Below are 144,179 nucleotides of genomic sequence, written 5' to 3'. Positions count from 1 at the left end.
CTTATATGCCACCATAGGTGTGTGATCGAGACATTCTATTTCTATCTGTCCATCTCTTATGCCACCATATGTGTGTGATGGAGACATTCTATTTCTGTCTGTCCATCTTATATGCCACCATATGTGTGTGATCGAGACATTCTATTTCTGTCTGTCCATCTCTTATGCCACCATATGTGTGTGATGGAGACATTCTATTTCTGTCTGTCCATCTTATATGCCACCATAGGTGTGTGATCGAGACATTCTATTTCTGTCTGTCCATCTTATATGCCACCATATGTGTGTGATGGAGACATTCTATTTCTGTCTGTCCATCATATATGCCACCATAGGTGTGTGATGAAGACATTCTATTTCTGTCTGTCCATCTTATATGCCACCATAGGTGTGTGATCGAGACATTCTATTTCTGTCTGTCCATCTCTTATGCCACCATATGTGTGTGATAGAGACATTCTATTTCTGTCTGTCCATCTTATATCCATCATATCTGTGTGATGGAGACATTCTATTTCTTTCTGTCCATCTTATATGCCACCATAGGTGTGTGATGGGGACATTTTATTTCTGTCTGTCCATCTTATATGCCATCATAGGTGTGTGATGGAGACATTTTATTTCTTTCTGTCCATCTTATATGTCACCATAGGTGACTTTTAATCACAGCCAAAACTAAGCCTCCTGTGAAGGTACACTTCCAATGGCTTTCACACCACTCTGGTGTTATTTTTATCCCGTCAGCACTTACTACCACGGAACGATACCTATGGCTTGTTGTCGGAAGACTTGGTTGCCTCAGCCTCAAGCTAGGTTCTCTTTTCTGGTTTGGCAACTTAGTGCTAGGATTCCTTGTATTCTCCCTAGCGCTTCAGCCTATCAGAGGCCAAGCTTCCCACCTTTTTGTGGTGTGGTTCTGCCACCAGCCGTGCCTGTGGGCCCATAGAGTTTTGTGGACAAGTGCAAACCTCTGCATGCCGCTCCTTTTCGCGTCCGCGAACACAGGCACCTGCCTCTCAACAGGAGGCAGGTGCTTGCCGATCATCGTAGATTTCTGTTCAGCTATCGCCTCTGTTGCTGGTTTTACCGATGACTTGTTCGAACTCCAATCTACTTCTAGATTGTTGAGGTCATCATTCTCTCAACGTCCTCCAAGTAAGAAGCTTGCGCATTATTGGGGTCTCCCTGAGGTCCTTGATGCCTCAACTAATTCACTGTTTAAGCCTTTGTCAAGTGCATTGCTTTGCAATTCTTCTTGATCACAATCGCTCTTGGCCAGAGGCAAAGCTTGTTACATGCTTTGTGCATTACCCCCCCCCCCCCAGATGGGGGAGGCGTTGAGTCCACCTGAATTGGGAACCTTCTTTGATTGCCAAGATTCACACATCTTTTCGGCTCTGTTGGCCCTCTTTATGACTTCTCTTGAATTTTTCCTCTGTTCTAGAGTACAATGTGTGGTGTCAGGTCCGGGTGCACAAGTGGTATCTTGACAAGACGAATGTTTCCAAAGTGGAACAACTCTTTATCATGTTGCCACATCCTTTTTTCTGCAGCTTCCCATGATTTTTTGGGGGCACTTTTTAAAGGTGTCCCCCTTGATGACTCTTCAAGTGCTACTCTCTGGTGTTCTGCCAATTCCTTTACATCCGTCTACTTAAAGGATGTTCCGGCTCGTGAGGAGAGGTTTGCGTCCTGAAACCTTGAAGGCAGTGGCTTCCACATGTACATCTACCGAGAGTTTAGTTATTTCCTTTGTTTTGACATGCCTCCTGGTGATTTTTATCCATGCTGCTCTAGCATAAAGTTGATGGATACATCATGATTATTGAAATAAATCATGAAAATACTTACTTGACTTTCTCATTTACAATATAGTCTGATTTATCAATCTACCCTCCTTCCCCCCGTCCCCTCGCCTTGTATTGGAACATGTCACTACTGCGAGAGCTCATAAAGAGGAAGACATAGAGTGGATACAGTCAGAAGTGCATGGGGTTGTTCATAATGTTCCACTATAGTTCAGTGGGAGATGTATTTCTTTGTTTTTCAAACCTTTGTTGTTTTTTTATAAACTTTGTTGGGGACACTTTTGAGATCATAAATAACAAAATAAATCCATCTAAACCAACAGAAGTAAAAATAATCATACATTTATGATTTTTGGTTGAAAAACAAATTGACCTTGTACATGTAATCACGTTCTGAAGCAATATTGGGACCGACATGCGCTTACAAACTATTGCGTAATTTTGGAACCGCGTACCGGGGCATTGCAAATTTGGTCTCAAAAGATGTGCAAGACTTAAATGTAGAAAGTCAGTGAGCGGCGCATAAAAAAAAAATGCGCGGCGGCATAGCAGCAGAATTTGTGGAGGGGGGAGCCAAATTGACCCCCTCCTGTTGAATAAGGGTTAAAATGCTCTGTTTACCATAGCTAAAACCCTTTTGACTGATCAACTTCATATTTGGATCAGGTATGCATATGGGAGTGACAATGATTTTATTAGTTTTGGGGTTTGATATTTTTAGACATTTGATGATCAAAACTTTACTTACCTAATCAAGCATGTAAATTTTTACATATTCATTTTTGTCTCGCCTGCATTATCTTATCACACACATTCTTTTCCACTTCCTTTCAAGATTAGCCACATGGTCAATTATTAGTAACTTCTCACACCATGCAAATTTGCAAAGATTCTCATTTTTTCCCCTCTTTGTTGTTTAGGTTGGTGAGAATGGTTCAGGGAAGACAACTCTTCTGAAGATCTTATTAGGTGAATTCAATCCTGTAACTGGTATCAGACACTGTCATAGAAACCTAAGGATAGGCTACTTCAGTCAGCATCATATAGATACTATGAATTTTGATAAGAATGCTATAGAGGTCATGGCATCTAGGTTCCCAGGTATATCTGAATTTTTTAAATTACTATATATAATATATATAAGTCCACCACAACAAAATGTTTATTTGAATAAAGAGAGATAGGTCCACAAGCTCAACACTGAAAGTTTCGCCAAAATCAAATGAAAAATGAGACTTTCTTATGATTGATCTAATTACACAAAACAGTTCTGTGTTTATCCTGTTTTGTATGCAAATGAGAGAGCAGATTACATCACCCACTCACTTCTGTATTTCTTTCATTTACTTATATGAAATATACATGTAGAATATGCTCATTTCTCTATGAAATGAAGAATTACCTTTGTTATATATTATTATTGTTATTTGTTGAAGAGTTTCTTAATTGTCAGATCTTCAAAAAAATGAAAAGGAAGAAATAGTAACATCCTTGAATCTCTCATCCTCGTATCATTGTATTACGCAAAATTTAGAATGTCTTTATTTTACTCATGATTTTAGTGACATTTTCAGTGTGATGCTTGTTCGATTCTTTTTATGCGTTGTCCGTCCATCCCCCCCCCCACTTGGTTTCCACGCAATAACTCAAAATATTTTTAACAGATTTTAAAAAATTTTGGTGTGTAGGCAGTTGACACCAAAATACAGGCTAAGTTTGAATTTTGAGTCCGCAGGTCAAAGCTCATCAAACATGCGAGTTGGTTTCTGAGCAAAAACTTCAAAAATATTTAATGGATTTTAAAAAATGTTGGTGTGTAGGTAGATGACACAAAAATTCGGGGTTAATTTCGAATTAGAAGTCCGCAGGTCAAAGGTCACAGCTCATTATATATGCGAGTTTGTTCAAAGGTCTTAATTTGTTCATTACATTTATGCATATTGGTTCTAGACAATATTAAGTTCAATCATCAGCATAATCTAAATCAGTCAAATTGATCCCTACTTGGAGACATAGGTTTGAATGAAATAAAATGGAACACAATCACAATTGGTAATAGTGCCCATGGTGTGACAAAAAAGGAGCAAAACCCATTTATAAAAGTGAAAAACATGTCTGTTCAACGGCATACAGATTGTGAAATTCACCTTTCAAGAAATCAGTGCGCTGAATATGGAAATGGCGCAAAATAAAAGATGCATCTATAAACGTGTTGCCATGACTGCGAGATGACAATGGCAAATCTCTGGCTCCAAAACGGAATCTGAAAAGGGCCTTAACAGTTGATGTTTAGCAGTAATAAATGTACCTTTTAAAAGTCAATTCCTTTTGTTCTTACAAAATCCAAAGAATATCTTGAGATGTAAACTACTATGGTTACAAATAGATTGGGTGCCAAAGTATCACCCTGAAGAATTCTAGAAGTTGTCACAAACTGTTAAGTATGTCCATCTACACTTTGAACTAAGGAAAGTGGATCTGTATATATACACCAATTTCTTGTATTATCTTTTTTGGGATACCATAATGTGATCGAATTTTATTCATATTTTAATGCTTTATGCTATCAAATGCATCTGAAAAATCAAGGAAGATGATAGTACCTTGTTCCGTAGATACTTGTAGTTCTTTAGTGATTTGCCTTATTGAGAGAATATTGGAGGGAATGGATCTTCTTTTGTGAAGCCATTTTGATTGTTTCTCAAAGGTCAAGTCCACCCTAGAAAATAGTGATTTGATTGAATAGAGCAAAATCAAACTAGCATAACGCTGAAAATTTCATCAAAATCTGATGTAAAAGAAGAAAGTTATGACATTTTAAAGTTTCGCTTATTTTCACAGAACAGTTATATGCACAACTCAGGGACATACAAATTAGACAATCGATGTCTCTCACTCACTATTTCTTTTGTTTTTTTATTGTTTGAATTAAACAATATTTCTTTTTTTTTTTTACAGATTTGGCAATAAGGACCAACTTGATTGAACCATATAGTATTAAAACATGCTAATTCCACATGTTCAGGGGGAATTAATCTTTGTTTCAGTTGACGATACAGAGAAAATTTCAAAATATCATATACAAAAGAAATAGTGAGTGGATGATGTCATCAGTCTCCTCATTTGCATACCGACCAGGATGTGCATATTTCTGTTTTTTGAAATTTAGCGAAACTTCAAAATGTCATAACTTTCTTATTTTACATCCGATTTTCATGAAATTTTCAGTGTTTTTTTATTAAACTTTTTGTTGAGGTGGACTTTTCCTTTGAATCAGTGTGTGGAATCAAACAATTAAGAAGCATTGCATTATATATCTTAGCTGCAATTGGGGATGTTTTACCTCTATAATTATTACTAATAACAGTTTAATTACAGAATTTGAGTTTTGTGATATTATAAAGGGTTCTAGTGTATATTAAACAGCAGGAATGGTATCTGGCCAGATGAATTTGAAATTTTCACCTTCTCTGGAACACAAAGAAGCTTAGAAAGTGGGACTATTTGAATACCATTTAGGTTGATGATTAGCAAAATTAATATGTTGAAATCAAGGGTTGTCATTATATCTGTTATGTAATAATAATAATGATATATCCCTATGCTCTTCCAATCAGTATTATTACCCTGGCTTTAGCCCTGCAGTCTTTGCGATGGCATTTCAAGGAATAAATTCCTGCCCGATATCCATTTACCTCACCTGGGTTCAGTACAGCTGCACATTTTTCATCAATTTTTTTGGAAAGAAATAACGCCATGGCTGGGATTTGAACCCATGACCCTCTGTTTCAAATCCAGAAGACTAATCCACTGGACCACAATGCTCGACCTAATCTAAACCTCTCTCTTAAAGTAATTTCTGTGTAAAAGTGTATTGGCCAATGAGTCAGGGTCAGGTTAAAGCCAGGGCAATGATGAGCTCCTTGGGCATTCTACAGAGAATGCTTCAGATTAATAGATTAGTTGGATTATTTCTCTTTCTTTGTGCCCTTCCATGATAGGAAAACAGATAGAACAATACAGACAGCAGTTAGGATCATTTGGAGTGACGGGTGACCTTGCTACCAGACCAGTGTCCAGTCTATCTGGTGGTCAGAAGAGTAGAGTTGTATTTGCTCTAATGTGTGCTGGAAAGTAAGTGGTTTATTTTTAATTAAAGAATTTGCATCACTGTCATAGAATTGATCATTGAACCTATGGTCCATTGGAATGATCTATTATGACCCCTCCCCCATCAATCTATACCCATGAGTGAAAGCTGGAACGTTTCCAATATATGCAATGCAGTATAGACTCTGGCCTGAATATAAACATGGGGTGTTTCACAAAGATTTACATGTGACTAAAAGTCCTTCCAATATATTGATGTAAACATGATATTTAACACATAATCTTGTTGATGCATACATGTCATCACACAACTTCTGAGAGTGAATCTGACCAATGCTGTGATGTGTGATTTACTACATGCAACTGGGAATTATGTGATTATAGTCTTACCTTGTAGCAAAGTGAGACTATAGGCACTGCTTTTCAACTGACGGTGGGGGTGGCAGTGACAGCATTGTCAGCATTCAAATCTTAATGTTACAGTTTTGGAATGGCATTATAATCTGTTTCATGAAACTTGGACATGTAACGGTAATCAAGTATCACAGTATCATTCCAAATGGCCATTTAGGATCAATATCGTAATTTAGGAAGTTTTTGGACCTATGACATGGAATGTGGACACAAGGGCAACAAGTATCACTCATCATTTTGCACAAGTTTCAGGTCACATGATCAAGGTCAAGGTTATTAAGGATAAATGAACTAAGTATTTAGGGTTATTCATCATAGTGGTTTTACAAGTCAGCATGGCTACTACATGTATGTTGAGAGGGGTAATGCAGGCGAGACTATCAGAGGCGTTTCACTTGTAAAATATCAGATGTAAAGGGGAAGTTCACACTGGTTTTAAGTTGGTTTTGATAAAAGCACAAAAATATTAAAAGAATATTAAAGACATTTTGATAATATCTGTCAAAGAATAACAGACTTATGAATTTGTAAACTTTTTATTTTGTGATGTCACAGACTGCACCATATGTTGTGTGTATTATAGAAATTCCCAGATTGCCATTTCTCACAATTTTTTTTCTACAAAAGTAGTGATGAAAATCTATAGTAATTTTAGTTGATTTCTTATACAAACTTTCACATCAGAAATATACTGAACCAAAACAGAATTTTAGTCATTTTGGCATGCAAAAATATTTATGAATTTGAGATGTATGCATAAATGTACATGTATAAGTAGTTGATAGTGAATGGATGAATGACCTAAGTTTTATTTAATTTGAATTTCAGTCCTAACTTCTTCATTCTTGATGAACCAACAAATCATCTGGATATTGAGACAGTAGAGGCTTTGGGTAAAGCACTATCTTCATTTAAGGTAATAAAACAGTTGAAGCATTGGGGTTAAGTAAAGCAATATCTTCATTCAAGGTAATTAAACAGTTGAAGCTTTGGGTAAAGCAATATCTTCATTCAAGGTAATTAAACAGTTGAAGCTTTGGGTAAAGCAATATCTTCATTCAAGGTAATTGAACAGTTGAAGCTTTGGGGTAAAACACTATCTTCATTCAACGTAATTAAACAGTTGAAGCTTTGGGTAAAACACTATCTTCATTCAAGGTAATTAAACAGTTGAAGCTTTGGGTAAAGCACTATCTTCATTCAAGGTAATTAAACAGTTGAAGCTTTGGGTAAAGCACTATCTTCATTCAAGGTAATTAAACAGTTGAAGCTTTCATTCAAGGTATGATTCAGTCATGATTCTTATATTCTCATCTTCATTCTTAAATGCCCTCACTGCAAATGCATAAATACATCTTACTAACTGATTTTATTTCTCTCCTTTTTTTTTGCTAATTGCCCTGTGCAAAGAGGAGTCAGAGTTCTACATTATTTGTTCATTTGGTTTGGTTTTTTTTTAACTTTGGGGGTCGAATCAAACCCACCCCGTCAACATTTTTCAAACTGATGAAATTTCCTATGTGATATTGTGTGGCATCAGATTAACTAATCAGCTAAATCTCCTTTCACCATTGGTGGTGCGACTGCTTACAACAGTTGTGATTGTGTGCAACATATATTGTGACAAAATGATCGCAAAGAATGCACTATTTTTATGATAAGTTTTCTATAAGCTAATCAAATCAAATGATTTCAGTAGCTTTTAACTGCTATCGCAAGTTTGCTATTAGAAGTTTTATGAAACTGACCCCTGATCAGGCTATTGTGAAGACATTTATATTAACTGAGAGCAGTCAATAATCCATCTGTTTTTAGATGCTATGAGAATACCGGCAAGTCTTTTTTTGCTCTTTCCATGGTTTGTACAGCTGATTTATATTTTTAATTAATTTCTATGATTCGTAAACAATTTCATATTGCACATGTTTGGCAGGTTGTCTTGCATATAATTCATAATAAAACTGAATGTTTATTCCCTCTCATACAGGGTGGAGTCATTCTTGTTTCTCATGACGAGAGCTTAATCCGAGTAGTTTGCAAGGAATTATGGGTATGTGGTGAAGGAAGTGTCAGAGCAATGGAAGGAGGACTGGATGAATACAAGAAAATGGTTGAAAAGGAATTTGAGCAGCAGAGATAAACCTGGGATTGGATGAAGACAAGAACTTCAAACAGTGTAGTCAACTCTTCAATGGAAACAATCGTTATGAGCCATTAACATTGTTTTATCTTTTGTCAAATTGAACAAGGAATAAGAAAGTTATTGCTGTTTTTGAAGGACAAGTCCACCCCAACAAAAACTTGATTTGAATAAAAAGAGAAAAATTCAACAAGCATAACACTGAAAATTTCATCAAAATCGGATGTAAAATAAGAAAGTTGTGGCATTTCGCTTCATTTCACAAAACTGTTATATGCACATCTTGGTCGGTATGCAAATGAGGAACTGAGGACATCACTCACTCACTATTTCTTTTGTATTTTATTATATGAAATCTGAAATATTTTTATTTTCTCGTCATTGTCATGTGAGATGAAGTTTCATTTCTCCCTGAACACGTGGAATTCCATTATTTTAACATTTTGTGCTTCAGGCAAGGAGGTCCAAATCGTCAAATTCGTAAAAATTGAAATATTTTATAATTCAAACAATAAAAAACAAAAGAAATAGTGAGTGAGTGACATCATCGACTATCTCATTTGGATGTAACTGGCTCGTTCATATAACTATTTTGTTAAAAATACGGTAAGCGAAGATTTGAAATGTCATAACTTTCTTATTTTACATCCGATTTTGATGAAATTTTCAGCATTGTGCTTGTCTGATTTTTCTCTATTGATTCAAATCAACATTTTTCTGAGGTGGACTTGACCTTTAAATTGGCAATTGGTCGGGACGAATTTTCCATTGACTGTGTACTTACACTGTCTATCATAAGTACCGATTCAATTCGGGCAGTAGTTGAAATGTATCACAGGTAGCATATTTTATTATATACTCATGAATGAAAATATTTTTTGAAGCAAAACATATGGCATTTTAGTCATTTTGTGCATTGGAGCAAATGGTAAAGCAGTTGTAACCGGTTACACTTCGTAATTCAGAAGGCTCTTTATTCCGAAACACGTAAACTGCCTATACCTCGATGTTCGTTAATCCGAAAACGTAAAAGGGTTCGTTAATCCGAACATTTGTGGCGTTATTCTGAAGGTTTGATAATCTGAAAATAACAAAGCTACCAAGTCTCATGCATTATGCTTGAGACTCAAGCATTTTGGACTCTTGTTCATCCCCTCAAATCTCTGTCTCACGCAATTATCACAGCCTATCCCCATATACATTGTACACAATGTCTGTGATCTCACTCAGATTAACAGAAAATCTCATGCATAGCTGGTCTTTGAACTTGGCATCTCTGAAATAAGTTTCAATGTTCCGAAGGTTTGTTAATCCGAAAACGAAATAAGGTTAGTTAATCATTTATTTTTCGGACTAACAAACCTTCGGAATTACGAACCTCATTTCTTTTTCTGATTAACAAACCTTCGGAATTACGAACCTTCAAAAATACGAACCTTCGGAATAATGAACCTTCGGAATATTCGAACCTTCGGAATAACGAAGCTACGGAATGTATGCGGTTGTAACTCAATACATAATGACATTACAGTGTGGCCCCTGTATCCATACATGTGATAGTATAGTGGTTATAGCTTTATACAACTTTCAACCATTTATAATGTTCTTATCCCCATTCCTAATGAAGGATTTTATTTACAAAATTCAAAACTTAAAAAAAAAGATGTTTATGTTTGTACATGAATTGCTGAAGACAATTAGGTATAACATAATTGACCCATTGGGCATCCTGTTGGCTTTTCTTGTTTTATATTATTAAAAGTGTATCTTTTTCTCAATCTCTCTTTTATTAAAGAAAACAAGGCTGTCATTTATTCTATCAAAATCAAGTAAATCTCTCTCCACCAAAATAAAATGAAAAGTAAGTTATTTAACTTAGAGTTGAATAAAAGCATGATGCAAGTCATATTCACCATTATAATTTAAGCATGTATTGCTTCTCCATTTATGTAGATTTTTCCAAGTGTGAAATCACTTATAAAGAAATTTGAAACTGAACTCATTATTGTCAAACTCAATTAGAAAATATGTGACCAATCAATATCAACACCCAAAATTGTATTATGACATAATGATAACCTACCACCTAGTATAATCAATCTATTAATTCCTATGTAGAATCACACTTTCATTTCACATCCTCCACAACTGTTTAGGGCTACCCACCATATAGGAATACAAGCATTGAGGGGGGGGTATCCTCACAACTGTTTAGGGGCATACCCACCATATAGGAATACAAGCATTGAGGGGGGGGGACATCCTCCACAACTGTTTAGGGGCATACCCACCATATAGGAATACAAGCATTGAGGGGGGTATCATAAAGCTGTATTGCTACATGTAGGTCTAAGCTTCAAGGTCAGTAGTTTGTTATATATCAATGAACATAGAGGTCAACAACACTTTGTAGCATTAAAGTGTTGTTGACCTTCACATTCATCGTCATATATGAACAGTATGTTTATACCATTTTCAAGTATTGGATTATTTTAATTTGTCATATGTCATTTAATTAATGTAAACATGTATCTGATAGGAGGGTAACTGTTATATATCTCTCTGAATTATTATCTGCTGCAATTAACTTTCATTAGTAATTTCATTTTAGGATGTTCCAGTTATGATTGTGCTAATCATGATCTGCACGTATTTTACGTTACGTGCATTGACGTCACAATGAATGAACAAATGATAGGACGAGCTTACCTCAAGATAAATGTTGATTTGAATAAAAAGAGCATCTAACAACAATCAATGTGTTTATGGATTGAACTACCATTTAACATCAATCAACTCATTGTGGATTAACCCTAAATCTCCCGGGGTATTCTGATTCTTGTCATTTCTGGGGGGGGGGCGGGCCATTATGCCCCCCCCCCCCCCTTAAGATCTCAGCCGCGGATTGCGCGATCACGACAAAAATTTGCATAATGGTAGAGAATGACGTAAACTACGCAGTTGCATTGGTAAATTTCACTGAATTCATTTTTTTTGAGGTAAGGTATGTTTTTGTCACCTTTTACACAATTTTTTCTAAAACTGAAGGTGCTGTTAGCCTTACAGAGCATACAAATAGCCATATGAATGAATTGTTCATCCTACTGTCCTGAACTATACAGTAAAATTTGATGAAATCTACATGGATGTAAATGAATAATAGAGGATTAAACTCAATGTTGTAGATACAGTGGTGCTCAAAAGTTAGTGAACCCCATCAGAAAATGAATATATTTAAAGTGTTCAAGTTGTTTTAAATTGTTAAGTCAGGTGATGAAATTTACATTCAATAAAGTTCATTTGGGTTCACCTAACAATCGTCCATTCAACACTCAATGAAGGATGTCATACATCATTCGGATCACTGATTTTTTGAAACAATTTTTATTGCATATCTATTATGCTGCATATTATATGTATATTTTAATTTAAAAATAATTTTTTTATATTTATTTATAAATATATTATTTTATATTTAATTAATTTTATAAAATACAATTGCAAATCTGCATGCACTATATGTACTTCCTACAGCATCTTCATAAAGGGTAAGTCCAAGGTGATTCCCTGAGAAGAAAAAATAGCTTTTGTTTAAGATGATCATGTTTGGTGTCACTTTTAACGAATAAAGAAAATCACGATAGTGCTTATTCATACAAATTTCTAAAACTTTGTTTTTATAATAGCATTACATATCATGGCTGTTCACTAGCATATCCAGCATCAAATATATGACAAAGAAATGCATGGGCCCAAGTACATGTAATAAAGTCACTATTGTCCCCATACAATTGGACCCATATAATATCTGATGCTGGATACGTGCCTGCTATGTGTAAAGATTTATGGCTCGGTTGACACTTTCACGCATTGTGGTTCTCGCATAGTTTGCGCATGGGCATGCAACTCATGCGGGCCAATGCGCGAACTATGTGTGCCAGCTTGCTGATAGGTAGGTGGCAGTGCATGAAATGCATGCCAAAATTGTCAACATGGCATGCATTACAAATACTTTTACTGTTCGTGAACTATGTGCAACCTAGTCATGCCACTGCGTGGCATCAAAATAGAAATTTCATGCCACAAAAAATAGTAGGCACCCCCGGGGTAGTGGCATGCAGTTCATGACAGGGTCACGCATACTTTGCGCATAGGCTGAGCATACTTCATGCATAGTTTGCGAATGATATGCGCAAATTGTGAGTGCAGACCACGTGATCAGTGTAAGTTGTCCTTATAAACGAACGTAGAGGGTGTCAACACCAAAACATTTAAATATTTAAATTTGAGCTAGATACGTCACAGAATAGGGTGTCAAGAATATTTGCTGAACGCACATTGGGACAGTGCGTAAACACTGCATGAACTACGCGCGAACTATGAGCAAACATGTTAACGTGTCGTGACAATGTGTGAACTGATATAGCAAGTCGTGCCATAAAGTGTCTTGCACTGGCACGCATCAATTCAGGGCAATGCGGGCAAGTGTCAACCGGGCATAAGCCTGACAGGATTTTTTAACTAGCACATCAATGATGTGGAGCTCATCCGGCATCTCGCAACAAAATTGAACACAATTTTAATTTCAGCCCAGTTGACACTGTAGTGAATTATATTGGTGACATAAATTGAGGATATAAAATTGAAATTGATGAAGAAATGACATAGAAGCATTTTTTTGTGATCTATGAATAAATTTCATATGAATTAAGTATTAATAATTATCTAGTCAAGTTTCTTAAATCTGTAGAACCTTGGTGAACCTAATGTAGCTCTCAGATGGAACAAAAATAACCAAATTCAATCAACAAATAAATAACTAATTTTTGTGAGTTTTGAAAATATATGAATAAATTGGCATATTTAATGAGTTTCAAAATTCTATGTTGAAATTTTGTATCACCACCTCGAGCTATTACATAAATCAAACAAAATTGAAATTGATCTACAAATGAAGAAGAAAAAACATTTCTTTGTAATTCTGTGTAGATGATTGGTGAACCTCATGAAGCTCTACAGGTTGAAGAAAAAAAAATCGTTCCACAAATAAAGAAAAAGAAGCATTCTATGTGAATTTTTAAAAACATGCATAAATTAATTTCGCATAAATTGGCATAAAACTTGTTCTAGTAAAATTTCAAAATTCTTTGTAGAAGATTGGTGGACCTCATGAAATTCCACCAGATGGAAGAAATAAAATCAAATTCGGTCAACAAATAAAGAAGAAGCATTTTATGTGAATTTTTCAAAATTTGCATAAATCAATTTCGCATAAATTAGCATAAAAATTGTTCTGGTCAAAATTTCAAAATTCTGTGTAGAAGTTTGGTGAACCTCATGAAGCTCTACCAGATGGAAGAAAAAAATTCAAAATCGGTCAACAAATAAAGAAGCATTTTTTGTGAATTTTGAAAAATGCGCATAAATTAGCATATTTAATGAATTTCAAAATTATGTGTAGAACTTTTGAATCCCCCACCTAGTGCTATCAAATAAAGCAAACAGAATTGAAATCGGACTTGAAATGGCGAAGTAGTAGCATTTTGAAATTGTGGACAGACGACGACGGACGCCACGGCATAAGCTCATATTGCCCTTGCCGGATGAGCTAAAAACCAAAATGTGCAGTTATAATGTGATGTGCCTGCACGTTTTGGTTACAACTTCATAACTACATTTGATGGTTATAGTGGAGTAACGATTGATGATTATGATATTGGGCTGGAGACAATGTCAGGGGTATTTGTCTGTGTGCATGTGTGTGGGTGATTTGCCCCTACATCCAATGACAATGTCTAATCCAATTTGGTCCAATATCATTTCTTTCAATAATCATTTCATCCGATGGCCAGTTAGCCCAAGAGCCAAATTGTCCAATAGCCACTTTTAAGAGTCTCTTTTCGCAAAGCCACTTTGTCTAAGATCAATGTCGGCCAATACCCGCTTCCTCTAAGAGCCATTTTGTCTTAATGTCACTTCATTTAGAGAGGTACTGAATATATATAGCAAAATTCAGAGCAAACAGCTGAAATTCATAAAAATTCACAGAGCCAAAAGCTGAAAATTTCATCAAATTTGGATAACAAGGAAAGAATTTATTGAATTTAAAGATTTGCTTTATTCCGGTGAAACAGTTCTAGGCATATCTTCATGAATATTCATTAGGTGGGCTGCTGATGTCACATCCCCATTTTCCTTTTTCTTATGTTATTACATGAAATCATATTTGTTTCATTTTTCATGAATGTGTATTAAAAAAAAATGATGCGTCTCCATTATGATGAAATATGTTGCATCAATAAATAACTAATGCAATTAATCAGTTGTCAATCTGATTGTTTTAGTTCTTGACTATAGAAAAAATTTGAATAAACCTGATTTCATATGATAAAATAGAAAAGAGCAAGTGGGGATCATCATCAGCCCATCTAATGAACAAAGACTTGCCTACTGACTCATTCACAGGAATAATGCAAATCATTGTAATTCAATATCTTTGTTATTTGTAATCCGATTTTGATCGAATTTTACTCTATTTATTGAGATATAAATATCTTCAGCCCGGAACATCCCTTTAATAGACGGTTATTCTTATAGCCATTTCATCCAATAGCCAGTTCTTCAAACTTCATTTCCAGTTGGTCCAATTGACAGTTCATCCAATACCCACTTGGTCCAATTCAGACTTGGGTAACTTCTGGGATTATTGGCTCACTTGTCTGTAGGGGAATGTGTTGAAATCTTGTTGGTTTGTGACAACCCCAACCACAACACTGTACTTAAAGGACAAGTCCACCCCAACAAAAAATTGATTTGAAAAAAGGGAGAAAAATCCAACAAGCAAAACACTGAAAATTTCATCAAAATTGGACGTAAAATAAAAAAGTTTCGCTTAATTTCACAAAACAGTTATATGCACATCCTGGTCAGTATGCAAATTGGCAGACTGATGACGTCACGCACTCACTATTTCTTTTGTATTTTATCATATGAAATATTCTAATGTTCTCTTCCTTTTCAAGTGAAACAAAGTTTTATTACTCCCTGAACACGTGGAATTACTATTAGTTTAACAGTTTATGGTTAAGTTGGTCCTTATTTTCAAATCTGTAAAACTTGAAATATTGTATTATTCGAACAATAAAAAACAAAAGAAATAGTGAGAGATGGACATCATTGATTCTCTCATTTGCATATCGCTGAGTTGTGCATTTAACTGTTTTGTGAAAAAAAAGCGAAACTTAAAAATGTCATAACTTTCTAATTTAAATCTGATTTCGATGAAATTTACAGCGTTATGTTTGTTTGATTTTTCTCTATTGTTTATAATCAACAATTTTCTGGGGTGGACTTGACCTTTAATACAGCTGGTGTTGGATTGACCCCAGAAAATATTACGTATTTCCAGCAGTTCAACTTTGAGCACTGGTGTTAAATGTCATCTGCTGAACCGAGTATCACAGCTGGTATTGACAATCCATGTGTTATTTCCCCATTCACCAAACCTCAGGGATTGGGGAAAATTGTGATTTCAAGTACGGTGTTGGTGATTTGAAGCCCATGAACAGGCAGCGAACAAGATGAAAATCCCTGAAAAATTAGGATGAGTGCAATTTAATTGACAATAAATATGGATTCTACAAGTAAGCATTTAGATTCTTTATGATGAAATTTTACTCTAATTTTTCCCCAATTTCACTTTTGTCATTGAGAAGTTCTCGCATAAAGTTGAGATGATCAGCAGCGTAGCGCAGAGGCGTAACGTCATAGGCTAACATGATAACACGATCGTTCCTCTGAACCCAGCTAAGTTCTGGAGCCTTTTCACACTCTCAACACCCACACCAAATTACCCAATGTGCCGTCAATGTCGTGCACATTTTGGTAAATTTACCAAAATGTGTTGTAGGCGGTACACTTTGGCAACTGCACATTTTGGTAATTACCAAAGTGTGCCATAACATAGTAACGGCACATTTTGGTAATTTACCAAAATGTGCAGTAGCAGCAGGTATCATATGCACATAGAACATTTCCTATACAGTGCGTCCCAAAAAACTACACTTGAAATGGCTGCCAAATAAAAAATTTAGCACTTTAGGGGAAAAGACTTACATGTATAGATATGGAAAGCCAATAAAGTCAACTTTCAAATGACACCAAAAAGTTGGAAAACTATTCATGCTTAAGCGAGCACTGCCCACTGAAACAAAGGGTATGAAAATTAGGGTGGGCCGGAATTAGCCTTCCAGTTTCTTTCAGGTTTTTTTGTTTGGTACTTGCAAAGTCGAGGGTTCTTTGGTGAATTAAAGATCAGATGTGATCAGTTTGTTTTTTGTGAAAATTTAATGTGTTATTAAATTGAAATTTAATGCACGAGTGATCATGAATTGCAATTTTTAGTGCACGCATTTTGTCTTTATCATGTGGATCTCAACAATGTGTTCATGACAGTCAGGAGAAGAGGGGGTAATATGGCTTAGGTACATGTAGGTGAAGTTCGTTGATGGGATAAAGGTCAACAGAACATTTAGCAACCCCTCCCTCCATCTCTACCCCCTCCCCCCACTTCTCTCCTCCTGAGAGACTAAGCTTGGCTAGGCTGGGCAGGAATAGCCTTACAGTTTTTTTTTTGAGTGGTTAGTCTTTTGCAACTTACAAAGCTAAGGGTGTCATGCTATTTATGAGTGAGATAAGTTATTGTTTCTTAGGGAGATTTCATGAGTTACTAAATTGAAATGTAATGCATGAATGATTTAAGTTAATTTTAGTGTAGCATATTCATCTTGTGGACCTCAAAAGTGTGTTCGTGAGAGTCAGAGTAATGTGATGGTAGCTGTTACAATCAAGAGGGCGAAAACTGGGCATTCCTCTTCTTTTTGTCCTTTTACAAATTAAAAGTCATATGTACCTTCCTCTCTCCACCTCCATTTTCCTGCCCTCTCTGTCTCACTTCCTTTTAATATTGTAGCCTATTCAAAACTTAACGGCCAAGTGACCGGTGGCTGATGGTCAGTTTTTTTATTGAATGATTACCAAGAAATTTTATGATTATGATGATTAATGAAGTAATATACTGAAAACAAGGCAAAAGCAATTTTGTGTCTCGCCCACGCTAGAAAATAACCAGAAATATGATTTGTGAGAGCACGCAAGAGGATTATATCGAAACTTCATTGTGAAATGACTGGGATGGAATAACACTTGTCATAAGAGCCTTGCACGTAAACTTTAGTGTTGACCTGAAAATGACCTTTGGCCTTAACATATGACCTCAGACAGCATAACATGCAGGTCCCCAAAGTCCATCTACCATCCAAGTTGGTTGAAAAGCGACTTACGGTTGCGGAGTTAAGGTCTTGCATGTAAACTTTAACGTTGACCTGAAATGACCTTTGACCTTGTCATGTTACCTCTGACTGCAGCATAACATGCAGGTCCCCCAAGTCCATCTACCATCCAAGTTGGTTGAAAAGCGACTTACGGTTGCGGAGTTAAGAGTCTTGCATGTAAACTTTAACATTGATGTGAAAATGACCTTTGACCTTACCATGTGACCTCCGACTGCAGCATAACATGCACGTCCCCCAAGTCCATCTAACATCCAAGTTTGGTTGAAAAATGACATGCGGTTGCAGAGTTAGGTGTCATAAGAGAGTCTTGCATGTAAACTTTAACGTTGACCTGAAAACGACCTTGACCTTATCATGTGACCTCAGACTGCAGCATAACATGCAGGTCCCCCAAGTCCATCCACCATCCAAGTTTGGTTGAAAAGCGACTTATGGTTGTGGAGTTATGTGTCATTACAGGTTTGTGACGGACGGACGACATTTGGATCCTTAAGTCTCGCCTTCACCTCTGGTGGGCGAGACAAAAACTGAATGTTTGATTGATCACATTGCACATTGCAAGAGTTGATTTACTGATGTATTGTTGATTAAATGACTGATAGGAAAAGGTTGATGCCCCAATTCAGAATTAGTCATTAAATCAACATTCTGCTCTGGACTTCATGCGTACATGACAATAGCCATCAGTCTCTCAACAGGAGGGGAGGGCGGGAAAGAGGGATGGGGCAGGGGCTGAATGTTCTGTTGACCCTTATTCCATCAACCTTCTCCCACTGAAGTTCTATCTCATCCCCTTTTCTCCCGACTCCCATGAACACATTGCTGAGATCCACATGATAAAGTTGAAATGTTGCCCAAGAAGAGATCCAAATGATGCCCAAAAAGCGTAATTCATGTTCACTCATGCATTAAAGTTCAATTTAATAATTAAAAAATTTGCTTAAGCAACCAAAACTGGTCACGGTTGATCATTAATTTATCACAACGCCTTTAACTTTGCAAGTTCGAAAGGATTTGCCTCTCTAACACTGACATAAATTGGAAGGCTAATTCCAGCCCACCCTAATTTTTACCCTTTGTTTCAGTGGTCAGTGCTCGCTCAAGCATGAATAGTTTTCCAACTATTTGGTGTCATTTAAGTCCTTTTCCCCAAAGAGCTACATTTTTTATTGGGCAGCCATTTCAAAAGTGTATAGTTTTTTTTTGGGGGGGACGCACTGTAGACTTGTGTTTCCTACACGACTGAAGGGTGGAATGTTTAATACCAGTGGATAGGATATATATCTGACATTCCATATCTAACCAGGGAAGGGTCCCTCTACCAGCTCATTAAAAAAAAATCTGCATTAATGAAGCATTGCCCTGGGAAGCAAGGGTGCTTCAGTATTTTTTTTTTTTTGGGGGGGAAAGTGCTGCATGCTTTGTATTCTCCACCGTCAGGCAGAAGACCCTGTAATTCTGTAAGGTGTGCAAAAATGGAGAAATATAATATATAACCAAAATGATATCCATTTTGTAGTGATTTTTGTTCGCATGTAAATCAGCAACCCCCGTAAAATAATTGTTCTGAGGGGTCTTGTCTTTAAGATTAATGTCTACTTTTATCCATATTATTATTTTTACACAAATAATTTTTCAACAAATTTTTTAAATGCCAAGATGTAAGTGGTGCTCACTCGAGTGGAAAGATTTGTTGATAATTATATTGTCATTCACTTGAAGGGACCTATGCCAAGATGTAAATTTGTAGAAAATATTTAGAATATTACAAATATTATTTTATAGGAGTATTTCAAAGTATAAATGTATTTTGATACAGACTGTACATGTACTCTATTATCCACAAAAAAAATGTTTATAGATATTCATTCCTAATTTATTGAGGTTTATTGGGTTCCATAACATTTGATCCAGTGACAGCTGCTCTGTTATAAAAATAAATGTAGGCATCATTGTGTGTCAAGAATCAACATTCATTTAATAAAAGCAAATCACATTGTACAGATCAACAGCAAAAGAGAACTTCCAAATGTTTCAACACAATGCTTATTCTTAATCCTTGTTGTTTGTACATTACTTTGCATCTTGCATATCAAAAGAGTTTCTCAACACCTGCTCACCTGTAAATCTTGTTAAGTTCAAAACCATGGTTAACAAGATTTATTACCATCAAACAGTTCCAACCATTTTTTTTGGGGGGGGAGGGGGTGGCTTCTCCTTTTTAAAGATAAATGCCAGTAATGCGCTAAGGATTTCATAATGAACTCATATGGTGTGCAATCAAATTGCCACCAGTGTCTGTCTGCATATATCAAAAAATATGTGCCAAATGATTATGGAAGAAATTGTGTTAATTGCTGTGAAATTAGCAAAACATTTCCAAGCACACTGTTCTTTGTCTATGTTGGTGATTGTTAGTGTATCATTTTTCAACTTAGATTTCATCTTGGTTTAACAGACTTTCTCATGAAATTAGTGTTTACTCCAACTACATTCATTTATCTTTAATGTACTTCATATATTTTATATGAATTAATTTAATTTCATTAATAAATACAAATTTTGTACTTATAGTTCATGTACAATCAACTCACTTAGCATGTCCAGAAAAAAAACGCAATAAAAAATACAGTTATCTGCATGTACATGTATATGGAAATTTCTGAACCATTTTTTTTCTATTTTCATAAAATTCCAAATAATTTAAATACTTTAAATCAATCAATTTAAATACTTTAAATACCTCCTGAAAATTAGCTGATCGTTTTTGGTCCCTTGCTTTTCTGAATTTTTGAACATTTCAAGTATATCTGCCCTAAAGAAATATTCTGCATATGGGCATTTTCACGGTAACTGATGTTACACGGCACAATTACAAGTGCTTTCCATAGATATATTTACTTTGAGACATTTTAGATTTGTCTAATTCAACTCTTCATTTAAACCCTGCATGAAAATGATTATACTTTGATGCAATTCTGAAACAAATCACATTCTGCATTAAACATGAAGGCTTCAAAAAGTACAATTATTTTATTTTGAAGTTCGAAATAATAATAGGCATACCTTGTGGTGGGAGTCCAATGATGACATAATTATGATCTGGAACTAGATTTGCCTTTATTCTTAAAGAGAAGCTTGATATAGACTGGAATTCTGATTTTGGTATTGACAACTCTTTAGTTATTCACATCACATGCTATGACAATAAAACCACATTGCAATGGATTGTCTAACTCACACCTATTTTTTCCCCTTCAAATCTAGAAATTCTAAACATGATTAGAGACAAGAGGACTTCCAATATTAGCACACTATTTGATTTTATACTGATATCTCTTTCCATAGTTTGTACCATTTCCCTCAATAGTTTGTATTAGATGTTCACAGGGAAACCAAACTTTCCTTATTGTGAGATTATTTAATGAATAATAATGAAACTTACATCACTTATATTTCTGGAATTCAAACACACAACCCTTTGTTTGAAAAACAAAATTCAGAGACACAATCCATTCAAATCCAGTATATTTTGTCATTTCTGAATTCTTATTCTTTTAAATATTGTCATTGCACTTTCTAAAATAGCAATGCAATGAACAATATGCAATCAATGTTAAACATGAAAATAACCCTAATACATTCCTTCATAAATTAATACCAATCAAAGGAAGATTAATAAACAACTTGAAACACTCTTGTACCTCTGTGGTAAAACCTTTCTTTCATTGGAATCCTATATAGGGATTTAAATCATCATCTTTAACAAAAATGGTGAATATAACACAACACAACTAAATTTTCATAAAGAAGTCTATTTAATAAAAAAAGAACATTCATTCAACATATATACATGTACAATTCCTGAGTATCAACAAGTAATCACATTTTACTGTAATAAAAGTGATTTAAAATCCTTAAAATTTCAAAATTACATGTATTATGACTTTTCAAACACTTAACTCTGGTGAAGATTTGATGTTGACAAAACAACCAAGACCACTATTGTAAAGGCTATTTATCATTTCTTCTATGTACATGAGACACAAATCTTTGAGCAACATATTAGTGCCACCTGAACACTGCTGGAAGGTCAAGCAGTAACCTGCAACAATTAATTGTAATTACAAAATTTTCTTCTTGATGACAATGTCAGAAAAGTTTTTATACCAAACTGACTTACATTCATTACAATTTCCTAGCCATAATGCTTATGCACAAGGGTACATGTATGTGTCTATACAGTCAGTCTGCAAGCCCCCATGTTAATGAACAAATGAGCAAGATTTATCCAAGTCCTCTCGTGGCAGACTTCCTGTCCCTGCAAAATCTCGTGAATTGTGAGACTTTATTTTTCAAAGAATTTTACCACTTTCTCTTTGAGTAAAATTGATTATATTGGTATCATAGAAAAGAGTAAATGTAAATTTTACGCGCTCGGCATTTCAAGGAAGAAATTCTTGCCAGGTACCCATTCACCTCACCTGGGTTGGGTGCAGCACAGTGTGGATTAATTTCTTGCTGAAGGAAACTACGCCATGGCTGGGATTTGAACCAGAATGCGTGTATTGTTTGTTTTATGTGAGCTCCCCCCCTCACCCATGTTACTGAGTTACCCCGATTGCTGTATTTGATCGAAATTTCAGAACTCGCACTATCCTGCACTCTGACGTCAGAGTGCAGGATAGTGCATTTTGGATACAATAGAGCAATTTGCTGAATATCATGTGATCCGATTTGGATCAGATTACAAAACATTCTTGCAACTTGTATAAAACAGTTTATGCAACTGTAGTAGCTACCCTGGTTAAAATATTACACTATTATTATTATACATGTAATATTATACACATTCATTATTTGGCCCCGCATGCACGCGCTTACGTGCATTTTTTGTATATCAAATGTACACATTGAACTTGTCCCCTTTGACCTAAGTCACCTGACCCATTAAATCATTGTCCATCACATATTTTTGTACACTGTACTTTAAATTGGAATACATGGACCATGTTACAGATTGATATATCACATGTTTATTTAGTAAACAACTTGAAAAAAAAATGGATGGACAACCCGAAAACTAAAGCAATGTTTCCCAGCTTTTTGCCAGGAACCTTGCTTATAGGAAATGTGTTGATGTGTCAGCTCACATATCAACTTTCATATACTAGCCATACCCTACCTTCTCACCACTCAAGGATGAAAAACAAAATTATAAAGCAGCCAATCATTATATTAACTTCCATAATGATTTGCTGGGAAGAATATAGATGTACATCTTGAGGATCTCCCACGATTCATTCATCATTTTGTCTTTGCATTTTCTTTCCTGGAATGGTAGAAAACAAAAAAGAGGAATAATCAATTGCATGAAAACCCTCTCACTTGTTTCATTTATTGGTAATAATACTGAACACACTGGTTCCCCATCGATTCCATTGAAACCTGCTTTGATTTTGTCAGAACTGGTGCACTGAAGAAAAATAAATGAAAAATCTACACTAGGTTGTAGGGGTCCATTACAGATAACATACAATTATGGTTAGCAAATGGTAACTCCCAGACAGTCTGTGAGTTTGATTGAAACCATGGTAGCTACTATTGGATGTCAAAATTACAATCATAGTATCTTTATGCATCAAATCTTGTAGAATTTCACTATTAATTTTGAACTTTTCCTATATTAAATTTAAACCTTAAATGAAGAAATAAAAAAATGGAAAAGGGATATGCAAGCAGGATTCCTATTTTTTTATAATTCATTAGCCTCTAATGTTATGATTTAAAAAAACAATTTAGTCCCATTCATTACCCCAATATTGATTTGCACAGAATTGGTAGCCCATTTGGGTTTTAATAGTCACAAAAATCATAATATATGTGGCCATGCGTTATGAACATTGGTGTAACGTCACCCAAATCTAATGATAGCACACCTCTCGGTATTAAAATGTCACAACTTTAAAAATGTCCCTATCCATACAAAAGTATTATTTATTTCTGAAAGGAAATTTCATGAGGTTCCAAAAACGGCATAAAAATGAGGTAGGGTGACCTGTTATGACTGAAATGTTTGATTTTTAGGACCCCGATATACTTTATTTCAAACAACCATATTTCATTTTATCAAGATCATTTTGACATGCAAATGTATGTAGTATTCAAATATTTAAAACTTGCATTTGATGATTGGTTTTGACTTTAAATTTCTAATTAATCAAAATTAATTCATGATTCTATGGTGTGTATAGAGGTGTATTGCTATCCAAAATCAAAGGTCTTACCCCCTTGAAAACCGAAGTTATGCATGTTTAACAACCCCATAGAGTCACATGTAATGTGCACCACAACTAGAATCCCTCTATTTTGACCCTTGTTTTATTTGTTATATCGAGTGCAGCATCGCGAATTGATACGCATAAAAGCTGATACTGTTTACCCTACTACAGCTTATACTCATCTTTCAAATGAGACTAATTTAATAACAATACATCTCCATTTGGCGGAAAAATCACATCATAATGAGTTCCTGTGCGAAAAGTTTCATATGACTTGGTGAATATTGTCAGTTAATATTGTCAGTTAATATTCAAGTTCCACACCTTCTGTAAGCTAGGACTTACAGAAGGGAAATGGGGGAATAAAATGATTGAGAAGAGATAGAATCTTTACAACCCTTTCTCCTAGGACTTTGGTGATTTGGATTGGAATAATTGCAATAATGTACATGTATACATGTATGTTTTATAGCTATCTGAGGCAGATATCTCATTTGAATTACTGATAAAAAACTGATAACATTTCTTCAACGCTTAATACACTTTGTTTCTAAACAATTAATATTCCTATCATTATAACCCAGGTCATAGGATCCAGGCATGCCCACACACTATTTATGCCCTGTTTCCACTCCCTGGATAAGACTCTTACAAGAGTTTCAAGACTCAAATGCTAAGCATACTACATAGGCTTTCACATACTACTGGGTATACATTAAACACCTGGGACGAAAGTGGCAAAGTGTGTATTTATGCCTTGCCAAAGAATGCTAGACTGTGTTGGGATTCGAACACTGACTACTTGGTGAGAGTCCAAACTGCTAAATCACAATGCTTCCATATTAAAACTCAAATATTGTGATATATCATGAACCTAAGATCGACTATCCATTGAAGTTTTAATGTCAGAGTACCGAAATTTGACGTCATCAATTTTCCAATATTGCATTTCAGCATTTACTTATACCATATTTGGGTAGAGTATGATGTAATACCAAAATCTGGTGCGAATCTGCTCATGGGGGTCTGAGATATGACCTCATGAATACATTGACTTCAATAGGGCTAATTATCAAAAGTGCTGAAATGCAAAATTTGTTGTCATCATCACTTTGGTACTCTATATCATCTTCATGTCAGTTAACACTCAGTGTGTAAAATTATGCATGAAACAAGGAATTTAATATTAAGATTAAATGAGATTAGGAGTCTTATATAACTTACTCTTTGGATTTTAACTTCTGTGTTTTGAACCAAGGAATGATGACACCAAAAGAGAATATTGGCCAGAGAATCACAAAGAAGATATGTCCAATGTAGTAGACTTCCTTGTAAACCTATTAATGATAATCATGATTACATCAAACACAGGAAAACTATGCAGTATCATGATTGAAACTGAATTTTAACCATGCAAAATATGGAGAAAAAAAATTGCATAATGGCAAGAAGCAACAATACAAAAATACAATAATGCACTGTTAAAAAAATGAACAAAACAGACTTTGAGTGTAGACTGGTATTAAAGATCTGATAGATAGTTCCAGCCAAGTATAGAAGGGATGAGGAAGAGATACTAAATAGAACAAAGACAAACACATACAAAATATAAATAATCCTCAACAAAATAATAATTAATTCATTAAAAATAATAATTACTAAAGTTAGGTTCACAAAGTACTAAAACAGACATTACTAAAAGTATAATGGTAATTATAAAGTACAGACTTACCAAATGTATTTTTGACCATTTAAGTAAGACAAAGCTAACAAGTGGATATCCCATGAAGAGAAGCATACAGAATTTCAATACCACCAATTTGACAGAGACATCAGTCGATGTTGAGAAATATTGTTGAGAATAGGCACTTTGGTAAATAGCTCTGTAGCCTGTTAAAATAAAAATAAAAAATAAAAAGGTACATATATATTGTATAGCATACCCAATGCACATTGAGATAGGTTTTCAGAATTTGAATACACTCCTGGCAAATGTAAAAAAAAATACTATTTCAATAACTTTTCATAACATTTCTCTCAACATGTGCAATAACAATGCAGATTAAATAAACAGTTAAACAGTACAATAATTCATTCCATACATGTACAGGACTTACTGTCTGAAATTTTGGTTAGTAGGCATTTGCCGTTAAAATTATTTTAAAACAAGAGTGTCGCTAGGGCAAGCACATGAATCGCCCACCTGTAACGCGGAAAATTGAGTTATTGGTCAAGCAAGAAAAGTGGAAGGTGGCAACTTGACCTTTGGACCTCAACATCAATAGGCTTCATGATTATATACCGCTTTCAAATTTTGTTGGCACCCCACTATGTTAATAAGTACAGGTATAATGTTATGTGAAAACTAGTCGGCATTTTCAGACTGGATGTCAATAAAAGAAGACATGTCCTTGTGAGTATCTAATGTTTAAATTCTTTTCTTAATTACTGTGGGGGGATAATCATTTGTACAACAAGGCAAACAAAAGACTGCATGTAAAAATGAATGTCAAGTAGTAAATTCTTTTGATACAAAATGACATTAGTCTGTTACACTGCAAATGACATTAGTCTGTTGACTCTATTATAATTATGATGCATATACTGTAGAGCGCTTAGAGACTTCTGACAAAGTAAGTATTAAGTGCTATATTAGCAAGTATAATTATTATTAATTACAGGGCATCCCAGAATAAATCATAACTGTACTTCAGTTTAAGTTGTTGCTAGCATGGTAATAAGTTTGCTTGAGATGAAAGGAAAGATATGCTTCTCTTCTTTCATTTGGAACCCATCACAACATTCATAATGCATGAATTAACTGAGTTAGTACAATAGAATGTGGTACTACCAAAACTTTCATTTGCCCAAGAAAATTATGATTTTGATTATTATCTGTAAATAAAAACGACTTTTGCAAACTGCATGTACATATTTTATTTCCTCGTTGTTCAGGACTTGCATTCCCCTTTTAACACAGAAATATGACAATTTGTTTTACTGATGTACCCACCTGAACATCAAACATGACAATGAAAAACTCAAGGATGAAATTATTGTAGTAACCAATGTGTAGGCCATGCCATGCTGCTAAAAATAGGAGAGACACTATCTGGGAGATATAGCGATTTCCTAGAAACTTCAACCTCTTGTAGACATACCTATAAAGCAAAGTAAACAAGGAAATAATAGGATAATATAAAGCATCTTATTAGAATTCTCTTTGACACAACATTCAAGGGATGACCAGGGGGTGTTTCACAAAGGGACTCAGAGTCATTCTTAAATGCCCAAGTGCATTTAATATGCAACGCGCAATCTATTTGATTAGTATGCGGTAGCGCTTGTCCTCTGATCTGAAGTACGTACATTAAGTCACATTTAAATCTTTGTGAAACATCTCTCTGGAACAATGATACGCAGTGTACACCTTTATTGCAGTTACCAAAACTTAAAATAGGCTTTATGCCTTATTTATCCGACATTATTAAGTAGCCGTTGGAAAATGAGATACAGATTTGAATTTGATAAGAAAAACTACCTCGTGTAATACAATTAAATATAAATGAATGATATAAGATAACATGTATTGACTTACCTCGCTAGCCATGTATTAGTAGAAATGTTGAATGTTGCTACCATGTCTCTAACACTCAAAGCAGTCTCAAATGCTAGAGGTTTAATCCCTGAGCAAGCTGTCCACTTTGCCTTTCCTTCCTTGTCCTTACCTGAATATGCAATGCCACTCAAGATACATACACCTTCCTAAAATAAACAAAATGTAGAGATTTGTTATAAGATAAATCAATGTAGCTACAGTACACACCAATATCATGGAAAAGTCTATCAAACCAAGGTTAAATGCCACTATCATTGTAGATTTAGATTTGGAATTGTAACATAAACTGATATTTTTTAAATCCTGAAATCTAAGCTGAACAAGTTGTGTCTCTAAGGTGAGCACATAATACGTCCGCCTGTAATGCGAAATGGAGTTATTGGTCAAGCAAGAAAAGTGGAAGGTGGCGACTTCACCTTTGACTTTCTGACCTCAACTGTGGAGATCTATGCTAGTATCATACATACCAAATCGTGAGCCTAGGTTAAGTTAAACTGAAGGTAACGCGTTTACAAGGACTGCTGGAGGGTAAGATGAAAATATGTCAGTGTGACCTTGACCTTTGACCTCAAAATCATTAGGCTTCCTGGGATCCCTGCTAGTATCATACACACCAAATTTTATGAGCCTAGGTTAAATCAAAATGAAGTTATCGCATTTACCAGGAAAAGTTAACGGACAGACGGAAGGACATCGAGCGTTATACCATAATACGTCATGTCTAGGACGGGCATATGAAACCATGATAATAAGCTGGTTTTGCAAACCATGAGTCTTGCCTGATTCCATGATCAATAAAATATGCAATATGATTGTTTGATTCCTAAAGACCTTTGACCCCATCATCCTCATTGAAACTCATGTTGTATTATCAAAGGATAAAATGTACCAAGTGTGAACAAAATTGATGCAGAAATAATAAAATGAGAGCAAGTTAAACAAAAATGTAAAAAAGGATGACCATGACCTTATATCATTTGACCTTTTGACATTTGACAGAATCATTCTCATGGACAAATCTGTGATAAAACCTAAGGATCTTTACACCAAAATTTAACATAACTGATGCAAAAATAGAAGCAAGTAAAACAAAAACTTGAAAAAAATTAAGATTTTGGAACAGACTAACAGGAAAATCAATTACAGTGTACACATGTACATGTAGGTCTTTGACAAGCTTTCAGGTGAGACAAATATAAAAGCAAAGAATTATGTAAGAAATTTAATAAAATAAGTGGAGTGCCTCTGGCAGTCTCACCTGCATCGCGGGATTCAATGTAGCAGCAGTGCTGATTTTGAAAACTACTATAAAATAATTCACAAAAAACACCATTCATATAATGATACAATATTACGTTCATTGACAATAAATGACATTTGACCTTGATCATGCAACCTAAGACTTGTCAGTGATATTTGATTACCCCTATATCCACGTTTTATAAACAATATCTATAAACTTTGAAAGTTATGACAGCAATCTAATAATTACCTCCAAAATGGCCAAAGTTCAATGACCTTAAATGACCTTTCACCTTGATCATGTGACCTGAAACTCGCACAGAATGTTCAGTGACAATTGATTACTCTTCTGTCCAAGTTTCATGAATCAGATCCATAAACTTTTAAAGTTATGATGGTAACTCAACAGATACCCCCAACTCAGCCAAAGTTCATTGACCCTAAATGACCTTTGACCTTGGTCATGTGACCCGAAATTCTGGCAGGAAGTTCAGTGATACTTCATTAACCTTATGGCCAAGTTTCATGAATTAGGTCTATATACTTTCTAAGTTATGCTCTCATTTCGAAAACTTAACCTTCGGTTAAGATTTGGTGTTGACGCAACCACCGCCGTCACAAAAGCGGCGCCTACAAAGTCTCACTCTGCTTTGCAGGTGAGACAAAAAACTACAACATAAATAAGAAATTGATTTTTTTACCAGAATTTTTTCAAATACAATAGTTAAGAATGCCTTAAAACATATTTTCACTCAAAATTACCATTCCACTGCAATAGCGTGATTTGCGTCCAAGATCTTAAGGGGGGCACAATAGCGTAAATATCTTTAGTGAATGTATATCATGGGGAAAGATTTCCTACATGTAGGTACAGACATAAATCCTAACGGATTCTTTAACCTATCTACTACCTCTCGTTTAACAATGCTGCCATGTTCACAAATCATTATAAATCAAATACAAAATGTTCATGTCATATTGTATGGCAACATATATGTTTATTATTTTGGTATATTGGAATGTTTTTCCAAAGCTTAGACAGGCTTATTAATTGAAAACAATGATTACTAAAATCTTACAGAAATCAACCAGAATGTCACATATTTGTTGATGGTGAACCTTCCAAATAGACAAATGTAGAAGAGCTTGTACAGGAATGATGATTGCTAAAAGGAGAATGAAAAAAAAAGAAGTGAAAGATCATTATATATTCTTGTTTTTTGCATCCGTTTTCAAACAAGTTTTGTGGTTTTATAAACCAATGACCTTTTTCTCTCTTTTGACATGAACTGATCTACTAGTACCTTGTTATTGCATTTTTTTCCAAAGTGATTTCATCTTGTCTGCCATGACCAAAATTAGGGTCAATATCATATAATGGACCCTAATTTTGGTCATTCTACTTTGAGAACTTTGCTTGCCCAATATGGGCAAGAAGTTTTGGTCTTTACTACAAAACACTTGCCTGACTCTAACTTTTACTTGCCCGGGCAAGTGCTTATGTAGCACCCTGGTCAATATAAATACCAAAATATGTTCATTGATTCTGTTGGTCTATTACTTCTGCTCATCTGAGACTCATGCCAAATGATCAGTGACACTTGATCATCCTTATATTCAAGTTTCATGAAAAAGATACTTTATATGGCATTTCAAAAATTAAGCCTTGGTTAAAAAGTTGACTATGCCAGTGTGATTGGAAAAGCAGGGCCTATGTCTTGCTTCTACTATGCAGGCAAGTCAAAACTTGTCATGGACACAAAATTATTCTTAATGTCATGAAAGAGTATCTTCTCTTAAATAATTCTATTCTATTTTCATATGGCATGTATTTAATCTTGATAAACCAGGAGGTATTCTATGCTGTGATGTACATGTAAGATTAAATGTGCCAAAAATTAATAGCATGACTGCAATGAATGAATCCACATGTCCATGAAGCCGTTATCCTAGAAAACTTGTAGTACAGTCCGACCTCTCTTATCCGGCCTCCCCTTATCCGGATCTATTATCCGAACGCACACTTGCCGAGATTTTTTTTTATTTAATCTAGTACCGGTACGTGAGGAAATGAGCTTTTAATCTAAACTCAATCCTATACGTAAACTCGCTTTGATTACATATATTTCCCGACATAGTCACCCTACACCAAACATATTTTTTATGAAAATTATCTCACCCAAATCACCAATAGAACTTTAGGAAGGATAATTTCCAGTAAATCAGGGTGCAGCGCAAACATTTCATCACGTTTCTCTTTTTGCTTCACGGGAAAAACAACACAAGTCTTGCTAGCTAACTTTAGGCCTCAATACGGAAAGCGCCATCCATCATGTTTTAGCCTACAGTCAGTGTAACAATGGCTGACATTGCGAAGCTGCGATACCCGCCGCGATGATCTAATGTTAAAACTTGGTTTCATCGAGTCATTCTCTTTCTTTCAAGGTATGCTCGATGTATACCTCAGTCATTTTAGCAGGTAAATTATCCAAGAGTTGGCCATCGATCAACTTCATTTTCATAAAAACACTGCCTATAATTTGAATTGACTCTGCAGTGAATATTGTCTTTACCGTACGCCCACTACAATAGTGTAGCTACCGCCGGTGGCCTGGGGAGGCAGCCAGCAGCACAGCTGCATGTATTTGATATTGGGTCTCCCAGATCCGGATAAATCCCTTATCCGGATTGGTGCTGGTCCCAACGTGTCCGGATAAGAGAGGTCGGACTGTAAATTACAAAATACCTAATGTGTTAAATTACCATGAGAATTGGTACATATATTAAGTAGATACATTTAGTATCAATGTTTCATGTATTCCACTACGGTAAATGTCAGAAAGTGGCAAAATGAGTCCAAAAAAATTATCGGACATAACATGGCGTACGGGTATTATTTCCTTTTAAAATGATTTTCACTATTGTTCCTTTAATTTTAAGGGACTTTTGTTTTAGGCAGTTGCCCCCCCCCCCCATCTGTATACCAGTACTGTTGGATAATGACATGTTTGACAATGCTGGCAACTTGGACCCTGGATTCATTCATTGTGGCACAACTTGGACCCTGGATTCATTCATTGTGACACAACTTGGACCCTGGATTCATTCATTGTGACACAACTTGGACCCTGGATTCATTCATTGTGGCACAACTTGGACCCTGGATTCATTCATTGTGACACAACTTGGACCCTGGATTCATTCATTGTGACACAACTTGGACCCTGGATTCATTCATTGTGACACAACTTGGACCCTGGATTCATTCATTGTGATGCAACTTGGACCCTGGATTCATTCATTGTGATGCAACTTGGACCCTGGATTCATTCATTGTGACACAACTTGGACCCTGGATTCATTCATTGTGGCACAACTTGGACCCTGGATTCATTCATTGTGACACAACTTGGACCCTGGATTCATTCATTGTGGCATAACTTGGACCCTGGATTCATTCATTGTGGCACAACTTGGACCCTGGATTCATTCATTGTGATGCAAATTGGACCATGGATTCATTCATTATGATGCAACTTGGACCCTGAATTCATTCATTGTGACACAACTTGGACCCTGAATTCATTCATTGTGACACAACTTGGACCCTGGATTCATTCATTGTGACACAACTTGGACCCTGGATTCATTCATTGTTACACAACTTGGATCCTGGATTCATTCATTGTGACACAACTTGGACCCTGGATTCATTCATTGTGGCACAAATGGCATTACATCAAAGAAAATAGTATCTCATGATTATTCCAGCAAATGTTAAAAGGTACACACTTCAAAACCAAGTAAAATAGAAACCTACAGCAAATTCTTCAGTGACGAGATAAGTAGCAGGAAATGATGGTACAAGTAAGATTTCAATGATGAAGTAAATCATGCCGATTGTTAAGATTCTCATAGCAGGTTGAAGAGTGTCTGAAGGCTTGCCACTTTCATTATCAAGTAGTTTACCATCCATGTAGTCACGGTATTGACGTAAAGGATACTGGGTAAGTACAAAAAACAATGTCGTACACTAGAAGTATCAATAATAGTTAGCAATGTATGAGAACACAATTACCATGCCAACAAAGTACAAAAAAAATCATATTATATCAATCCCGAAATTTATTACAATTTGATTTTTCAATCATTTATAATATTTACTTCAAAATCAATTACAATTTATCCTAAATATGCAAAATTATATCAAGGAAAAAAGCGGATCTTCAACAAATGAATGGCAGGCCAACAAAATTCCTTTTCACATTTACTGTTAATAGATACATTATTTTAAAACCCTAATAGGACTGGGTTATTTGAGATGTATTGAGGACGATGCCCCCCCCCCTACTGATCTCTGCCACCATTCGTGTGATTGAGGACGATGCCCCCCCCTACTGATCTCTGCCACCATTCGTGTGATTGAGGACGATGCCCCCCCTACTGATCTCTGCCACCATTTGTGTGATTGAGGACGATGCCCCCCCCCTACTGATCTCTGCCACCATTCGTGTGATTGAGGACGATGCCCCCCCCCCCCCCTACTGATCTCTGCCACCATTCGTGTGATTGTACCAAACTTTGGCATGCACATTCTTTACCACATAAACTACAAGCCAGTCAAGCCTACAAATGTCAAAAAAATAATCATTTATTCTGCATGTGCAAATTTATTCATAAATATCATTATTTGCATATATTTAAAGGGGTAGTTCACCCTCTAGAAAAGTTTGTGGTAAAAATAGCAGAAAAAATCATATCATATTAGATGGCTCAGAATGGAATACGAGAAATATTTCAAGAGTTTGGGCAAATATTCCACAAAACGCAGATGAGTAATATACATGTACTTCTGGAATTCCATGAAATAAGCCATCCAATATAATTATTATCATTTATCCTACCCCACTCCCCCCCACTCAAAAATAAAGAAGGGAGAAATTTGGTTAAACAAATCATATCAATTATCACATTATGGCATCATTACTTAAATAAAGATAAATTTTGTCGTTGACATGCTACTATAGTTCATTATGACGTCAGTTGGTGCCATTGTGCTCTATGCTGCGAATCGCATTGCTTTCATTGTTGTGTGCATTGTATATTTCACGCATTCGTGCATGCACACGAGACTATTGAATATGGTCTCATATTCAATAGAAAATATTGTACAGGAGCCTATGGAATATTTGTCGGATTTCGGTCTTTTCTAGGGATACACTCTGATAGTGCACAGGCCATTGATGCAGACTAAAATACTCTATATAGATGATTTTAAAAAATATCGAAGGCTTGAGAAATATCTGATAAAGATTAAGAAAGCAGGGTGCGACAACACCAGGGCAAGTGAAAATGACGTGTGGGCAAGCATTTCTCTAGGTTAATTGCCCAATTTGGCAAGTTGCTGTTTTGAAAAAAATAAAATAAAATGACAGTAAATTTCAATAAATTTTGGATAAATCACAACTATTGTCCAATTATCTCTCATACAATATCAAACCAGTGCCAATTTATTGATAACTTATCACCAGGTAACTCTTTCTAAGAATGTCTATGGGGACTACCATCTTACACTCTTATACACTGTATGCATGCACCAATATCTTGCGCAAATTGCTGATGACGAAGGCTGGGGGAACCCATTATTTCGCGGTGTGCGCATCCTCTATACGGTTACACTTCGTAATTCCGAAGGTTCTTTATTCCGAAAACATGCAAATTGCCTATACCTCGATGTTCATTAATCCGAAAATGTAAAAGGATTCGTTAATCCGAACATTTGTGGCGTTATTCCAAAGGTTTGATAATCCGAAAACGAAATAAGGTTCGATGTTCTGAAGATTCATTAATCCGAAAACAAAATAAGGTTCATTAATCCGAAAACGAAATAAGGTTCGTTGCCACAGCGTCACCACTTCCTAAGGTTCACTAGTCCGAAAATGAAATAAGGTTTGTTAATTATTTGGATTTCGGACTAACGAACCTTCGGAATTATGAACCTCATTTCGCTTTCGGATTTCACGAATCTTCGGAATTACAAACCTCAATTCGTTTTCGGACTAACGAACCTTCGGAATAAAAACCTCATTTCGTTTTGGGACAAACAAACCTTCGGAATTTCGAACTTTCGGAAATACGAACCTTTGGAATAATGAACCTTCGGAATATCCGAAGCTTCGTTATTCCGAAGGTTCGGAATTACGAATGTATGCGCCTCTATACATCGGCTCTACGTTATAAGCGAGCCAGCTGCACCAATTCGGCCTAAGTAAATGAGTCGTCAGACTAAAATTGGTAATATTTGTCATCATAATAGGCAGTGACATAATTTTATTGCTCTAAAGGTAGTGTGAGTGAAGCTACTAGTGAAACTTAGTAAGAATTAGCAGATCCATTTCTAAGATGGCAATAAGAACTGATATCATGACTTTCCCGAAAATAAACTTATAGACCTATGTGTGTTTTCTACATTACATGATTCTCATATGTTGTTATTTCTCTTGACCTTTAAAATCGAGTGAAGTTCCATCATAAAAGAATAATTTAGAGCAAAAGAATAGAAAAAGGGCAAGTGATAGAAACATTTTTGTAGAGGCCTGGGAATTTATTAAAATTTTTACTTTGGGATTTGTAATTTCATAAATGAGCAGCTACCCCATATGTTATGTAAAATAAAATGCATGAATTTCATTTTTTTAATGGTTCCTGATGACTTATTCTTGATTTCTTTTCATGATCAGATGTGAAATAATTTGTCTATTGATATCCAGAAGGTACAGTAAAAAACTTTTTCTTTTTTTTTTTAAATGACATTTTATTAGTTTTTTACCATTCACTATGTAGGAATGCTGCTCGCGCATGATGTCACAAATAAAATAATTACAATTCTAAAAACTTTTTAATTTTTTGATGGATTTTTCTAAAACCTTCGGCAACATTTTTAAATTATTTTTTCTGCTTTTTTACAACAAACTTTTTGTCAGGGTGACCTTCTTCTTTAACACCAAATTTTACTTCAAATTTTCACTTTTTCCCCCAGAAGTCATCTTTGTATTCCTATTTTAAGGATAAAGAAAAATTGCAAAACATTTCCCTTATGTATTTATTTGTTTTTTATCTCGAGAGGTTTTCATTGTTTTTTCAATGGAGATTAATACAAACCATTTAACAACTGAATTAAACCCTGAATTGATTAAGCAGAGCAATTAGAATTTTAAAAATTCACCCTTTTCATAAATTTCATCTCCCATAGACTCTCTACACAAAGTATAAAAATGAGCCACTTTTGACATAAAATTGTCTCATAAAAAGTCATGTGGTGTTGCGATGCTGTAGTATCGTAACAAGCGAAATTTGTCTCAAAAGTTGTGGGGTTAAAGCATACACGTGGGCTCTTTCATACAATTCATTCTAAGACCATAAGTGACTTGATTGCAGACCTCAATCTCGTCCATGCTACTAACAAAAGATATTTAATAATATGCTTGCTTTCAAGTTAAATGTGACACACAGTTCCCCTGATAAGGTGATTTCCAAATCCCAATAGCAGTTTAAAAAAATATTGGTTAAATTGCAATACAAATCAGAAAGCTCATGAATAGTTTGTGTTAGAAACAGGACACCAAGCATGTTTACAAATTTAGCACTATGCCCAGAGTCAATTAAAGGAATATACGATTCTTTAAGAAATTCAATATTTGCACGTATTTTAGTGTCCTGTTATCATTGAATCCATGGTTATGGGTGTTTCTGCATGATTTTTGCAGTAAAAAATATTCTTGCTTTCACTCATTAACAGCATAAAGAATCTAAACATTGTTGAGAAACCATTAAAGAGATACTAGTAGTCAACAGTCACAGGGATACAATGTTCTGATGCTTGAGTTTTAAACACTTATTATTCAGATGTTCTATTATCACCCCAGCTGAAAGGGAAGCAGCAAGACTCCTCTCTTTCTTAACAAATCCCATCTCTTGGTTGTTTTCATCTCTACTTTTACCTTCTATTTTTATCATAAGTTTCATCTCTTAGTATCACATAAAATGTGGGAATCTTTTTTTCACAGATAAATGGGAGCTAAACAAATGCTGTTCATCATCATGTCTTGAGATAAAAATTTGTGACTCCCAGCTGCAAAGCTTTGGAAAATTACACAAATTAACTTGCATATCGTGTCAAGTAATATTCAGGAACCTGATATTATTCATAAATCCAGCAATAATTGCATTTCTGGCCATTTTTTTTTATTGTATGTATGGGTTGATTATCATGCAAATGGAAATTATTTAATAGACTCAAGAAGAATTATGTTAGATGGAAGGATACTAACCTGTGGTCCAGTTAAGAGATAGCCAAAAAAGAAAGAATAGCTGACAATCTCTAAGAGGCCTGGTGATTCCTTGAAACATAATGACTTCTGCTCTGAACTTAGCTTCTCCTGTCAAAGTTTATCAATCAATAAATGACTAATCAAGCAATGATACTGGTTAAATAATAGGAATTTATAGTTGATAGAAAGGAACTAATAGACAACTGGCAATCATCTTTCTGTTTTGCACATTGATTTTCATTATTTCAATTGCTACAATATAATTGGGTTACATTCGTAATTCAAAAGGTTCGTTAAATATTCCAAACGTTTGAATATTCCAAAGGTTTGTTATTCAGAAGGTTTGAAATTCTGAGGGTTCATAATTCCGAAGGTTTGTTAATCCGATAACGCAATAAGGTTTGTTATTCCTAAGATTCCTTTACAAGTCCGAAAACGAGAAAAAGGTTAGTTAATCTGAAGATTCATTAGTCAAAAAAATAAATAAGGTTTGTTTTTCCGAAAATGAAATTAATCTATTTTAGTAACAAAATGGAGTTGTATTAAAATATAACAGGATATTATGCAATAATAGTTTCAACGGAGGATGATATATGTGTATATGGTGGTCAAAGCATGTATTGACACGTGGATCAAGCATCTTACTTTTGATTTTCTCTGAGCAATTGCTGCCAGACCAAATGGATTAAGAATGTTGGAGACTGTGTATTGTTCACAACAGACCTTCATTTTTGAGGAGCGCGATCGCGCTCCTAAAAAAAAAAAAAAGAAAAAAACCCCTAAAATTTCACATCTTTAAATCCATGAAATGGCCTTCTTTTTTCCATAATTCCTTGAAATTACTTTGATTTAGTTGAAAACTATCAGAAAAATGAAGAATATTCATATCTTACATGTATCTCAAGGAATTAGTGAAAAATTAAGGCCATTTCATGGATCTAAAGATGTAAAATGTGAAATTTTAGCTTTTTTTTTTTTTTTAGCAGGAGCGCGTACGACATCTTGTAAACGTACGTGACCCAGGCCTAGTTTCACCACATATTAATTAATAGCTATTCTGAGGAGCTCAATTGAGCTCCTGAACAAAATAAGGAGAGCGATTTATTGAGCTCCACGAAATTATAAACGTGAAGGACTGTCACATGTGCATTACATCAATTTTTCGGATTAAAAAATCTTCGGAATAATGAACCGTCAGAATAACGAACCCTATTTTTTGGGGGGATTGAACAACCTTCGGAAAACCCCACTAATGTTCAGATTAACAAACCCTTTTTTCATTTCCAGAGTTACGAACATCGAGGTGTAGGCAACTTACGTGTTTCGGATTTACAAACCTTCACAATTACAAAGTGTATCTGTATAATTATCTTGGTTATGAAGTTTATAGAACAAGGGTTTATGACAGAAGGCAACAGAGATACCTAGCTGCCAACCTATTTCAAAGGGACAACGCTAGATGATTATTATTATTACAATAAATTAATTCACTATTATACACCTACACTGTAATACTGCAGTATTTTGACAGACAAGAAAGTGTTGACACAAGCAACTTTCTACAGAGTGGAAATACCATGTGAGCAAAATGATGGACAGTACTATCTAAATGTTTGCATGAATCATATTGCCAGAAACTCTTAGTAATTGCCTTCTGTCTTACATGCTTATTCCATATTAAATCAAAGTTTACTTTGATCTCAGTTTGAGAATTAATTGTCTGTTCATGCTAAGATGAATTATGTGTGATACTGATTCCCTTACATTTAGATTAACTAATTTGAGATATTCGTAGGTAATTTTTTAAATTGACATTGGCTTTTATAGCACTATGTCATCAATCATACGTGTACTTCCAACTTAAAACAAGAGTTTCGCTAGGGCGAGCACATAATACGCCCGTCTGTTACACAGACAATAGAGTTATTGGTCAAGCACGAAAAGTATAAGGTAGTGACTTCACCTTTGACCTTCTGACCTCAAAATCAATAGGCTTCCTGGGATCCATATTAGTATCATACACACCAAATTATAAGAACCTAGGTTAAGTTCAACTAAAGTTATCGTGTTAACCAGGACTGCAGAAGGGCAAGATAAAAACATGTCACTGTGATCTTGACCTTCTGACCTCAAAATCATTAGGCTTCCTGGGATCCATGCTAGTATCATACACACCAAATTAAAAGAGCATAGGTTAAGTCAAACTGAAGTTATCGCATTAACAAGGAAAAGTTAACAGACGGAAAGACGGACGTACACCGAGCGTGATACCATAATACGTCCTGTCCAGGACGGGCGTATAAAACTACTAGTAAAGGAAATACTATGATGTTGCCACTACTTACCACAGGTTTATGCCCATCATAAAGATCAAAAGCTACTGAGATCATTCGTAGAGTCAAGATACATTGGGGTGTAGTCCAGTTCATATCATAGTCATTAGAAGCAAAGATGGCGTATGAAACCAACAGATAACCCTGAATTAAAAACAAACATCTGCATGTAGTTCAGTTTATTCAGTCAAAAGACCTCATTGCTGTGTTTTAAGTCAAAATGTGACTCATGCTCCATGATCAGTGATACTTGATAACCCCTATATGTCCAAGTTTCATAAAATAAATCCTTATGCATGTACTTTCAGTAATGTTTACATTTCAAAAACTTAACCTTGGTTACGATTTGATGTTGACCATGCTGCAGCAGTTAGAAAGGAAGCGCCTACAGTAGGCCTAGCTTCTGCTTTGCAGGGTGAAACAACAGATATAATACAAGGTTGATGTCTAGTGGTTACAAGTCTTGTCTTTCAATGAGAGTAACATTGGTTCTAATCTCAGCCACAGCGTGTTTTCTTTCAGCAAGAAATTTATCCTCTTTGTGCTGCACTCAACCTAGGTGAGGTGAATGAATACCCTAGCAGGATTAATTACTTGAATGCACCAAATGCCTTTGGCAACTGGAGCTCCAGTTGGGGTAATATATAGTGTGCTAATGAATAAGAAACTAGATAATCGTTCCTCAGAAATGCTATACAGTGGTGCTCAAAAGTTAGTGAGCCCAACAGAGAATCAACATTTTTAAGTGTTCAAATTCTGCCATCTTTTAGATATTGTAAAGTCAGGTAATAGAATATTACATTCAGCATATAGTTTGATCCTCTGAGCTCGCTGGACATTGTGGTGTTCACTCGGCATGAACTAGGGTATTTTCTTGTTTGGTTCACTAACTTGTACATGTATATAATTAAGATTTACTTTCCTTTCCAAATTCACCAAATATTTATAAGAATTGGATGGGAATGTGCTCAGGCTCATATAGTATCTTTAAAGTCTCATGTACTAATCTACAAATTAAACAAAATATGGGTGGGGGTATTTCCTACATGTCTATTGAATTTTTAATTGTCAAAAGTCATTCAGTATTTGTCAAATCTATTAAAGTTATAGTGAAGATTTTTTTGTAGAAAATTCTACATGCTGATGATTTACATACCAGATTAAATAGAAAGGAAATGATAACTGATGATCCAGTACCACCAACAAGGAAGAGAAGGATGTAGTTGAACAGAGAACAAAAGAAAAGATATCCTGTATCCATTCCTATAGCAAAAAAACAAAATAAAAAACAGCATTGCCTTTTCTCTTCAAAATTATTCAGTAGGTACATGCATATTTTGCCACTTAAGATCATAACAGTACTTAATTAAAGGTCAAGTCCACCCCAGAAAAATGTTGATTTGAATAAATCAAACAAGCATACATGTATTGCTGAAATCAGACAAGCATAATGCTGAAAATTTCATCAAAATCGGATGTAAAATAAGAAAGAATTATGACATTTTTAAGTTTTGCTTATTTAAAAAAAAACAGTGATATGCACAACTCAGTGACATGCAAAATGAGACAGTCGAGATGTCCCTCACTTACCATTTCTTTAGTTTTTTTATTATTTGAATTACACAATATTTCATTTTTTACAGATTTAACAATAAGGACCACCTTGATTGAACCATACAGTTAAACAATGCTAATTGCACATGTTGAGGGAGGAATGAATTGTTGTTTCACATGACAGCAGGAAGAAAATTGGAATATTTCATATTCCATATGGATAGAATACAAAGAAATAGTGAGTGAGTGATGTCATCAGTCTCCTCATTTGCATACCGACAAAGATGTGAATATACAACTGTTTTGTGAAATTAAGCGAAAGTTTAAAATGCCAGAACTTTCTTATTTTACATCCAATTTTGATAAAATTTTCAGCGTTATGCTTATATTGGATTATTCTCTTTTTAATCAAATCAACTTTTTGTTGGGGTGGACTTGTCCTTGTCCTTTCTAAGTGTAGAAACCCTGGGTTTCAAGGGCAGAGCCCCCCCCCCCCCCCAAAAAAAAAAAAAAAACATTCCTTGTCATGAAATTGACTTTTATTTATTTTTATTCACTTTTATTTATAATGCCTCAGGTTGATGGTTTAATTGTACACATATTCCTTGCTTAAACAAGGGCTCTATCTAAGACCAGTTGTAATTGGTTTAATGAAGTTCTAAAATATAATAAAAATACACTATTTTGCATATAAACTCATATTTCAAGAAAGTTACCATTATTTGTTAAACATTTTTTTTTATACAAACTAAGATAAATGGTTGTCAGTTTTTGGTAGATTTAGTGACTGGCCTTGAGAACATAAAAAATAATGCCAACAACAAAATCATATTAGTCTTTACACAAGGGCAATATATGTTTTTTAATTGTAGTATTTTTCTATGTTCCCCAAAAGAAGAGTCAGTCAATATCTTTATCATAATCCAAATCAGACATCTATAGTCAGGCAGCATACAATGTATGTCATGACTTAACGGCTATTTCGAGAAAATGACCAAGTCTCTCCCCCAGAATAAAACCAGATTACAATATCCCCCTCTCACTCCAACCCTCTCCCCCAGAATAAAACCAAATTACAATATCCCCCTCTCACTCCAACCCTCTCCCCCAGAATAAAACCTGATTACAATATCCCCCTTTCCCCCAGAATAAAACCAGATTACAATATCCCCCTCTCACTCCAACCCTCTCCCCCAGAATAAAACCAGATTACAATATCCCCCTCTCACTCCAACCCTCTCCCCCAGAATAAAACCTGATTACAATATCCCCCTGTCACTCCAACCCTCTCCCCCAGAATAAAACCAGATTTCAATATCCCCCTCTCACTCCATCCCTCTCCCCCAGAATAAAATCTGATTACAATATCCCCCTCTCACTCCAACCCTCTCCCCCAGAATAAAACCAGATAACAATATCCCCCAGAATAAAACCAGATTACAATATCCCCCTCTCACTCCAACCCTCTCCCCCAGAATAAAACCAGATTACAATATCCCCCTCTCACTCCAACCCTCTCCCCCAGAATAAAACCAGATAATAATATCCCCCTTTCCCCCAGAATAAAACCAGATTACAATACCCCCTCTCACTCCAACCCTCTCCCCCAGAATAAAACCAGATTACAATATCCCCCTCTCACTCCAACCCTCTCCCCCAGAATAAAACCAGATTACAATATCCCCCTCTCACTCGAACCCTCTCCCCCAGAATAAGACCAGATTACAATATCCCCTTTCACTCCAACCCTCTCCCCAGAATAAAGCCAGATTACAATATCCCCCTCTCAATCCAACCCTCTCCCCCAGAATAAAACCAGATTACAATATCCCTCTCTCACTCCAACCCTCTCCCCCAGAATAAAACCAGATTACAATATCCCCCTCTCACTCCAACCCTCTCCCCCAGAATAAAACCAGATTACAATATCCCCCTCTCACTCCAACCCTCTCCCCCAGAATAAAACCAAATTACAATATCCCCCTCTCACTCCAACCCTCTCCCCCAGAATAAAACCAGATTACAATATCCCCCTCTCACTCCAACCCTCTCCCCCAGAATAAAACCAGATTACAATATCCCCCTCTCACTCCAACCCTCTCCCCCAGAATAAAACCAAATTACAATATCCCCCTGTCACTCCAACCCTCTCCCCCAGAATAAAACCAGATTACAATATCCCCCTCTCACTCCAACCCTCTCCCCCAGAATAAAACCAGATTACAATATCCCCCTCTCACTCCAACCCTCTCCCCCAGAATAAAACCAAATTACAATATCCCCCTCTCACTCCAACCCTCTCCCCCAGAATAAAACCAAATTACAATATCCCCCTCTCACTCCAACCCTCTCATCCAGAATTAAACTGAAAAAAAAAAAATGTTGCGTAGAATAACAAGAATATTGATCAAAAGTTTGATCCATCATGAGACAGCTGATGTTGATAAAAGAATAATAATCTGTTGTCTCCCAAATGGATCACAAATTTGATCTATCGTGAAACAGCTGATGTTGAATAGAAGAATAGTAATCGGTTGTCTCCCGATGGATCACAAGTTTGATCTATCGTGAAACAGCTGATGTTGAATAGAAGAATAGTAATCGGTTGTCTCCTGATGGATCAGAAGTTTGATCTATTGTGAAAAAGCTGATGTTGAATAGTAATCGGTTGTCTCCCGATGGATCAAAAGTTTGATCTATTATGAAACAGCTGATGTTGAATAGAAAAATAGTAAAAAAAAATCAGTTGTCTCACGATAGATCGTAAGACAACCAATTACTATTCTTCTACTCAATCCATCACCACGATGAACCTCTTCCACATCATCTTAAAAACGTTAAAATTCAAATACAAAATATATCAATAGTGTATATCAACAAAGCTAAAATTCACCTACTGTTACGTGTTAGTCAAAAAAATCTGTGTAAAAAAAATGTGTGTACTACTGATAAGAGATATTCAAACAATTTTAACCTTTAAATCAATTAAGCATGCATGTATTGTACACATGCATGAGGCACAGATACAATGATAGGTGATAATTACCATAATTGAAATAGCAGATTGCTAGTCCTATAGTGGAGATGAAGAGATGTTTGGTAGTAGCAGAAGTGCCATGTAGATTATCTCTCAGGAAAATACTAAGGGGATATCCTAAAAAGAAATCAAAGGGAAAGTTAAACATCAACTCCATCTACATTTCAAAATTTATCAATTTGCCCAACATAATTTAAAAATGGGCTATAAACTGCACCCGTAGATTAACTGCAACCCCATTCTTGGATGAAACAAACACAAAAATATTTCATCAAAAACACTTTCTAACCCTTCTCTGACATGCATATTCAAAGGACCTGAAATAAACATTAAAAATAAATCCAAGTATCAAACAAGTGCAATGCCTCTGGCAGGCTTGCCTGCATTACGCAATTTGATTTAGCAGCAGTGCTGACTTTGAAAACAGCTATTGAATAATTATTCACAAAAAAAACATTCATATGATAATAAAATACTATGTCCATGGACCCAAAATGACCTTTGACCATGATCATGTGATCTAAGATGTGCGCAAAACAACTTGATTACCTTAATGTCTATGTTTCATGAATTCGGTCCACATACTTTTTAAGTTATGACACATTTCAAAAACTTAACCTTAGGTTAAAATTTCGATGATTCCATGTTGATTCACCCAACATGGTCGTCATTGACCCTATTGACGCTTCACTTATTATTTCAGAGATGTATTCATCATAAGAGCCACTTGAGCTTGGTCATGTACATGTAACCTGAAACTCAGGGAGGATGTTCAGTAATACTTGATTAACCTTATGTCCAATTTTCCTGAATGATCTTCATGTAGGTCCATATACTTCCTAAGTTATGTTGCCATTTCAAAATGGATTTTGACTTTATTCTGATTTTAATATGCAAAATATGTTCCACTTTTGTTATACTTTAAGTTACAAATAAATGAACCAAATGGTGTCCGTATCATTTGACCTTAAAGGTCCTATGACACCAATTCCATCTTATTCTAGATACATATCTATTATTAGGTACATGTACATGTACTTGAAAAATACGAATTTGCCATTGGTTCCTGTGTACGACGAACCGGTGTTGAATTATTCCATGGAAATGAACTTCCAACTGGAACGCCCATTAAAATTTTTTGAAAGAGTCGACCGATCGACCTGTCACTCATTGTGGCATCATCGAAAGGTTTTCCCAGCTGTGCAGCCGGACCCCTAGTTATTGTACACATTCCTTGTGTAGTTGCTGTTTCGACCGAGCTCATCCTTAACAGATTTTTAAAGATTTTTATGAGGTTTTGATCATGGCTGCAGCATCGTCATCAGCTGCGTCAGATTCTTCAGACTTTGAAGATTCATGTTCTGAATATTATTCCAGCAATTCAATTTATTTACTTTGAATCCACAAGTGCAACCACAATAGGCACTTCACGCTCCAAACGTCAACAACGCTCAGCAGCTTCCTTCCCTGACGTCATAATTGTCATGTGATATACAAAACCAAATCGGGCTGAATTTTTGTGGGCGGGGCAAATTTGGCTAAATTTTCAATATAAAACTGCCTTTGAACCTGATGTGGGATGTTTTTCGGGTAAAATTTTGATGGAACCGTAATTAGTAACCACTAAGCTAACGAATAAATCAGCATCTTTGCTGTATTGTATTTCATGGGACCTTTAACATTATTCTAAAAATAACTGGAAATAGCCTAAAATTTGCAAACTACTAATTAGGATTAACAGTTTAAATGCATATTATGTGATATATTTTGATAAATTGGTGAAAAGGAAGTTTGTAATTAGTACTTCTTGAATCTAAGATGATTGAATTTGTATTATATGACAATGAGCTTGAAAAATCATAACATTTTGAAAGATTTTAGATGAAGGCCTATCTGTACTGTACATGTATGTTCAAGGTCAAGGTCATATAAATCACAAATAATCAAATCATAATAGACCCCAAGTATTACAGACTGCCAGTAATGCAAATATCAACAAAGTCATGAACAGACAAGTTCGATTCAAGTTCTCTCACGTGTGATGAGAATCACTTTTGAGGCACTTCAAATTTTTATGATTTCAGAATAATGTTAAGGTCAAATGATATTGATATGATTTTTTAGTAGCTTAACAGACTCGACTTGATCATCACAAATCAAACAATAACTGGTTAGACAGTGTGTACCTATGCCGGAACTAAGTGACCATGATGTGGTATTCATGGATTTGACTGTTTGGGCATATAGGAATAAACCAGTTAGGAGATATTCTTCTAAAAGAATGCTGACCTTCAAGGTGGTCTTCATGCAGATCTATGCTGAAGCATAGGCAGATAACTTTGTGGCTTCTCATGATAATGTATAAAATCATTATAATTTTCTTTAAAATGTTAGTTGAGTCACACTGGTTCTTGGAGTGTCCCTGCGTCATATGAAGGTATTGATTCATAAATGTGCTACATAGGTTCTGGAGTAGGCCTTCTCGCCCAGTCGGGCAAATAAATATTTAATTGAATACAAATGCTTTCCCGAAATTATAGTTCACTTGCTCAGAAACAAATCTGTCAAAACAAAGTAAAACAATTTCACAACAAAATATTATGATTTTACATACAATCGGCCATTATTATCATAACGGTATAGCTATTATCACTTCTCATAAACCATGTTTGAACCATGTTATCACATTTATTTTTTTTAGAGTTAATTTTTATCTTGTCCATCATGACCCAATATCATTGTGAATATACTCTTTAATTAATTTCCTTTTATATTATAATCATATTTTTTTATGGGGGGGGGGGAATTGCAGCACACAACGAAAAGGTAGAATCACTGAAAAGAAATAATAGCCAATTTTTATATAGCGCTTTTCCCAGAATGGTTCAAAGCACTTTACAGCATATCATTACCCTGGTCAATGGATTCATTTCAATCCCGAACGAAAAGTGCACAATTTCCACTCCCTGGGGAACATTCCTTGCATTCATCGCAGCGACGCAGCCTCATTATAGCGCTGGCAAATTCAAACATACAAGATCTTTCGCATTTTAAAGAGTACCCATTTAGCACCTGGGTCGAGAGTGGCAAAGGTTGGATAAACGCCTTGCCAAAGGACACTAGAACGCGGTGGGATTTTAACACATGACTATGACCCTCTGTCTGCAAGGCGAGAGTCAGAACCACTAACAATTTTATCTTCATTTGATCTCTGTTAGACACACCTATTTTTTAATCAATATCCAATGAGAAACACGCTTTTATAGCTCTCTCGTCTCACTCAACCAATGGAAATCCATTCGGCCAGGTGTGGTAAAGGAGTGATATTGCGTCAATTAATTGAATTCAAATACGCTTGCACTATATGCTTGTGCGTCTTTACAGAGATTTCTTTTTAAAGAAATGACAATACTCTCATCTTTTTTCGAAGTCTATATTGCATCTTTTCAGGCATAATTTCAAAGACGATATAAGGAAAAAAATGTCTTATGAAATAATTTGATTGTACAGAAATAACGTTGAGGTGATATTCTCAATAAGTATATATATATATTTTTTATTTCATGTCAACATTTGGAATTAATTTACCTAGAAATATTGATGAAATCAACGTCGTGGAAATAAAATAGCCCCTACCCTCTTTTAAGTTTATTTTTATTTTTTCTTCAAAGATACATGGGCGCAAGCACATCATTCTCATTGCAATGGTAAAATATGCGATTGGTAAGTCTACTTATGCACTGACACTCTGTCATCTACATGTATAGATACGCAAGATAAAATTTTAAATTTTATCTGAGAGAATACCGCCCCTGGCAGAGAGACAGAGCTCAGACTGGCTAGCTAGTACATGCACGAATGCGTGCGTACGTGAGCCTCCTGCCGGCCTTGTAAAATAGATAGAGCTTTGTTTGATGATTTATTGTCTGATATGAACCTCATCCCCCAGAAAATAAAACAAATTATTTTAAGTTGTAATTCAAAAATAAGGTAAGTTATTTTGGATGTTAATAGGCTCCGTTTTGACAAGCAAAGAGAGAATACCGCCCCTGGCAGAGGGACAGAGCTCAGACTGGCTAGCTAGTACATGCACGAATGCGTGCGTACGTGAGCCTCCTGCCGGCCTTGTAAAATAGATAGAGCTTTGTTTGATGATTTATTGTCTGATATGAACCTCATCCCCCAGAAAATAAAACAAATTATTTTAAGTTGTAATTCAAAAATAAGGTAAGTTATTTTGGATGTTAATAGGCTCCGTTTTGACAAGCAAAGCCAAATGACAACTCACCAACGTAGTTACTAGACTCTAGGATTTATCTGCCGAGTAATTTGAATTATGTTATCACAGAATCGTGATATCTGTAGGGGAAATATGTGCATTGGAAATTGCACATGGTGGTAGTCATAATGGACCCCTATGTACATGCAACTGTTTCCCGAAGTTGCGTTGATTTTTTTTCCATACCATGTGTATGGAAGAACGTGGTACAGAAAAAAAAACAGCTTTGAAATTTGAAACTGTGTCCTACGGTACCAGTCACCATTCTCTGATTACCTGTTTCCCCATTTCCAAGGCTTGTTCATGATTTTCAGTGTGGAGTTTGGATGATGTTTAAATGGCAAGCGGAGCTCGAGCATATGGCACTAGGTAGGTACGTGACAATCCGCGCTTCCGCAGGTTCTTTCCTTGCACCGCGCTATTGTTCCGCCTCTTGTTTGAGTGCACAGTGCATGTCTCTGCTAAACTCGCTGTAACAGTGCTATTTTTAGACCTTACATCATGAATGGGGTATCTATCAAGAGATCGGGAATCCCACTTGATATCGCTTTTTTTTTCCGTACGATGAACAAGGACTGAGATACCACCATCAAAAGATTGGAGACGGATTCGATGCTTTAAATTTCAAAAAAGGAAGGTATGTATAGTTTTGAATGTTATATATCTACGTAGAATATTTATTTAATTACCTGCATATGAAATATCTAAGTGATTTGATTACCAAAACAATGTTTTTTAGCTCCGAAACTTGCTGTATGTGCCAAGCAAAAATTGGCTGCATGACCGGGCGCGCATTATAGGCATCCTGGCAAGTTTTCACGGTGCTGCGCTGGGCTAGTATGTGGCTGCCAGCTATGCTAGGGCGCTGATCTTGCTGCTTGCTGAAGTGGGGTTTATTGGCACAGCCGGTCTCTCGGCAGTCGAGCTGCCCGATGCAGTTGGGTGGGTGATGGGAGCAGTCGATAGTGAGTCGTTCATGCTGGATTGAACTAGATCTTGAATTGTTTACTCTTTTTTGTGGCTTTTTCAGAAATTTCTGTCATTATACCGTAGATTATTATTTTGATATTGATTTTAATACATACATTTTGTCACAAAAACATTCTTTCCTCCCAAGGTTACAAAGTCAAGATGGTTGATTGTTCAATCATGTTTCATCATTTGGAAACTGGATTCTTTTGGAAGTGGAATATCAATGTTGACTTTTTAAATTAAAATGCAAAATCTATAGTGTTTCTTCTTTTTCTTTTGAAGAAAAAATATATTTTAAACTTTTCAATCATATTTCATTATTTTGAGACTGGATTTGCTCTTGAAAGGGGAATATTATAAATGTTGACTTTTTAATTAAAATGCAAAATTATGTTTATTTTTTTCATATTTGTTTATTTTTTAAATATTTTTTTAGTTTCTTTTTTAAATTTTTGTATTGTTTATTTTTTCAATTTTTTGGGTCATGTTTCATTATTTGGAGACTGGATTTGCTTTTGAAGGGAGAATATCTTAAATGTTGATTTTTTTTATTAAAATGCACGAACTTTAAGTTGTTTATTTTTTTGTTGTAATATTTTTTTCACTCTTGTAAGAAAATACATGAAAACTCAGAGGAAAGAATATTTCAATTCCAAATGGGTCTAAGTCCTGTATTTATTGTTTTTTTTTATTATTGTTAATTTTACTTCTTTTTTTTTTTCATAAGGGGTGCAGTTGGAGGTTGTGTTTTAAACTGGAAAATGGGGACGGGATCGGTACAAGTTTTTTGTGTCACTTTTGTTTCTCTTGTGTTTAGTGTTTGTTTGGAGCTTAGATGTCTGTTTGGTTGTTGTTTAGAGCTTTGTTATCTTTTTTTTCCTGGTTGTTTTTTTGCTTTGCTTTGAAAGAAATAGACCACTCTTTTCCTTTTCTTTTGGCTTCAACTAATAATTTGAATTTATTTATTTTTCTTAAAAAAGAGAGCTCAAACAGGGCCTTTGTAATACAATGTATGTATACAAATCTAAGAAATACATTGGAAATGATAGAATATACTAAAGCTTAATTTTTATCCATCTTGCTACATACATATTTTACACTGACTTAGCTGCTCATGCAGCTCATCCCTCCTAAAAAAAATGTAATCAAATGTCCATTGTCTCTAAAATCAAAAGCTACATATTACACATGTATAACAAATTGTTGAAACAATAGAATACAAAGGAATTGGTAAAACAATCAATTACATCAGAAAAAAGCACACTTGTATTTTTATTTGGTCATACAAAGTACAAAAGGAATAATTTTTATACATAAAAAAAGACTTAAGACTTAAAAAAGACAATACTAAAGTTGAAAAAGAGCTTGTAATTTATATCAGAAAAACAAAGAAATACATGAGAAATTATAAAAACAATACTTAAAACAAATTCATTTAGGAAATTATCTACATGATGCTGTTTTGATGCCAACTAAATTATATATATTACCTATCATGATCACCTTCATTTAGCAAAAAAAAGAGGCGAGTAATTGTGATTTTGAATAATTAATTACAAGAAATTATTTTACACATAACAAGAAGAAAAAAAATTACAAGATGAAATGATTACACATCAATTGCGCCTTCTTTCATCTTTCCATTGATACCTAAATTACTTCATAGGGCTCAAAAACAAAGAAGTTAGAGCCTGTCGAAGACTTGGGTTCAAAATGGTCACAATGGTTCTGTACTCCATTGACTTTACATTAAGACAATGACCAAAAATTTGGATTAATATGCGCGACTTAAACTGGAATAACTTTATAATTTCTTCATGAAAATTATAGTTCTTGGTATCATTTGAAAGGTCTTTTTAAGAGCTTTCAAATGATACCAAATTTATTAATATTTGATCATTTTTTCATTTTTTTGGTCACATACCTACACTAGGGGGCCGCTGAGTTGCTATCGCTAAGCAAAGTTTCATGGGCAACATCCAGGTTTTATGTTGCCCCCAAAAGCATGATTTTGGGTGATTTCGAGGGCGGCTTTGGGCATTTCCGGGGCAAATTAGCCCGCCGCTCCCTTGTAATTTTTTTCCCTGGAACGAAGTGAAGTCAATTCCCCCTAAATATCATGAATATCCCTCAAATAGTGTCATTTAAGTGCTGATTTCTCTTCTCGTTGATAAAATATGGATCCGTCTTATAATTTCTAAAATGTTTCGTCTAATTAGCTAGAGGACGAGCGATTTTTCGTCATATCAAAGACACTACATAGAAAAGACTAGGCACAAAAACTATTTTACACGTAAATCGATGCAAAGCGTTACGTGAAGTCGGCAAAGTGACGCAAAGTGTCCAATCTTTTTATTGTAAAGTCCATGGTGGAATGTTCATTGAAAAACGTAACGAACAGCAGCACTGCTGGCTTCGTCAAGGCACTAGAATTTTCAATTTTTTGTTTAATAATTTGTCATCACTTTGAATGTTTTAAAAAAAGTATTATCGCCAGCAAAAATAATCTAAAAAAGGTACCGGTACCGGTATGTTTTTTAAGTTTACATTTATTGGTGTCTATATTTCATCGAACAATCGATCAGCCACTTTTTTAATTTTGAAAGAGGGAGAATGAACGAGACAGAACTTTTCCATTTTTTTGAGGGTCCAGTCTTTGGCTTGTGCCTCAATGATGTCTATTCTGAATAAAAATGTCTGAGCCTGAGCTCTGACTCTGAGCCTGAGCAGGATTATGTAACCTGTGTCACGATAGACCTTCATCCATATAATCGACTTAAGAGCATAATTTTATTCTTCCCCTAAAGTTTTAATTGAGGTGCTATTGCGACCCCATTCTACCGTATTTTGGAGAGTAACCTCCATGCCCTCTGCCTAAATAATAATTTAGTATTTACACGGACGAGTCCTGAGCTGAGCCCCGGCCCTTTTTTATGCGGGCCGGAGCTCCCCGGGCCCGGGTTATCATCAGATCAATCAAGAGACGGGCTCCAGCTCAGTTAGACTCAAAGAGAGCCTCAATCTAAGTTTCTCTTACCTGCAAAAATGGAAATTATAAGACGCAGGGCAGCCTCATTCGTCCCAACCTTCCAAGCGAAAGTCTGCAAGAATCCACCATGACAATTTTCTTCAATGGAAACCATTTTTAATGTAGGCCCAAGTCCAATAGGAGTTAGGAATAGGAGTCTTGCACCGGTGGCGGTGGCGAATATTATGCACGTACGTGCAAAGCGCCAACTTAATGTGTTCCGCCATCTTGCTTGTTGGTTGCCGATAAAATGCGCATTTTCAGATTTTTTTACGCTCTGTCATTATCCATGACTGAAACATTGACCAATCAAAAACTAAGATTCTATAAGAAATATGAATATTCATATACGAAAGTATAAACATAGATAATTTGATTTTATGTGAAATTTAAACACAATTCTTCAAAATTGGGTTAGTTTTATGTCTGTAAAATGACCCTTAAAACCAAAGTATTTTTTTGAAAAAATAAGGGTTTTCCCAAGTTGTCATGGTAACATGGCCTGAATTACAAAAGCTTAGCAAACACTTTATTTCAGTGATCGAGGATGTATTTGTTTACGGTATACGTCTACAAAAGTTATAACATTTTTTTCCAGACCATGGATGAACTTTCAAAAAGAGATATTTTAGGCAAGTTTTTACGATTTCCGGCAATTTTCTGACATAGGCATTTTCAAGACATAGTTTTTACAGAATTAGAAGAAGACATCATGGATTTTCCTAATTATCACGACGGATATGCAACTTACTTGTAAATAAATCAAACAAAGTCTATGATTTATTTTCGATAATGCAAAAAGAGACATTCAAGTCTCTGATTGAGAGCCGCAGATTTAACATTCGCACGGCGCAATGGTAACGTTTTCGCCGAATTCGTTGGGGCGAAAACACCAAGCGAGCCGTCCCACTCACCAGTCCCGAACGCTGCGCTGTATGTTTGATGATATATCTGGTGCCATTTCGTGCTTATAAATTTGTTTTTTCTCCAATGCCACTATCTCATTAAAATTATTTGTCATGATAACATTGAAAATATTATCGTTTAATGGCCCAAAGGATCGACTGTAATAAAATACACTTTGAAATATTGTCAGAGAGTGATTAGTTAGGTGATGTTTATGGTCAGAATTTAGTCATGGCTTCGGGTGAACTTACGCGAACGCGGTCACTTGCTCACGGGGCGAGTCGGCCTGGCAATTTGGTGGAGGGCCGTTACGTGCAGTGCAGCAAGAGCAGAGTTGGGGAGTTAAGTAAAAATACTTTGAAATAAGTAATCTGCAACTATTTTTTGTCTTACTCTTATCCCTTTAGATTAATTAGATAAGAGATTAAAATTCTAAAAGATTAAATCCAATTTTAGACAGTGGCAGAACAGAGTGGTGCTTTATAATTTAATGGGGGGGGGGGGTCGTGCATATGCCCCCAATTCAGAAAAAAAGAGGAAAAAGAAAGAGAATCTTGTGAACTTGTTCAATTGGATTTTTGTAACCAAAACATCAAAATTATGCTCATGTCGGTTGCAACTTACTAAATTCTTTTTAAATTTTGCCTGATCGATACGCCATATCGTGTATAACCCCCAATTTTTTTTCGCTCGTTCATGTCGTTACGCCACTGATATAACAGCTAGTTTATGCCAACATTATTTGGTTGCGGGATCAATTCAGCTATAGCTAAACATTTATACTTTATGCCTGTTCAACTTCATACAGGTTTAGGCCTGTATTTATGAGATATTTTTAAGATCTATGGGTGCCTTCATTATTTTCATTTTCAATTAAAACAATTATTAATTATGTATTAATTTAGTATAAACCTCCATGATACATTTTATTGTGTTAAATCGTGCCATTTCTGTTATATTAAGCCCTTGTAAAAACATGCTCAGTAGCAGACCCCCTCCCATATATAAACACAATATAAATGTATATAAAATGAATTGACCCCCCCCCCCCGGCTTCCCTTTCGAGGACAAAATGAAAAAAAAATCAAAATAATTGACCGCCCCCCTTTGACAAGGCAGCTGTCGGTGGCATGAGTGGCATGATGTCTTCTTTGACTTTTTTGCGTGTAAAAATAATACTGAAGAAATATAGGGGCACTCTAAGTGTCCCCCATGAAAATCAATCTGGATCTGCAAGTGCATGGGGCTGCGCCCTCTCCAACGTCATAACTTCACCATGGCTCCGTAACACAAAGATTAGCGATCAATCTCTAAATGAATTGGCTAATCAAGATCAATGTTACACGTGCATTTGTCGCAAAATACTGACTAAGAACCAATCAGAAGCGTTCTTTCATTTTTGCTATTCATCGTAAACCTTTGTGTTACGGAGTCCATATGTTTACGTCCTAGCTCTCATATTTTTCATCTCCCTGATTTTTGGAAGAAAAAAAAACAAGGCGAAAGAAAAGAGTGAAATAAATCCAATACGATTAATCACAATTTGAGTTTTTTGAAAGAATTATACTTTATTAAATTCTACAACCATGATGAAGAATAAACAGCAATCTTGATAAATTCTGGGGTTTTTTTTCAAAAAATAAGAACCAATTAACCTTTTTCTGATTTTTCTGTCACTTTCCACATTTTGAAGAAAAAAAATTAAGTTGTTCATCGACGCCCTGCACTGATGATGAAACTGTATCCCCACTGGGTCCTCTTAACTCCCCCCCCCCTCTCTCTCTCTCTCTCCCTCCCCCCCCCCCATAAAGCGCCTTGCTCATTTCTCTTGTCTCACCTTGACCTTAATTAGTTAATCTTAACGATTTGGCGGTACTGTCAAACGTGACTGGTCGCCATCATAACTTCATCCCCAACAAACACGGAACAAACAATCACAACAATATTCTGGTGTTCGACCCAACATCATTCCGTTCAATACGCGTAAGGCCATACGTGGGCATGCACAAACAACGTGGGTTCTCAAAAACTGACCCGCGTTTGGACTGAAATTGTGATTAAAATAAAAATGTTATAAATATCACAAAAATATGGGTATAATAACGGATATTTGATTAACGGAAAAACATCAATCGCTTATTCATAATAATTCCGGAAAAGATTTGAACGAGGTTTTTATCAATGGTAATCAAGAGGAATTAGTGTATAGATGAATGGCGCTCAACGTTAGCCGGGTGAGGGCGCGCGCCAAATCTGGCCAGAATCTGGCAATATGGCGTCGCCCTTTAAGCTGACGTTGGGTCTATGGCTCGTGCACGTACGTGTATGTACCGTACGTGGAAACTAACGAACGTACGTAGGGGGCAGCAACCCTTTGCAGTAATAGATAGAGAGAATGGAATTGAGGGTGGGCTGCATGTTTAACAGGAAAATTTTAAAAGCCCTGTGATAATACTAAATGAAGGTCATTTTGGTACCGATATTTTTTTTTATAGAAGCAAAAAAAACCCAGAAGTTTTACTATAAAATGAAGGATCGAAAATATAGGTCATTACTTGGCAGCCCAATTAAGGGGATGGGATTAGATCACGCAGCAACTGGGTTGTGGGTAGAGTAAACTTTTACATTTTTTTTTTACTATACTTGGCTGTTCATAATGTATGTTGATTAAAGGACAAGTCCACCCCAACAAAAAGTTGATTCGAATAAAAAGAGAAAAATCCAACAAGCATAACACTGAAAATTTCATCAAAATCGGATGTAAAATAACAAGTTATGACATTTTAAAGTTTCGCTTAATTTCGCAAAACAGTTATGTTCACATCCTTCTCGGTATGCAAATGAGGAGACTGATGACATCACTCACTCACTATTTATTTTGTATTTTGTTATGTAAAATATGAAACATTCCAATATTCTCCCTGTTGTCGTGTGAATTAAACAATGAATTCCTCCCTGAACAGCAATTAGCATTGTTTAATACTATATTGATTGATTGATTATTTTATTTCCATGCAACAACTGAACATACAACATAAAACGAATCAACAATATTTAAATATCAGAACAATCATTACATGGGAGGGGACAGTCATAAGCACAGAGGCTTGAAAAGGACACCCCTCAAGAAATGACTATACGGCCCTGAATGCGTCTTTTTTTTTTTTTTTAAATAGAAATAAAATAACATTTACATTCTCCATATACGCAGCAGGGCCAAAATGAGAAACATCAAGCATGCCACAAAGATATAAAAATAAATAATATTACATAATTATAATGATATGTCAGCCGTGTATCGAAAGATAGTAATTTGTTTATTTTTGTAAGTATTAAACAAAAAAACAAAACAAAACAAAAAAAACCAATGACTTAGATCGAATAGCTGTTAATAATAAAATGTTTGAAATCGAACTTAAATTTATTCAATGTAGAAGCGTAACGTATTGTTATGGGTATATTATTCCAGGTATCAGGACCAGTATGTCTTATTGACCTATGAGCTAAAGCGGTTATTGGGTTTAATAAATGAACATTTGTTGAAGTTCTCGTAGGATAATTATGAATGAAAGAATTTAAAACGAACATATGATTAAACGTGGTTGGTAATTGACGACAGTAAAATCGATACATAAACAAAGCAATTTGAAATATATGTATGTCATCCATTTTCAAAGTTTTAAAACGATTAAAGAGGGGATCAGTATTTTCATAATAACCAACACCAGCACATAAACGAACAGCTTTCTTTTGCAATAAGAAGATATGATGATTTTTTTATTTGAATGAGCCCCAAACAATATTACAGTAAGTTACATGTGGCAGTAAAATAGAATTATAAATTGAGAGTAATGCTTGAATAGGCAAATAGTATTTTACTTTAAACATTATCCCTATGCATTGTGACATAGATGTGAGTATTTTAGATATATGATCATCCCACGTTAAGAACTCATCTATAATGACACCTAAAAACCTCACATTGTTTCTTTGTGCTATAGAAATATTACTTATTTTTATTTCTTCTGTATATTGATCAGATAATGCTTTAGAGCTCTTGAAATTAACATAATATGTTTTTTGCAAGTTTAACGATAATTTATTACTTTGGAACCATGTGGATATTTTGGGCAATTCATTATTCAAAATTTCAAAAAGCCTTTTTTTATCAGAGCTCGAAGAAATAACTGTAGTGTCATCAGCATAGAGGATATATTGCAATAGAGGTGAAGAATAAACAATATCATTAATATAAAGAAGAAATAAAAGGGGGCCTAAGATTGAACCTTGTGGTACACCACAATTTATATACTGCAAACGAGAACTAACTGAATTTATACACGTAAATTGTTGCCTATTAGAAATATAACTTTTAAACCAATTAAGGGTAGTACCTCTGACTCCGAAATATTTTAATTTATAAAGTAAGATATTATGATCCAGGGTGTCGAAGGCTTTGCTTAAGTCCATGAAAACACAAATTACATGCTCCTTTTTTGCCAAAAGAGAAGATATTTTATCATAAAGATCAACAAGAGCTAAATCAGCAGAATGAAGTTTACGAAAACCATATTGGGATGGATTAAATAAATTATGTAATGATAAAAATGAGACTAATCTGTTGTAAACAAGGCGTTCTAATATTTTTGAAAATGATGAGAGAACAGAAATGGGGCGATAATTCGCAATAAGTGTGCGGTCGTCCTTTTTATATATAGGAGTGACTTTTGCAACTTTCATGTCACAAGGAAAAACTCCAGATGACATTGAAATATTACATATATGAGTAAAAGGAATTATGACTGTTAAATGTTTTTAAGGAGATTGTTACTTATCTCATCATATCCATAGGAACGTCTGGTTTTAAGATTATTAACAATTTTTAATATTTCCTCAGAATTTGTTGGATTAAAAAATAATGTATGTTGACATGAATTCCGTAAGTAATCTGCAAAATTAGTAGTAGTATTAGGTATTTTTGATGCTTGTTCTTGCCCAACATTGATAAAATAATCATTAAAACCGTTAACAATATCATCCAATGTTTCATATACAACATCGCCATGTAAATATTTATGATTTACATTAACATCCTTTGTTTTTCCCAATAACTCGTTAATATTTTTCCAAGTAGCTGACATATCGCCTTTGGTATTTTCAAATTTTTGCGAATAATATGATTTCTTTGCATTTTTAATAATACATGTTAAAACATTTCTATATCTTTTATATTTAGTAATATTTTCAGGAGAAGAATTCTTTAAACTAATCTTATAAAGTTTATTTCTTTTTCGAATTGATTTTACAATCCCAAAAGTAATCCATGGTTTTCTGGGGGTTTTTGATGACTTTTTCAGTCTAATTTTTGGAATGTTACGGTCTAAGTGATAATGCAATTTTTCAATGAATAATTTATATGCTGTATCAGCAACGTTACAAGATAAAACATCTTCCCAATGTTCGGATTGAACATATGGTAAATTCGTTCCTATAGGGTCCTGATTATAGTCAGGATTGATTTTTACATTTTCAAAAATTTTCATGATAGATCAAAATGCTATGAAAATTATGTTTTGGGGGAAAAAGAAAAGTATACTACAAGGTTACGAAAAGGTTATTTTTTGGCCGTGCTTCACCTGAAAAGTTTGTGCTGGCGCCATTTTTTTTATTACAAAAAACTTACCCCCCCCCCATCCGAAACATATGGGTCGATGCCCTTTATGTCGACAATATTACGTACATGCACACTAATACCACACCCCAAGCATGTAAATAAACAATCTGTTCAAAATGTGAATATCAATTGTTCAGGAGTGTTAGCTCAGTGAAATGCCCCCCCCCAAAAAAAAAAAAAATGATTAAGCTGAAACAGATTAAAGGCCCCCTCACACCTTATCGAATTGCCTGAAATATGCCTTGCGATGGCTGGCGCAAGTCATTTTTTAAGAAATCGCTTTCAGTGGTAACTGATAGTAAACCGTATTTATCCTTCAGGTTTGGGTTCGTGGCACCTTTCAAACTAAAAGCTGCAATTATGATTCGCGCGGAAATTTTGAACATGTTTAAAATTTCCTGACGAATTGAGAAATCGTCGGTCATCTGTTTGAATTCGCATATCTTATTGAGTCTGCGCTAATCGTTAGTTTATCGTTCGTGTTTTATTCCCGGGGGCCGCTTCCATTGACGAGTGGATACCATGCGCGACCATGGGGTCTCGGAAAGCACCCTAAACACGACGTATTTTCCATAATCTGAAAATGCACCCCTTAACAAGTATTGGCGTCTGAAACCCTACCCTCAACAAGTATTGGAAACAAAAATATACTTTTGGCATGTATAATTCCCTGAAATGTACCCCTAAACAAGTACTGCGATATTTTATTGTTATGTCACGGGCGTCACGGGTCCGGTTACCTTATTTTGTTTAGTACGGCCCCATGCACCTTCCACACCTCGCGCAAATCGGACTCTAAACACGTAGTGTTGGGGCAAAAAGGACATCCTTTAACACATTATAATTGTGTTTTATCATCCCCGCAAATTTGACCCTAAACACGTAGCTTTCCTAGCGAAATAGATACCCTTTTCTCATTATTTTCGTGATTTTGACACCCTTATCACGTTACGTACGTAACGTGCCCTATCTTGAAAAAGACATCCTTTTTACGTGTTTTTTGGAGTAGCGCATGGTATCCACTCGTCAATGTAAGTGCCCCCCCCCCCCCGGGGTTTTATTGTCGCGCAAAGTCCCTCATCGCGCTTTTTCCAAAGTGGACCGATCTCGAAAGAACCCATCATAATAGCTCTATGAACCCATAGCGAAGCTACACGAGGACATAACGGAAAAGATTGCCCGATCTATTCCCTCGCCTTCTTTTCTAATCGCACGCCATACCCGGCCAAACCATTGCTCAATGTTCGTTCGTCTAATTGTGTTATATCAACCTTCGCTCGCCTTCAGCCGCATTTTTTCAAAGAAGTGAACGAAAAATCGATGGATCCTTCGCTTAGCGTTCGTTAATAAAATTTGACAATAGTTAGTGATCGCATGATTTGACGGAAATTTTATTTGAATTCGTTGCATTTCGTTCATTTTCCCATATACGTCACCCTTCGTCCGCCTACATTTGGTCAGGTGTGAAGGGGGCATAGTGACACACAATGGTTAGTTTCGGTCATGATCGCTCATTGGTTTACACTCTAAATTACAGGGATTTAAAATAACTCCACATGGAAGTTAGGGACCAATCGAATTCCGGATTTAATTTGAATCCTTAAGATTCATTTTTCAATCTCGAAAGATTTAGATTTAAATCATTTGAGATTGAAATTTAAGTCTTTAGGATTAAAACTAAATCCAGAAATCGATTGGTCCCTAACTACAGTCCATCTGGACTTCTTTTAAATCCCTGTAATTTAGAGTGTACGTAGCAGTGCTAGTTGGTATACTTACGCAGACCCTATATTGCAAAAGTTCGAAGATGAGTTATAAGAAATTATATTTCTATTGATATGAAAGATATAATTCAAAATTTACAAATGAATTTAAATCTTACAAAGCTTTATGGAAAAGAGAAAAGACTCGATCATAATTATGTGTGTATGCTAGAGTGCCAAACCACACGAGGTGATATTTAATTTTCGTTTGACCACATGTGAACAATTATGTTGATTGCGATATTTCAAATTATATTCACATATATTTTAACAGAGTTTCATTCACATACAAAACTTTATTTGTTTATTTCGATGAGAGAAATTGGAATTTGTCAAAGGAGAATAGTCATATGTTTGAGTATATGTTATAAGATTCTCATGGACTTTGCTTTAATGCTAAATATAAATTAAAGAAAAAACACAAATTTATAATTGATTTGATATTGGCATTCTGTTTAATCATGAAAATAATATATGTTTGATAATTTTGTGCACACATATTTTGTGTAATGTTTTCAAAATATGACATTCAATGGAAATAATGAAATTTATATTATACATGTATGTGCATATCTGAGACAGGATTTTAATATTCTCAGAAAAAGGAAGAAATTGATAGCATGATTTTTTTTACTGAAATTTGATTTGCAAGCTTACATAGTCCAAAGTTAGTTCAAATTTGAAAAAAAAGAGTACTATTACGGACAAGTTTGTCATGTCAAATGTTGTATTTTGGGGACATCCCGATAGACCGTGGCCACGTGTGGGTCCGTTAGACCGCAGGTCCGATAGTCCGCGGGTCCGACACATTGGCGGCCGAGCAGAGGATTATTGTGTTTGGGGGCCGAGGGGGGACGCAACAATAGGCGCCCCCCCCAAAAAAAAAAAAAAAAAAACGCTAAAGATAATCCTCTGCTCCGCCGCCAATGGTCCGATAGTCCGCAGTGTGTGTAAAGTTATGATCAGATAATTATATCAAATGTCATCGAGAGGTCCAAAGGTCAAATGATACGAGACCATGGGGTTCTATCAGGTGCGGATCCATGGGGGGGGGGCGAGGGGGAACTGCCTCATCCCCCCACCCCCAGCTCAAAAAAAGAGGGGGAGAGGAGAAAAAAGACGGAGAATAAAAAGAGAGAAGATGGGAAAAGAAGATAATAGAAAAGAGAGTAAGAGGGAGAAAGGAAGAGAAAAAGAGAAGAAAAAGGGGGAAAGGAAAGAAAAAGAAAAAAGGAGAAGAAAAGGGTAAACAGAGAGAAGGAGAGAGAGAGGAGGAAGGAAAAGAAGAGAAGAAGAAAAGGGGAGAGGAAGAGAGGGAAAGAAAGAGAGAAAGGAAGGGGAATGAGGATAAGAGAAAGAAAAAAGAAAGAAAGAAAGAAAGAGAGAAAGAAAGAGAGAGAGAGAGAGAGAGAAAGAAAGAAAGAAAGAAAGAAAGAAAAGGAGATGGGAAACGAAAGAGGAAGATGTTGACCTGGACGTCGATTTGATGTTCGAACTAGGCGGCGCCAAAATGACGTTCGAACTATGGGGCGCCGAACTGATGTTTGAACTGGGAGGGGGCGCCAAATTGATGTTCGAACTATGGGAGCGCCGAATTGATGTTCGATCTAGCGGGGCTAATTTGAATTTTGACCATAATGCGACAAATACATGTTTCAGAAGGGGGGGGCAAAGTTATATTTCAAATGGGGGCGCCAAGTTGATGTTCAACCGAGGGCGCCAAATTGACCTTGAACTTAGGGGGCTTCATGCAAATTCATTTTCGACCGGGGGCACAACATTGCTCGTATTGCCTGTTTATAGTGAAATATATGTCCTGCCCAAAAAGCTTAAACTAATGCGGCTTAATTAAAATATCCCGTTTGTACGATAATAGACAAAAACAATGTTTTCGAGTTTTAAGTCTGTTAGCGAGATAGATATCCTGTTTAGGGTCACAAAAAAGGGTTAGTATCAAATTCAGCTCGAGCTACGCGCTCGATTTTGATTAATGAGGTATGCATCCTCTGCATCAAACGCACATGTAAGTGTTAGTGTTTTTCAAGTCAACAAACATAGGCCGATCCAGGGGGCAAAGATTTTGCCCCCCCCCCCCCCATGGTGGCGCAAAAATGGAGTAAGAAACAGAAAAAAAGGAAGAGAAAAGGGACAAGCAATTAGAATAGGAATTATACCTTAAAAGAGTCCTTCTTAAGTCAGTATATAAAAAAATTGAGCTCGCGCTTTGCGCTTGCATCAATAAATTGTTTAGTTATATACGCATCCCGACCTCACAGTTTTTTTTTATGCGAACGAGAAGCATAAGCTGAAAATAATTGATATTCTAACCTGACAATTGAAAATGTATTTTTCATTTCATCATTATAGACGTTTTCAGCTAGCGCTTCGCGCTCGCATTCATTTCTTAATAGATATACATCGTGTTCATCATAACAACTACTAACATAGGCGGATCCAGGGGGCCCGAGGGCCCCCTCCCTCTATTGACAGAGCAAATAAATTGGGAAAAACGGGGGGGAGGGAAAAGAAAGGAGAAAAAAGAAGACAAAACATAAAAGGAAGACGAGTGAATAAAATAAGGTCAGGAGAAGACCTGGAAAACAATTTTTGAAAATATCTAATGTCACTATATTAAAGTTTCGCTCGCGCATCGCGCTAGCATTGCCTGTTCGATGAGATACATATCTTGCTCAATATATGTAGTTTAAAATATCAAGTTTTTATATCAATATACAAAACATAAGGCAGCTCGGACATCGATCTTTCATCATTTTGTTTGATTTACCAATTTATGTTTTTTAAGTGCTCTGGAAAATGTCCGTTTTATGGTGTGAATCAACATTTGCAACATTTTGTGCGCTCGCACTTTTTGCCAAGTAGGCCTACCTATTGTCTCTTTGTATTTCATATAAGATTCTCTAAATATCCCTTTTCAGGTGTCTTGATTGTAGAAAAAATAATAATAAAGGCCTATGAGCTAGTGCTGTGCGCTTGCATTTTGATTGGTGAGTTATGTATATTTATATAGTAATTCTATAACAAACTACTTAAATTTCCCCATTAACAAATTCCGGATCGCGATTTGCGCTCGCATTATTTGCTAAAAATATATCAACCAATGAATCCTACTCATGATTAAAAAATACTTATAATATCCCGTTTTCAGGCCTCATGCACTGTCAACAAATTTCACACACTCATTAGGCTTAATAGATTAATAGATATGAAATAAAATTTGTATGAATTCATAATAACTAAATTGTCCCTTCTTCAGAAATTAATATCGACAAGTTTTAGGAAAAGAAACAGAAGATAGTTCATCATTTTTATATGATGACAAAATGTCCTTAGGCCTAAAATGTCTGGATCCTAGGTTAAAAAAATAATAAAATATCAGCTCGCGCTTCGCGCTCGCATCATTTATATAGTGCTATCAAATTTCCCTATATACACAGTGCTGTAAACAGTGCTTAAATTGACCCTTTTCATATCGGAATTTCAAATATTATTTTCAGCTCGGGCTCTGCGCTCGCATTATTGATTTTTATGATGAAAAAATGAAATGTATTCAGAATGCCAGGATTCTGTCTAACTCTAAAACACGCGCACGCATGTTTTTTGAGATACAAAGCTTGATCTTATTCAAAACGTGCTAAAATTATCCAGTTTCAGATCAGAATATCAAAAATTTTCTGCTCGCGCTTTGCGCTCGCATTATTGTTGTAGGAAGAAACCAAAAATTACCCATCCTTTTTCCTGATTGACAAACATGAATCGAATGTCCCATTGGGGGATTTGAAATCTCATCTTTTTAGGTTGGAATATTAAAAATGTTCAGCTCGCGCTTCGCGCTCGCATTATTTAATCATTGAAATATGTATCGTCTTAATTGCTAACTGCAAAACATCCTTAACAGGTCCCTTTTCGACCAGGCCAGAACGAATATTTAATATTTCTGCTCGCGCTTCGCGCTCGTGGTAATTATCTAGTTACATACGCGTCCTGTTCAGGTTCAAAAACATTTCCCAGAATGGTCAATTTTCAGGACAAAATACATGAAATTTCATTTTTAGCTTGCATAGGGCTTATGGGATTATTACAAATTTATGTTGCTTATAAAGTAAAGCTAGGAAATGACTGTTAGGACATGGGCGTTTTGCCCCCCCCCCCAAAAAAAAAAATAGAGAGAAAAGGAAAGGGATTAGGATAAAATATAATATTATTTTCCAAATATTATGTCAAAATCTATCACAACCTTGTATTTTGTAATAAAAATGTCAGCATATTTGCTTGCTCGCTTCGCTCACTGGCAACTTCTTATTAATTTTATGCGATACGCCATATCGAGCCCCCTCGAAATTGTTGGCTCATTACGGCACTGGGACAACCCCTTCAAACTTCAAAGAAACAACAACAACAAAAAATCTTTGAGCGGCCGATCGGGGAAAATATGGGTGAAAGAAAAATGGCCCCTCCCCTATTGGCAGAAGCTAGGTCCGCCCCTGACTTAGGCTTTCAGGATATAATACATGAAAAATCTATTTAAAAAAAATCAGTTCGCGCTTCGCGTTCTCATTATTTATTTAGGCCCTGTGAGATACCTTAATGTGTTTTTAAGAATAAAATCTCAGATTTTCTTTAACGTCTACCCCCCATTTCATTTCTTTTTTTTTATCTTGGTGCCCTTGCCCCCCCCCCCCGTGCACCCATGCTGAATAAATACGTCACTGATGAGGAGAATTAGTTGATTGCTTCGAGATTGAATTATTCCCAAGAGGTTATCATTAATATTATTGAAGGGTATTCTAAAACAACAGTACAGAAACTACAGGTCACGTTCACACAATATTCTAGTAGGGCCTACTTTGGTGAGAGGAGAAACCAAACTGAAACCCCCCAAAATCGCCCATTGATATCACATTATGTATTCATTAATTTTTTTTCAAGAACACATTAAAAAGTGGTCTTTAATTTGTTTTATGTGATTATAAGATAATTCAAAATTCATTTAAGGCACTTCAGTTAGCCTGGCCGGGAGAGAGTAGGCGCCATTGTGGGCGCCAAAAATCACGTCAAATTTGCCCCCCCGTCCCTCCCCACAAAATTCTGGATCCGCGCCTGGGTTCTATAGCAATAACCCAATTAGGGCAAGCACCCCCTGACAACTACTTCAAGGAAAATATTATCCCCATATTTTTACCGCCGGGGATTCTTACCCCCCCCCCGGAAATTTACACTCCAGACAATTACCCCTAATACGGAGCCTTGAAAATGCCATCAACGTGACGACATGGCGTGGTACTTTATCTTGCCATGTCTTAATTAATCAATGGCGGCGGATGGCAAAGAATTTAGGGGGGGGGGTCCACCTGAAATTTTGGGATGGACACAGGTAAAAAAATTGACAAGCAAATCAAAATTTTAGAAGGGACCACCAACATTTTTTGTCAAGAAAAAAAAGGAAAAAAAATTATCAACCAAAATTAGGGTGGGGGACAAAAAGATTTTAGGGGGGTCCACCTCAATTTAGGGGAGGGGGACGTAGAAAACAAATTTACAAGCAAAAAAAAAGGTTCTCAACTAAAAAATTAGGGAGGACCGTCCCCCCACCTGATATTTAGGGGGGAAATGCCCCCCCCCTCGCTTCCGCCGCCTAAGTAATCAATAAGCTTATTATTTCGACATATCGATATCTTCTATCTTGTCAAGTCGATATGTCCACATGGCGAGATTATGAAGTGTACAAGTCCTGGCGAGAATCCCGATATATCGCCTTGTTGACGTGTAACTTATTTAAGTCGACTTGGCAAGATAAAATATCTCGCCAGGTTGACATATAACTTTTTATAAGTGGACTGACTTGGCAGGATAACGTATCTCGCCATGCGGACATAATAAGCTTATTTAGTCGACATGGCAAGATAAAGTATCTCGCCATGTCGTCAAGTCGATGGCATTTTAGAGGCTCCGTATGGCGCCTAGAGGGTAAATTTCCGGGGGGTGGGGGTTACAGTCCCCGAAGATAAAAATATGGGGATATTCTTGAAGTCGATGTCAGGGGGCGATTGTCCTTTGGGTCATCGTTATAGAACCCCATGGACTCGTATCATTGGCCTTTGGACCTCTTGATGACATTGGATCTCACTATATCCTGATCATAATTTTACACACACCGCGGACTATTGGACCCGCGGACTATCGGACCCGCGGTATATCGGACCCGCGGTCTAACGAGCCGCGGTCTAACGGACCCGCGGACTATTGGACCCGCGGACTATTGTTAGAACAAGTTAATCAATTATGTAAATCTGTCAGATTCCATCTGAGAAACATATCGCCTTTCTTCCCATAGACCAACTCGCCCTAATCTCCGTTCATCTAAAGACCCATATTTGCTTGCTATACCCAAAACTCGTACAAAATCAGGTGATCGCACATTCAGTGTTACTGCTTCTAAAGAATGGAACAACATACCCACTTTCATTAAATCATCAAACTCTTCAGATCAATTCAAGAAACTTCTAAAAACATACCTCTTTTCTGATTAATTTCTTTTGAATGTATTTTTATTGTAATTATTATGTACTCTTGTTTAAACTCGTTTGTAAACGCTGTGATATAGTTAACTATGGAGAGCGTACTAAATGCTAGTTATTATTATTATTATTATTATTATTGGACCCGCGGACTATCGGACCCGCGGTATATCGGACCCGCGGACTATCGGGCCCGCGGACTATCGGACCTGCGGACTATCGGGCTGTAACCGTATTTTGGGGGTTGGTGAAACGTTATAAAGAGAAATATACAAACAGAAAAAGAAATATAGTTATTAGTTTGAATAGGTCCAGATATAGAACGAGGATCTTATTTATTTTTTTTCTATCTTATTTTTATCTTGATAGGATCTCAATTTATTTTGAAATGATTTCTGCATGACTTGAAGATTTCGATGGAATATTGTCATATGAATGATTTACAGATCCGAAAAAATCATTTTCTATGTACTTTTATAGTTTATACATGACCATGTTTACTTAAAATTTGATATGAGATCCTAAAATGAGGACATTTTATTTGGAGAAAGGCATATTATGTGGGGAACTAGTTTGTACAATATTCAAGTTTATTGCAGTTTTGTTTGTTCATTTCAGTTTTGGTCACAACTCAAGTTAATTACTTTTAAGCCAGAGTTCACAGAGTTCTTAAACCCCTTTCTCATTTTCAGGACATTGCTCAACTCCAAAATAACCCTACTTTACTTTTCCCCTTTTCTTCACTCTCCATAAGCATTCTTGCCTTTTAATCATTCATCTTTATTATCCCCATCTCCTTTGTTACCCTCATCCATCCTTCATTCCTTGCAACCCACATCTGACTATTTCTTCTGTTATCAAATCTTGGTCCTTTCTTTCTTCAGCTATGTTAATTACTCCCCTCCTCTCTCTTGGTTCATGAATCATGAATATTTATGCTGTGTAAGACTCCTAATGTGTGATGGGTTCTTATTCATGATGCGTTACGGTCATCTTCCAAGTTAATTTGAATATATAAAGCCTAGGAGAAGAACTGAAGAATAAATTATCCCCTGCCAAGCTCAGGCAGTTGAGCACAAACCAGCAACATCTACCTCTTCATCTTTTCTTGTTCTATGTTGGAAGAACCTGCCGGCGTGTACTTAGAGCTGATAAAAAATATAGCTCCTACTCTAGCATCCAAATGGGTCAATAAACAAAAAAAATAACGAAGATGGATTTCGAACGGATTTTCAGGTCTCTCGCCGACCCGCGACCTGGCCAAATTGGCCAAAATTGAGCAAAATAAGTATTTTTCAAAATTGCCCCCCCCCCCCAACCAGGCGTCTTCGCTCCGAGGGGTCTTGTAGCATCCAAATGGGTCAATATACAAAAAATAAAGAAGATCGATTTTGAACGGATTTTCGGGTCTAGAACATGAGATGCATTTTATGTCCCTCAATATGATATGATTAAGTGTTTTATATTACCCCATGTACTTGGGATTAGATTTTGTGGCCATTTTGATGGCAATTGAGTGGTTAGACTCTTTGTTCAGTTGTAATTTTTAGCGACTCTCTGTGAGCAATGATTCACAATTGAAAGATAGTTTTGTCTCTTTTGAGTGGATTCCCTCACACTTTGATAGAACGGTATTGAAACCGTTGACAAGGCTGCCAAGAAAGGGGCCGCTATGAAAAACGCTTTAGGTGTTGTTTTGCCAAATACACTTTCACGCTTACTATATTATAAAGGTATCTTGCAAGCAAATTGGAATTCCTCTGAAAATGGAAATTTTTTTGTATGCTATATAGGAAATATATTCTCATTAAAAATAAATAAAACAAAAACAAAACAAACTGTAATAAGAGGAAATAGAAGAAGAAAAGTGTAGAGAAGAGGAATATGTTCAGTAAAAAAATATATATAATACAAAAACCGATATTACAAAGAAATTTGTAAAATAAACACCAACCTTCCAAGTTATTGCCCTTTCCACGAATTGTCACGTGCATTAATTATTTTGTATTTGTATAGGTTGAGTTTATTATTCCGCATTTCTGCATTTATTAGTCCGCAAAAACAATTGAAAAGCAAAAAAAAAAAGATCCTCAACAGGATATATAGGACATTAAAAAAAAAAAAAAAAAGGTCTTCAACTTCTCGTCAGGGGGGGGGGGCAGGGATAGGTCCCTTGCATGGGTTGTGACTCGTTAGGGGGGCAGTCTGCCCCCCCCCCCCCCGTAGGTACGCTAGTGGTGGATGGGTGACTTTAACGCATTATAATCGTTGCGAATATTCCTTCTTACGAAAGTGAATCTGGAGAGATTGAAGAGCGCCATCCTACTACGACTAGATTGTGAAGATGTCAATATGGTTGTACATGTTGTATACCGTACCGGGTACGTATGCGGACGTACAGCAGGCGTGCAGCAGTGATAATCTTTTTTAGGAAGACCGTAAATTTATAAACCGGACATAACAATCACAGTAATTTTAAGTTTCGTTGGACATCCGGATAGAATTTTCACTGAATTTGATCATGGCTTCTAGAAGGTATCGGTGTTATCTTTTTTTTGAGCTACTTTTCATGTCTAGGCCTAATGAATTTATAATTCCGTAGTCCGTAATCTGAATTTTTGGGGGCCTAACGAGTTATCTATATTATTGAGTTGAGGACTCCGTCTCCATGAATGATGTTTTTAAGTTAGAACTTAGACATACATAGATCTAGGCCTACCGGTATACATTGAATCCCCGGTCATATAGGCCTAATAAGAGACTGACCAAAACAAAGATGGATTTCCCTAGAAAATGCATCTTTTAAGGTAAAAATCACGTAAATTGTGTTGATTTTATTAATTTCTAACGTTCTTCAAGCTACATTGTCATTGACTGCATCCTTCAATCTAGACAGCTGGCAGCCGTCTGTTTCGAGGAGTTTTTTAACATTTTTTTTTTTATTTCTCCTCGTACTCAGACGGCTCGCTATCGTGCAGTCACCATTAGGGGACTTGCAATGCAAAATCCCCCCGTCGGGGCTTTTCAATTTTTGTCTTTAATGATTAAAAATTTCGAAAATTATACTAGTGACCAGAGTGCAAATTTATATTCCCTCTTGGCATTATTTGCCAAAAAACAGAGAAAAATGAAGTTAAAAGGAACAAAAACAGTGACTTACCTCGGCTGTCGCGCAAATTCACTTCCCCGTTTTATCCGATCTTAAGTACATAAACATATGGCCATTGAGTCCCCTGTACAGATCGCGCTAGAACTTCGGTCTCTGTATTTGGTGAGTGAAGCCAACGAAGTTCAGCTGAACAACCAACAAAACAGAGACCGAAGCTTTTGGTCTACCTTCAATCCTGAAGTTTCTCGCAGTATTTGTCACGTAGGCCTATAACAGACACCATCATATTTCCGGACATGCATACGAAATCAATTTCACAGATCAATTCAAAGAACAAGATTGCAAAAACAAGGTGAACAAATCTGACTTTTAGTACCGGTACCTTATTTTTTTCTAAAATGCAATGACAGAAATTGCTTAAAAATTCCAGTTTTGGTAACGATCTCAAAATGACTTTTTACAGAATAATGACCACCCAAGTGTCTGTTTGTATGAATAAAAAATATGTGCCTAAGGATTCTGGGAGAAATTGTGTAATTGCTGAGAAATAAGCAAAATAAGCGCGGATTTGGTCACTTCCATCGGGTCTTTATTCCAGCAATAATAATAATACACTGTCCCACGTGTGCCTATCTGTGTTGGTGATCTTCAGTGTGAACGTTTTTCCAGCGCAGATTTCAAGATTTCACAAAGTTCAGCTTATGTAACTGTACCAGATCTAGATCCTCGATGATATTCTGACAATTAAGCCTGGATTTACAGACTTTCTCATGAAATCAGCGTTTACTGCTACTATTGGCATCTGGATCTGGATGTAGTATACCCAGTTGTTGTGTATCCGGACGGGTTGTGTGTCCGGACGATCAATTTTAGAATGTCATTTGAAAAAAATTACAAGCGAAGTTTCATCAATTATTAGTACAAAATGTTAGGAAATATTATAAAGAACAAAATAGAAAATTATTACAAGTAATGAATTCATATTTTTTAGTGTAATCCACAGACAAAAAGAAGGCTTCAAAAAGATAAAGTGTCCGGACACCCGACCCCCCATCCTACAGTGCAAGACCGTTAGGTATAATGCACCAGGTTAGGAGAGGGCGCAAATGAGTTTAGTCGAAACGTAGGTAGCTTTCCTCGATCTTGGCTTTAAACACCTCTGGTGATGTACTGCTGACAACTTCGTTAGGAAGTTGATTCCAGCGTTGTATTCACAAAAAAAGAATTTCTTAACTGCTCTGTGTTACAATGTCTTATTGAGAAACACTTGGAATTATTTGTAACTTGTTTCTCTACCACATTAGTAGCATCAAAGTTTACAAATTTCTTAGCTTTGATATTACGTTTGGGTCTTGCTTTAATAAGAAATTTATCAACAGGAAGGGCAGGAACCAACCCTCGACCACTTTGAAGGAGGATGTAAGTTTCAGGACTAGGCGTCTTGAGGCAAGAGTAGGCAGGTTGAGATTCTCTCTCATCTTGGTAATCGAACCTGGTTCTCGAGAGCTCTAGTCGCCACAGATGAACCGTACTGCTCTACGCTGTGTTTTCTCCAGACGTTGAATGTCCTTCTGAAGATAGGGATCCCAGACACATGCACCATATTCCAGGATAGATCTGACTAGGGCAATTTCTCTTTAAAATACCATAGGCCTAACATAGTTTTGCGTAACAACTGATCCCAATTGATCTATTTTCTGATGGAAATACAGACCTGATATTTGCCGAATTTCAATCTCGTCTGCTCCATCGATTAGATCGTCGCCGGGATTGTTGACGGCTAGTTCTCAAGGTACTCGGTACCCCTGCCGTGCGCGAGGTTTACCGTGATAGACAGCCGTCAACGATCGACAGCGCATTGATAGAACTTGATGACTGAGGGTCACGATATGAACTAGACCAAAAGCTTCAGTCTCTGTATTTTGGTTGTTCCGCTGAACTACGTTGGCTCCATTCACCAATACATAGACTGAAGAGCTTGGAGGCCCGTACGTACAGACAACGTATAGTGAACTAATGTTTTATAGGTCGCGATTTAAAACTTTTTTTTAGCGAAATTTACAGTTTCGTGGTGTCCATTATCAGGGAAATATAAGTAAATCTAATTGCGTACCTTGGACCGGAGTTATTGATAAAAATCCTCTGGATGATCCAGAAACCTTTCATCTGGGACATTTTCACCTGAGCTGACGGTTTTTCTCGCAAGTTGCCATCTTGAATGACGTCATTATCGTTAATATCTCGATATATCGAATGTTGTCTGCTACCTGTGATCGTAGCGGTTTAGCTCGCATATGGAGCAGATCGCATTATGATTAATATCGAAAGCAATATCGATATCACATTCGTAAATTGTCTATGCACTCTCCGTTCGTTCGTAATTTTGACTGCTATTTTGGGAGTGATTCTGGCGTCCAAGTCGCAAGAAAACATCGGTAAAGTACCATTTCCATACCTTTTGATATATAATTTTGGCATTTTTTAATTGATTAGAAATTATAAATTGATATCTTGTAGTTAATAAATCCTTAGAGTGTAAATTCGATGTAAAAAAAGCACATCGAAATCTGGACAGTCCATCGACAAAAGTGAGGGCGTGATAACACATGCGAGCTCACACTAACACTCTACCGTCAGTGAATGGGGATGACAGTAAAATGTCAGAAATTGTTGAATAAATCCCCAGAAACGACGGTTATTCCTTACCTTACTTACCGAAAATACTGGAAGAATGCTGAATTAGCAGTCAAGCTTCCAGATCTATCTTCTAATTTAGTCATCTTCCATCATGCTTCAATAAATTAAGGAGGCAGTGGGGCATGTTGGTGAAAATTGACTTATCATATCTAAGAGTAGTGGGAATCATAATGCTTATCTTGCCAGTATCGGTCTAGCCTGATTTTGAAGGTGTCTACTGTGGGAGCTTCAACTACCTCAGCTGGGAGAGAGTTTCAATCATTGACTACTCGGTGACTAAAAGCTTGCTTTCTCACATTTGTTCTGCATCTTGGCTTTACAAGTTTGTATCTATGACCTCTTGTAGTACTGTCAGCTAGTTGAAAAAAGTGGTCTGGGTTAAGCCTGTCGACTTCATGAGTGATCTTATACACTTGAATCATGTCTCCTCTCTTTCTTCTGTACTCCAAGGATGGTAATTTCAGGTGTTTAAGCCTTTCCTTGTATGGAAGATGTTTGATCCTGGAGATTACTTTTGTTGCTCTCTTCTGAACTCTCTCGACAGCCTTAGCATCAGCAATGTACTGTGGTGACCAGATGACATTTCCATATTCCAGGAGTGGCCTCACTAACCCTTTAAATAGTTTGGGGATAGTGGTCGAATCAAGACACTGGAAAGTACGTCTTATGCTGATCAGTACCTTGTTTGCCTTATTAACAGCATTTGACACTTGCTTGTGGAATTTTAGATCGTCGTCAATGATGATCCCTAAATCCTTTTCTTCTCTAACTGCATTCAGTGCTGTACTCCCAATGTTGTAGTGCTCTCTTTGGTCACCTGATCTAGATATGAATGAGCATTAATACTGGAAAGTGCCATATCGACCGGGCAATTGAAAAAAAAAAAATTAGCTAGCAAACACAAATTTTTACAAAGATCTGCTCAGAATCGATATAAGAAAGCAAACAAAAACTTATAATTTACTCATGATATGATATATCATGAAAAAAATCACAAAATTCTTTCTTACATCATCATATCAAGAATATTTTTACCCGTCCGGCGCGCGTCCGGAATTATGATGTAATTTGTCACGCACGAAAATAATTGTTTTTTCGCGGAGGGGTATGCGGCAAGTGCGGTGCAAGAAAACGGCTGGAAAATATAAAATAATTTCATTGTATTCATAATTTTCAGAATATTTGGAATAGCAAGTGATAATTTTTCTTGATTGTATTTCCTCTAGTTGTCATTTTTAAAGCACTGAAATAAAGGTGTCCGGCAATAGGATACACTGCCATACCAGGTGCAATACACTGGGTGAACACCCTACTCTTTGACGAATAGTGTATTGGTTTTAACGTGCATAGGTTGTGACTCTCCTATAGACGGGACCAACATTTGCGTCCTTTCCGATGGACGGAGTGTTTTCCGACTGCATTCACACCTGCACTGAATACAGTGGTGTGGCACGCTAACACACAACGCTATAGGCCTATAGCATCAGATTTTTGTTAGCTGCATTTCGGCATGAGCGGGACTCGAACCCCTCACGTTGAGATCTGCGATCTTATCCGAAACATGCGCTCTAACCGACTGAGCTACGCTGCCTCCTGTTACATGTAACGTTACACCTACGTTAGACCAAAAGCTTCGGTCTCTGTTTTGTTATGTTGGTTGTTCCGCTGAACTACGTTGGCTCCACTCACCAAAAATACAGAGACCGAAGTTCTAGCGCGATCTGTACAGGGTTAGGGTTAGGGTTAGCCCTGTGGAGAACCACATGTACACAACGCAAATACAATAGGGTCGACCCTTTACCCCTTGAACCGCTTATGTACATTGTATGACGTACATCCGGTTAGCGATGCCATTTTGAAGAACAATTTATAGATAAAAATCATTATTTCACAAATACTACAATTTATGTGATTATGAATAATCGGGAATATTATACTAATACTAATTTTTAAACCTTCCTATGCATTAGGCGAAGGAAGGTGTAGAAATTAATAAAATCAACACAATTTACGTGAATTTTGTCTCGCCTGCGTAGCAGAGTGAGACTATAGGCGCCACTTTTCCGACGGCGGCGGCGTCGTCAACATTGAAATCTTAACCAAGCTTAAGATTTTGAAATGTCATCATAAAGTATATGGACCTAGTTCATGAAACATGGACATAAGGGTAATCAAGTATTACTGAACATCCTGCTTGAGTTTCGGGTCACGTGACCAAGGTCAAAGATAAATTAGGGTCAGAGACGAGACATTTCATTTACATGTACGTCACAGTAGTAAAGCTTTGTGGCCCAGTCTACTCCACATGACGAAATAGAGTCCCATTCTTCAAGGGTAAAATGTTTAAATTTTCTTGATTTTTGTCTCACCTGTGAAGCAGAGTGAGACTATAGGCGCCGCTTTTCTGACGGTGGCAGGGTCAACACCAAATCTTAACCAAAGGTTAAGTTTTTGAAATGACAGCTTAACTTAGAAAGTATTTAGACCTACTTCATGAAGCTTGGCCATAAGGTTAATCAAGTATTACTGAACATCTGGTCTGAGTTTCAGGTCACATGACCAAGGTCAAAGGTAATTTAGGGTCAATGAACTAAGACCATGTTGGGGGTAATCAATATCGAAATCTTAAGTTTCTGAAATGTTGTCATAACTTTGAAAGTATATGGACGTAGTTCATAAAACATAGACATAAGGGTAATGGTGTATCGCTGAAGATCCTGCCTGAGTTTCAGGTCACATGATTAAGGTCAAAGGGCCACTTATAGTAAAAAAAACAGTCAACAAAATGAATTTCCTACACAGGACAATAAATACATTCAATTCAATTCAATTCAAACTTTGGCCATGTTAGGGTTATTTGAGGAATTGTCATCATAACTAAAATTTTATGGATCGAGTTCATGAAACTTGGACATAAGAGCAACTATGTATCCCTGAACATCCTGTGGGAGGTTTAGGTCACATGAACAGGTCAAAGATCATTTAAGGTCAACAAACTTTGGTAATGTTGGGGGTATTTGTGGAATTGTCATCATAACTTTAAAAGTCTATGGATCTAGTTCATGAAACTTGGACCTAAGAGCAGCAGTGTATCCCTGAATACCCTGGATGCATTTCAGGAACATGGCCAAGATCAAAGGTCATTTAAAGGTCAGTGAACTCTGGCTGTGTTTGAAATATGTGTTGAATTGGCATCATAGCTAAGGAAGTTTATGGATCTAGCTCATGAAACATCGACATAAGGATGATCAAATGTAAATGATTGTTTTGCACATGTATAGGTCACACAATCATGGTCAAAGATCATTTTGGGTCAATGGGCATAATATTTTATTATCATATTAGTGTTTTCTTCTGTGAATGATATTCATTATCTATTTTCAAAGGAAGTGCTGCTGCTATATTGCATTGCGTAATGCAGGCGAGACTGCCAGAGGTGTTCCACTTGTTATATTAAAAGATGGATTTCCTAGGGAAATCCATCTTTGTTTTGGTCAGTCTCTTTATACACATATGACTGGGGATTCAAGACTCCATGATGAAGAAGTTAATGTCTAAATATAATAATAAAACATCATCATTGAGTCCTCAAGACTAGGGGGGACCTAAGTCCTAACGACTTTAAGTAGTAAAGCCTAGAATCTACATTATATAGGCCTAGGCCTAGATTTAGTAAAGGCAAATGCTACGTGCTTTGTTTAGATAGAGAATAAGACTGCTGACTGCTTTTGTGTGTTTTATGGATGTACATGTAACTACCAGCCGAGTTTAATAGTGGATGCTGCAACCCTTGACACATTTGTGACAAGGGTCAGCAAGTAGACAGCATCACCAGCAATGTCTTTTTTTAATTTAAAGCACAAGTCCACCCCAACAAAAAGCTGATTTTAATAAAATAGAAAAATCCAACAAGCATACATGTAGCCTACATGTAACACTGAAAATTTCATCAAAATCGGATGTAAAATAAGAACGTTATGACATTCTAAATTTTCGCTTAATTTCACGAAACAGTTATATGCACATCCTGTTTGGTATGCAAATGAGGAGACTGATGGTGTCATCCACTCACTCTTTTTTTTTTTATATCTATAGGAAATATGAAATATTCTAATTTTCTCCTTATTAAGTGAAACATTGATTAAATTCTCCCTGAACATATGTAATTAGCATTTATTTTAATACTAAAGGGTTCAGTCAAGTTGGTCCTTATTGTCAAATGTGTAAAAAGTGAAATATTGTACAATGCAAACAATAAAAAACAAAAGAAATAGTGAGTGATGGACATCAACGACTGAGTCATTTGAGTTGTGCATATCACTGTTTTGTGAAAAATAAGCGAAATTTCAAAATGCCATTACTTTTTTTATTTTACATCCGATTTTGATGAAATTTTCAGCGTTATCTTTGTTTGAATTTTGATTTTTCTCAATTTTTTCAAAATCAACATTTTTCTGGTGTGGACTTGACCTTTAAGAAAAAAAATGTTTCAATGGTACAGTATCGATACAGTAGGATATCGCAGTAAAGGTCAAGTCAATTAATAATCAACACTTTGATTGTGGGCATCAACGGACACACAAGAAGACTGAGGCCCTAGGGCCTAACGTTAGATCTGATAATAACATGAAAAGTGTGATTGGTGGGGATCTTATTAAAGTCAAGCTATGCTCCTAGTTTACAAAAGATAAAACTGACATTTTTTAATATTTGAACAGAATGTCTTGCTCTAATTTGAGTTAGGCATAAATATTGTAAAGATCATTAGAACTCTTACCGAGAAGAAAATATAGCTTGCCACACCGCGCATTCGTCGATCGGAATAGAATTTTGAGATCGCGATTCTGACGAAACCCCATGACGTACTTCATATTTTTGTCAATGATTTTATAGTTTATGATCTTGTCGTCAATGTGGTAACTATATCTTGAAATGGTTTTGTATAAATTGTGAAGATAAGCCTGATGAATATTTTTTTAAAGTCCCCGAAGATTGGACACCCCATCATACTATAGAGATCTAACGGCAGAATACGTTACCGACATGTACCTCAGCAGGTGCACACACACTAACAAGTAACGTTAGTGCGCGGTTAGTATTACTACTAACCGTGCACCAAGAACCGCATTTTGGCAGTGGATTTCTAACTACATGTAGTGGGTTGCGAGTGCTGCGACGCCTCTTCTGGTGTCCACAACCCATGACTTCTAGGGCTTGATTTTTCTGTACGTGGTGGCATTTAATGAACCCTTGAGTGCCTTAGGCTCAGAATTGATTTAATTGAATTGATAACTTTGTTATCCCCTGACTGGAAATTTGCTTTTCACTGGTGCATTACAAATATAAAATAATGCTTACAAGGAAATGAAGTTTACAAATGAGATGACAAATATGAATAAATCAACAAGTCAGCAGGAATAATAAACTTACTTTAAACATAGGGATTACATGGTTGAAATTTTGTAACAATAATTATAGCGTTCAAATAGAGATTAAAGCATAAAGAATCAAGAATCTGGGCATTCATTCGGTGGCTAATTGTCAAATTGATCAATATCTTTGTGCAGTAGCATTGGAGAGATGGATCGAGGGTGGGGTGAAACATTGTGTCATTCTTGCTTGGGCAGATCTCGGTACGCAAAGGCGGAAACCCGACCTATTGTAGTTATAGTTGTGACGGAGTGGATGGATGGGTCATTCATGACGCTTTCCTCAGGTGATGGTTCTTGTAAGTTAGGCTCCACTGTTACACTTCACTACCTCAACACTCTGATTATCTTTGTGTTGCTTGCTTTTCATACTATTCTTGGATCAGCACCACAATACAGTCTTAGTTTCATTTATCAATTACTAAAGACCAAGCAGGTCTTTGCACTCATCCACTTCTGACTTCCTTGTTATTCCAAAAGTTTCAAAAACTTGGGGGGAAAGATCATAGCATGTCCCACATTGTGGAATAGCTTTCCTGAAGACATAAAAAAAATGTTCCTATGTCAAAACTTTCAAAAATCTTCTAAAAACTTTTTTATTTAACTCTTAGTTCTTTATACGCCTTGAGCACTCTACCAAGTGGATTTGGCGCTGTATAAGTCACATTATTATTATTATTAATTAACTTTGGCCGTGTTGGGGGAATTTGTTGAATTGGCATCACAACTTAGAAAGTTTAGGGATCTACATGTACATGTACACATATTGACTTCACAAAACAAATGCAAAATGTTGAAAGATGATCAATTTATGAAATTAGGTAAACCTTGGGTGATCTTCTCACATTCTTTGTTTTTGGGTGGAGAGGGAACATACATGTATTAGCCCGAATTCACAAAAGTGGTTTTAAAAACCAATGGTTGAGTCCATGGTTTATGCAGATTTTTTTGTATAAATTACGATTAATTTAACGCGTATCTGGCGCCTGTTTAAATAATGTCCAATGTTGATGCACACTTTTGTCAGGGATGAATTAAGGGCTATAAAAGGAAGCTGGGATACAATTTGAGCAGCCTCAGAGAAATGAATGAGAGGTTTAGGCTTCCTGTCCAAAATAATAAGGTGGAGACTGAAACTGGAGAAGCTACATGCTCTTCCTATATCAACCACCCTGACATGCGTGTAGGAGGATGGCTCTAGTTTAAAAAAGGAGGACTCGGAACAAGATCAGATAGGCCAAAATGTTCAGAGAACAGATGCTGGACAGAGACCTAGTGCAGTGTCATCACCCTGGGTCAGGATGGGGCTAGAAGTGACTTATTTGCAAGGGGGGGGATAACTGGGAGAAAGATGCTGTGTTTCTTAGCCAGCTTCAGAGAAGACAACCAATGACTTCCATCACCTACCACTAACAAAAAGAAGCTATCCGTCTCACAGCGTTCTCGCCAGAAAAAAATTCACCCCTGTCGGGGACTTGTGCTGCCACTCCTGGGGGGTGGGTGCGGGAGCGCGAAAGCGACGGCCTTTTCATCAAATAGAGACGCTAAGGAAGCCCCACTGTGGCGTATTTTTAAGCCCACACAAATGCACATAAATGCAGATACTTGCCGTTCAGTCCAAAGAAAGAGAAGTGCAGCTTTCCAGCTTATGAATTGTAAATATTTTCGAGAAAAAAAAAAAAGAGTCGGGCCCTGGTCGGACCAGACATGAGAAGTCAAAGGGCTTTGTCGTGTTTCTAGATTTAGGCTGGATCTGCAAAACATGTCCGCCGCTCCGTCGATCATCTATATAGCGCACGCGTATCTTGCATGCACCTAGTTGATCACCACTTGTCTTTTGCAATTATTTTGCGCGTGTTGTGCATGCAAGTTCTGTGCGTGCTGGCGAAAGTTCATTTTATATTCTCTACCGGCACTTCCAACACCACACAACGTAATGGCGTGTAGATCGACATGTAAAGTTTTGTGTGAGTCTGTGATCTGACGTTTCACCATGGAGCGTAGCCGGTGTGATGCGCGGGGCAAACGGGAATAGGCAACGGAACGACCGTACCGTGCCGTCATATGCCCGCAATAGCAGCCGTGAGCTAGCTGGGCGCCTTGCCACTTTCCTAGCCGTAGTAGGCCTGTAAGTGGTCTTAAGTTGGTGGGACTTAGGCGCAACCCGATAAATGAACTTGATATCACTAAGATGAGTTCATGGAGTGTATTATTTTTTTCTGAATATTTCCATTTAATTTTTCCACGCATGTCGCTGAAATTTTACGCATGGTTCCACTTGGTCTCCATTTCCGCACGCATGGTGTTTGAACCATGCGTATTATACACTGGCGAGAACGCTGCCGTCTCAAGGAACACACAACCTACCACAGACGCAGATACTGGGACAAGTCAGCCATCGTCAAATATGCTTGGCAAGAAGACCACCGTATTCATTGGGATAAGAGCCGCCTTATCACCACCATCCGCCACTGGAGCACCAGAAGAGTGCGAGAAGCCATCGAAATCCACCAACTCAACACTGTACACCAAGACCCTGGCAGCGTCGGAATTACACGGGGGCGACGGGCGATTTCGCATCCATGACAGCCCAAATCGCCCCTAAAAATTCTCAAAACCCAATGCTTTGGGGCGACTATTTATTTTAGAATCGCCCCAATTAGATACCATCGACAATGCAAAAAATACTTCACACAATTACGTTCCCCGGCGGCGGAGCAAGCGCATCTTTTATGTCGCCCTTGCCAGCTTCAAGTTGAAGGGTCGATGCAATATCCGACCCTTCCGCAACACCAGAAGCTTCGCGATTGTAAATAAACGTGCAATGCAATATGGGGTGCGGAGTACGCATAGTCTTTAGCACAGGCTTTTTAGAATTGTTGACGCACTTGCCGTATTTTGCTTTCACATCGCCAAAATACCTGCGACCTTGGAAAAATCCCCGCGAAAGTTCTCGTAATTTCGCCAAGTACCTACTATTTAGCGGGTATTTTCTTTCAGGGATATTCCGCGTAGTTTGCTTTCACATTACCAAAATACCTGGTATTTTCTGATCGGGGTAAATTTCCCGATCAGAGAATACCTGGAACTGACGAACTTCGAGGCGGTCTGAAACCACCTAGTGAGTCTCGTAATGTCAAAAGATAATTGCTGATATGCGATAAAAAAAAGTAGCCCCATGAATTTGAAAATAGCCCCAAGATATTCAGTGGTAGCACCAATGTGAAAATAAAAGTAGCCCCTAAAAAAAAAATTAATTCCTACCCTGGACTCTACATCAACAGAATCTTGCGCCCAATCCTTCATAACCACTCTGGTTCTACATATTGCAACCAATCTTCGAGCAAACTGTAGGACCAAGTATAAATGGTCGCATTTCATAAGTTGGGTATGCAAAAAGGGTGGCGTATGAACAAAATTTTCCACACGGTGCCATGGAAAAACTGTTGCTACATCACAGCATCTTGACCAAATTTATTTAGTAATATCTCATTTTGAAGCCAGAACTAAAGGCTAAATATATTACTATGAATTAGATCACAACAATATCAGGAACAAAAAATATAGCACATTAAGTTTGAAGTAACAGGGGTGGCGGAGCCGGTGGATGCGGTAAATGATAACATATTAATTAAACCTAATTAACAACTTACTATAATATGTAATATGACTGTTATCCTCATATTTCTGGGCATTTTAAAGCAGGGAACAACTAATGTCATAAGACTTTGACAATTTTGAAATATGCAGCAATGGAATACATGTGTATGTCAGCTCTGATCTGCAACCTAATCAATTAGTAAACCGGAGAGATTTGGTTAATTATCTGATTTGTAATCTTAATTTTTAGTACAAATGTTGTGTATCATTGCAGCAAACATTTCTACCCATGATGTTGTCATTTTGCCAAGCATATAAATACAGTGACAGGTATTTTGGGGGCGAAAATGTGAAATTAAATACTGTTAATTGATTAGTATAATTAATATGCATACAATAATAGATAATTATTCAATTTTTGGTACAGATATAATTATTGATGTTTCAAGATTACAACTGCAATTTAATAGGGTGATCCAATGTTGCATTAACTTTTGACACCATTTTATGTGCAGCAGGTCCAATTTGAGAAAAACACAAAATTCACATTTACTTTGACGTCTATGTAATAATTAGCTGTTAATTAGTCATTTTAAGGAAAAATAAAGGTATTCGAGACTTAAAACTTTTACATTATTTAGAGAATGGTAATAGCTATAACATATCCAAAAATAAAATTTTTGACCAATTTTTACCCTGTTCGCGAAATTGGACCACCTTATGACATGCGACCAAATACGAGTTATGGTGATTGAGTCTACTCTGTTTTTGCACCAATCCAGTGGAACAAATTTATACCATCTTTATCCATAATGCCAACTACCTTGATTAAAGGCCTTGCTCAAGATTCACCTTTTTAATGTCTACATGCAGACATCAGTTGTAGATTGGTCTATATAGAGGTGCACATCTTCTTAGTTGCATTTCATTTGTAAATTTAAATTTTGTTTTGAATTCATTAAGATAACTTTTTATTTTCCCTGGTAATTCAATTGATAGACAGAAAACTAAGCTGTTAGAAACATCTGTATTTAATAAGCACCCTACAAATGTTATGATCATTAGAGCGACACCATTTTTCAGTATACTCCCCGACCACAGCCTGCCGAGATCGAGATTTCCTCTCGGACGGCGCATACGTCATAAGTACTGCAGCACAACTAGCGAACACTCACGCCTGAAGACGGCCAGTCAACCTGCCCAAAACGTCGAGTCTATTCTCCTACTCCTGCTACTACTCTATTCGCTGACTCAAGTCAGCCTTCTCTTACCTACTCAAGCCTATCTACTTTATCAGCTTTCCACTCCCAGTTTACAGTCCTTGTTACTAAGGACTACACTCATTTTGAAAAGAATACTCTACTTTCAAATCTCCACTTTCTCGCCTGTCTATTTCATCTCCATTTCTATCCAATTTTCTCATCTCAGTCCTTCCATGACCTTTACACATGGTGTAAGGTAAACCACTTCTACGATTGTTCATACCACCATGCAAATCTTTAAACATCATCCCTGATCATGTTAAGCAGAGTCCACTAGAGAGTGGTTTTCAGGACTGAAGTGGCTACCTGACTAAAATATGACATTATTATTAACCACAATGTCAACATAGACTTTAGATCTATTTTATGTTACTTTAGAAATAATTTGAAGAGGCATAAAACTAGATATAAAAATTTGCAAACAAAAGTATGTAGCAAATATGACATGAGAAGTAAAAAAACCTTTGAGGTGTTTTTTTTTTACATGTATATTGCTATATGATGACAGATACAACAAAAATATTGATTTTGAAAGTTATCACTATTATTGACCACAAATGCTGTTCTGTATTGCTTTAAACCAACTCAGAACTTTGTATTGAAGTTGGTACCCAAATGACTGCTTTTCATGGACAAGCTTTTATGAAAGCCTTACTTTCATTTCCCCCCTTCCCTGCTCTCACAGAATTGCAGCTCATAATGAACGTTTATGTTGAATTTTCAGACTGGCGATATACAGGTATCATGTTATTGCCAATATTTTGCTGGCGATAATCGACTAACATTGAAATCAAATATTGACCAGCACTAACACTCTTTAAAGGTCAAGAGAGCATATAATGCAAACAAGATAAATTTAACATTCAACAAAACCTTACAAACCTTAAGCAGACATAACATACTGTAGCAAAATCAAGTCCAGTCAAGCAGAAAGTTGATTTGAATAAGGTCTACATATTAAGAAGAATAATGCTGAAAATTCCATCAAAATCTGATTGATGTATAATATAGACAGTAGTTGAATGGATACTGTATGCAAATGATGCTTAATGATGTCACTTACTATCTTTTGTATTATGTGAATTACACCGTATGCAGTATTTGTTTTTTTGTTTAACAAATCCAACAATAAGGAATTTCTTCATGGTTACACACAACAATACTCAGGGAGGAATTAAACTTTGTTCCACATTATAATGAGGAAAAATCAGTTTTGTTTTTTATATCCTAAAAATATAAAATGAGTATGAGTGGATGAAGTCATAGATTACCCCATTTGCAGAGTTAAGCATTTAAATTTGTAACTTGAATACACAAATGATCTCATTTTCAATAAATTTGCAGAATTATGTTTATTTGATTTTTTAAAAATCTTTCTATTTAAATCATTTTTTTGGGGGGGGGGTTGCTCTTGTCCCTGAAATAATGTCATACATTTCTTTCACATCTGACTTTGATCAAATTTTGAGTGTTATTGCTTTCTTCTTTATTAGGGTGGAATACATGCAGCTAGTATTTATTTGTTTGTCTTAGCTCTCTCAAAATGACAGAAAATTAACACCATCTGTCAATGGCTTTTCCTTCTCTTGTTTGAAATGGTGATTTTTCTATTTAAAGCTTTAGATGTCTTCTTTTTACTTTTATCAACACATTTTTAAATCTAATCATCCTGATTGGCTGGTTGTATTGGGGCAGTACTACAATATTTGGATGGGGGGAGGGGGACAACAAAGGTGACATCATATTTTCTTTCAATCAAATATTTAGGGTACATGTATTACAGAATTAAGTAGCATTTTCTTCATACAGGTTTTTAATCTTTTTTTCACTACTTGCAAAGTCATTGGTGGGGGGCAACCATCGCCCCTTGACACAGTCCCCCTTTAATACAATTTGTTGCAGAAATAAATAACTGAAAGTGAATATTTAGAAAATAAGAAAATATGTCAATCAGTATACTATAATATAATGTTAACAGCATGAGGAAAGTCCTTGACCATAAGTCTGCTGCTATTTGTACTATCTCGATTAGATGTTGGAAATGCTCTTCTTTTTAATATAACCTCACGCAATGTTAATAAACTTCAGTATGCTCAGAATACAGCTGCCAGGGATTTAACTGGTACATCAAAATATCAACACATCTCACCAATTCTCCAAAAGTTACATTGGTTGCCAATCCGGAAGCGTATAGAATTTAAAATACTTCTTCTCACTTGGAAAGTGTTTAATGGTTTGGCACCAAAATATCTACAAGACCTTGTCACGCCTTATGCACCAGCTAGAAGCCTGAGATCATCACACCAGCAACTTCTTAAGACTCCCAAGACATGTGTAGCATATGGTGCACAAGCTTTCTCTGCCTCAGCACCTTCTCTCTGGAATAATTTGCCATTAAATTTAAGAATTATACAATCACTGGAGACCTTTAAATCCAAACTGAAATCTTATCTTTTCTAACAGTATTAGTTATTGGCACTTTGACACTCATCCAAACTTTCTCATTCTTTCTTTTCTTGTGCGCCTCGGAATAGAATATTTCTAGATAGATGGCGCTATATAAATGCCTATTATTATTATTAATATTATCAGAGCTTAATTTTATCACATATTTTCAATATAAACAGATTTAAAAGTTTCTTAATTCTACCTAGGCACCCCTTTTACAGTTTTATTCTCATATTAATACAAATTTATACATTAAACAAATTCAGAGAAAGGTAGATTCAGTTTTAGGGTAGACTGAAACTTCTCTTCTAAAATGGATATGCAGGAAACCATGGTTTCCTGCATACAAGAAGCCTATATGTAGCACGTTGTCAACTCACTGAAATAGTCCCTAGCTCAAAGTCCAACAACCCATCAAATTCAATCAATTGCTGATAAGGAAAAATATTTCAAATGATGAAGTGTGTTTTTCTTTTGCCAGATATCCAAAGTATATTTCAATCACAAAGAACATTTAATTAAATTCTAATCGGTAAAAATTGCAGTCAATGACCACTACCTTTTGTAATATTAAATGTTCAAATACTCCAGTGTAACTTCACATTACCAAACCTTGGACAGGCTTTTCTATTTATCTTCTGAAGATGTTTTATAAACTGTATATCAAATCTGTGTTTGGTTTTGATTATTATATATTACTTCCTCATGTGATTTAGAATGAGACAGTCATTGGCATGGGAGAGAACTGAAAAGAATATAAGGAAATAAGACAAGTTTATAGTTTGTCATAGAACCCATTGAAGTGATTCAGAATAACACACACATCTACGCAAAGCAGGAAAATCAATGGAACAACTGGGTATTACATGTATGTAGTTCAAAGGAGTGGGGGGAGGGGGGGGGAATGTGTGATCAAATAAATGGGGATATCAAGTTTTTAACTAACTGTTTATTATATTTTTTTTCTTCTTTTTTTGGTGTAATGTGAATTGTCAGTTGTCATTTTAAAGGAGCCAGATCAAGTTGCTGTTCAAATATTATTGAATATGACCCGTGTTCGATGCTGACAGATACATGTATTATGCACTAATTAGCATCATTAAACCAGCTGGTTACTGGTATATACATGTCATTAATAGAAATCAATGTTTGTTTACAACTCTTGCATCAGAAAATTGTATTATGGCTCCTGTACATTGAGCATCGTTCTTACATGTATGTAGCTTGGCCTGGTTTCTTTTCTCACAGTGACCCTTAATCCCAGACTTTAATTACTCAGCTATTAAACCAGACTTATTTGCAGGGCTAAATAATCAAGAAGGGAATAGCACAATTTACAAAAATTGCTGTTATAAAAGAAAGTGAGTGGTCACACTGCCAGAACTTTGCTCGAGCAGTCCTTGAATGGTAGGGAGAGGGGATCGAATTTCGACAATGCTCATCATCGCGCGCAAAACAGAAAAACAAATTGAAAACACAGGAGTTTCCTTACTGGTGCACCACTGAAGCTTGCGTTGCTTTTTAATAACGGTAGCGAGTGTTGGTTAGCATTGATACCTCCATACCAATGCCAAACCAAAGTTCATCACCTCAATTGATTGCTGCTTCAACGCCCAACACCTTTCCAGCAATCCTGTGTACGCTCGTAAAACGCATATACATGTAACCGCTCTAGGCTCTACCAAAGTTTGTGCAACATTTCATCACTGCAGAAGTGGTCCAGCTTTCAAGATTTCTGCGTTAGCCAAGCGAACCCAAGCATCATCGAGCTTGTGTCTAGCGGTGTCATACTTTGACTGGGCGTTGTTGGAGAGGGGGTGAACTTTGTGAGAGCGGAAAATTGCCCGCTCCTCACTGCTCACAATATTTTTTTCAGCTCGAAACTTTATGAGAGGTAGGAGGAACCATTAGCGGTGGCTTCAATTTCTAACAGGTCCTATTCTCCTGTGAGCTTGTTTATATTCGCATTTTTTGATCAGTGAAAGTGCTTTACCCATGTAACAGCCTCAACTCAGCGGAGCGCGCCATTAAAAGGCCTTCTCGCCGAGCAATATTGTTAGCGACGCTTGTTAGCATCGCTTTGCTCACTCTCCAAAATGTCTGCGATATTAAAATCCTAAAAACAATGGAATCATTAAAGTTTAGTAAGGCTATGAAGGTTTATATTGACTATCAGTGTACCAACATATACCAAATTACAAACAAGTGTTGGTAAGACTTTGAATTATCAGTCACTTTGATGCAATCCCAAAATTGATGAAAATATAGCAGAAATTTGATATAACTTGGCAAAATCCTTATTTTCAATACGTAGTTTATTTTTCATTTTTTTATAGCATCTTAGTACATTTCATATAATTTTCCCTAACTGAGAGCATTAGTGGATTTTTTTATTCTATTTTTTAGAAAATGGCTGCAGGCATTTGAAATCGGGCAAATTTTTATTATATTCTATAAAGAAAATTGTTAGATTCGAACAACTTACTAATTGTTCTCCCAAAGAAGGGTTATACATGTATTCTCATTTTTGTGTTAGTGATACATGTACATGACGATAAATTGTAAGAGTATGCCAATGCATGTTGGATAACCTTTTCCACAATGAGTTTCGTAATTGAAAGAAAAATCAAGTTCATTCCTACATGTAGCATGCGAGCCTCAAAATGATAAATTTTAGTGTGCGCCCACGGGCTGATCCCTGTGTCTGTGGGACGGATATCTACCGTAGTCCCATACTGGTATAAGGTGGTATTTTCCACGTACCTTTTCCCCTTGTGATGACCACTGTGCACTTTGTGTGCTTAATTTTGACACTTAATATGTGAAATTAATGGTTTAACGATTTAGAAAATGCTTCAAATATACCTGACATAGACATGATTTCATTTTCGAGAATTATTTCTTTCCTGAACTTAGGTCAAGAATGTGTCACATACTCACAATGACTGTATAGTAACATAGCGCAGGCATAGCACATATCTGATCAATCTGGGGCTAGCGTGCTTTAGAATTAATTGCATATATAAATTACAATTATATATCTATAACTGTATGTCTAAATTGTCCTGATGTAAATATACATTATAGAATCATATTGGATGCAAAAATCATGCTTGGGTGCGAAGGTCTCAGTTTTCTTTGTGTATAACACACATACATGTAAAATACTGATTCCAATTTTATTTGAACATGGACTATAAAATATCCTCAAAATGTCTCTTTTTGCTTTTTCTTATGGTGATACAAACTCTTTATCCATGATGTTTTCTTTAAAAGTTAGTATTACATGATCTACTGATAGATGTTGTGAAAGAGACAATTTAAAAGTAATGGGGAGAGTTGTTCACAAGTGACATCACACATCTTTGTCGCATTGCCAATTTGAGGATCTCTATAGCATTAGTGATCACAATGTTCAAATGCTCATAACTTTCTCATGATTTGTCCGATTTTTCTCAAACTTTCATTGTCTGTTTCTTAGATTTTTCTGTTTTTACACAAGCTATCTTGTTCCAAACGTTTCATTCTCCTTTAAACAGTCTGTAATGGGCGGTTTGGTTACACGTTATGTATATTCAGTGTTTGATATTTCCTTGTAGACGTCTACAAAACATTTTAAGTACCATTGTTCTCTAATCCCTGCACTCCTTATCAGAGACAAAAGTGACAAATGTCAATACATGTGAATGGATTTGTTTTGTGAGTGTACAATCTTGAATGAGAAGATGTAATTTCCATCAGAAAGAAGTCATTGAAACAGAACTCTTTGATTTTCCCTAAAGGAAAAAGGAACTTTTTTTGTAACACTAATCAAGTATCAATAATCAAGTATCATTGAACATCCTGTGCAAGTTGCAGGTCACATGACCAAGGTTGAAGGTCTTGTAAGGTTAATGAACAGTATTTTATTATGAATATAAATGGTGTTTTTGTGAATAATCTGAAGGCAGCAATGCTGCTACATGTATATTGAATCCGGTAATGCAGGCAAGACTGCCATTATTAGGTGTTGCACTTTTTTTCACATGTACTCCGCAGGGAGATGTACAGACATGTATGTTTTATACAGCAATAACTGATTGAGTCTGATGATCGAGGTAATACTAAATCTGGAAAAGCCTGTCAATATGTTCAATGTACTGTACATGTATGAAAGCACCCTATGAATATATGGATTATTATGATTATTAATTGAAACAAGCGCTTTATATAGAAATTCTCCATTTACCTGTATCTAATGTCTTCAAATAGTAAAAGAAATCCATTATTAATTAAACTTTTATTCTTTGTTCAACTGCAGATGGTTCCATCCAAATATATCAGGAATGGAAGCTGAACAGCTCCTTCTAAACAATGGTTTTGATGGATGCTTTCTGTGTCGACCAAGTAAGAGTAATCCAGGTGATTTCACATTATCAGTCAGGTATGTATTGATTTCAGTCATCATTTCCTTCTTACATCTGTCCTGTGATGACACACCCTCCATCCAATTCTTTCTGTCTTGATCATTCTATCTCTTCAAACCAACCTTACTGCTTTCCTTCTTCAACATATATTACAATATCAGCTTTGTGAGTCCCGCTTCATGTATATCTTAGATTTTATTGTCTGGATGGACACTCTTAATTACATGTGAGAGAGAATAACACATCAGACAGAAAATAACTCAAGAGTTTATAGCACTTAAGGTGTGTTTATGCTTCCATTGCGAGGACAGAATCAGCGTTTTCAAACTCCGATTCAAAACGCCAATCGTTAACGTGGTTCTGGGAGTGCTATTTATGCTTAAATTTCTGAGGCGAAATCACGATCTCCAGCTGGCTTCGAGGTCAAATTGGGCGCGCCTTTTTTTCGAAAGTTTTTTCCGAGTGTTGTTATTACGTGAGATAAGATGTATTTGCCCGCGGATTTTCATCTCACCGGAAGCAAGTACCAAATGACGTCATTTAAACACGTTTACGATCGTCGTTCTGTTTATACTTTCCCAGAAAGCCTGATTCTGGTCAAACGACGTTTACAAACGCACCTTTTTGTGAGTTTACCATGGACGCAACCATGTTTTGGACTAATCACCTTTGGAAACGCTGATTCTGGCCTGAAAAGTGGAAGCATAAACACGGCCTTAGTAAACAAATGATGTGCTGAAGAGTATAAGGGTGTGTTTATGCTTCCGTTGTGAGGACAGAATCAGTGATTTCAAACGTCGATTCAAAACGCCGATCGTAAACGTGGTTCTAGGAGTACTGTTTATGCTTAACTTTTCAGAGCAAATCATGATCTCCAGCTGGCTTCACATCGTAAAGCGAGGTCAAATTGGGCGCGCCTTTTTTCGAAAGTTTTTTTTCCGATTGTTGTTATTACGTGGAGATAACATGGAGCAATACAACTGTATTTGCCCGCAGATTTTCATCTCACCGGAAGCATGTACCAAATGACGTCATTTAAACACGTTTACGATCGTGGTTCTGTTTATACTTCCCCAGAAAGCCTGATTCTGGTCAAACGACGTTTACAAACGCACCTTTTTGTGAGTTTACGATTGGCGTTTTGAAACAGCGTTTAAATGAAAGTAAGCATGGACGCAACCGTGTTTTGGACTAATCACGTTTGGAAACGCTGATTCTGGCATGAAAAGTGGAAGCATAAACACAGCCAAAGTGATGAGAATGTAAATAACTTGACTGATAATAATGGATAATTGATGAGGAAGGAAATACAAATGGTAACTGAGATGATAATATCTTCAAACTTATGGGGTACTTTAAAAACTAGCATTCACTGGAATGGTGCTCTCTTAGACCCCTGTTACATCTGAGAGATTCCCTACCTCGGGCCGGCCCGGGGCCTACCTCGGGTCGGAAAGAAATCAGATGTAAACATCCCAAACCTACCTCGGGCCACCTTTTAGCGAACCTACCCGAGACCACATCCAGCGGTAGTCTCGGGTAGGTATCGGGCCGGCCCCGGTCCACCGATTCGTAGATGTAAACGCACACAAGCTTTCGAACCTATCTCGGTCCGTTCGCCAGCTGTCAAATTACGTCATAGTGCGTGCTATTCCCTCCCCAGCCCCGTCGTTCTTCGAATGTTTTTGCGGCATGCGACATGTGAATTGTGATTGATAAAGTCTTTGATTTGAGTGAAAAGAAGCATTTTAAACGTATCCTTTTCAAGTCGATCATATCTTCAACGACTGCTGGGATCATCAGCATTCTTTCAGAATCTCGGGTAACTTCAATTAGCGCGCGCGAATTACTCGGAGCCTAGATCGGATGCCGCACGAAACAGTACAGATAGAGGGAATGAACACTGTGATGTAAACAGACCACATTTCGGACTCGGTCCGTTCGCGAAGCTAATCCACCAATAATCCAGTCAAGGTTGCAAGTGGACTCGGTCGGGTCTCGGGTAGGAAACTTTCAGATGTAACAGGGGTCTTTTATACCTTTAAACAGACCCCTCTGACCTTGAGAGATACCAATTGCGAAAGTCAATTTTTAAAGTTTTGAGAAATGAAATTTGCAAAAAGTTCTACGACAGATTTAATGAGCAGATAATGAAAAGGAAGAAGAGAATTTGTTGTACACTGTAGATGTTGGGTGAGACTGGAGAGTAGGGGAAACCTGGGTTAGTTGGAACGCGGGGTAAGTTGAAACAATGTAATTTTCTCTCAAGCCTGTAAAATAAATTTATGCAATACTGCCCTCAATTTATTGCTATTGATAATACAACAGTGTTGAATTATTATTGCAATAAATTGAGGGCAGTATTGCATAAATTTATTTTAAGGCTTTAATGGACAAGTCCACCCCAACAAAAACTTGATTTGAATAAAAAGAGAAAGATTCAACAAGCATAACACTGAGAATTTCATCAAAATCTGATGTAAAATAAGAAAGTTATGGCATTTTAAAGTTTCGCTTATTTTTCACAAAATAGTTATATGCACATCTCGGTCGTATGCAAATCTGATGACATCACTCACTCACTATTTCTTTTGTATTTTACTATATGAAATATGAAATATTTTTATTTTCTCGTCATTGTCATGTGAAATGAAGTTTCATTCCTCCCTGAACGCATGGAATTCCATTATTTTAACATTTTGTGCTTCAGGCAAGGAGGTCCTAATCGTCAAATTCGTAAAAATTGAAATATTGTATAATTCAAACAATAAAAAACAAAAGAAATAGTGAGTGAGTGACATCATTGACTCTCTCATTTGGATGTAACTGGCTCGTTCATATAATATTTTTGTTAAAAATAAGCGAAACTTTGAAATGTCATAACTTTCTTATTTTACATCCGATTTTGATGAAATTTTCAGCATTGTGCTTGTCTGATTTTTCTCTATGATTCAAATCAAAATTTTTCTGAGGTGGACTTGACCTTTAAAGAAAATTACCATGTTTCAACTTACCCCACATTCCAACTAACCCCGGTCTCCCCTAGTGCTGTAGCCGAACTGCTGAACCGAACGGAAGTTCGCCGAACTTGGCACTTCCGAACCGAATGTAAAGGCCTGGTTCGGTAGTTCGGTAAAAAAAAAAAAAGTATGTTAATTTGCAATGCATAAGTACGATGACTTCATAGATTTAAGTATAAAATTTTAAAAAAAATTGGTTAGTGATTGTGCACCAAAAGAATTCTACTCAATATATTTTTTTAAATCCACTATGATAGCTCCCATCTCATCTTTGATTGAACTGTTATCAACTTAAGAATATTTTCTTAACATGAATGTATTTTTTCTTGATAAAATGAGGGGATATTTTGAAGCTAAACTCGGTATAAAATTGTGTGATTACGTACATGTATTGCCGTAATCGATCATGTTCGTAATCGGCCCTAATCATTTTGTATTTAATAAAGAAAAAGAACCAGACATAAATTCATTCTTCGTAAATTACAGCTTCGGTCTTGTGTTTGATTAAATTTTTATCATTTTCAATTTTTTTATAAACATGAATTTAATTTTTTCTTCATAAAATGTGGGACATTTTAAGCTTAACTCAGTTAAAAAGTGTAGTTGAATCACGTATTGCTCTTGTTTTGTATTTTAAAAAGAAAGACAAGACATAAATTAATTCCTTGTGACTGACAAAGTAATGGTAAAGTATATATATTCCACCTTCTGAAATTTCCATGTTAATATAAACGATAAATAAATAAGAGATGAAGGAATGAGGTTGAAAAAACAGAAAAGATAAAAATTCAAACCAAATCAACGCATGTTCCCTGATCGATGTTCCGGAAATGGTTGATAAGGAAAGTTGAAACAGGAAGTCCAAACAACCTGCTCTTAGTTCCTATTATACCTGTAGGTAAAATTCGTATTCCGAACTTGAAACGTTTTTCCGTTGTCAATATTTTCTAAAAAGTGGTTTAATCTGGTCAATTACTGAAAATGAAATGATAAATTATCAGTTCCGTCTTAGTTCTGACGATCTTCGCCGAATGATTTCACAACACTAAAATACACAGTACAGTCCCATGTACTCATTTTCGTGTTGGAAATATGTTTGAAGTCACATAGCGTCAATCTTTCCGGACCAAGAATGGACCGATATTTTATTTTTTTAAAGTAATTGATTGACCAGATTTAACCACTTTTCAGAAAATAGGGACTTTCTTGAACATTTCACATGCGAATGTGAATTTACCAGTATAATAACAGTGTAATGGAGGTTGTTTGTCTACTGTTTCGACATTCCCGATCAACACTTTCCAATTTGAGAAGCTGCGTTGGCAATGACATTGTAATCGATCATGATCATAGCTACATGAAATAATCATGGAAAAAAAATATTCTGATCTTTGTAATTCTGTTTATGTGCTGATTCTCTCGTTATCAATATTTTTTTCTTCTGATTTTTTTTTATTTTCATTTTAAAAATGAAAGTAGAAATGACTCATATTTTTTTGTTTAAAGATTAAAATGAGAGAAAGTTATGCAACAATTTTCATAACTATTCTTTTTAGAAACAAAATTTATTATAAGTATATGACAGATCATTAATAAAAGTCATTGTAGTGGGTCGGCGAACTTTTATTTTTCTTATGTTAAATTTGATTTGGCATTTATCGCCGAACCCCGAACCGAACCAAAGTTCTGAAAAAAATTGCTGAACCCTGCCGAACCGAACATGCCGCCTGACTTGCAGCACTAAACTAGTCTCCCCTATTATTACCTGTATCAGATATCTGAGCTGGTAATTTACAAGACTGTATTGCCCTATATTTCATGAATATCTGAAGGGATGGGAACATGTACATGTATATTATTTTTATTTTACTCGGTCTCTATACCCGTACTGATTTTGTATACAGAGATGATGCAAAATATACCTTTGTATTTTCCCTGGTCTCACATCCAAGAGTATCTGAGGATATACATGTAGAAAGAGTAATGCGTCATATAATGCTAATCAAAATAGGATATAATTCCCAGGCCAGAGACGACATTTTAATTACATGTACATCACAATAGTAAAGCTTTGTGGCCCAGCCTGCTCAACATGACAAAATAGAGTCCCATTCTTAAAAGGGTAAAATGTTTTAAAATTCTTGATTTTAGTCTCACCTGGAAGCAACGTAAGACTGTAGTCGCCGCTTTTCTGACGACGGCGGCGGGGTCAACAGGAGGCGCGATAGCTCAGTCGGTAGAGTGGGGGATTCGTATTCTGGTGACCCTGGTTCGATTCCCACTTGGTGCGCTAGTGCCCTTTGGTAAGGCATTAATCCTCAGTACCAGGTCCTTCGGAGGGGACTTTAAGCCGTCGGTCCTTTGGTTGCTTGCTTACAAGCATTCACGCTGTCTTAGCAATCAGGTAAAAAATCACCACCACCAACAACACCAAATCTTAACCAAAGGTTAAGTTTTTGAAATGACAGTATAACTTAGAAAGTATATGGACCTAGTTCATGAAACTTGGCCATAAGGTTAATCAAGTATTACTGAAAATCCTGTCCGAGTTTCAGATCACATGACCAAGGTCAAATGTCAGTTCGGGTCAATGAACTTTGACCATGTTGGGGGAATCAACATCAAAATCTAAACCTAAGGTTAAGTTTTTGAAATGTCATCATAACTTCAAAAGCTATATGGGCTATTCCACGGTTACTCACGTTACATTTGGAGACACCTTGACTCATACTTGGAGCTGTAACTCCATTATTATTGATAGTCCACTAAACATCTCTGTATCACAACAAAGTACACAGTCTGACTATCCTTTGTATAAAAACAAAACTTGGGAAATTCTATTATGCTCCTGGCAAATCTTTGGAATGTGTCGGTTACTCACGTTACAGATTTGTCCCAACCTGTGGAATTGCCCATATGTACTTAGTTCATGAAACGTGGACGTAAGGTTAATCCAGTATTACTGAACATCCTGCATGAGTTTCAAGCCACATGACCAAGGTCAATGGACTTTGGCCATGTTGGGGTTATTTGTTGAATAACCATCATAACTCTAACAGTGTATGGATCTACATGTAGCTCATAAAACTTGGACATAAGAGTAAATAAGTACATGTATAACTGAACATCTCATGCAAGTTTCAGGTCACATGACCAAAGTCAAAGGTCATTTTATAGGTCATTGAACTTTGGCCATTTTGGAGGTACATGTAATTAGAATGCTGTCATACTCATAACTTTCAAAGTTCATACATGTAGGTATAGTTTATAAAATGTGGATATAGGGATAATCAAGTATCACTGACAAGTCTTACATGTAGGTCGCATGATCAAGGTCAAATGTCATTTGTTGTCAATGAACCTAGTATTGTATCATTATATGAATGGTGTTTTTTGTGAATATTAGTTTTCAAAGCCAGCACTGCTGCTATATTGAATCATGCAATGCAGGTGAGACTGCCAGAGGCATCTCTAGATGTATTGTCAGATTTGGATTATAATAAGAGTGAAGTTGGTTCAGTTGGTAAGTGGAGGAGCCGTGGTGTAGTGGTTCTGACTCTCGCCTTGTAAACAGAGGGTCGTGTGTTCGAATCCCACCGCGGTCTGGCGTCCTTTGGCAAGGCGTTAATCCACACTTTGCCACTCTCGACCCAGGTGCTAAATGGGTACCCAATAGGATGTGAAAGTCATTGTAGCATGTCCAGTATTGTGTGCGCCTCACAGGCGACTGACTGGAATACTCCCCAGGGAGTGGAGGATGTGCACACATTGTGTGCGGGAATGACTGATTGAATCCGATGACCAGGGTAATAATATATCTGTAAAGCGCTTAGAAACGTCGTTCCGATGGATTAAGCGCTATATAAAAGCGGATTATTATTATTATTATTGGTAAAGCGTCTGCCTGTCGAACCAAAAAAGCGTGGGTTCGAGTCCACCCCAGATTGATGACTGAAGATAGTGCATTGTGTTTAAACATCTCTCCCCTGTTCTATTATAGCTGCAGGCCATGTTACAGTGAAAAACACTCCATCCCTCTGATAGGATGTTAAATGGAGGCCCGTGTAGAGGAGAGTCACCACCTTTGCACGTTAAAAACCCACTGCATTATTCGTATAAGAGTGGTATAGTGGTCCACTTGCACTCCCCCAATCAGTTAAATGTATATCGGGAGGAGAGACCTGGGGGTTACAGTGATTCAGTTTGCTTTTTGCCTCACAGGCTTTGGTGACGGCAAATAAATGATAATAATAATAAAAATAAAAATTTTGACTGACTTTTCTTTGGGGAACATCAAATATATTGTACTTAAAAAGAACCATATTGCCCTCATCTAAAGTCAAGACCCAAAGACTATTAGGCTAATATGATTTTATTGTGGGCAAAATATTTGATATTCCCCTCAAGGCCTGTCAATATTACTGTACATGTAAAATATTTTTATCAGATAGAATTTAAAGGAATATACCTACATGTACATGTATGTAGGCCTATTTGATAACCCTGGATGTGGGTCATCAAATGACCTTCATGTACATAGTTGTCTAGTTTGTACATGTAAGGGATGGACATTTATTTTTGTTTTCTCAAACTTAAGAGATTGGATACCGGTACTTGGAAAACATTTGCATGATGTGATCATGTGTGGTATTTTGATGCTCCCCCCCCAAAAAAAAATTGTACATGTACAGTATCTACATAAATGTAATGAGTTTTTAATACAATTGTCAAAGGCAAAATATTTGTGGACATGAGTGGGCACATATGATCACCGGGTCAGAAGAAGATGCAAAAAATACACTCGAGAGATTTGGCAAAGCTTGGTGCTAATTTTTAATAATTAAGTCACATTCAATATCAAAATTTTGAAAGCAAACTACACTTTCCTGACATATTGAAAAAGCTAATTTTAAATAAATCACATTTGCTTATCTTAAAAAATGAAGAACTGTTGAAGATTTGTAGGTGGTCTGAAAAGTGCATCTGCCTGTCGAACCAAAGGTCATGGGTTCGAGTCCATCACAGACGGATGACTGAAGCCTGTGTTGTACATGTATGTAAAACGTCTCTCCCCTGTTCCATAGATACAGGCTATGTTACAGCACTTGGAAAACAATCGGTGTTAAATGGAGGCTCCGTGTAGAGGAGAGTCACCACCTTTGCATGTTAAGAGTAACTACCCACTGCACTATTCGTATATGAGCAAGTGAAAACCCCAGTGTACAGTGTAGTGGTCCACCTGCACTCCCCCATTTTGTTTACACATGTACATAGAGAGACCTGGGGGTCTTATACCGCTTTCATAGTGAAGGCGAAGTGGAGTTACTCCAGAGTAACTCCGGGTTGAGTTGATCCGCTTGTACTGCGGACCAACTTTAAACCCCCTTTCATATTGGCAAGCACCGCAGCGGTGTATCCGCATTCATTGCCATGGTTTCCAAGCGAGTTCGCACCATACATGTGGCCGAATCACAGCGATAAGCGCATACGGCATTTCCGGTGCAGAGTAACTCCGTTTGTAACCCTCTTCTCGAAGTGGGTTGAGTACTCCGCTTTGAATCCGGATCGAACTAATCTCAGAATTTTCATATTGCCCTCCAAAGTAGAGTAACTCCTCCTGGACTCCGGACTAACTCCACTTCGGCTCTCACTATGAAAGGGGTATTAGTGATTCAGTTTTCGCCTCCCAGGCACAGGTGACGGCAAACAAATAATGATATCTCTGTTACTCAAACAGAAGACTGCAGAAGTGGCAACGGGTTTTCATATTGATCAAAGAACATTTCTTTGTGCTGTGTTAATATTGGAAATTACATACGTACTTGAAAGAGCAGTTTAACAGGTGGAAAATACCAATGTTGCTTGCTTTCTTCCCTTTTCTTTCTTACAAAGAAATGAGAAATGGATGATTGCTGAGAAGGAAGAGAGTGAATGTATGACCTTTGTTGTCAGACACGATTAGTTGTAGGAAAGACATGACTAACACAATAAAGCTTTAAAGCCCCTCTTGTTCCCTGTCTCCATTCCTGTTTATTAAATGAATGTATTTATCCTATCAAAAAAAGGTACATGAAGTTGTTTATGAAATATAAACATGTTTTAATGGATGTAGGTCAATATGCCTGTTTTGGGCACCAAAATAAAAAAGCAACTGCCTTTATTTTTCTTATGGGTACAAAACTATTTTTCAAGCATTAGTCTATAGGTTAAGACTGCTTTTCTGCTACGCCAAACGTAAGCCAGGATACTGTAAACGGTGATGATAATAAAATTTATTATGCACTTTATACCTGTTTTTTTTAGTGCAAAGAAAAGAAAAGGATACAATATACAACAAAGACTATGATAGTTTTGAACAATTTATGGTCTGAAGCTTGCTTTCCGTATTTTTTTCTCTCTTTGAAAAAAAAAAATCCAGAGTTTTCTTTATAGTTGTCTTCCGGGCAACTATGGCAGGACTTTGGGTTGCCTGCTGGCTGTTATTGTTGCTGATGATAACCACTTATTTTGAGCCCTGTTTAAATTACTTTATACATGTAACAAACTATACCAAGGGTGGTCACAAGAAATCATCAAATGTGAAAGTTAATTTTCACAAACCATTGGCTATTGTCCGAACCATTGTCATTTTTGGAGAAAAAAAATTATTTCAAAATTTTTGCAGAAAATGAAAGTACAATTCCTAGGCATTATATTTTCTGAAAAATGTGGGGATTTTCATTGTGATGCCATACAAATTTTTGATAAAATGCACAAATCCCATTGGAAACATTTACTGTAGCAGAGCAAGCAGCAGTTACGCACACATAAATGCGCAGTCAGCCAAACCCTCTTTAATATCTGTACTGCATTGACTTTCAACTTAAAGATTGATACAACGTTTTGCTTGATAGAGTTTTTTAAAACATTTTCTGATTTTTTTTTAGTCCTACACATAATGGTGGAGGTTTGCCCGACGCTTAACTACAGCGTCTATGGGGAAAAGAGTGAGCTACCTCACCCTCTTCGATAAAATACTAGTTGTAATGGGTGAAATATAGCACAAGAATAAATAATTCGGTTATCAGCTTTGTCAAATACATGTATATGATATAAAATCCGAAATTGTGATTCCAAAGAGCCAGTGTCAGGTTCTTTGGTTGTCAATGTCATGTTTCTATTGTGAACACAAATGCACTAGCTACTCTTGTTCATGTTACCATTTTCAGTTCATGAATGTTCATCAGAGATGCCAAGTTCAAAGACCAGCTAAGCGTGAGATTTTCTGTGAATCTGAGTGAGATCACAGACATGGTGTACAATGTATATGGGGATAGGCTGTGATAGTTGCGTGAGACAGAGATTTTAGGGGATGAACAAGAGTCCAAAATGCTTGAGTCTCACGCATAATGCGTGAGACTTGGTAGCTCTGGTTCATGTACATTTCAGCAATAATTCACAATGGCCATGGCGTCTCCTACATGTACTTGCGTATTTGCATATTCTATTAATAATTTGGATGCTGAAATTGTTGGCATTATGTTCCTCTTTTCATCCTTTCACTTTTTTTGCCTGATGGACTTGCCCCTTTAAGTCAAGATTTCAAAAACTGAACCTTTAAATAAAGATTTGGGTATAAACAACAACACTATAGCGACACCTAGATTACAATCCTACACAATGTACATGTACAATCTTTTATGCAGAATAAAGGAAGCAAAGTTCAATAATAAATTTTCTAACCATAACTGAATTTAAGTACAAAACTGCACAAACAAGGAAGTATCAGTGAATTATCAAGACAAATTTAAAGGGAAAGTTCACCTTGATGTTATTTGGATGTGAATAGAGTTCCAATAAATCAAACAACCACTCATACATAATGGACATTTCATCAAAATAATTTGGAAAATTGAAAATTGAATTTGAAAAATTATATTTTAAAGTTTAATATTTTTACAAAACAAAAAGCATGATGAGGTTGATATGCTATTATTATGCAAGGCCCGATGATGTCATAGAATAGAATCACTATTTTTTATACACCTGTCCTACAGGACGTATTATAGAATCACGCTCACTTTTCCTTGTAAACTTGATAACTTCAGTATAATTTGGTGTGTACATGTATGATATTAGCATGGATCCCAGGGAGCCTATTGATTTTGAGGTCAAAAGGTTACAGTTAAGGTTGCAATGACATGTTTTCATCTTACCCTTCTGCAGTCTTTGTAAACGTGATAACTTCAGTTTAATAACCTAGGCTCATATAATTTGGTTTGTATGATACTAGCTTTGATCCCAGGAAGCCTATCGATTTTGTGGTCGAAAGGTCAAAGGAAAAGGTCACACTGACACATTTTCATCTTACTCTTCTGCAGTCCTTGTAAATGCGATAAACAGTTTAAACTTAATCGAGGTTCATATAATTTGGTGTTCTGTGTATTGTGTATGACATTTTAAAGTTTCGCTATTTTTCACAAAACAGTGATGCACAACTCAGTAACATGTAAATGAGACAGACGATGATGTCCCTCACTCACTATTTCTTTTATTATTTTTTTTTAATTATACAATATTTCAGTTCTTACAGATTTGACAATAAGGACCAAATTGGCTGAACCATATATACATGTATCAAACAATGCTAATTCCACATGTTCAGGGAGGAATTAATTGTTGTTTCACTTGTCAATGGGGCAAAAATCAGAATATTTTCATAGAATAAAAATTCAAAAGAAATAGTGAGTGGATTTTATCATCACTCTCCTCATTTGCATACCAACTGTACATATAACTGTTTAGTGAAATTAGGCGAAATTCAAAATTTCATAACTTTCTTATTTTACATCTGATTTTGATGAAATTTTCACTGTTATGCTTGTTGGATTTTTCTCTCTTTATTCAAATACAATTTTTGTTGGGGTGGACTTGTCCTTGAAAGTTTACCTGCAAAAGTTGTTAATGAAGTCAAACTTGGTAAGGGATACTTGGGGAACTCTTCATATAGTCGCAGATGGGTGAGACACTATCTGGCTATTGACATTTTGTTGATTTTGATATATTAAAAAAAAAAATTTGTCACAATATATTTGTTAGGCGTAATGGAGAGGTGACCCACATCAAGATCCAGAACACGGGTGATTTCTTTGATTTGTATGGAGGTGAAAAGTTTGCTACTTTGGCTGAGCTGGTGCAGCATTATACAGAAGGGAGGAATCAACTTAAAGAACGAAATGGTCAGATGATTGAACTCAAATATCCTCTCAACTGTGCAGATCCAACCAATGAAAGGTATTTATAAAACTCCCATGAATGTTCTGTAATCTGATTGGTCCAAATTGGATCACATGATATTCAGCGGATTGCACTATTGCATCCAAAATGCACTATCCTGCACTCTGACATGAGAGTGCAGGATAGTGCGAGGTCTGGAATTATCTAGAATAATCTAGAATTTAATTCAAATACTAGTATGAAACAAACAATGCACGCATTCTTGTGCATAGAGGACCTATTTAATGAACTCTATGCTCGACTCACCAAATGGATATTCCGCACTCTGTCCTGTGGACCTCGGTGCGGTATATCCATTGGCTCTTCTCGCACATCGTTCATTATTTGGCCTTGCATGCACGCGCTTACGTGCATTATTTGTACATGTATAATATTCCCTGCTGAAAGGAACCTACACACTCTACTACATGTATATGATTCACACTGTTAAAATGCTCAAATATGACAAATAATTTCACACTATGGACTGCACTGTAATTGTTTTTTAATGTGTCCCCAAAGTGTGAATATGAGATTCTCAATGATATATTTCAGCATTGTTATAGCTTGAATGTGATTTCACACTGAAAACATTCTGTTCAAAAAAAAAATATATAGTGATATTAACCTGGTGTTCCAGGTGTTTTTACTCTATTCTATGATGTTATAAAGAGACTGGAATCTTTCATTTCTTTTCAGTAGATTTATATCCAAGTAGTGCTGGGTGACTTAGCATTGGGTGATTTCAAATTCAGTGAACTGACATTGGTGTTGGGGTTTTAATAGTCCAGTAATGAATCTCATTGGCTGTAGAGCTATCAATAATATGATTTAAATCATTTTTGTAAACTTAGATGTGGGACTTTTCAATCTACATTATGCTTCCAACACAGACACCAGGACTACATGTAACACTTGCAACCTTGGAGCGCTGTGGCCCAGTAGATTAATCTTCTGACTTTGAAACAGAGGGTTGTGGGTTTGAATCCCAGTCATGGCATAATTTCCTTCAGCAAGAAATTCATTCACATTGTGCTGCACTTAACCCAGGTGAGGTGAATGGGTACCCGGCAGGATTAATTCCTTGAATGCATGAGCGCTGAAAGGCAGCTTGAGCTAAAGCTGGGGTAATAATAATGATAACATCGGGCCTCGGAATAGAATATTTCTAGATAGATGGCGCTATATAAATAAGTATTATTTTTAGTATTATTATTATCATTATTATTATTAATCTTCCATTGTACTTTCAGATGGTTTCACGGGCATATCACTGGCAAGGAAGCAGAGAAATCCTTGATGGATAAAGGAAAGAATGGAAGTTACCTTGTTAGAGAGAGCCATAGTAAACCTGGTGATTATGTACTTTCTGTACGAACTGAAGATAAAGTCACCCATGTCATGATCAGATGTCAGGTTTGTTTATCCTTATACAATTTCATTTTAGAGCTCAGTCGTACTGCTGTTTAAACTACCATTAAATCATTATCATTATACGTATCAGTCACTTTCTATTTAGGCCCCCATTCCACAGAACGGAGACCATTGAAAGACCACTGAAAGACTTAAACTTGGTGAGGTCTTAAAGCGGTCTTCAAGATCACTGAAATTTGTCATCTCTGTGGAATGGCTCAGAAAGACCCCTCAAAGAACTCTGAAAGACTGATGGATGTTTCTTGTCTTACTGGTCTTAGGACTAGTCCTATAGAGATCTTTCAATGGTCTTTCAGAGATCTTTTATGCAACAAGTGATCTTTCAGAATTCTTTCCATGGACTTTTCCTGGTCTTTCAAGGGTCTTTCAATGATCTTTCAATGATATCTCATTAGTCTTACAGTGATCTCCGCAAAAATCTTGAGACTGCCGAAAGATCGTTGAAAGACCATGAAGACCTTTGAAAGTTCATCGAAAGACCACTGAAAGACTGCTGAAAGACCATTTTCCTGTAAGACCGTTGTAAGACTGTTTTGAACCGTTTCAAAAAGTTTTGGAGCCCATGAAGACCATGAAGACCACTGAAAGATTGGTCAGGACTCGTGTAAGACCTCAAAGACCATTTTAAGTTCATTGAGAGACCTCTGAAAGATCAACCAAAATTCATAGTCTTTCAAAGGTCTTTCAACAGTCTTGTTCTCTTTGGAATGAACATTTCTAGAATCAGAAGGGTCACTGATCAGTCTGTCTTATTGCTGTTCGTTCATTAGTTCTATTACGTATCATTGTGCACCCTTCCCCCCATTTGGAAAATCGTGGATCTGCCCCAGGGAATAAGAATACAATCGTGTGAAGCCTTTGAATTTTCATTATTTAGGATACCAAGTATGATGAGGCTTTAAATTGATTTTCATTATTTAGGATACCAAGTATGATGTTGGTGGAGGTGAACAGTTTGAAACCTTAACAGACCTGGTAGACCATTATCGAAAAAACCCAATGGTAGAAACAACAGGATATGTGGTGCATCTCAAAGTGGTAAGATGCTGTTTATACTTTGTTTTGTGTGACTGCTAGTAATAGCAGTAGAATAATAGGATGCTGTTTATACTTTGTTTTGTGTGACTGCTAGTAATAACAGTAGAATAATAGGATGCTGTTTATACTTTGTTTTGTGTGACTGCTAGTAATAACAGTAGAATAATAGGATGCTGTTTATACTTTGTTTTGTGTGACTGCTAGTAATAACAGTAGAATAATAGGATGCTGTTTATACTTTGTTTTGTGTGACTGCTAGTAATAACAGTAGAAAAATAGGATAGTGTTTATACTTTGTTTTACTGCTAGTAATAACAGCAGAATAAAAGGATGCTGTTTATACTTTGTGTGACTGCTAGTGATAACAGCAGAATAATAGGATGCTGTTTATACTTTGTTTTGTGTGACTGCTAGTAATAACAGAAGAATAATAGGATGCTGTTTATACTTTGTTTTGTGTGACTGCTAGTAATAACAGTAGAATAATAGGATGGTGTTTATACTTTGTTTTACTGCTAGTAATAACAGCAGAATAAAAGGATGCTGTTTATACTTTGTGTGACTGCTAGTAATAACAGCAGAATAATAGGATGCTGTTTATACTTTGTTTTGTGTGACTGCTAGTAATAACAGTAGAATAATAGGATGCTGTTTATACTTTGTTTTGTGTGACTGCTAGTAATAACAGTAGAATAATAGGATGGTGTTTATACTTTGTTTTACTGCTAGTAATAACAGCAGAATAAAAGGATGCTGTTTATACTTTGTGTGACTGCTAGTAATAACAGCAGAATAATAGGATGCTGTTTATACTTTGTTTTGTGTGACTGCTAGTAATAACAGTAGAATAATAGGATGCTGTTTATACTTTGTTTTGTGTGACTGCTAGTAATAACAGTAGAATAATAGGATGCTGTTTATACTTTGTTTTGTGTGACTGCTAGTAATAACAGTAGAATAATAGGATGCTGTTTATACTTTGTGTGACTGCTAGTGATAACAACAGAATAATAGGATGCTGTTTATACTTTGTTTTGTGTGACTGCTAGTAATAACAGTAGAATGATAGTCACTCTGAATTGTTTGAAGACACAATTTAGGATAGCACTACACTAGACTCAGATGACACACAGTATGATACCCTAACTGTGTAGTTAGGGTATGTAAGTGCAGTATGTAAGATTGCTTAGAACAGTTATGACAAGAGAAGGATTGAGATCAGCTGCATCCACAAGTCAAGCACTATATGCTTAATAAGCAAGTGACATAAGTTGCATTATAAATGTAATGATTGCTATCTTTTTTTTCTTCAGCCTTTTAATGCAACCAGGATATCAGCTTCTGGAATCAGGAATCGAGTTGAAGTCTTAGAGAAGGAAACAAACTCTAGAGAAAACTCAAAGAAAGCTGGATTTGAAGAAGAATTTGAGGTAATGATTGAGTAATATTGACTAATATGGTTGGTGCAAATAATGATTTCAAGAGAAATTCTCTAAATAACATGATTGTAGACTTCATGTGTGATCTGCTGTTCATTCCAGCAAATGATATTAGCCAGTTATGATGATATAAATAGTCATCAGAGGTACTGAGGTATTTGTTTGTATATCATCATAACTGCCATAGACCTATGATGGCCTGGTGGTAGAATCACTGACTGACATTCAGTAGATGAGAGGTTTAACAACCTCTGCCTTTATTAAAACCAATTTATTGTCAGAATGAACTTCTCCTTTAAACATACACTATAATTTGAACCTTCTTTTATTCATCAGCATTGTTATTTGTATTTTGTTGTAAAAGGCATTACAACTGTTGGACAACAAGCATCTTCTCCCAAGAAAAATTGGAGATAAAGCAGAAAATAAGAGCAAGAACCGTTACAAGAATATACTTCCATGTAAGTATGAATTTATTCATTCATTTTTGTCTCACCTGCATAGCAGAGTGAGACTATGGGCGCCGCTTTTCCGACAGCGGCGGCCGCGTAACATCAAATCTTAACCTAAGGTTAAGTTTTTGAAATGACATCATAACTTAGAAAGTATATGGACCTAATTCATGAAACTTGGCCATAAGGTTAATCAAGTATTACGGAACATCCTGCCTGAGTTTCATGTCACATTACCGAGGTCAAAGGTCATTTAGGGTCAATGATCTTAGACCATGTTGGGGGAATCAACATCAAAATCTTAACCTAAGGTTAAGTTTTTGAAAACTTAGTTCATATAACTTGGACACAAGGTTAATCAAGTATCACTGAACATCCTGCATGAGTTTCACGTCACATGACCAAGGTCAAAGGTCATTTAGGGTCAATGAACTTTGGCCGAATATCTGTTGAATTACCATCATAACTTTGAATGTTTATGGATCTTATTTTATGAAACTTCGCTATAAGAGTAATCAAGTATCTTTGAACATCCCGTCTGAGTTTCAGGTCACATGACCAAGGTCAAAGGTCAATGGACTGTTTCCATGTTAGGGGTATTTGTTGAATTACCATCATAATTCTAAGTATATTGGTCTAGTTCATAAAACTCGACCTAAGAGTCATCAAGTATCACTGAAAATCTCATGCGAGTTTCAGGTCACATGACCAAATTCAAAGGTCATTTAAGGTCATTGAACTTTGGCCATTTTAGAGGTAATTATTAGATTGCTGTCAAAACTTTGAAAGTTTATAGATGTAGTATATTAAATGTGGATATGGGGGTAATCAAGTATCACTGACAAGTCTTAGGTCGCATGATCAAGTTCAAATGTCAATGAACATAGTATTGTATCATTATTGTATCCCCCGAACAGAGTTCGGAGGATACTATGTCCTTTGGCCTCATCGCGCCGCAGAGATTTCCTTGTGAGTGCTCTATCAGCTGCATTTCTTCACCGATCATCTTCAAATTTAGCATGAAGGTCGAGTATGGTATAACGAAGCCACCTATCTATTTTGGTGTGGGCGGAGGTCACATGGTAAGGTCAAAGGTCATTTTCAGGTCAATGTTAAAGTTTACATGCAAGACTCTCTTATGACACCCAACTCTGCAACCGTATTTCACTTTTCAACCAAACTTGGATGGTAGATGGATTTGGGGTACCTGCATGTTATGCTGCGGTCGGAGGTCACATGATAAGGTCAAAGGTCATTTTCAGGTCAACATTAAAGTTTACATGCAAGACTCTCTTATGACACCTAACTCCACAACTGTAAGTCACTTTTCAACCAAACTTGGATGGTAGATGGATTTGGGGACCTGCATGTTATGCTGCAGTCACAGGTCACATGGTAAGGTCAAAGGTTATTTTCAGGTCAAAGTTGAATTTTACATGCAAGACTCTCTCTTTCTCCGCAACCATAAGTCACTTATCAACCACACTTGGATGGTAGATGGGCTAGGGGGACCTGCATGCTAGGGTCATTGTCACCATGATATATGTATTTATTTGTCAAATTTCTGTGTGAGCTCTATATATCGCAATGACGGATGACGCGGTGGGTTAGGGGAATACATGTGCTCGGCTGCGCGACCCGCCGAGCATCTCTAGTTTGAATGGTGTTTTTTGTGAATAATTATTTTATAATAGTTTTCAAAGTCAGCACTGCCGCTATATTGAATCGCGTGATGCAGGTGAGACAGCCAGAGGCATTCCACTTGTTTATTATATAATTGTCAAATCCATTCAATCATGTATTCAGCATATTTATAAAGGATGAAAAGAAACAATTGAAGCAGCATTCAGCAAAGCTATTTTCCATTGATGTCCTTTTAATATTTTTCAAAGTCAGCACTGCCGCTATATTGAATCGCGTGATGCAGGTGAGACAGCCAGAGGCATTCCACTTGTTTATTATATAATTGTCAAATCCATTCAATCATGTATTCAGCATATTTATAAAGGATGAAAAGAAACAATTGAAGCAGCATTCAGCAAAGCTATTTTCCATTGATGTCCTTTTAACATATTCACACAAAAATCATTTCCAATTAGAACATTTAAGGATCTTCAACATGAAGTATATTGCATGAGAGTTGAATCAATTGGGATAATGCCAGACCACAATCAGATTACAGGATTATGTGTAATCACATAAAACAGCACATATATATTTGATCACACCACCCCCCCCCCCCTCCTCTCTCCCTTTCTATTTCTATTATTTTCCTCACTCTTATCCTCTGCCACACTTAAACACTCCCATACACTGTCAATGGATTTGCAAGCACACACTTTTTACCTTAATTGTTTTGGCTTCTGTAAGTTATCCTTTTATGTGCTTGTACTTGCATTTTTGTTTCATCGTAAGCATAATTTGTATGACTTATATCTGAATTCCATCAATATGACAGATTTCAAATTCTTTGATGACAAGAAATAACAGCTAGTCATATTTGTTGCTATAATGATATTGAGCGTTGTTACATATTTCGAGCTTACACAAACATTAATTGTAGATTTCAAGTGCAGCATTTGAAAGAACTTCCCACAGTTTCTCTTATTTTTTTCTCATGGTGACTGAACATTCAAAATCACTATTATATTGGGCAATGTTATAACCATTGTACACAAAGGACACCCCTTGAGGGTGTTCTCATGGGTTGTAAAACCTGATCTTTGTTGTAATTGAGAGTTTGGCTTAAAGAGAAATCAACTTTTGTTAGCATTTGATTTGTCTCCTTTCAAGGCAATATTATAATGAGTCTCATCATTGGCAGGTGGTCTTTACATTTCTCTTCTGCCCATTGTAAAGAGTTACCAGATAATACAGTATTTATACAGTGCATCCTACAAAAAACAAAATTGAGATTTAACGATGATTTATCATAACTTAATCATAAATACAATAGACAAATGACATATCATTGTAAAGCTTAGAGTCTCCTCTTTTAGCTATGTAACATAAACGATTTCTCAGCAATGTATGATTGAGTAAAAACAATTTGAAAAAAGATACCAAAAAGTCATTTGGCGGGGTATCTGAAATTTAAAAAGAAAATCACATGCCTAAAAAGTTCAATATCTGCTCTTTAATTGATACCTCAATCACAGAAAATAGTCAAGAAATAAAAAGTTCTGATTCTTCAAAACAATGCTTGTATTTCCATAATTTCATTAAATAAACATGTTTTCATCGGTTTTACACGGTTAACAGTGAGTTTATGCAAGGCTGATTGTCAACAACGCTGAATGCTTGCCTGTAAAACCTGTTTATTTTATGAAATTCTTGGAGTTCAAGCCTTATTTCAAATAAACTAAATCTTTATTTTACTGAAACCCCCCTCCCCCATGAATTTTGTGACCATGCCGCCGCGCAACATACAAGGAAATCTTACCACAGTCGTTGCCTAGGACTAGAAATCCATCCTAGGTTTCCCCATGGAAAGACATGCAAATGATCATGTAATTCATTTCGTCCATTTTTTTACCACGCCACTGACTTTATACTTTGTTGTCTTGTATTATTCGATCAATTATTCGATACTCGGGTTTACAGTTCCAAAATCATGCAACATTTTCGAAGTGCATTTCAGATCCAGAAGTAAAAAAAATGTGATTTCATATAAAATAGTCAATAAAAATTGTCTCCAAAAAGTTAATAGAAAAAACAATAAAATACAAGTTTGAAAACAAAGAAATAAATTCACAACAAATATTTAATTACTTATTTTGTTATTTGTTTCAGTTGACCATTCAAGGGTTATTATCAACGATGGCTACCCCGGTGACTACATCAATGGTAACTATATTGATGTAAGTATTGAAATATTGTTTACTGTGAGCTGATATTTTAAACAATACATTCATTCATGAGATCACCTTCTTTTCATTGCAAATTTTGGTTTTGCATCAACTTTTGAAAACCAGAGATGATATGTATTTTTGATACGAAATTTCACAGAGAACTGAAATATGCATATAGCATTATATGTAAGGCAACAGTGTTACATTGACTTGAATATGATTTTTTTTTAACGTCATCTTGTTTTGTTTACCATGATATCTTTTATAATCCTCATATGACAAAATAATTTTTAATACCTAAGAGAACAAAACTTTATTAAGACTTTTGAAAAATGTGTAATTTAGACAAGTTATTAATTCACAAAAAGTGAAGCTTAACTTGTGCATTTTGACATGATTAAAAATATTTTGACATTGGAACTCCAAATGAATAGACGACGTTGGGTCCATTTTATATGGCAGATCATGATATTGTAACAATTGGGGTACAGTATTATTGGCCAGAATTCACAAAGATGGTTTTGAAAACCCACAGTTTATGCAGATTTCCTATATAAATTACGCTTAATTTAGCACATGTATGAAAAATGTCAAATCCTGATGCGCGCTTTTGTCAAAGTGTGCCAAATTGATGCCTGTTGCCGTGGTTATCAATGCTATTTTATTCATGAGTCCACTGCATAAACCATGGGACTCAACTGTGGGTTTTCAAAACCACCTTTGTGAATTCGGGCCAATATGTTTAAGAAAAGAAATGCTATAAAACATAGATATTGTTCCAAATATAAATATATGAAACAGAAATTTATTTTAAAAATAACCATATCCTGTGTAGTTTACCAAACTACAGTGGCCTAGTTATTGTTTAACCCCAATACTCGGGGGGGGGGGGGGGGGGGTGCATAATGGTTCCCGTGTCAAATTTTTGTCGGAACTTCCTAACGCCTCAGTATTTTAAAGAAAAAAAATTCATTACTTTTTTCTCTGATCCTTCTCGCACATTTTGATACCAAATTTATGGCGATCGGACGTACTGTGTGGTTGTCAGATTAATGAAATTTTGCTATTTCTCTATATGACTGTGTATTAACCCCTATGGACAAAATCAGCTTTTTCCAATTTATGTAAATACTTTTCTAGTAAGTATCATCATTGTTTCAAATTGTGTAGATAATTACCACACACACACATCCTCCCCCACATTCACACACACACACACATAAGCATCTGAAAACGCTTGATGAATAAGAAGGTTGAAAACAATAAAATACATAAGAAATAATTACCACAATCTTTTTCTTTCAGGAAGTAATGAGGGAGTTATAAAAGACATTTGTACCAAAAATTGCTAGACCTGAGGCCTTATTTAATGAGAAATACCAAAATCTATGATTTCTTGCACAAATTACCATAGGTTACCATCAATTTATTAATAAAAACATAAAAGGACTACTGTAAATTTAGCTTACAAGTTTGTAGATTACATAATTCTTGACCCTTTTGCAAAATGTTGAGGCAATCAGGTGACCCATGGCCGAGATCTTGGGGGGGGGGGGTTGGGCCCCTCCCAGGTAATAACAAGCTTTCAAATACCCTGGGAGTATTAGGGTTAATAGGCATTGAAGTGGTGTTGATATTGTCATTGTTACTGATATCATTGTTTATATATAACCAGTTACCAAAGGCATGGAAGAACAGTATTGAACTTCAACAACAAGGTGAAAATGTAGAGAAGATAGACATGAGTTGGGAACATCAGAAACGTTACATTGCTACACAAGGTTGCCTCAAGGACACAGTACCAGAATTCTGGAGAGTGGCTTGGCAAGAAAATTCAAGAGTCATCGTCATGACAACTAAAGAAGTAGAAAGAGGGAAGGTAAGAATGATTTCTGTGCCTACATGTAGGTTGAGTTGGAAAATTCTTCATTGTTCTATCAATGTAAGAGTCAATCGTTAGCATAAGTAATCTCCTGAATGGGTATAAAATCTAATAACAAATAACTGTTATTCAATTACAAAGTTTCGCAATATGTAAAAAACAGTTATATGCAGGCCGCCATGAATGTGCAATATATGGGCTGATGTCGTGTTCACACTTTCCTTATTTTATGTCATTACATGAAATTATAATTATTTCCTATTTTCATACATTTGTGAAAGATTTGTCTTCCATGTAGCAAAATAAGTTGCAGCAATGATTTTCTTACACATTGAATCAGCTGTCAATCCAATATTCTGTTTGGGGAGGACAAATGTAAATAAATATAATAACATACAAAAGAATAAGTGGGGATATAACATCATAAGCATGCTCATTGCATATTCATTCACAGAACTCTTTCACCAAAATAATGCAAATTTTTAAAATTTTATAACAGTGTTTATTGCTTGTCAGATTTTGATGACATTTTCAGTGTTTTATTTGTCTGATTTTTTTATCTGTTCGAACCATATATTTTTAATTCTGGAGTACCCATTAACACTGATTGTTTGATTGTATTATAGAATAAATGTGTACGTTACTGGCCTGATGCTAATACCAAGAAAGACACTGGATTGATAACAGTAACACACATCTCTGAACAAAGTATGGCAGACTATGATCTAAGAGAATTCTCACTCTCTCATAAAGACTTTGTAAGTATATCCTTTATTCTTTTCTCCTTCATTATAATATAGAAATAGATTTGAAGAGCGCTGAAAGTATTTGATAAAGTATATCTACTACTGTTTTGTATTGAAGTTGTTTATGGATGGTGCCCTCCTGAATTACAGGGGTAAGCTATTCCAGATTTAAGGGGAAATTCAAGCTGATGCTCAATCACTTCATATTACTTTTTGTCTCGCCTGAACAAAGTTCAGTGTTTTGAAAAATTAACAATACTGCTTTGTATTAAGACCCCCTGAAAGCCAAAAAGCATTGGCTTATTAGGGTAAAGATACAGAAAGGGACAGAAAGGGTGATAGCAGTGAATGAGTAAATGTTATGTTGAGATTAAAAGATGTCACGATTTATAAGGCGTTTTTCTCTTCAACTTTGAGCTATTAGGAATCCTACATTCATTAGGTAGGTGGAAGAGCCATGGTGTAGTGGTTCTGACTCTCACCTTGTAAACAGAGGGTCGTGTGTTTGAATCCCACCGTGGCCTAGCGTCCTTTGGCAAGGCGTTAATCCACACTTTGCCACTCTCGACCCAGGTGCTAAATGGGTACCCGGTAGGATGCGAAAGATATTGTATGTTTGATTTTGCCTGCGCCATAATGTGGCTGCGACGAATGCAAGGAATGCTCCCCAGGGAATGCAAATTGTGCACTTTTCGTGCTTGATTGAAATGAATCCAATGACCGGGGTAATAATATGCTGTAACGTGCTTTGGGCCATTCTGGGAAAAGCGCTTTATAAAAATTGGCTATTATTGTTCACTTTTGCTCTCCTTTGCTTGCTTCCTCACTCATTTCACTGTCCATTATCCTCATTTGATTTAGCCAATATCAATCCTCCTTTCACTACCACCATGGTTCACCTCCACCCCCCCCCTGATTTAATCTCAACAAGGCTACTTATCTGAAATGAAGTGTTTTTTCTTTCTGTATAGCTCTTATAGTTTAGTTTCGCTTGAAAAGTGGTTTCAAAGTATTTCCTTGTTATTTGAATATAGTCTCATCTTGTATCTTTTTTTGTTAGCCTGATGAATCCAGACCAATGTTCCACTTTCACTTTAAGAGTTGGCCTGATCATGGTGTTCCTTCTGATCCTAGCAGAGTTCTTAACTTTCTTCAAGATGTCAACAAAAAACAGGAAACATTCCCTGAGGCTGGTCCCATCATTGTTCATTGCAGGTAACACTAATCATACCTTAACATTTTCGTCAATTTCCTGTATTCTTAACTCTGATTTAAGGGGGGGGGGGAGCTAAATGACCAACACCGTGACTGTGTTTTATAAATTATTAGTCCTTAAACATATGTTTGAGATAACTTAGTCATACAGAGGAAAAATAAGCCTATAATTTTATTTACATTGAGAAAATAAATTGTATTTACATGTTTAAAAAAAAGGTACCTAATTTGCTTCTTGGTAACACAACTATTGCAATATGATCGTATTACTGAATTAGTGTGATATAATTCACATGAGTCTGTATGACAAGACTGATTGTTGAGAATGCGGCATTATGGGAAAATGTACCTGGCCAGATATGAGTAGCTAAGATGGAAGCTATTGACGTTCTGCTTTGTATGCACTTTAACTTTAGCTTTGATACCCAATTCATTTATGTAAATATTTGGGAATGATAAATAAGACATTTTTTTCTTAATTATTAAAGAAGACTTTCATAATAATGTTGCAATGTGATAAAACAAATTTGGCTTCCCATAATTTTAGCACATAGCTTCACTATGGCCAAAATTAAACTGGACTTTAAAAATATGAGCAAATATGTCTATTATTTAAATCCTTTCTTTATTTTTTATATGTATTTTTACTTTTTGTCTTGTCTGAACAAAGTTCAGCAGAGACCTAGTACTGTAAAAGTGGAAATTTTCGCGGCAAGATCGGCGAGCGCGAATTTAAAAACATGCGGATTTATGAGCATCTATTTTAATGCAAGTTTCGAACCACGGTTCAATTGCATGTATCGTTTTGGCAAAAACCCTGCACTATTTGACCTATAGAGTGCGACATTTAAGCAAGTAAGCTTTAGCTCCAAAATGATAATATGCATCGCGAGAATTTGTTCTTATGTGATCATTTTTTTTAATAGTCGCAGATCGGTATTTAAATTATGATTTTGCTTGAAATATAAGTTGCTTTTGCTGTTTGATTGGTGAGTGTTTAGATCTGTTCAGTTTTTTTTAGGGTCTTGTCGATTGCCCAGGTTTGTTGATTGATCCCAGGGGCCACGGAACCGGGGGGGGGGCTGGGGAGGCTTCAGCCCCCCCCCCACTTCTTTCCAAATTCGTGTACAAAACCGTAAAATTACCATATGATTGTGATTTTTAGCATGGTCAGCCCCCCCACTTTTGGCTCAGCCCCCACTTTGAAAACCGTTCCGCGGCCCCTGGATCCCATGCACTTTGAATAGCCATAATTGTCCTGGTCCTTACCCGTTGCTCGGCCGAATTTCAGGTCACATGACCAAGGTCAATGGACTTTGGTCATGTTGGGGGTATTTGGTGAATAACCATCATAACTCTGGAGGTGTATGGATCTAGTTCATAAAACTATCACTGAAAATTTCATGCGAGTTTCAGGTCACATGACCAAAGTCATAGTTCATTTAAGGTAATTGAGCTTTGTCCATTTTGGAGGTAATTATTGAACTGGTGTCATAACTTTCAATGTATCACTGACAACCCTATGGTCGCATGATCAAGGTCAAATGTCATTTAGTGTCAATGAACTTAATATTGTATCATTATATGAATATTGTTTTTTGTAAATTATTTTATAGTAGTTTACAAAGTCAGCACTGCTGCTATATTGAATCAGGCAATGCAGGTGAGACTGCCAGAGGCGCTCCACCTGTTTAAACACTATTATACGAAAGATGCCCGCAATTCTATTAATATGAACTTAACCTGTGTATAATTTGTTTTATAAATTGAGAATACAAGGTAGAAAAATTGTTCTTAAGTCAAAAATGACTTTTTAGGTATCATAGTCTTTAGTTAAACAAGGCTGTAAGTTTCCCTTATGACCCATCACTATTATTTGCCTAGAAATGTATATTACATAGAATGCCTTTTGTGTACATGCCATAAAGTTCTATACCACCTCAGCTTATAAAACCGCACATATTGTCTTCATGAGGTGTGCATTAAGGCAAGGCTCCACATTAACTTTTTTTGGTGGTGGCCCATTTGGGCCACCAAAACATTCAAATAATTTTTTTGGTGGCCCATTAGTAAGGTTTGGTGGCCCGAAAAATATAAAGAAAAACATTAATTAAAAATGAATAACACAAACTGAAATATTTTGCAGTCACTACCACTTACCACTATTCTTTATCTTGTATGTAAATCGTGCTTGCTGTTATTTTACTTTGCTTATTTTGTGGTTATATATAAATTGTTCCATCATTGTAAATATGAAAAATGATTGAAAGAGAATAAAAGAATTGTATTGTTCCCAGGTTGTGTGGACTTTTAATCTCCGTATAGACACACACTCATAATGGTAAAGTAAATAAATAGTGCATGTAGCAAACTCAGATAGATTACAAAACAATGATTTTTCCTTTCCTCCTTTTTGATCGTAAAACCTAGATTATGCAGGCCCCAAATCCAGTTTATTTTCTCTTTTCCAGCATATTATAGCAGGAGAAAATCACAGAAAAATATGCTGCAGAATTAGAACAATGTGTAAAAGGGGGAAATAAACAAAAATAATTTTTAGAATAGTATACAATGTATTGAAAAAAGAAAACAAAAATTGTAAAAATGAATAGATCTAAGTGAAATAAAACAAAAGAAAAAATGATGAAAGAAAAAACAAAGAACAGGAAAAAAATTGAGAAAAAAACAAAAGAAAATGTAAGAAAAATGAATAGGACAAAATTATCATAAAATGGGGAAAATTTTTATTATTAATATTATTCAGTAGAAGCATGTTCTTTAATCAGGCATATTCAATGGGAAGGGGTATAAATGGTTTAATCACTGTAAAAAAAAAGGGGGGGGGGGAGAAAATAAGAAAACGGCAAAAGTTATCTGGAAAAAAAATGAGAAAATTCCTTCCTTATTTTTGACAAAATGATGGAAAAAATTCACATTTCATATCAATGTAATGCCTTTCCAAAGTATTTACTTCCTTAAGAGTGGTTTAAGAAGACATTTATAAACAAGAAAGAAAGAAGCTGTCTATTTATTTTTGGCTAGAAGAGACACAGCTTCAAAATAAACCAAATATCAATATACATACAAATGCACATGTGGGACTGTGATGTACTCACCTATGTGTTTTATGTGTATTAATGCATTTGGAAATCGGTCTTTTTGTGTCAAAAGAGAGGTCATAATTCCTCCTTTGAATGCTTTTAAATAATCAGGTTTCAGTAAAATGGACTGTAGAAGGGCATTTCATTGGTGTAAACTGTGACTTTGACGTAGATTTTCAAAGTTCTGGGGAAGATTTCTTGGCAGTAACATTTCGTATCGCAGCTCCCTGAGTCTGAATAGTCTGCTATCGCACAGCGCAGCTAGCTGCAGTGGTTTCATGCATGCAAAGCTCAGCCAGACAGCCGGCACGGCCGGCTGAATAATAGTTACTGTATGACAGCGGTAGGCCTACATACTGTCATGACTATGTAATCTTTGTGTGTGTGTATTTGTGTGTAGATTAACAAAAAAGGCGCATGACGGATTGGATTGCAATTTGAACTGTAGAAAGTTGATAAATGCATGCAAAATCGGGAGAAAAATTGCGCTACTTTGAAAATTATTGGTTGCCCGATTCGGGCCACCAAAACTTAACATTTTTTCAATAATGGTTGCCCAAGATGAATTTTTGGTGGCCCCGGGCCACCGCTAATGTCGAGCCTTGATTAAGGTGTCCAGAATTCAGATCAGTTAACAGTCATATGAATGGAGTAAATTTTTCAAATAAAAACAAGTTCTTCCGATATGACTGCTATAATTTTCATTACTTTCATTACTAAAAAAATTGTAACATTTGTCCGAGCAATCAGGTTGATTACCTACGGTAGGCTATACAAATTGTATTTTTACATTGAATTACACTTAATGCACAAAAATCTGTACATTTGTTTAGATAGATCCATTCAAGAAATAGCTTTTTCAAAGTACTTACCAGTATTTCATGGTATTTCCTGTTTTTTTTTGTTTTTTTTGTCAGATATTGCTTGGCGGTATTAACCAGTTAGTACTGGTATTTACCAGTCAACCTTGCATTTCAGTACATGCTTCATTCTATATAATCTTGTATTATTTTGAGCACTCTCTGCTTAGGAGCCTTCAGCCTAGATCGCCTGTTATTCATTACTAGTTTTGACAACCCATTTGGTCTACTGCCAGCTTATGCATAGAATTGCAGGCCTTAATTTGAATGTTCTATGAGCCCATTTTAATATGATATTTGACCTATCAAAGTTTATGATGATATCAAAAGTATCAATCAAGTTTGGTTAGTGTTTGATTTAATACAAAGTCTCCTATTGTATTCTTATTTTTACAGTGCTGGTATTGGAAGAACAGGAACATTCATAGTCATTGATATCATTCTCAACCTTATTAAGCAACATGGTAAGTAAACACTTCTATTCTTGTCCATTAAATACAGCTTTTATATTTCACTGTAAAGGACTCTCTAGGGAGATACAAGCATTTACTGTAAAGTGGATTTTTTTAGAATATTATTTTGTAAACCAAAGTATTTTTCTGAAAAAATAATGCCCCTGCAGATGAAGTCTGGAGGGGTGTTACACCCACAAATGTAGTAATCGCCCACAAATGTAATAACGCCCACAAATGTAATAACACTTTATCCACAAATGTAATAACGCCCACAAATGTAATAACACTTTACCCACAAATGTAATAATTTCACCCACAAATGCAATAATGCACTTTACCCACAAATGTAATAATTTTTGATCGCCCACAAATGTAATAATGACTTTACCCACAAATGTAATAAATTTGGAGGGATTTTTTGCGAATCCGTTCTGAACTAAAATCCTATAGTAATGCGTTCATATAGCACAAAAGTGCGAGGTCTTTTTTCCAGACCCGGTTAATGAAACATTATAGTACAAGTCCAAAGTCTTTTTCCAGACCCGGTTGTTTAAAAATTATAATATATGTACAAAGTTTTTTTTCCAGACCCGGTTAATTCAAACATTATAATGCAAGTCCAAAGTCTTTTTTCAGACCCGGTTGTTTAAAAAATTGTAATATAAGTTTAAAGTCTTTTTTCCAGACCCGGTTGTTTCAACAATTACAATATAAGTCCAAAGTCTTTTTTCCAGACCCGGTTGTTTCAAAAATTATAATATACGTCGAAAGTCTTTTTTCCAGACCCGGTCATTTCAAAAATTATAATATAAGTCCAAAGTCTTTTTTCCAGACCCGGTTGTTTCAAGTCCAAACTAAGATATGATAATGATATTCTAGTTAAATAAAAATGAGAATCGAGCTTTGTCTTTTCTCCAGACCCAGTTGATTAAAACTCTCTTATTAATGTTAAATAACTGTGTGTGTGTGTGCTTGAGTTTTTGTCAGACGTGTATCAATCAGAAATAACATGGAAATATAGCGTAGTCTTTCATCCAGACCCAAATCTTTCAAATAAATGAATAATAATAATGATAATAAACTGGTAATAACAAACAAAGCAAACAAAGACTCACAATCCTATTTATGTCGAATAACATGGAAATATAGCGTAGTCTTTCCTCAAGACCCAGATCTTTCAAATAAGAAATGATAATAATAATAATAAATTTGTAATAATAAAAAAACAAAGACCCACGATCCACTTTATGTTGAAAAACATGGAAATATAGCGTAGTCTTTCCTCCAGACCCAGTTATAAATGTCATTTAATCCTCTCAGTACCAAGCCATTTTTAGCCCAATTGAGTTATTTCACTTTGATCTGCCCTTGGCACTGAGATGGTTAAAACACAACAACAACAAAACAAAGACCTTGCAATCTTATGAACATTGAATAACATGGAAATATGGTGTAGTCTTTCCTCCAGACCCAATTATTTCAAAATAACCCAAATCATTAAAAAAGAATAACAGAATCTAAGGCCCAACTATCCTTCAAACTAAGAACGTTCAATAGATAATAGTTTAGAGAGTTTTATTTATTCCAGACATTGTCATTTTCAAAAATAAGATAAATGTAATACATATTACGAAGACTCAATCATATTCTTGTGCCTGTTCAACATGAATAAGATGATTGGGGGAGTATTTCATCAACATTCATGTCCGACAAGTTGTCAGATCTGACAACTGTCCTTGATGTTGATTGGCTAAGAAGCAGTGTCGGATAAAACGTCAGACAACTCCTTTCATGAAATGCTCCCCGGGCTCTAAGTTTTGATGTTTTTTTTTTAAATCATAAATTTCTTTGCCTGGAAGAATTAATTACATTATTCATTACAGGATGTTTTGCTGGAAGAGGGTTAAATGTTTTTGGTTTTTTTTAAACTGGTCTGGTCAAATTAAGTATGCGTTATCACAAGGGTTTTATAGTTTGGAAGATGCTGGGGTCTAAGTTTTAAGATTAATGTTTCGCTTAATTTGTATTTTAAAGAGAACTGCGTGAGACGTAAAGACAACACTCTAAGCCCAAGCATTTTAAGTGGGTATAAGATTGAAGATTGGTCTTAGCTGTGATTTGTTTGTCAATATTTGTTTATCTTTTAAATAACCGGGTCTAGACGAAAGACTAAGCATAATACTTGTGTTATTCCACAAGAATAAGAATATGACAGTCTTTTGTTTTTAAGATTGTTTAAATCATTATTAAATTACAGGGCCTGGAATAAAGACAACACTCTAAACATATGCTTTTCTACATGCATGGTCTTAATTTGGAGGATTGTTGGTTCTCAGATTCGTTGTTGGGGGTTGGGTTTTATTGATTTTTTATTCTTGAAATAATTGTGTCTGGAGGAAAGTCGATCTGCGACAATCGGTCTTCCATGTTATTCCACAGTAATTAGATTATTGGGTATTCGTTTTAGAATATTTGTAAAAACTATTTCATTTTTTTTAAATAATAACCAAGTCTGGAGAAGGATGTTTGCTTTACCGATGCATTATTACAATGTTTTGTAGGGGTCGTAGTCATGGGCGGAAATCCCAGGGGGGTAAGAAATTCATCATTCAAAATCGAAATAAAACATGTATTGTAGGAGGAAGAGATGACCTTACTTTCAGGTGATAACCTTTTTTCTTTTTTTTTTTTGCTTGTCAAATTTTCCAGACCCTTTCCCCCTACCTTTCGGGAGAGATTTCCGCCCCTGGTCGTAGTATTATATAAAAAAAAAAAACTGGGTGTGGGGTAAAGACATATTTTTTTACTGGGTGAAACTTTGGAAAATTGGTCTTAGATTTGAAGTTTTTTTAATTCATTTATTGAATGACATGGTCTGGAGGAAAGAGTACACTTGATTCTCAATTTACCCTTAGCGCAAATACTCACAATATACGCTGCATAAGTTGAAACAACAACAAAGACATTAATTCCACCAGTTTTAATTAACTAGGTCTGGAGAAAAGACTAAGCTCGATTCTCATTTTTTTTTTTCCACTGGAATATATCATCATTGTATCTTAGTTTGGACTTATATTAGAATTTTTGAAATAACCGGGTCTGGAAAAGACTTTGGACTTATATTAAAATTTCTGAAACAATTAAGTGGGTCTGAAAAAAGACTTTAGACTTTATTTTTGAAACAACCAGGTCTGAAAAAAAGACTTTGGACTTATATTATAATTTTCTAAACAACCGGGTCTGAAAAAATTTTGGACACATCGTCTAATCTTTATAACCGGGTCTGGAAAAAAGACTTTAGACTTACATTGTAATTGTTTAATTATCCGGGTCTGGAAAAAAGACTTTGCACTTTTGTGCTATATGAACGCATTGATGTAGGGTTTAGTTTTTAGGAAAAAAGACTTTGGATTTATATTAAAATTTTTGAAACAACCGGGTCTGGAAAAAAGACTTTGGACTTATATTATAATTTTTGACAAAAACAGGTCTGGAAAAAAGACTTTGGACTTACATCATAATTTTTTAAACAACCGGGTCTGAAAAAAAGACTTTGGACTTATATTATAATTTTTTAAACAACCGGGTCTGGAAAAAAGACTTTGGATTTATATTACAATTTTTGAAACAATCAGGTCTGGAAAAAAGACTGGACTTTTATTGTAATATTTGAAACAACCGGGTCTGGAAAAAAGACTTGCAAAGTATTTGAAACAACCAGGTCTGGAAAAAAAGACTTTGGACTTATATTATAATTTTGGAAAAAATTGGGCCTGGAAAAAAGACTTTGGACTTATATTGTAATATTTGAAACAACCAGGTCTGGAAAAAGAGATTTTGGACTTATATTAAAATTTTGGAATTAAACGGGTCTGGAAGAAAGACTTTGGACTTATATTGTAATATTTGAAACAACAGGGTCTGGAAAAAAGACTTTGGAATAATATTATAATTTTGGAAACAACTGAGTCTAGAAAAAAGACTTTGGACTTATATTATAATTTTGGAATTAACCATGGAAAAAAAACCTTTGGACTTATATTGTAATATTTAAAACAACCGGGTGTGGAAAACAGACTTTGGACTTATATTGTAATATTTAAAAAAACCGGGTGTGGAAAAAAGACTTTGGACTTATATTATGATTTTGGAAACAACCGGGTCTGGAAAAAAGACTTTGCACTTTTGTGTTATATGAACGCCTTACAATAGGGGTTTAGTTTTATTTACCGCGTCTGGAGAAAAGACTATGCAAAGACATTAATTCCACCAGTTTTAATTAACTGGGTCTTGAGAAAAGACTAAGCTCGATTCCCATTTTTTATTCCCCTGGAATATCATTATCGTATCTTAGTTTGGACTTCTATTATAATTTTTGAAATAACCGGGTCTGGAAAAAAGACTTTGGATTTGTATTGTAATATTTGAAACAACCCGGTCTGGAAAAAAGACTTTGGACTTATATTATAATTTTGGAAACAACCAGGTTTGGAAAAAAGACTTTGGACTTATGTTGTAAATTTGGAATTAACTGGTTCTGGAAAAAAGACTTTGCACTTTTGTGCTATATGAACGTATTACTATAGGATTTTAGTTTAGAAGGGATTCGCCAAAAATCCCTTCAAATTTATTACATTTGTGGGTAAAGTCATTATTACATTTGTGGGCGATCAAAAAATATTACATTTGTGGGTAAAGTGCATTATTACATTTGTGGGTGAAATTATTACATTTGTGGGTAAAGTGTTATTACATTTGTGGGCGTTATTACATTTGTGGGTAAAGTGTTATTACATTTGTGGGCGTTATTACATTTGTGGGTGCAACAAGGGGGCATTAAATTTCAAGCGTTGTCCGTCAGTCCTTCTGTCCCCCCACTTGGTTTTTGCGCAATAACTAAAAAAATATTTAATGGACTTCAAACATTTTTGGTGTGTAGGTAGATGACACCAAATTTCAAGCTACATGTAAGTTTGAATTTGGAGTCTGCAGGTCAAAAGTCAAAGGTTACAGCTCATTACTCAAAAAATATTTAATGGATTTAAAAAATGTTGGTGTGTAGGTAGATGACACCAAAATACAGGCTAAGTTCGAATTCGGAGTCCACAGGTCAAAGGTCACAGCTCATTAAATGTGCGCGTTGGTTTCCGCATGATAACTTGTGAAATATTTAATAGATTTAATAAAGAATTGGGTGTGTTGGTAGATGACACCAAAATACAGTCTAAGTTCGAATTTTGAGTCAGCAGGTCAAAGGTCATTATATATGCAAGTTGGTTCAAAGGTCTAAATTTGTTTATGATATTGGTTTCTGCACAAAATTAAGTTCAATCATATTGAATGAATGTCTGATCGCGTTAAGCGGGGGCATTTGTGTCCTTTTGAACACCTCAAATTTCTAGTTTTTATCTCACCTGCGAAGCAGAGTGAGACTAAAGGCGCCGCTTTTCCGACGGCGGCGGCGGCGTCAACATCAAATCTTAACCTGAGGTTAAGTTTTTGAAATGACGTCATAACTTAGAAAGTATATGGACCTAGTTAATAAAACTTGAGAGTTTCATGTCACATGACCAAGGTCAAAGGTCATTTAGGGTCAATGAACTTGGACCATGTTGGAGGAATCAACATCGAAATCTTAACCTGAGGTTAAGTTTTAGAAATGTCATCATAACTTAGAAAATATATGGACCTAGTTCATGAAACTTGGACGTAAGGTTAATCAAGTATCACTGAACATCCTGCATGAGTTTCACATCACATGACCAAGGTCAAAGGTCATTTAGGGTCAATGAACTTTGGCCGAATTGGGGATATCTGTTGAATTCCCATCATAACTTTGAAAGTTTATGGATCTGATTCATGAAACTTGGACATAATAGTAATCAAGCATCACTGAACATTTTGTGCAAGTTTCAGGTCTCATGATTAAGGTCAAAGGTCATTTAGGGTCAATGAACTTTGGCCGAATCGGGGGTATCTGTTGAATTACCATCATAACTTTGAAAGTTTATTGGTCTAGTTCATTAAACTTGGACATTAGAGTAATCAAGTATCACTGAACATCCTGTGCGCGTTTCAGGTCACATGACCAAGGTCAAAGGTCAATGAACTCTGGCCGAATTGGGTGTATCTGTTGAATTACCATCATAAATTTGAAAGTTTATGGATCGGATTCATGAAACTTGTACATAAGAGTAATCAAGTATCACTGAACATCCTGTTCGAGTTTCAGGTCACATGATCAAGGTCAAAGGTCATGTAAGGTCAATGAACTTTGGCCATGTTGGGGTTTTTTGTTGAATAACCATCATATCTCTGTAAGTTTATTGGTCTAGTTCATAAAAAGTGGACATAAGAGTAACCATGTATCACTGAACATCTTGTGCGAGTTAGAGTAGTATTCAAAGTCAGCACTGCTGCTATATTGAACCGCGTGATGCAGGTGAGACGGCAGAGGCATTCCACTTGTTATGGATTAAAATGACATTCTATTTTTATTTTATTTTCTCTATTATGGCTTGGCCCACCGTAAGTGGTGCTTGAGGCATGATTATGTTTGTCTGTCCGATTGTCCTTCTGTCCATCTGTCTCGTTTTCATTCTCATGAGATTAAAAGAATCTTTTGACGGATTGACTTCATATTTGGTTCATGTATGCATAATGAGTGACAATGACCTTATTATTTTGGGGGGCATGGAGCTCAAAGGTTCAAAGTCATAACAGATTGTGATAACCCCAAACCCTATGGTGGTTCAACTTCATATGTGGATCATGTAAGCATGTGGGAATGACAATTATATGATTAGTTTTGGAGGTATAGAGGTCAAAGGTTGAAGGTTACAGAGATATATATTATACAAATATACTAGGCTTTGAGTAAGTATAGTCAGAATTATTAGTCAGAGGTTATATAGCATTACTATTTTTGCAGAGGGGTAAGCCTAGAGGGGAAAAACAGTAATTTTTCCAGTACAACCAAGGATGAGTAATTCCCTCTATACTTACCAAATAAAGGCCTGGTATATTTATGATATATCCATCTTTTACGAAGTGAAAACAATAGATTGATAATCTGGTTCTTGTACTCATTCATCCATTTAATAATCTGAACCAAAATATAGATCTGCACTGACTAACCTACTTTTCATGAAGCCAATTATTACCTGCACTGTCCCTTCACGGGACTTGCCCGCTAGAGACACCTCACTGACCTTTGTATCCAAGAGATTGCATGATCTGTGACATTAATGATGGAAGTCACAGAATAGCACAATTCTTTAGTGGGCCTTTTGTTTCAAAATCATAGCTAGAATATGTTGGTCACATGATGCTGTTTGAACCAATCACCATAGAAGGTTTGAGTTATATAGGATATAACTTAAATGCTTAATACTTATAATGGCTCATTAACAATTTGAGGTATTAACTTCAAAGAGGAAGATGTACAATGCATACTTATTTGAGTGACAATAATCTTAATATTGTAAGGGGACAGAGATCAAAGGTTACAGAGGTTCATACATCTTGAAAGATGTAATTTTCATGATAATTCAAGAACTGTTTGGTTTGAAGGACCAACTTTAACTTGGTTTATGTACATGCAAGCTTTTAGGAATAACAATGATAATGTACATGTATATCAAATATGATGTGGGCTTATTATTCTATATACTATGTAATAATTGTTTGATGTAACAGGTCTTGACTGTAAGATTGGTATGTGTAAAAGGAAACAATCTAATATGATAATAATTTGATTGTTTTATGTAACAGGTCTTTACTGTAAGATTGGTATGTGTAAAAGGAAACAATCTAATATGATAATAATTTGATTATTTTATGTAACAGGTCTTGAATGTAAGATTGGTATGTGTAAAAGAAAACAATCTAATATGATAATAATTTGATTGTTTTATGTAACAGGTCTTTACTGTAAGATTGGTATGTGTAAAAGGAAACAATCTAATATGATAATAATTTGATTGTTTTATGTAACAGGTCTTTACTGTAAGATTGGTATGTGTAAAAGAAAACAATCTAATATGATAATAATTTGATTATTTTATGTAACAGGTCTTGACTGTGAGATTGATATCTATAATACTATCAGGCTTGTAAGACAGCAACGCTCAGGTCTGGTACAAACTGAAGCACAGTATAAGTTTGTATACAGGGCTGTTCAGCATTATATTGAGACTCTATCACAAAGAGTAGCTGCAGAGCAGGTAATTATTCATTTTTTTTCCAATAATGATAACATCATATTAACCAAGGATAGCCACTTCAGTTCCAAACATTGTTCCAGCTGGCCTTGCTGTACATAATTAATAATAATGATAATATGCAACGCAATCATTCAATTTTGGGAATTTTAGGGACACTTTGGACTGGCACGAGGACGAAATGGCCTGTCACATTTATGTACTTGTATTTCCTATGCTGGGTATTAATGTCTATTATTATTATGTGACACAGAATACATTGAAGACTGGCCGTGAGTATATCAATACTAAGAGAGCACACTATGAGGTTCAACAGCATCCAGGCTCTACACCTATCATGTCACAACCTCTCCTCAATGAAGAAAAGAATGTTTATCAGAATGTTGGTCCTATTAACAAGGTAAACCATGTTTCTGCTTATCTGCCAATTGCAGAGGCATCAATTTCATCTTTGCAGTTTGAGAATTTATCTAGTTTTGTCATGTCTCTGTTTTGCCAATAACTTTGCCTCACTCCATTTGCCCAATTGTGTCTTAGTGGCAGATGTATAATAGAGGGCTAGAGGTCACATCAAGTTCAAAGGTTACCAGCAGGGGTCAACCATCTTTGCAAGACTAATGTATTGAGCACTTTTCTGTTATGGCTCATAAACTTACCCTTTCCCCAACCATGACTATATTTTGGTGGTTCATGTAGATATAAATAGGGAGCTAAAGGTCACCACTGGTAAAGTCAACAACTTACCCTGCCAAAGTTAATATTGGGGTGCAATATTGTAATTGTGACCAAACTTTGATTGTAGATACGAACTGTTTCATGGAACCACCACCAGGGGTGTTTCACTCGTTTGTTATTTATATGCATATGTATATTAAATGTATATTTAATTTATCTTTTGTTTTGTCTTATCTCTTTTTCTCTTTGGTGGATTGCAATCTACCCTCTTTTTCCCCTTCTCTTTCTCTCTCTGTTCTTACTCATTTTCCTTCCATCTCTCTGTATCTCTCCACCCCTCTTCGTCTCTCTTTCTCTCTGTCTCTCTCTAGTCATCACCTATTCCTCCAAGATCACGTCCAGCGCAGCCTCCAGTCCCAAAGTCCAACAATATCAAATAACAAGTCCAGCAATCGGTCTCTTCTCTTAACAGGCTCTTCCATTTTCAATTCTGCTATAGATGCTCTCTTTTCTAAGGTGCACATTGGTATAGGAAGAACACTTCTTTATAAAGCATGTCAAAAATATTCTAGTTAATACATCTCCATTTCCTGAACCATGTAAAGGTTTTCAATATCACCTTAAACCAACAATAAGATGCAAAGTTTCTCTTAAAAATTTCAACGGAGTCTTCAAAAAGTAAAAATTAATAAATTAAAAAATTACGTTATCCAAAAGAGTAATTCTTCATATTGTCAAATTTTGAAGTTGTAAAGTTAGGGGGGATGAGATACAAGAGTTTCTCTGACACATATTTTGTGGATTGCTTTGAAGTTTCACTGAGATTTGACAGTGTCCGTATCTCATGCTTGACTGACCCACAAACTTCAGAATTTGCTTGAACCTTATATTTTTTGAAGCTTTCACTGAATTTCTTTTGCATTCAATCAGGTATGTGGGTGGTTTATTCTTGATTTTTTGTGACATGTTATCAATGTAAGCTTAGGATTAACTTTTTCAAGCTCCATAAAAATATCATAATTCATTCTGTGCTACGTATTGTTGGTTTTGTGAGATAGCTGATCACAAATAGAAAACCTATAGACATTTTGTTATTATCCTATGTAATTAGATTTGTGAAAGATTTATTTGGTTACACCCAAAAATGGCAAAGATTTTTTTACATATATTCAGAATAGTCTAATAACTACAATATTTTACAATAAATGAAGAAAATAATGATCTTGTATATTCAGATTACATGGCTAATATAGCTCATTTCTTTAGTCAAGTTTTATGACAATTTAATAGATCTTAGTGTTTGGCATTGGATGAAGTAATTGACATTGCATGGAAGAATTAATTGATTTTAAAAATACAAATATGATGTCAGCTATCATGTGGATTTATGAAGAAATATGCAATGTCTTTTTCATTAAAGTGATATGCTAATCCAAAGAGGGTCAAATATGGCACATGAAAATGGATATTTATTTTCCCTCTCTATTTTACAGCATTGTATATAAGATTGTATGAGAGTGGTTACAATTTCAGTTGATATCAATAATTTTCAACTATCTGTTATTGTGAAGACATATTTTCTCTTCTTTAGTTGAAAATACTATATATTTTTTAGTTCTTTTATACTCTGCATTGATCATGTTGTTAAAAATGTTATTTGTCAATAATATTTACATTTCCCAGGCTACATGATTATATATTCCTTATTTAATTACAATCTCATATTTCATATGACATGACAATGAATAATATATATTGTATACTCTCTGTGTTCTGGAATATGCTACAGATATGTGCTGTATAGAGTAGAACATAAACTTGAATACATTCAATCTAATGTAACAAAATGAGGTTAATTTATTGATTTGAATGTATCTTCAAATGAAATGATCAAATTTGTATCTATTGTGTATGTACATTACTGTATGAAGCAATCTTGAAAGAAAAATGGCACAACTCTCTAAATAATGCACCTGAAATTTATTTTCTAATGAAATTAGCTTGAAGGGGTGAGGTATTGTGATGAAGTTAGAGTAGTAAATGGTGCTGTAGTCCTATAATATCAGATAAATTGATGCACTATTGTACATAAGCTTGTTTTTTGGAATAGAATTCAGATTTGTATGATCATTTTATTGACATGTTAATTTAATTATCATTGCAACATGATAACATGGACAAAAATTAGTTGACAGCATAATTCACCCCTTTCCTACACAGTGAAATAAAGAGATTAGTATGCTGTTTAAGCCTGTCACTCTAACAACTATATTTTGAAACTAACAAATTTTTAAAGCTTTTTGAACAACTTGTTTAAACAATAGTTGTTAGAGTGATGAGCTAGACAACATGCTAAAAAATTGAATCATTGTTTTTACAGTGAACTGCTTTATTATATTGTAATAATTCACTATACGGCTGAAACCTCATTTTGTGGATCTGAGTTCTCTTATGAATTTCATTGTAAACAAATTGCTTTGAAAATGTTTTGAAAGGCTGGTTATATAATCTTGACATGCACTGTTTATAATCTAAGTGTCCTCATTATAGGACAGACATTGATCTGGGGCCTATTTCATAAAACTTGTGTAAGAGGACTATGGTCCTGTTTTATAAAGGATAAAACTTTTTTCCATTACAAATTTACTATCAGCCAATGAGATTGAAGGATTTCAGTAGCTTGTAACTGTTATTGAAAATATGTCATAACAATTCTTAATCCTAGTCCTCTAATACAAAGATTCTTACTCTGTCAGATCTTCAAAATTTTACACTTGATCCAAACTATTTTGAATTATGACTTCTATATTAGGATATTAAATGCAATGAGGAGAATTTGGTTGAGATCTCTGCATACAATGCCTGTATGCACTGTCATTAGATTAGAATATTTTCAAGTATTATTTACCTGTGTTCACTGCATTTTTTAAAGTAAATATCTTTCATGATTTTTTTAATAGGTATAAATGAATGTTGTAAAACAAAATTTAGAAATGAAACAAATAGAATAAGTTGGTTTTTGCCAAGTCCACAATGAGGAAACATGGAGCCTAAAGTAGATTTGTAAAATCAGTTCTGTGCAATATATTTTTTTCTTTTTGGTAAATTCTTTCATATCAAAGATTGAGGTATTGTAGTTTTTTGTTTGTGTTTCGTTATTAGACCTTTTTCATCTTAATGCCTTTATGTATTAGAAATTATTCTTATTATTTGCCTTTTTTTCAATTCTGGTTTAATATTGACATATCAATTGCAGATGTTCATTAGCAAAGCATATTGAATGTAAAATTGGTGACTTCTGCTTTATTTCATTCAGTGAAAATTAGGTATTGAAAAAAATGATGAACAAAATAAAAACCAAACCCCAGCAAGTTGTGAGTTAGTTCATAGCATCAATATCTATGCAAGGATTTTTTTTGTTCAATTTGATAAGTATGTCTAACATGTAGGTGGACATACAAAGGCATTTTTTTATTAAGTATAGCTAATTGCCCGAATTCACAAAGGTGGTTTTGAAAACCCATAGTTGAATCCATGGTTTTAAGCAGATTTCCTCTATAAATTATGCTTAATTTAGCATGTATCGGGCGCGTGTATAATAAATGTCCAATGCTGACACATGCATTTGTCACAGTGCGCCAAATTGACACCTGTTACCATGCTTAGATATGCTATTTTATTCATGAGTCCACTGTTTGAAGAGTTGACTCGTGAATAAAAACAGTGGACTCATGAATAAAATAGTGTGGATAACCATGGCAACAGGCATTTATTTGGCGCACTGTGACAAAAGCGTGCATCAGTATTGGACATTTTTTATACACGCGCCCGATACGCGCTAAATTAAGAGTAATTTATACATGAAATCTGCATAAACCATGGATTCAACCGTGGGTTTTTAAAACCACTTTTGTGAATTCAGGCTAATATGTCCTTCTTCACCCAAAAACAAAGAATGTGAGAAGATCACACAAGGTTTACCTAATTTCATAAATTGATCAACTTTTGCATTTTGCATTAGTTTTGTGAAGTCAATATATCTAGTACTGGTAAAGCTTATAGTGGACTGTCCTTTGTTCCATCAAATTGTGATGGTCAACTTGCATAACACTTTCACACAAAAAAAATCATCTTATGCTCTTCATTAGATGGACACATTGTTTTCTCATTTTTTACTTTTGATATTAAGAATGTAAAATGTTCATTCAAAAATGTCATTGAAAATACGGCAAATGATGAGATTATTCCATTATTAGCCTACTCTATACAGCTTCTTGATACATTATAGGATTAATGTATCAATTTTCATAATGATGCCCATAAAAAATGTTGCCCATTTCTTTGTTGTTTTTGTTTGTTTTTTTGCTTGTCATTTTTTCCTATCCAGAACATGTGCCCCTTGTTACCCTGTATGGTCTATGAGAGAGGCATACACATTTTGGTTTTGAATTAAGAAGGATGATTTTTTTTTACTGTATTTTTTTTAACTGTATATTTTGTCCTCTCTAATGTCAACATTAGTTTCAATGGGGCAGTATAAATATTGTGATGTTATATTTTTGTTGTTATATGATGGACCATGTTTCATATTTATATCTGAAATGTTTATTTTCTGTTCTGTATTAAGAAAGAAGAATTGTTCATTTCTAATGTACATAAAGCAGGAAATGAATTTAAGCAGTAGGAAGATTAATATATTCCATGATGAGTATATTGAAGAAAAATGTATTTGTATACAAGTAAAATTGTTACATTATATTTTGGTTTCCCTGTTGAATATGACTTTTTTTTATGATTTAGGTGTGGTAGATGCTCATTGAATATAGCATATTAAAGGATATCATGCTCGCACCGTATCAAGTACACATTTATGTGATTTGTTGGTATATCTTCTAGTCATGCATGTATCGTGTTTTGGAGGAGGCAGACTTTGGGGACTGGAACACTGGGAAGGCAAATGTAGATGCTGAAAATGGAACGAGATATTTGAGAGGAAGGGGAAAAGAGGGGAAGTAGGAAAAGAAAGAGGTAAAAGGAAGATAAAAAGGGGAAAGAGAGGAAGAAGAAGGGGAAGGGGGGGTGAAAAGTAAAAGGGAGACAGAGAGAAAAGGAAAGTAGGGAGGAGAAAAACAAGATAGAGAAGGGAGAATGAAAGAGAAGGAAAGTAAGGAGGAGAGAAATGCTCCCCAAAATGCGACATTTGCTCCGCGACATTTGCTCCTCGACATTTGCTCCGCCGACATTTGCTCCGCCGATATTTGCTCCTCCGACTATTGCTCCGACGAAAGTTGCTCCGACGACTGTTGCTCCGCCGACAGCTGCTCCGCTGATAGTTGCTCCGCCGACAATTTCTCCGCTGACAGTTACTCCGCCGACAGTTGCTCCACCGACAATTGCTCCACATTTAGCGACAAATGCTACCCGAACGACACATGCTCCGGTAACAAATGCTCCCCAAAATGCGACATTTGCTCCGCGACATCTGCTCCTCGACATTTGCTCCGCCGACATTTGCTCCGCCGATATTTGCTCCGCCGACAGTTGCTCCGACGACTGTTGCTCCGCCGACAGCTGCTCCGCCGACAGTTGCTCCGCCGACAATTTCTCCGCCGACAGTTACTCCGCCGACAGTTGCTCCACCGACAATTGCTCCACATTTAGCGACAAATGCTCCGGCGACAAAGACTACCCGAACGACACATGCTCCGGCGACAATTGCTCCGCATGTAGGGACAATTGCTCCTCTGATAATAGCTCCGCCGAAAATGCCATCCACCAAAAAATTATTGTTTTTTTGTAAAACTAGCAATTGTTAATACACGCTTTGAACTGATCAAAAAGGTACCCATTAAGGTTTGCCTGCAGTTAGCCATGAAGGAGTTACATAATTTAACAATCAATAATGCGAGCGCATTTCTAAAAAATGGAAATTCTTAGCACTTTTTGTGATTTCAACACGATAGGCATACAATTAAACAATTGATGCGAGCGCACAGCGCGAGTGGAAAATTTCGAGATTAAGACCTAAAACGAGATACTCTATTCACGTTTTGTAAATTATGTAAAGGATGAGTAATTGGGGATCTTCCTAACACTAATAATGCTATATTTCATATATTTCAGCAATCAACATTTTTTACCTTTCTACATAAAGAATGGAAAAATTCAATAAATTTCTTTAATCGTGAACAGGATTGCTATATAACTAAACGATTGATGCGAGCGCGAAGCGCGAGCGACAAAATTCGAAATTTATTCCTAAAAACGGGACACTCTATTCATGTTTTGTAAATCATGAATAGGATGAGTAATAGGGGATCTTCCTATATTAATAATGCAAGAACAAAGCACGAACAGAAAAATGTTGATATTGTAATCTGAAACTGGATAATGATTTAAATAGAGAACAAGTTGCGTATATGATGAAACATGCTCGCGTGTGTTTCAGATTTAGACCTAGAAACTAGGCATTCTAAATATATCTTTTATCATGAAAACCAATAAGAAAGGGTCTATTTCAGCTCTAAATTTCAAGCAATTTGTAAGAAAATTGTGAGGTGGATATGGATCATACTTAAAAAACAGCTAATATTTTTCATTATTATTACTATTATTACTACTAGGTTTTGACAAGAGACCGGGACATCATTAGGACAAGTCATCACATGATCTTCCTATTCCTCTTGCTAAGTGCGAGATGTAACAAAAGGGACAATTTAATTATAAAATTATATATCTTATTTATTAAGCTATAATGTTCCTAAGTAGGGCACGAAATCATGGCCTGAAAACTGGACATTTCAAGAACTTTGGTAATTATGAATAAGATGCATGAGTGAATACATTTTTAACAATTAATGCAAGCACAAATCGCGAGCCGAAATTTTTAATACACTGTCACGAAATGTGGATTTTAAAAGTTTGTTGTATAATCAATATTGAGACATTACTTGCTAATCAAAATGCGAGCGTGCAGCGCTAGCTGATACGTTTTGACAATCAGTCCTGCAAAGGGATAGTTTGAAAACTTTATGGAATACACGAAAATAAAAAAGGTAAATGATAAGTTAACATTTGCAAGCGTGCAAAACGAGCAGAAAATATCAATGTTCAGATCGTAAAACTAACATTTTTAAAAATCACTTTAAAACAATCAATTTGTAAATCAAACAAAATAATGAAAGTTCGATTTCCGCGGCGAAATATCTTTTGCATATTGACTTCCAAACTTGATATTTAAGCTCCATATTTAACAAGATATGTAAATCAAATAACAGGCAATGCGAGCACGAATTGCGAGCGAAAATTTTATATAGTGAAATATGAAAGATTTTTTTTATTTTCCAAGTCTTTCACTTGTCTTCCTCTTCTTTTTCTCTCTTTTCCCTGTTTCCCCCATTTTTTTCTCTTTTTTTCCTCCGCCAATAGGGGGGCCCTCGCCCCCGTGGATCCGCCTATGATATAAAGTGGCACAACAACTTGAATGGTAAAACAAAACAATACAAAAAAGTATGTAACGCAAAAGGATTTAACAAATATTTTGGTCAGAGCAGATGTCTTGTCTTCCTTTAGGCCTAGTAACTGTCGGTAGAGCAACCGTGAGCAGAGCAATTGTTATTCGAGGAGCATTTGTCGCAGGTATTTTATTAAGGTCTTATATTTATTTTTTTAAAGCAACATATGCCGATAAACTGTCGATGGAGCAACTGTGAACGGAGCAATTATTGGCGGAGCATTTGTCCCTACATATACATGCCCATTGATGCGGAGCAAATGTCGGTGGAGCAACTGTCCCTAAATGCGGAGCAAATATTGGCGGAGCAATTGTCACCGGAGCATGTGTCGTTCGGGTAGCATCAATGGGGCTCCAAATTGGTAGATTTTTCCGTAATTTGGCAAAATATTGGAAAGGAGTGGGTGACTTCGTCAAACTGCTGAGGGGTAGGCTTTGCTTAGCCAGCACTTTTTTTATATGTAGCTCATAAAAGAAATCTAATCTTTATCTCCAAGTGGTTACAAAACAATAAAAGTATGGTCTACTGCAAAGGGGGAAATGCCTTTCGCCTCAATGGGGCTCCCAAATGGCGAATTTTCCAAGAAATAGGCAAAATACGCAAATACGAGGGATGTATAGGCTTTTCAATTCAATTATTTTATTTCATTTCCATTCAAAACATAATACAAAGTAATATAAAACAATACAAATCAAGTACAATTTTACAGAAGGGCATTGTTACTTCGTAAAAAAACAACAACAGTATAATATAGAGCATAAATGGAAATGAGGGGGATCCACTAAAAAGCAAAGCTTGTAAAATTGTGGTTCCCCCTTGGAAATGAAGAAATTATAGTCGACTTACTATATGCGTACATGCATGTATTACAGGAAAGAAAAAGAGAAAAAGAAATCATATTGATGGAAACATAATTACTGAACAAATGCAAAGCTTTTCACACAAAGAGGTCTTCGTTGTAAAGGATATGTTGCGCAAGACAGAAGAAAAAAAAACAGAGAGAGGGGATGACAAGACGTAGAAGACAAGACAAAACAAGAAACAGGACAGTACAAGACAACTATTTTTTTTTAAAAGGAGTAAAACTAAGATTGGGAAAGGGCTGACCATGAACCAGCTTGATCTGGACAATATAGATGAAAAAAGATAAAATAAAAGTGAAAAATGTAAGGATTATAATCAAGATAATGAAGTGTTAGTTCCGTTGCGAAGAATTATAGGAATTAAGCAGGATAAGTTTGAGTTTACGTTTGAATGAATTCAAGGAGACACTGTCTTTAACATTATTAGCGAGTGAGTTCCAGAATTTAGGACCGTTGAATAGAAATGTATTTTTGGCCAGTAAAGTTCTGTAAAGTGGAATGTGAAGTTCGTCAGAGTGTCTCGTGGGGTAGTTATGATAAAATTGATTTTTAGGGAACATGGCATCAAAAATATGGGGAAGTGCATTATTATTATAACTATACATGAAGTGCCCTAACTGTAGTAAATACAGGTCTTTGATTTTCAACAGTTTACTTTCTAGAAAAAGTGGGTCCGTATGAGAACGGAAACATGTACTATGAATAATACGAAGTGCTTTCTTTTGCAAAAGCAACAATTTATCTAATAAATATTGACGGGTATCACCCCAAATAAGAATCCCATAGTTTAAATAAGGCAAGATTAAGGATGAGTAGAGCATGATTAATGATGTGGAGGGAATGCAAAATTTTAGCCTATTAATAATACCAATATTTCGTGAAATTATTTTGGATATATTTTCAATATGATTTTCCAAGAAAGTTTACTGTCAACTGTTATTCCAAGAAATTTGGTGTAAGGTACCATTTCTAATTGGGTATTATCAAACATAATGTTCATCGGTAACTTGTTTATGGAATTACTAAATAACATGTATTTTGTTTTGTTAAGGTTCAAAGATAATCGATTGGCTCTTATCCACTCAGTAACATTAATAAGTTCAGAATTAATAACATCAACTAAAGTTTGTGGATTCTGATGAGAAAAAAATAAGGTCGAATCATCTGCAAACAAGATAAGGGATAATATTATGGATGATCTACAGAAATCATTTATATAAATTGTGAAAAGAAGTGGGCCCAATAAGCTACCCTGGAGGACTCCACAGTTAACATATTTCAAATTGGAGTTGTGATTCTTAACAAACACGTATTGTTGTTTGTTAAGTAAGTAGCTCCTGAACCACTCCAAGGCCTTCCCTCGCACACCATAGTGAGATATTTTTAAAATAGGATTTCATGATAAATGGTATCGAAGGCCTTGGAGTAGTCCAGGAAATTACCCACAAGGTGACTAGATTTGTCTAGAGCATTGACTATTTTGTTGACAAAATTCATCAGGGCATGAGTGGTGTTGTGCTTGTCGCGAAACCCAAATTGAACATCAGATAAAATATTATGCATTGACAAAAAACTTTTGGTTCTGACGTATACTATTCTTTCAAGGATCTTAGAAAATGTGGACAAAACAGAAATAGGTTGGTAATTACCGACATCCAACTTATCACCTTTTTTAAATAAAGGAATTATCTTGGCTATCTTCATTTGATTTGGTACTGTACCATTTTCTAAGGAAAGGTTGAATATATGCACCAGCGGGGGAAACAATAGAATTTATTACGGATTTTAAAATAAAATTATTAATTTCATCAAAGCCAGGGCTTCGATATGCCAGCACTTCCTTATACGAAGCAGATAGAAGAAATTAGGCTCTTTCGTTTCCAAGTGGTTTTAAGTTGCTTACTATATAGCAGAAACACTTTTTTCGCCTCAATGAGGGCTCCGAATTTATAGATTTTTTTCCATAAATTGGCAAAATATGGAAAAGGGGTGGGTGACTTTGGCAAACCCCTGAGGGGATAGGCTTTGCTGTGTCAGCACTTCTTTATATTCAGCTGATAGAGGAAAACCTATTTTTTCATCTCCATGTACTTACAAAGCAATGAAAGTGGCTTACTGCAAAGGGGAAACGCCTTTTGCCTCAAATCTTAACCAAATTAAGGTTAAGTTTTTGAAATTTCATCATAACTTAGAAAGTATATGGACGTAGTTCGATCATGAAACTTGTGCATAATGATCATCAAATATTACTAAATATCCTTCCTGAGTTTCAGGCCACATGAAGGTCAAAGATCATTAAGGGTCAATGAATTTAAACCATGTTGGGGGAATCAGCATCAAAATCTTAACAGAAATTTAAGTAGACCTATAGTTCATCAAATTTGGACATTGAGGTAATCAAGTTTTCCTATCCTTGCCTGAGTTTCAGGTCAAAGGTTATTTAGGTATTTATAGGGTCAATGAACTCGCATACATTCGTAATTCCGAAGCTTCGTTATTCCGAATGTTCGTAAGTCCGAAAACAAAATGAGGTTCGTAATTCCGAAGGTTCGTTAGTCCGAATAAATTTGAATCAAACCATAGACCACAGCACAATGGAGAGGTAGCTTGTTGCATTTACTCTTTTAACCGATTGTTGGAATATCTTTTTCTCCAAATAAAAAATGGCGGGAATAAGGATATCATTATTGGTGTAATTTATAGACCTCCAAATTCTAATCTTGAATCATTCCTTTATTTTGTGCCTTCCTTGCAAGTGTTGCGCATTGATTTATTAGAAAGTCGAAAAAGTCACCCATCTAGGCTTCCTCCCGACTTTCATGATAATCTCTTACCAGCTTATTTCATGCCTCTTATCTCTAGGCCCACTCGATCGACGGATACTTCTGCCACTTTAATTGATGTTTTTACAAATGTATACTCGTCACCTAAAGCTATAACGTATAATTTCTGATATTTCGGATTACTTCCCCATTTTCCCTCATTTTCATTTATCATCAAACGAAATGTCAAGATTTACTCCACCACATTAAAGCCGTCACAGAAAATGCTATGAATAGACTAGCTCTGTCTTTGAACAGAGAACCATGATCGGATGTTTTTAATCAAAGTAATGTTGATGAACCATTTGATAGTTTTATGAATATTTTGCAAAAAAAAACATGGATGAAGCAATTCCTTTTACAAAAAGGAAAACTACATGTACAAAAATCCTGCTGAGCGTCCTTAGATTTCTACATCTCTCTTACGATCAATAATAGGAAAAACAATCTCTATTAAAAATACAAGTCTAACCCTTGTCAAAAAAACAAAATCATGAGAAATATAAATTCTATAAAATTACATTGACCAACTTATTAAAAAGTGCCAAACAATCTTATTATTCCAATCAGCTAAAAAAAATTACATTCAAAAGACATGGAAATTAATAAGCACTGTATTAAATAAAGACACAAAGAGCAAACATACAATCAACAAAAAAGTATCTGAAATCGAGAAAATCAAGATAGGAAGGATATGTTATGCTTTTAAAAATTATTTAACCAACATTGGTTCCAACTTAGCTCAAAGAATTCCTGCATCTGACTTTCCCTTTACAAGGTATCTTAAAAATCCCATATCAAATTCCTTATTTTTATTCCCCACGAAGGCAAAGAAAATTTTTGAAATTGATAACAATCTACCAAACAATCATATTGATAAAAAAACATTATTCAACAAATCACGCCACCTCTTGTTCAAATTTTTAACATTTCACTCTCAAATGGATCAGTACCCCCAAAAAATTAAGTTGTCCAAAGTTGTCACTCCCAATCCATAATAAAAAGGGTGATCAGACGAACATGGGTAATTTATATAGACCGATTTCTTTACTTTCTTCGTTGTGAAAATTTTTTAGAAAATAGTGTATTTAAAGACTATCCATTTTTTCCCCAAAATTCTGATTTCCAGTTTGATTTTCGCCAAAAACACAATTGTTACTGTACATGCCACTTTAACACTTATTAATCATATAGAAACTGCAGTTTACATACGATTGGTATTTTCTTAGACTTCTCTAAGGCCTTTGACATGATAAATCATAACATACTTTTGAAAATATAATATTCTCACTATGGTGTAAGAAGACAGGCCTTGGAGTGGTATCAAGATTATCTTTTTGATAGAAAGCAATTCGTCTCTGTTAATGATGAAAATTCCAACAAACTATCAGTCTTAACTGTGGAGTTCGTGGGGGGGCACAGTGCCCCCACTTTTTGAAGCACTGAAAAGTGTCTTTTTACGCAAGAATAATGCCCGCTCACGAACGTGTACTGTACCTCTTTCACCTGATGAGGACCTGATTTATTTGTTACCAAGTGCTATTTCTCGTATAAGTGCCATTTTTTAATGCCCCCTCTTGAACGTGTTCTGTGCTCCTTTCACCAGAGAAGGACCCGATTTATATGTTAGCAAGTGCAATTTCTCTTATCTGCCAATTTTTACCAAATATGCCCCCTCACGAACGTGTTCTGTACCCCTCTCACCTGAAAAGGGCCCGTTTTATGTGTGAGCAAGTGCCCCTTGCATTCTTGTAAGAGCCCTTTCTCGAATCAGTGCCCCTTTTTATCCAAGGATATCGCCCTTCATGAACGTAATTTCTTCCCCTTTCACCCGAGAAGGACCCGTTTTATGTGTGAGCAAGTGCCCCCTTGATTTCTTGTTAGTGCCTTTCCTCGAATCAGTGCCCCTGTTTTACCCAAGAAAAGTGCCCCTCATGAACGTGTCAATACTGTGCCCATTTCATACTTGAGAAGGACGTTTGATGCCGTTTGCAAGTGCCCATTTGCCTTCTTATATACATGAGAAGGACCCATTTATGTGTTAACGAGCGCCCCTTTCAAACAAGAAAACGTTATTCTAATTTTTACATGTTACTACTTATGAAGGAAAAAAACTTGTAAGGAAAATCCTACATACCTTAATAAAGTGTCCTAAGTCATGTGAGAGGGGTAGAGAAGAAGCGGCGTACATGGAAGGGGGGGGGGGCTTGGGAGGCTCTTGCCCCTCCTCAAAATTTTCACGACAAAAAAAAGAGAGAATGGTGAAATACGATATTATTTTCTGAATAGTAGTTGTCAAAATCTATCACAAAATTGGATTTTCGTCACAAAAATGTCAAAATTTTTGCTTGCTTGCTTCGCTCGTTTGCAACTTCTCATAAGTTTACGACATATCTGGCGCCCTCAAGTTATATATTTTAACGATATTTAGCATGTTTTTCCATAATCATAAGTGATAAAATATTTTTTTTTTCAAAATATGTTTTCTGTTAAATTTGACTAGCATGCTTCATAATATTATGTGTAATTTATCAATTTTTGTACCAAAACATGTTTGTTTGTTTTTTGCCTTAAAAAAAATGTATGATTTTGATTATTTTTTTAATCAAAGTCCAGCCTATTTGTTAAGTATCTTTAAAAAAATCTGAAACTGTACATAGTATTCGTACTCGTAGTGCACAAAGCACAGGATTGATTTTTCCCAGAGTTCGAATAGAAATGGGCAAACAAAGTTTTTCTTTTGTTGGTGCATTCAATTGGAACAATCTACCTAATTTTTCAAGAAATGCTCAATCCGAATCCTCATTCAGTCTTTTATTTTGGCGTTACAATATTCTTAATTTATAATGGCCCCTTGTGTTGTTCTTTTCTTTACAGTTTGTTCGTTTGAATTTACATTGTACACTGTTTATACTCAGGTTTGTTGTATGTTTGTATTTTTGTTGTAGGGCCTCCAAGGAAAACAGTATATCAATTACTGATGAAGCCACCCTACTAAAAAAAAACTTATGAATAAATAAATAAATAAATAAATAAAATGCGGATCAGTATGTTTTTTTTTTGCCGACAGAGGTTGGCTGCTCGATCTGAGGTTTTCATTTTATTGTTCCCACTGCGTAGTTGTTGAATTCATGTAGTCAGTCCAAACAGTTTTGATCAAATTCTGTGTTTTTTTTTAATGAAAAATTATTATTATACATTCTATTCGTATTTTTAGGGACTTAAGAAATACAAGCCCAGCTATTGATCATAGGTTCCACCACTTTTGTATTTTTTGTAGAAACTCCCTATCAAACTTATTAAAATTGCACTAATCATCAAGTTATTAAACACTTTGTGTAATTTTATATACATGTTCACCTTTGCAAACTGATATTGTAATCTAGTTATTCTTGTTTATCATGTATGTATTCCTTATTTTGAATTATGATTATTCTCTATGTATTATTATGAATTGTAAATGAAAACAAGAGTGGAAAAAATAAATTCAAATCAAATCAAATCAATAGTAATCAAGTATCACTGACCATCCTTTGTGAGTTTCAGGTCACAAAGGTCGACATTTAGGTCACAAAGGTCGACATTTTCATGTCACAAAGGTCGACAAAATCGAAATCTTAACCGTGGTTAAGATTTTAAATGTCATAACTCGGAAAGTATGTGGATCTAGTTCATGAAACTTGGACATATAAGCATCAGTGAACATTCTGTGTGTGAGTTTCAGGTCTTATGACCAAGGTTGACCAACTTTGGCCTTGGTGGGGGTATTTGTCATTATAACTTTGAAAGTCTGGTTCATGAAGGGTATCACTGATCATCTTGCACAAGTCTTCTGTCACATGATCGAAGGTCAACTGTCATTTAGGGTCAATGAATACAGTATTTTATCATCATATGAGCATAAGTGTGTTTTGTGAATGAAAGTTTTCTATAATCATTTTCAAAGACAGCACTAGCTATATTGAATCAAGTACGATAATACGCCTTTGGCGGACTGTACCAGACAGGAAGAAGAAGAAGTAAAGCAGGATACTGCCAAAGGCGCTCGACTTGTTTTGTTTATTAATTTGGTTTTGAATTTTTTTTCATAACATTTTGGTGAATTTATGAGAAAATTAAGATTTCACTTCATAGTAATCAAGTCTAACTTATCATTTGCTTTTAATTTCAACAAACATTTTCTAGGTCAAAGTTTATTTCAGGTCAATACACTTGTCTTAATTTAGTTATGGTAACTTTCGTTGGAAGCAATTCACTTGCGGCGGAACTCTGTTGTTGGATACCGGTTTTACTTTTTTATTTGACGTCTCGGGGATACCGTATACGCGCTTGCTCGATCTCGATGGTCGAATCTTACTATTTAGCTACCTCGGCCTATTATTTGAAGCTGTAAAGCATGTTAGGTCACTTGTTTGGAGGTGATATCTGTGTCTGGGGCATTCTCATACTTTATGTCCCAACAGATTTTCGATCACAATTCTTTACCATAAACGCTGTTCAAAACCTCGTCACTTATAATATTCCTCCGCGGGTGATATTCTTACTCGGAACTATATTCTTTACGAATCTCTACCGGTATACCGGTAGGTCATTATGACGTATACCTACCTGTATACGTCATAATGACCTAGTTTTAAACCATTGTCCGGATCCGCTGTTATCTCGTACTGCCGGGTTCATTCAACTTTCATAAACTTGTTGGATGATCATATCGAGCGGAAGCACATTATATATTCTATAATTGGTAGGCCTATAGAAAAAAAAGTCAAAATCTTACCTTAACTCTTTGCTCTGATGATTTTCACTAGTCCTGAAAATGTCTCAAATGTTTCAAAAGTTAATAAAAATAAACACGAACTAATTGTATCCATAAACGTTCCAAATGCAAAACTGTGAAAATTAAGACACAAAATCGTCGTCATCATCCGACCAAACAAGCTTTGAGGTGAAATTGTCTTTAGTGTACGGGTTTTTGGCTGCCTTTACATGGGAGTGACGAGGACGA

The 144,179-nt window shown here is 35.8% G+C and overlaps 4 protein-coding genes across 4 annotated transcripts in view; 2 read left to right on the top strand and 2 right to left on the bottom strand.

Moving 5' to 3' along the window:
- LOC121427310 (ATP-binding cassette sub-family F member 3-like) overlaps positions 1-8,657 on the top strand; it is a 10,760-nt gene extending 2,103 nt beyond the window's left edge. The window contains exons 4-7 of the mRNA XM_041623649.1: positions 2,729-2,909; positions 5,810-5,942; positions 7,161-7,248; positions 8,320-8,657. Coding sequence (XP_041479583.1) covers positions 2,729-2,909; positions 5,810-5,942; positions 7,161-7,248; positions 8,320-8,472 — 555 coding nt within the window. The 3' untranslated portion in view covers positions 8,473-8,657. The remainder of the gene's footprint in view (positions 1-2,728; positions 2,910-5,809; positions 5,943-7,160; positions 7,249-8,319) is intronic.
- Positions 8,658-22,996: 14,339 nt separating this feature from the next.
- Positions 22,997-52,700, bottom strand: LOC121427263 (lysophospholipid acyltransferase 5-like). Its single transcript, XM_041623598.1, is given in 13 exon segments — positions 22,997-23,157; positions 25,331-25,443; positions 25,839-25,933; positions 25,936-25,996; positions 27,120-27,267; positions 27,705-27,871; positions 30,047-30,133; positions 32,788-32,970; positions 37,298-37,405; positions 39,643-39,774; positions 40,787-40,893; positions 44,231-44,338; positions 52,510-52,700. Coding segments are annotated over 13 exon segments (1,440 nt in total). The 5' UTR covers positions 52,616-52,700; the 3' UTR covers positions 22,997-23,132.
- A 17,052-nt stretch (positions 52,701-69,752) lies between these two features.
- Positions 69,753-130,347, top strand: LOC121427246 (tyrosine-protein phosphatase non-receptor type 11-like). The gene is made up of 15 exons (XM_041623562.1): positions 69,753-69,914; positions 90,225-90,347; positions 102,429-102,623; positions 103,859-104,021; positions 104,961-105,077; positions 106,391-106,507; positions 106,881-106,977; positions 110,761-110,828; positions 112,495-112,698; positions 113,328-113,459; positions 114,508-114,662; positions 119,020-119,087; positions 127,152-127,303; positions 127,554-127,700; positions 128,347-130,347. Exons 1-15 carry the CDS (start codon positions 69,901-69,903, stop codon positions 128,413-128,415), a joined length of 1,821 nt encoding a protein of 606 aa, XP_041479496.1. The 5' UTR covers positions 69,753-69,900; the 3' UTR covers positions 128,416-130,347.
- Positions 130,348-143,627: 13,280 nt separating this feature from the next.
- Positions 143,628-144,179, bottom strand: part of LOC121428059 — a 2,167-nt gene continuing 1,615 nt past the window's right edge. The window contains exon 1 of the mRNA XM_041624635.1: positions 143,628-144,179. This exon is cut by the window's right edge and continues 1,615 nt beyond it. Within this exon, the coding sequence (XP_041480569.1) occupies positions 144,074-144,179 (106 nt within the window). The 3' untranslated portion in view covers positions 143,628-144,073.

Source organism: Lytechinus variegatus, chromosome 14 (genome assembly GCF_018143015.1).
Source record: "Lytechinus variegatus isolate NC3 chromosome 14, Lvar_3.0, whole genome shotgun sequence".
Lineage (NCBI taxonomy): Eukaryota > Metazoa > Echinodermata > Echinoidea > Temnopleuroida > Toxopneustidae > Lytechinus > Lytechinus variegatus.
Note: the sequence above shows the minus strand (reverse complement) of the source record. Positions and strands in the feature narration are given on the sequence as shown.

Excerpts from the sequence above, each read along its gene's own strand:
- LOC121427246 (XM_041623562.1), top strand. Across the intron at positions 106,978-110,760 it reads TTACAAGAATATACTTCCAT|TTGACCATTCAAGGGTTATT; the intron begins GTAAGTATGAAT and ends TATTTGTTTCAG. Across the intron at positions 119,088-127,151 it reads CAACCTTATTAAGCAACATG|GTCTTGACTGTGAGATTGAT; the intron begins GTAAGTAAACAC and ends TTTATGTAACAG.